Raw genomic sequence first — 131590 nt, forward strand, 5'->3', positions numbered from 1 at the left:
ACTGCCTGTTTCTGTTTGGTTCTTCCTTGCATTTGTCAGTTGACATGCCTTACAGTCCCTGACAATCTGTTTTATTTTAGCATGGTTATTTTTGATCCAAAGTCCAGTATTTCTCACCAGATCTTGCATCTTCCTTGCACTCATGTGGGTGCTTCAATGCAACTTAAGCAGTACTTTAATCCCTAACTGCTCTGGTAAGATATTGTTGCTCCTAAAATCTCTCCACCAACCATTTAGGCATTGTGCCATCGGCAGTTGATCAATCCATTTCAAGTCCTCTGTGGTGTATATTGGAGTATCCTGAAGAGTTCTTGTACCAGGGTCTGGGTTTTAATCATCATTGTAGAGTGGCTTTGTAATGGCACCTCCTGGGCTATTCTGTAGGCCAGTGTACTGCCTTTACTCACAGCATTTTTAGGTTTTTGATGTCTAGGGCAATGAACAATGGCTAACTTAGGCAGCCAAAGAGCAGTAATTAAAGCCAAGATTCCATCTTTATTTTTGATGGTTTTTCCTTCAGATGTCAGTAATCATCATTCTTTGTAAATAGCTCTGTGTACATGAGCCGTTGCAAATGCATATGGACTGTCAGTGTACACAGTTACACTTTTGTCTTTTCCCAGTGTTAGAGCTTGGGTCAGGGCTATTAACTTGGCTCTCTGGGTTGATATGGCTACTGGTAGAGGTTCAGCCCAGACCACTTCAGTTTCAGACACTACTGCCACTCCCGCATATATCTGCCCCTGATGAACAAAGTTGCTTTCATCTGTAAACCACACGAGTTCAGCGTCCAGCAATGGCTGGACCCTTAAGTCCTCTTGGATGTTATGGACTTGTGCCAGGATTTCTGAGCAGTTATGTAGTGGCATGTTTAGATCCTGATCTAGTAGGATGGAGAGCCGAGGGAGCCTGGAAATTGATTCTGAGAGGGTTGAGTAGCATTCCTTGGTAATGGGTTAGTTGGGTATTGCTGAGTCACCGATCTGTTGGTTGCTTTAACACACCCTCAATAGTGTGGAGGGTGGTCACATACAGTTCTTGTCCCATGGTTAATTTATCTGTGTATTTTACCATCAGAGCAGTAGCTGCTATCATTCTCAGACATGGTGTCCATCCTACTGTTACTGAGTCTAATTTCTTTAACAAGTAGGCTACTGGTTTTCTTCATGGGCCCAAATATTGGGTTAGGGCTCCTTTTGCTATTCCATTATGTTCATCCACATATAAGTAAAAGGGTTTACTGGCATCAGGGAGTTCCAACATTGGGGCTTATTATAAGGCAGTTTTTATCTGTTCAAAGGCTCATTCAGCTTCCTCTGTCCATTGAAATAGTTGCTTCTCCTCGTAAAGAGGTTTAGCCAGCTCTGCAAACCCTTGGATTCACAGATGGCAAAAGGTGGCAGAACCCAAAAACACCCTTACTTGGTGCTGTGACCATGGTGTTGGAATTTTGAAGGACAGTTTCTGTTCTGTCTTTGGTGAGACATCGCTGCCCCCATTTCAATAAATATCCCAGGTAAGTTATCTCTGATTTGCAGGTTTACGCTTTCTTTACCCATGCTCATTAACCAAGGTTTCCCAATATCTGGGGTAAATCTTCTTTTCCATGGATGCATTCTCTTTCAGTTGCACCAGCAGTTAATAAGTCACCCACATATTGCAACAAAGTCAGACCAGGGTGGCTTCCCCTAAACTCACCCAAGTCCTCATGCAGATATCCATCAAAGAGTGTTGGTGAGTTTTTGAATCCTTGAATGAGACTTGTCCAGATCCATTGACACCTCCTTTGACATCTGTCCACTCAAAGGCAAAGGGAACTTGATTTTTGGGCACCAAGGGTAGGCTGAAAAAGGCATCTTTTAAATCTAATACAATGTACCACTGCCTATATTGAGGCAGGGTGCTCAGGAGAGTGTAGGTGTTCGTTATGGTAGGGTGATTGTCCATTACCCTTTTATGGACTTCCCTGAAGTCCTGTACTGGCTTATATTCATTAGATATGGGCTTGCAGACTGGTAGCAGGGGAGTGTTCCACTCTGACTGTCAGGGTTGCAATACACCCAGGTCTAGCAGACGCCTAATGTGGGGTGTAATTCCCCCTGTGCCTCCATGGACATAGCGTACTGTCAAACTCTAACTGGGTCCACCCCTGATTTTACTTTGATGAAGAGAGCTGGTCTATGTTTCGCTAGTCCCACTCGCCAGTCTCTGCCCAAGCTTCTGGATACCTTTCCAGCCAATAGGTGATTTCTTGGTCAGGAGTCTAGGGTGGTTGGTGCAACCGGTCCTGATCTTCCAGGCCCTGAGTCAATACTTGTATTGGTCTGCCTTGAGCATCCTCCACCTGGGGACCTTCTGAATATAAGTGAATCTGTGCCCTGACCTTGGTTAACAAGTCTCTTCCCAATAAGGGATAAGGCCTTTCTGGAATAACGAAGAATGAGTGGGACACTCATCCCATCCCCAGGTCCACTGTTCTTTCAGTGGTCCATGAGTATTGTTTAATGCCCATTCCTTCTTGCACCCAAGAGGTGTTTTGTTGTTATTTGGGTTTTTTAACTGTAATTTTTGTCTTTTCTTTTTGGTACTGGGGATTGAACCCAGGACGTTGTACTTGCTAGGCAAGCGCTTTGCCACTGAGCTACATCCTAGCCCAACACCCAAGAGATTTTATTTGAGACTTTTCCTTGGGGCTTTATTAAAGCAGAGTACTAGATCCCGGTATCCACTAGAAATTTTACTGCAGTCCCATCCACTCTCAGTGCTACCCTGGGTTCAGGGAGGGGAATTGAACCTTGACATCTCTATTCATTATTAGCAGTACTATTAGCCATTAGTGTCGAGGTTCTATGGGGCTGCCACTGCTTTGTTCAGTTTCCCTTTCTTAGCACATTCTTTGACCTAATGCAATATTTCTTGGCAGTAAGTGCACTAAAGTCTGTGTAGACCTCGACTATTTAGGCATCATAGGGTTTCCTTCCCTGTAAGACCATGTATACTTTAGCCAAATTGGTATGTTTGCAGGCTACTTCCCTGAGATCCACCATTAGAGTCTGGAGATAGACCCTTAATCTCCCCCTACGTTCTGCCCGTGTTGTAGTCCCAACCATCATTTGGAGGCCTGGTTAATGGAAAAGATACATTGGTGAAAACAGGGTTAGCAGTAGGCTACCCGTCATCCCCCAGAACCAGTTTCCTAGCCTCAGTTTGAATCTTTTCTCTTTCTTCCGTGTGGAACAAGACCCGAAGTAACTCCTGGCAATCATCCCTGGTCAGCTGGCACATGAACAGTACACTATCTAGGAGATAAATAAAATCCTTGGGGTTATCTGAAAAATTTGCATTTTGTGTTTTCCAATTATATAAGTCACTGGTGGAAAGGGCCAACACTGAAGTCGGGGGTCTCTGGTTTTGTCCAGTGGCCCAATTTCTCTGAACAGCAGCATCATGGTGGTGTCAGGGAGTCTCAGGCTGGCAGCTCTCTGAACGCTACCAGGAGTTCTTCCTGCTGGCCCGTCCAAGTTGCTGCTGGCTTCTTGCTCCTCATCTCTTGCTGCCTCCCTTTCCTCCATGAGGAGTTGAGGATGCTGCAGTGAAGTGTATGGGAGGAGATCAGAGTCTAATGAGAGAAGATCTTCACTCCCTTCCTGTAAAATGGTATATAAGGATGCTGAGGGGGTAGTTGACACAACCTTTTCTAATGCTAAAGTCTTGTTTTTATCGACAGAAAGGGGTGGAAAGGGCAACAGACACTTTGGAGGTTCCTGCACCAAATTCTGCCATACTAAAATATAGGGAATCTGATTGGGGTGCCCTGCACTTCCTGGGAGAAAAGCACTACATTTAACCTCCCAAATGGTGTTTAGATTAAAAGTTCCTTGGGGGAGGGCATCCAACCTCAAAAGTAGGCCACTCTGACTTGCACAAAGTAAGTAATTTTCCTTTTTTAACTTCAACACCAAAATTGTTAGCTCTTTCCTTAATATCTTTAAAAGTATCTGTCAGAAAGGTAAGAGGTGTACTTTGGTTCTGACTCATTTCAGCAAATATCAATCCACACACAAGACAAGAAAAAAGGAAGAAGGCAATTACAAATATCACAAAATTAAACAACTGGTGCTTTCGGGGATTTAGGATAAAACCACAACTCAGAGTGTCCCAAGGAGAAAATTGTGGATTCGCTGGCCTGTTTAAGATCCCAAAGAGGTAGACGGAGACACTTGGTGATGTTTCAGCAGTGTCATCGGGTAAAAGACTACTCGACCCTAGCTTTGCTGCAAGTGGGCCAACTTTCTAAGCCAAATTTCACCCTTCGAGGCAGAAGACAAGAGAGTCTGAAAGAGAAAGTAATTATTGTTGGACAAGAAACTGAACAAAGAATAACTATTTTACATGGAGGCAAACAGGCTTTCCAGGCATCTGTGTCAGGATGAATATGAAAGAGGTAATGTTCCACGAAAGCCACAATACAGACAGACACACAGATTTTAAGAGAAGACACATTAACAGCATGTGGGTGATAGACTGGGTGGTAGACTGTCAGACATTCCAAATGTCCGCACTAGTGGACAGTCTACCCTGTAAACTATCAAGCAGACAGTTCAGGACTACAGATGGGCCCAAATGTCCGCACTAGTGAATAGTTTACTTTCCCCGGGCATCTGGGGGAAATCTCCCACTGGTCCCGTTGGCTGCCTTATAGCACGTCCGCAAGGTTTTCTTGCCAACTCCACGACCCAAACTGAAAACTACACAAATATCACAGTTACAAAACTTACCGGCTGTTCTTTGCTACTGCCTGATCAGGTTTCTGGGTGAGCTTATGAGGGAGGTCCCAGATGAGCCCCTATTTGTTGTACCTGGACTTGAGACCCCCTGAAGACCATCAGAGACAACGACCAATGCAAATAACAAAGGAGTCGTTTATTTGCAAGCTCGAGGTTGATCCTCCACTCACTTGGTAACGGGTGATGCTAAGAAGCCCCGATCATAGAATAAGCACAGTTTTTTTTTTTATAGTATTGAACAAACAACTTTAAGGAAGTTTTACATGAGAAATTACAAGATTGGTTAACATTTTAAGCAAACTATGCTATACATATGTGATTGGCTAATATTATTATGGATGTGATATTGATGAGAATTGTCTGGCCACTGGGTCACCATGTCCTGCATGGCCACCCAGTGATTGGTCAATACATCTGGAGAAAATTCCTGTGGCTTTCCCAAGGATCATTTATGTCTCAGTTGTCCAGGAATTGTTTTTCTTTTTGTGTCATTTCTTGGTCAAACCCATGATTATTTTAGTAATTCATACCTCACAAGATGGTTGTTAGCCTGTAATGGAGTTACTTGGGCCTTCATTGTACCTCTTTAAGCCTTAGGCTCTTCACATTTCATATTATTACTGTCTCTTCATACAAGCCTGGAATCACTATTTCAAAGTAACCCAAATATAAAAACAAAAATAATCTTGTACAACCATCACAAATCATAAATTATGTGAAAAAAATCCACAATATAAATAAATATACCTTAGAAATAGTTAAAAACAATGGCAGAATAACAACAGAAAATTACCCTAGCTCTCTCTAATGAAACAGATATTGAGAGTCCTAGAAGATACTCCAATTCTAGAGGTTCACACCAAGTGAGCTATAATTATATATAGATATAAAATTCAGAGGTAGATTTTATACTGTCTTCACAAGAAAACAGAAATCTATGAAAAGTTACCCAGCCAGGCAGGTGACTGCTGTGACTGTGTTTGCCAACATATTCAAAAGCACAACTACAGTGTGGAAACAAAGGGCCACATGGGAAATAAATCATGAACAGAGACAGTCACATCTAAACACAGACTCAATTCACCTTACCACTGGACAGTCCGAACTGTCATTGTAAACACAAGTATTAACATGACAATATCTCACCACAACTGATCTCTCCTCCTACACTTAATGGTCTAGACAAAACCCTAAATCCAGAAAAAGAAATCACAACAGAAGATCAAATCCACACCTGGCAAAAGACGGATTATTTATAAAAGATATAGAGTCAGAATAAATACAGATTTCTTAGCTGATATGGTAAAAAGGAGATCCTGGCATGATGTATGACAAACATTAAAGGCAACAACTACCAACCGTGAATACGGTCCCAAGCCAAACTATCCTTTATATTAAAAGGATATATAAAAATATTTCATGACAAAGAAAACTTGAAACAATGTATCTCCACCAAATCAGCAGGATAGAAGTTAATCAAATATATCTTACATAGAGAAGATCAAAAAGAACAGCAACTAGTCACATAGAATGCTCCCTACCAGAGAACAAGGTAAATATATTAAGAGTAGATGAGGCACAGCTCCTAACAACAGGTGCATAACACAGCAGGACTTATCAAATATTTCAAAGTCATAACTCTCAATATCATTGGACTTAAATTTCCAAACAGAAGACATAGATTAGATATTAGTATCAATAAACAAGATGCATCCCTCTAGTATCTACAAGAGACACATTTTATTGACAAAAACAAACACATACTCAAACTGAAAGGCTGGAAGGAAAAATTTCAAGCAAATGGACACCATAAACAGGCCACAGTAGAATTACTAACATAAGATAAAATAGAATTCAAATTAAAAATAAGAGGAAGTGACATTATATATTGATAAAAGCAACTCTCCATTAGGAGGATATAAAAAAGTCTAAACACCAATGCCCTGAATCCTGGAGCACCCCCACTTCATCAACCAAATACTACTTAACCTAAAAACACATCTCAACACATCATTGTTATCCTTGGATAGGTCATCCAGGAAAAACTCAACCAAGAAACTGCAGGCCTAAATAACTACATTGACAGCCTAGCCCTAACAGACATCTACAGAATATACATTCAGCATCAATAGAAACATTCTTCTCAACAGCTCTTAGAAGAGTCTTCAAAATAGAACATATCCTATGTTACATAGAAATTCTATCCAAAATGAAAGAAAAATAAATTGACTTGCCAAATCATGTCAGAGCACAACAGAATAAACTTAGAATTAAACAGCTAAAGCAAAAAAAAAAAATCTCAAACACATGAAGACTGAACAACACATTACTGAATGACCAGTGGGGCACTGAATACATTATAATGAAAATCTGAAAGTTTCTGAAATTTAACAAATTGAACACACAAAATACCAATTTCTCTGGGACACAGTAAATGCAGTACACAGAGGAAAATGTATACCTCTGAGTGCCTACATCAAGCAATTGGGGAAATCTCAAGTCTGTATTTTAATTATATACCTGAAACTTCTTGAAAAGAGGAACAATCCCAAACCCAAAGCAGTAGACAGAAACAAAAAAGAAGTAAATCAAAGACGTGCACAGGTGGTGGCTCACGCCTGTAATCCTAGCTATTCAGGAGGCTGAGATCTGAGGATAGAGGGTCAAATCTAGCCCTGGCAGGAAAGTCCATGAGACTCTTATCTCCAATAAAACAATAGAAACCTGGAAGTAGCACTGTGGCTCAAACGGTAATGCTCTCGCCTTGAGATGAAGAGCACAGGGACAGTGCCCAAGATCAGAGTTCAAGCCCTACGACCTACCAAAAAAATTAAATCAGAAATACCTAAATAAAGACAAAATAAAACATAAAAAGATCAACAAAACTGAGTTGGTTCTTTCAATAAATTAACAGAATTGACCTACCCTTACCGAATCTGACTAAGAATAGAATTTATATAGATAGAAAGATAAATAGAAAGCCCACAGATTGGGAGAAGATCGTTACTTGCTCTGCAACAGACAATGGCCTCATATCTCAAATATATTTAGAGCCCTAAAAGTTAACCCCCCAAAAAAAACAAATAATCAAAAACCAACAACCTTCTTAATAAGTGGGCTAAAGACTGAAAGAGAGACCTCTCTGAAGAAGAAATATGAATAGCCAATATACACATGAAGAAATATGCAACATTTCTGGCCATAGAAATGCAAATCAAAGCAATATTGAGATTCCACCTCACCCCAGTTAGAATGACCAATATGAAGAAAATTAATAATAACAGATGCTAGGCTGGTGGGGATATGGGCAAAAAGGAACATTACTACACTATTGGTGGAAATGTAAACTTGCACAAATATTCCATAAAGAAGTGTACAGGTTTCTAAGAAGAGCTCCCCTATGACCCAGCAATCCCACTCCTGGGCATTTACCCAAAAGACCACAAACAAAGCCACACTAATGCTACTATCAAAACTATGTCCAATGTAGCATTATTTACCATAGGTAGGATATGAAACCAAAACAGATCCCTTCAGTAGATGAATCGGTCAAAAAATGTCCTATACACTCACAACAAAATTCTATGGTTCCTTTAGAAAGAATGGCATTGCCCCATTTGTAAGGAAAAGGAAAGACTTGGAAAACGTAATAAGTCAGAAGAGCCAGACACAAAAAATCATAGGCTACATGTTTTCACTCATTTGGAAAAACTAGACTATACCTAGGATATTCTTAGAAAAGAGCACAATAGCTCAATAGCTATATGCATATCACCATAGAAAATGATGCTTATTGAAATGAGCTCCAAGAAATGGATACAAGATAATTGTATAGTGAACTGTTTTTGTTATTTCTATTTACTTTTTCCACTTTGGTTTATTCCCTGTAGTCACTGTTTTTGATTTCCATACCCTTTGTCTTATACATAAGTTAATCTGATTTGGGGAACGAAGGGAAATCACAGAAATGGTGGGAAAAAGATTAACCAAAGCCACAGTGATATACACCAGACGCTATGTTAGAAATGAACTTTATAACTTTGTGGGGATGGGATATCAAGGTTGGGGGTAATGTACTCATTACTTATTTTAATGAACCCCCCCTGTGTAACACCTTCATAATAAAAAAACCCCTGAAAATACAATAAGAGAACTCACACAAATAGAGAAATTAGAGAAAAAATTAGGTATCACAACATAAATAAGCAAAATTGAGAATGTTATAAGAAAGTACTTTGAAAACCGTATGCCAGTCACCTGTAGAATTGTAGAGAAATTTATGCTTTCCTATACTCGAACTGAATCAGGAAGTAACACATAAGAAATAATGAAAATGATATGTCAATAAACAATTTCCCATACCAGAAAAATCTAGGACTCAATGGATTTACCATGAAATTAAGGCCTGCAAAGAGCTTGGAATACTCAGATCTAACTCTTCAATGGAATAGAAAGGGAAATGAAATTATCAAACACATTCTATGAAGCTAGAATTAGACTCTTCCCCAAATCAGATAGGGACTCATCAAAGAAAGAGAACTATGAATTGAACTCTTGGTATGCATTGATACAGAACTTCTCAATAAAATTCTCACCAACCAATTTCAGCAACTAACAAAAAAATCGTATACTATAATCAAATAATATTCATTCTCGGATCCAATTGGATCCAATATACTTGTCAATAAACATTACATAAACCATCAGCAGAAGCAGGGACAAGAACCACATTATCATTTATACATAGATGTAAAAATAGCTTTTAACAAACTCCAATACCCCTTTATGATTAAAGGTCTGAGAAGCTAGGAATGCATAGAATATTCCTCAATATAATACAGAGTATGTATATGACAAAGAGATAATAAACATGTACCTAATGGTGGAAGCATGAAGACATTAAAATCAGGAATGATAAAAGGATGTCCACTTTCTCTACTAATGTTCAATATAGTAGTGGAGTTCCTAGCAAGAGCAATAGGCAAGAGAAAAACATAACGGGGATCCAAATAGGGAAGAAGGAAAAGTATCCCTTTTTACAGATGAAATGATCCTGTATTTAAAGGACCCTAGAGCTTCCTCCTTCAAGTTAGTAAAGGTGATGCTAACCTTTAGCAACGTAGCAGGGAATAAAACCCACAAGAATCAGTAGTTGTTCTGTGTTACCAACAATGGGAAGATCCAGGCTGGAATCCAAAAAACAACGTCATATATATTACCTCAAAATCAAATCAAAACTAAACAGAAGAAAACAACAACGAAACTAGGAATTAATTAATTTAACTAAAAATGTGAAGGACCTCTACTGTAAAAACGTTAAAACTCTAAAATGGGTAATTGAAGGAGATTCAAGGAAATGTAAAGTCTTTCAATGCTCCTGGTTGGAAGAATTAACATTGTGAAAACTGCAATATTACCCCCAAACAATTGACAATGCAATACCCAGCAAAATCCCAACAATATTCTTCAATGCAGTAGGGAAAGCAATCAAAATTTCATATGAAATTACAAAATTACAGATGAAACAGAAAGCTTAGAAATGAACTCATGGGCCTAGAGTCATTTTACACACACACACACAGGCACACAAAGACACACACACACACACACACACACACACACACACACACACACACACACACACACACACACACTGGAATTCTATTCACCCATCAGAAGGGATGACTTTTCACTAGTCTTAAGGAAAATGAAAGGCTTGGGGAAATTATACTAAGAGAAAGGAATGCACACTCAGAGCAATATAGGTTTCATGGATTCTTTCATTTATGGTAGCTAGAAGGTGCCTAGAAATCTACAATAACAAGACAGATTCTACCTCGTCCCAGTTAGGAGGGCCATTATCAAGAAAATTGACAATAGCAAATGCTGAGGTGAATGTAGCCAAATGGGAACTCTATTACACTGTTAGTAGGAAATTGAACTTGTTCAACCAGTCTGGAATGCAGTATGAACTTTCCTCAAAAGACTAAATATAGATCTCCCTATTACCCAGTAATTCCACTCAGGGGCAGTATTCCAAAAAATAACAAAGAAGTTCACATTAAAACTACCAGCATAACCATGTTCAAGGCCCAGACCCAGAGTTCAAGACTGGAAAAAAGTTACATTGCTGGTATTTGTTTCCCCAAATATGAATCTTTTGACATAAGATTCCAAATCATTCTATTTGTAACAGCTACGATAGGACTTAAATGTAGTTGGTGATAAAATGGCTTCTTTATTGAATGTTAGGAAAAGCTGTAAGCAGTCCAAGAAATGGGAGATTATTTTGTTGTTGTTGTTGGTTGAGGGGCTTGATGTCTGGGCTTGGGCACTGGCCCTGAGCTCTTCAGCTCAAGGTAAGGGCTTTTTATCTTGAGCCACAGGGCCTGTTCTGGTTTTCTGGTGGTTAATTGGAGATAAGAGGCTCAGGGGCTTTCCTGCCCAGGCTGGCTTTTAACGGCAGTCCTCAGATCTCAGCTTCCTGAGTAGCTAGGATTACAACTATGAGCCTCTGGTAGCAAGCTAAAAATGGGGGGTTTTTATAAAAGAAAATCCTCCTCTTCACCTGTGTCTAAATATCAGATATCACTATTAGGACATGGCACCCTCAACTCATTTCATCAGACATTTGTAAATTTTCTCTTTTCCTTCATGTGGGAACACTGCAGTCAATATCAATTCAGCTGTGGGACTGGATCAATTGTATGTTAATTGCTAAGATGTAAATCAAGAACTGTTACATTAAAACAAATAAAACCCTCATTTGGAATAATTGTTTTCTCTTTTTATTACATATCTGTGTTTGATTACTTCCTAATGTGATATTGGACCTCCTAACAGAGTGATGACATTTTCTTTCTCTTCAGCAATTGGCCTTCTCCCACATGTGGTCAAATATTTAAGAATTCAAAGATTTCCATTGATAATTCATTCAGCTGAACTCTAAGAAAATGTTTATTTCTGGAATTGGTCTTATGTCTTGTTCTTACATGCACAAGTGTTCTATGATTTATTTGTTCTACAAGGAATTCTATTATCCAATCTTTGTGTGATCAATTTTAGTCTCTCTGATCAGTCTTTCTGACCCTCTCTCGGGAATCTCATTTCAGTCTGCCTCATAACAAATATATTAATTATTAGCTAACTGACTCTCAGCTTCTCTTTTTTGCCTGACTTCATGTAGGCTGTGATAGCAGCCCTGACTGGCTGTACTTACTGGACTTTTCTGTTTGTTTGTGTGTTTTTTAGAGATCTAGGATTACTATTCAAGGTAGTAAATTCTCTGGGCCCGAGTGATCCCCTGGCCTAGAGTCAATGGCTTTTTTCCTAAAGATACAAAAACAACTGACTAAATTCCTGTTTTAATTGTCTCAAAATGAGGCAATCTGGATCTTTGCAAAGCCATCAATGAGCCTCTGTAACCACTTACAGAAATAGTCTATCAAGATGGCTTTTCAAGGTTGACTGTGAAAAATGTTCATTTCCAAGTGACCACCATAAAACAGATCACATCACTGGGAACGGACTTTTCTATGGAAGGTTGGCCTTTCTTCCTTGTTTTACGATAGATAAAAACATAATATTCTGTAGTTTGGGCCATGCTGCAGCACATTTTCCCAAGAATATTCTCTATTGTAAAAGAGGACCAATTATCAAAATAAAGGCGAAAATACTTGTCTACTACAGACTGATTTATCTGGCTTATATCTATTGTTATTTTCATTACTTCAAACACATGGATAATTTATATTGCAATTAGACAAGTGGCAAAAGATTAATGGAATAAACATTTAGTTTACTTTCATATATCCAATATAATACACTTAACCCCTTAGGTAATATTCATTCCAAGAATAGAAGCAACGTCAGGAATATAAAATGAACCTCAAGATGTGTAATCTGGCACATATACACCATCATCTACTCAGAAATTCAGTCTCTCTATAAATACGTATTTGGTACAAAATAATAAAAATTTAACTAATGAATATAACTTTTAAGAATCATCTGAAATGCTACTCATGTATCTAATTGCATTTAACTGTGTAGATGTCACCTAGAAAGGAATTTAACATGCATGAAGAAATTAAATTTCCACAATTTAAGCTAGATGAGAGGAGTCATACCCTCATGTACTGTGTGGTGTGTTACCACAGTGCTGAACTCTTCCACCTAATACCAAGAGTCATGTGCAATAATTTATTATTTGATGTCAAGATGAGTGCTAAGTGTCGAATACACTTTGAATTATTCCATTAATTCACATAAATGAAACAGTAATGATATATTATTTTTTAAATTCTAATTCTTGTCAATTTTACAATTCATGAAATGTATTATTAAAATTAGTTTCAATTTCTTCTTTTGTAAATTTTAAATGATATATTAAATTCAAATTTAATTTATATATTAAATTTAAATTATATATTAAATATTTAATATTAAGAAACCTGTTATTAAAATGATCTACTATTAAACTGTGATTTGAATTATAGTTCTAATAAATTGTGATGTAAAAAACTTTTTTTTTGGGTCCGGTTGTGGGGCCTGAACTCTGTGAATGGATGCTGTCCCTCAGCTCTTCAGTTCAAGGCTAGTGCTCTACCACTTGAGCCACAGCGCCACTTCTGGCTTTTTTCTTTCTGCTTATGTGGTGCTGAGGAATCAAACCCAGGGCCTCATGCATGCAAGGCAAGTGCTCTTTACTGAGCCACCTTCCCAGCCCTGATGTAAAAAACTTTTAATAGAACTGTAGGTAATAATTTTTAAACTTACCAGCCTGTTATTTGTTTTCTAATTGTTTCATTTCTTATTCTTGGTCCAAGTTATCTCCTCACCTTAGTTGTTTAGTTTTCTATTTTATCTCTATTCGTTTGCTGATTGTGCATTTTATTTTCCCTTTGTAGTGACTGACATGAGGCTGAAAATCTGTATGCTAGTTTATTACTTCCTATGTTAAAGTCAAACTACTGCTTCCAACAGCTGTTCTACTCTTCTTTGTATACTATTGTATTTCCCACACTTGCATCTCCTGTATTGCTGCTCTCAAGTATTTTATTTCATTTTTTATTTAAATTGTATTGTCAAGGTAATGTACAGAGGGTTTATAGTTACATAAGTAAGGTAATGAATTCATTTATTTTATAACTTTTTACCTTTCCCCCATTTTTCTCCATCGTACCTCCCAACATTCCCCCCAAGATTATTTCCAACAAATTGTCTCGTGATTTTCACTTTTGCATAGGTTCCCCCTTTGTCCTTTGTCTCACCATTTTGTTTTTTCTCTTACCCTTCCCTAGTTCCCTAGTTGTGATAACCTGGGTATCAAAATCAAATACAGTGACTAGAGGGGATAAACCATATGTGGGGAAAACACAAAAGGATGAAAAGTACATAGTACATTAAGAACAACAACAAAGAACATGTCTTGGAGTTCATTTCACTTGGAATCACCTTTTATGGTCATATGTACATAGCTATTGAGTTATTCTGCTCATCTACTAAGATTATCCTTGATGTGCACAATAATGCTCCCCTATTATTCAGTAAACCCACTTCTGGGCATTTAACCATGTGACCACAAACAAGGCCACAATGAAGCTACCAGCACAATTATGTTTTTACATTATTATTTACCATAGCTAAGGTATGGAATTAAGCCAGATGCCCCTCAGTAGATGAATAGATATAGAAAATGTCACACAGACACACAGACATACACACATACACATACATGGAATACTATGCTTCCATCAGAAACAATGATACCACCTCATCCGTAAGGAAATGAAAGGTCTTGAAAAAACATCATACTAAGTGAAGTAAGCCAGACTTAAAGGAACATAGCTCCCCAGGTTTTCCTTATTTGTAATAATTAGGTTACATCAAGGAAAATCTCATGTATTTTAATTTGAAATTTTGTTCTCTATGTTAAACATACAACATTATTACTATATTGTTTGTTATTCTTTCTTTTTTTGAGGACGGCTACTATTTATTTAACCATTAAAATGAAGTTTGTAGCCACTGTATAAGGTTTAATACAATGTATCTTCTTAATAAATTTTTATTGTGAAAATACCGTATGGAGGACTTACAATTACATGGCAAGGTAATGAGTATATTTCTTATCAAAAGTTGTTGCCTCCAACTTTGTTTCCCCTAACCATCAATTCCTATCCCTCCTGCCAACTCTTGTGCAAAGGTTGTAAAGTTCGATTTTAGACTTAAAGTCCTGTACATCTCATTGTTGCAATGAGTCCACCTATTTAAACAATTTTTTTTGCTTCACTTACACAAATTATACCTACATCAAATTCAGTGAAAGCAGGGGTTATACCATGGGGGAGGGACACACAAAGCAACAAAGAAATAACTTTTAAATATGTTAGAAACGATAGCAAGAAAGAAAAAAAAAGAGTCCTTATCTTGAGGTTCATTTCACCCAACATCAACTTATCTGACCGTTATATCTTGTCTCAGACATATACTAGTTATTGTACATAAGGGAAACCATGGGACGTATGTTTCTTTGCGCCTGGCTTACTTCACTGAATATAATTTTTTCCAAGTCTTTCCATTTCCGGACAAATGGGGCAAAAGGCAGATATACTTAAAGAATTATGTTCAGCTTATCCATTACTGAAGGAAGAACAATTAAAATAGCAATCCCCATTAGGAAGAAGAACTCCTGTTTACTTATCTTCATTCCTGTGTAAGCCAGTGTTGCCCCCTGTATCCTCATGTTGTACATTACAACTTTATACTTGATCATCAAGTATATCTACTGTCTTCTACATTGTGACCTAAATGCCCCAGGAATTCCACTTCGCTTTACTTTTTAAAAAAATTTCTCTCTATTGAAGATGTTCTCCGAATCTGAGGGTTTTCTATTGATCTTGCTAGCTATGTCCTTTGCCATACAGAAGCTCTGCAATTTCATGCAATCCCATTTGTCCAACGTTTCTTTGATTTGTTGTGTTTCTGGGTCTCTATTAAGAAAATCTGGACTATTCCAAGGAGACCCAAGGTTTTTTCTATTCCATCTTGTAATGTTTTTAGAGTGTCGGCTTTGACTCAGAGGTCTTTGAAGCATTTGGAGTTGATTCTGGTGTAGAGTGATATCTAAGGATCTAGCTTTAATTTTCTACAAGTAGTTAACCAATTTTGCCAGCACCATTTTCTGAAGAGGCTGTCTTTCTCCATTCAATGTTTTTTAGCTCCTTTATTGATGACTAGACATACAACGGAGAAGTTACTCATATCTAAAATATACCTGGAACTCAAAAAATTAAATCCATCAAAAACAAATCTTCAAAGAAACAATGCCCAATAAGTAAGTGGGCTAAAGACTTGAAGAGAAACTTCTCTGAAGAGGAAAGAAGCAGGGCCAATAGACACAGAAAGAAATGCTCAACCTCCCTAGCCATAAAAGAAATGCAAATCAAAACAACAATGACATACCACCTCATCCCAGTTAGAATGGCTATAATGAAGAACTCTAATAACAACAGATGCTGGAAGGGATGTGGACAGAAGGGAACCTTACTGCATTGGGAGTGTAAACTTGCTCAACCACTTTGGAAAGCAGTATGGAGGTTCCTCCAAAGACTCAACAAAGAGTTCCCCTATCACCCAGCAATCTGATTTTTGGGTATCTACCTAAATGATCACAAACAAGACCACACTAAAGCTACCAGCACGACTATGTTTATTGCAGCATTATGTACCATAGCTAAGATGCCCCTCAAGTGAGGAATGGATCAAGTAAATGGGGTATTTATACACAATACAATTCTATGCCTCCCTCAGAAAGAATGACATTGCCCCATTTGTTAGGAAGTGGAAAGACTTGGAAAAAATTATATTAAGTGAAGTAAGCCAGGCCCAAGGAAACATAGGTCCCATGGTTTCCTTCATTTGCAATAACTAGTATATGTCAGAGTCAACCAGAAAAGGCCAGATAAGTTGATGTTAGGGAAATGAACCCTAAGATATGTATTCAAATGTTTATTTCTTTCATGCAATTGTATCTAAAGTATTTATAAGATTTTTTTTGTTGCTTTGTATGTCCCTTCCCCATGGTATAACCCCCACTTTCATGGTATTTTATGTTGGTATAATTTGTGGATGGTAAGACAAAAAAAATCATTTAAATACGGTTACAGGTGGACCCATTGCAACAATGAGATGTAAAAGTCATTATTTTGAAAATGAACTTTACAACTTTGGGGGAGGAGGAGGATTGGGTGAGCGGGAGGATGGGAAGGAATGGGAATGGGAAACAAAGATGGAGGCTACAATGCTGGATAAGAATGAAGGGTTAAAGTAACACCATTTTTGAGGCAGTGACTATTTGTTTCTTGTTTATCTCAGCTAGCAGAGCAACACATGGTGGTATCCAAACACCTGGTTGTTTGCCTTCATAAGCCCTGCAAATCTTTAGCTCAAGGCTCTCCTCCTAGGCTCCACTGTGTGAGAGTGTAGGATGAGGCCCGAGCTGCAGCCCGTCTAAATAAAACTTTGCTTTTGCATTTCGGAACGTCTAACTCTAGTTGGTCTTCTTTGTGGGGGTCCTGCAAAATGGTCACTACATGTTAGTGAGGGCTCGTCCAGGATACCTCAAGAGACAGACCCACGAGACCTCAGACTCCGAAGGTAAAAAGTGCTGTCAAATTGTCTTGTCCTGTCGTTACTCTCTTTATGTGTTTTACTTTCATTTTTGTTTGTGAGGACGGCCACTCCAATTCGTATTGTGTAAAGGGTTGTCATAGCGGACGCACTTGCATGACAACCCTGGAGGAACTGGGAGACATTCCAGATCCTCTTGTGAGGGGGATGGTCCTTGGATCCCTGCTATGAAAATTGTGGTGCCTAGTTTGGTTTGGTGTTGGGCCAGAACTGACCAAGAGGGCCTCCTAACTGAGTCCTAACTCACTCACTGTGGGTCTGCTCCTTCTGCTTCCCTATTACAGGGGTCAGCGGACCAATTCAGGGGATCTCCACTTTGTAAACTTATTTTTTAACTGTCAGGGCTGTGTATGTTTTGTTTGTACTGTTTATTGTTTTTTGGACTGTACAACTAATGGGACGGGAAATCATGGGCAACACTCCATCTAACCCCCTAGACTTACAAAAAGAAAAAATCTAAGAAAGGGGAAAAGATATTGTACCCTTCGGTTTTTCAGGGAGATAACGTGGAAAAAAATATTTCCTACCTCATACGCAGCTTCCCAGGTTCCTTTTGCAGAGCCTGAGGATCATCAAGAGGAGGAGGTAGCTATAGAACCAGCAGCCGAACCCTTGGCACCTGCCTTTAAGGTTTCTGAGGGGCCAGTCACTAGAGGAAGCCATGGGATCAGCCCCTCTCTCCCTTCTAATGCAGCTGTTTTTTTCCTTAAGCACAGTAGGTCCTGTGGATGCAAATGGTCAACAGCAATTCTAATATTGGCCATTTTCTACCAGTGATCTATACAATTGGCACACCCAAAATGCCTCCTTTTCTGAGAAACCCCAGGATTTAATTCGTTTGCTTGAAACCATTCTCATTACTCATCACCCACTTGAGATGATTTCAGTCAGCTTTTACAGGTCCTTTTTACCATCGAAGAGAGAGACCGTATCTGAGAGGTGGCCCGGAAACAAATCCCTGGCCACACAGGAGCGCCCATCACAGATCCTGACATGATCGCTGCCTATTTTCCTGAGATCTGACCAACATGGGACTACAATATGGTTGAAGGTAGGGAGCGACTCCTCATCTATCACCAGGCTCTGTTTGTAGGTCTCAAGGTGGTGGCTCACCGACCTACTAATATGGCCAGAGTCTATGATGTTAGATAGGGAGGAAGTGAAAGTCCGGCAGGTTATCTTGAGCAGCTCATGGAAGCTTTTAGTCAATATACCCCGTATGATCTTGAGACCCAGGAGTCAGCTCAAATGATTATGTTTTCCTATATAAATCAATCTGCATCAGACATAAAGCAAATTTGCAGGCTCTAGAAAGACTTGGTGAAAAGTCTATTAGGGATCTAATAGCCGTGGTGGAAAAGGTTTACAGTAAGATAGAGACAGAGGAGCAAAGAAAGGAAAGGAAGGGCAAAGAACGTGAAATTGAGCATGAAAAGAGAGACCAGGCCAAGGAAAAGAGGCCAGACTTGTTGGACTTGTCATTCTCACACGCCGTGCATACCTGGTTCACAGATGGCAGCAGTTCCATTCGAGATGGAAAAAGGTATGTGGGCGCAGCAGTCACCATGGACACTGAGATAGTGTAGGCTGAAGCACTCCCCCAGGGAACATCTGCACAAAGAGCAGAACTAGTGGCACTAACAAAAGCCCTATGGATGGGGAAAGGGATGGGATTAAACATTTACATGGACAGTCGGTACGCTTTTGCTACCATGCATGTCCAGGGAGCCATTTACCAAGAGAGGGGGCTGCTGACAGCTGAAGGAAAGGCTATTAAAAACAAACAAGAAATTTTAAGCCTTGTCCAGGCCTTATGGGAACCAGCAAATATTGCCATTATGCACTGCCTTGGCCATCAAAAGGGAACTGATTCAACAACCAAAGGAAATAACTTGTACAATCAGGCATCTAATGAGGCGGCCCTGCATCCCAGAGGGGGAGTACTTACTCTAGTAGATGCAGGGACTTGAGCTTTGCCTCCTGAGCCTCAGTACTCCCAAGAAAACTTGGAGTGGATAAAGAAAATTCCCTATAAACCCCCTATAAACCCCCAGGCAGAGAAGAAAATAAAGACTGGTGTAGAACTGGTGAGGGGAAACTTATCTTGTCACAAAGATTGGGCAAGGGGATTCTTAAGAGAATGCATCAGGCCTCTCACATGGGAACCCAAAGAATGCAGGACTTGCTCCAACACTCAGAAGTAAAAATTAAGCAAGGAAATCAACTCAATGAGGACATTGTTAAAAATTATAAAGCCTGTCAGCTCACCAATGCCCCCAATCAACCGGTTAAAAAAGGAGCTTGCCTCCGTGGAGATAGGCCAGATGTGTATTGGGAATTAGACTTCACAGAAATTTAAAGTGGAAAAGTTGGAAATAAATATTTGCTAGTTTTTGTAGACACCTTTTCAGGATGGGTTGAAGCCTACCCAACAAAGCATGATATCGTGAACTTCGCGGCTAAGAAGATCCTGGAAGAAATCCTACCCATATATGGCTTCCCATCCACCATCAGGTCGGAAAATGGACAGGCCTTGGTCTCAAAAGTAAGTCAGGGGATAGCTGTGGCACTGGGGACAGATTGGAAATTGCACCGTGCTTATAGACTCCAGAGTTCAGGGCATGTAGAAAGAATGAAGCAGACTCTAAAAGAGACCTTAACTAAATTGGCTTTGGAGACTGGCACAGACTGGGTATCACTCCATCTTTTTGACCTGTTTAGAATAAGAAATTCACCCTATCACTTTGGGTGTACTCCTTTTGAAATAATGTATGGACATCCTCCACCTGTTATCCCTAGCCTTCAGACTGGATTGCTTGCTCATTTGAGTGACACTGAATTTCTATGTAAACTTGACTATCTATAGCTTGTCCACAAAAGTGGGTGGCCCCAGCTTAGAACATTATATGATTCTGCTTCTATTCCTACCCCCCATTTGTTTAAACCAGGGAACTGTGTGTTTGTTCGAAGGTACAACTTGAGATTTTTGGAACCACAGTAGAAGGGGCCTTACTTGGTACCTCTGGCTATACCCACTGCCCTTAAGGTAGACAGCATTGCTACTTAGATCCACTGCACCCATGAAAGACCGGCTGACCCCATTGCCATGGATGACCATGGGGAAACATGGGAAGACTCTAAGCATCCTACCCAACCACTCCATATATAACTCAAGAAAAGCAAAATGGACTGATTGTTATTGGTATTGTTTCAATTATCATTTGCAGAACTTCCGGGAGGTGCTCAGTACAACAAGGGGAACATTGTGCTGTCCTAGGAGAAGAGTGTTGTTTTCACATTGACCATTCAGGAATAGCAAAAGACAACATGGGTATGGTCATAGACGAACTAGTCAAGATCGAGAGCTGTTGGAGTGAAGTTTGGGGCCGGAGCCACAATATTGTGTCTCAGGACCATAAGTCAAGGGGGGAGGAAGGGTTAAAGTAACTCCATTTTTGAGGCAGTGAGCAGTGATCATTTGTTGCTTGTTTATCTCAGCTAGCAGAGAACTCGTGGTGGTAATCCAAACACCTGGTTGTTTGCCTTTATAAGCCCTGCAAATCTTTATTTATCTCAGGGCTCTCCACCTAGGCTCCAGTGTGTGGGAGTGTAGGACGAGGCCCAAGCTGCAGCCCTTCTAAATAAAACCTTGATTTTGCTTTTCAGAACGTCTGACTCTTGTTGGTCTTCTTGGTGGGGGTCAAGCAACGTGGGCACTACAAGAAATGTACTCATTATGTTGTCCATGTAATTGTAACCCCTCTGTATTGTATTTTCACAATAAAAAAATTCTTGGGAACAAAAAAATCATTTCTCTCTAAATCGTTGAGGTTGGTGTGTGTGTGTGTGTGTGTGTGTGTGTGTGTGTGTGTGTGTGTGTGTGTATGTGTGGTTTTACAAAGATCAGAAGACTTTTTTTTTCATTTAAAATACATCTTTCAGGTTATTGTAAATTGTGGCTACTGGGAAAAGACTCTTGCTATATTAAAGATGAAACAAAAATATATTGTGCATGCAACACAGTGCTTTATTAGTCTGTAGTTCAACCCTTAACTTCGATTTATATCTTGGCCGTTATTGTGAATAATGTCAATAGCAATGAACTATAGATATATTTATCAGTTACCGAAAGAGAAATAAACACATGATCGGTGGGTCAGATGATATTTCAACTTTACATTTCTCTAGAAAACCGCATACTACTTTCTACAACGAGAATATTAACTTGTATTTTGACTAAGAGTGTAGAAAATTTCTTCTTTTTGCTTATGTGGTGCTTAGGAATCAAACCCAGGGCCTCAGGCATGCAAGGCAAGCACTCTAACACTGAGCCACCTTTCCAGCCCTAGAAAATTTCTTTTATCCACATTCTCACCAACATTATTACCTTTTTTTTAAGGGCAGGTTTGTACTATGTGCAGTAACCCAGACTGGCCTTAGAATAAAATCCTATTATTCCAACCTGCTAAATGTTTGGAATTACAAGCCTTTACCACCACACCAGGTTCCTTTGATTTTTTGGATAAGTGTTATAATAGTTATGAAGTAGTATCATAGTAATTTTGAATTGCATTTCTCTAATGACTTCTGTTCCAAAAGCATTAAGCCAACATAGAAGTTGTGTTAAACACGACTTTGTAAACCCACTGGCTACTTTCATGGCTATTTGGAAAACAGGTCTATTCCGAACTTTTGTCCAATTTTAATCATTTCTGTTTTTTAATGTGAAAATACTGTACAGAGGGGTTACAATTACATGCGAAAGATAAGTACATTCCTTATCAAGCATTGTAGCCTCCTCTTTGTTTCCCATTCCCATCCCTTCCCATCCTCCCCGTGCCGCCCAGCCAATCTTCCTCCCCCTCTTCTCCCCTCATAAAAGTTTAAAGTTAGTTTTTAAACAGAATAACTTGTAACTCTCATTGTTTCAATGGGTCCACCTGTATTCCTATTTAAACGATTTTTTTCTTCCTTCTCCTCCACAAATTATACCAACATCAAATACAATGAAAGCAGGGGTTATACCGCAGAGGAGGGACATAGAAAGCAACAAAAAAATCTTATATATACTTTAGGAACAATTGCATGAAACAAAAAAAAAACATTTGAATACATATCTTAGGGTTCATTTCCCTAACATCACCTGATCTGACCTTTTCTGCATGACTTAGACATATACTAGTTATTGCTAATAAGGGAAACCATGGGACCTATGTTTTTTTGGGCCTGGCTTACTTCACTTAAAATAATTTTTTTCCAAGTCTTTCCAATTCCTAACAAATGGGGCAATATCCTTCTTTCTGATGGACGCATAAAATTCCATTGTGTATATATACAATATTTTCTTGATCCATTCATCAGTGGAGGGGCATCTGGTTTGGTTCCATACCTTTGCTAAGGTAAATAATTCAACAATAAACATAGTCGTGCTGGTATTCTTGTTTGGGGTCATTTGAGTAAATGCCCAAAAGTAGGAATGCTGGGTCATAGGGGAGCTCTATGTGGAGCCTTTGGAGGAATCTCTATACTGCTTTTGAAAGTGGTTGAACAAATTTACACTCCCAACAACAATGCAGTAAGCTTTCCTTCTGTCCACATCCCCTCCGGCATCTGTTGCTATTAGAGTTCTTGATTATCGCCATTCTAACTGGGATGAGGTGGTATCTCAATGTTGTTTTGATTTGCATTTCTTTTATGGCTAGGGAGGTTGAGCATTTCTTCATGTGTCTATTGGCCATGCTTCTTTCCTCTTCAGAGAAGTCTCTCCTTTTCTTTAGCCCACTTACTTATTGGGCTGTTGTTACTTTGAAGATTTGTTCTTGGGGAATTTATTTTTTTTGAGTTGCAGGTATATTTTAGATATGAGACCCTTGTCTGTTGTATGGCTAGTGAAGATCTTCTCCCAATCAGTCGGCTTTCGATTGATGTTGCTAGCTATGTCCTTTGCCATGCACAAGCCCTACAATTTCATGCAATCCCACTTATCCAACCTTTCTTGATTTGTTGTGTTTCTGGGTCTCTATTAAGAAAACTTAGGCCTCTGCCAAGGAGAGCTAAGGTTTCTCCTATTCAATTCTGTAATGTTTTCAGAATATCTGCTTTGACTCCAAGGTCTTTCATCCATTTGGAGTTGATTCTGGTGCATAGTGATATCTAACGATCTACCCTTAGTTCTCTTCAAGTAGTTAACCAATTTTGCCAGCACCATTTACAGAAAAGGCTGTCTTTCGTCCATTCTATATTTCAGCTCCCTTATTGAAAATTAGATGGCTATAGGTCTGTAGGTTCATTTCTAGGTTTTCAATTCTATTCCATTGGTCCTGAGGTCTGTTCTTGTGCCAGTTCCAAGCTGTTTTGATTATTATGCTTTGTAGTAGATTTTGAAATTTGGTATTGACATTCCTCTAGCCCTGCGCTTTCTGTTAGGGATCATTTTCACTATTTGGCATCTTTTATTGTTTCATATGACATTTTTGATTGCCGCTTCTATTTTCTTGAAGAAGGAGATTGGAATATTGATAAATATCGCATTGAATTTGTAGATAGTCTTGGGAAGTATTGCCATTTTCACGGTGTTGATCTTTCCAATGCAAGACCATGGGAGTTTTTACCACTTTCTAAGTTCTGTTTTGATTTCCTTTTTCAGGTTTTTAAATTTTTCATCATAGACGTCCTTCACTTTTTGGTTAATTTAATTCCTAGTCATTTTTTTGGAGGCCTATTATGAATGGAGTTGCTTTCCTAATTTCAGCCACACTTTCCTTATTGTTGGTAAACAGAAAAGCCATTGATTGTTGAGGGTTAATTTTATACCGTGCTACTTTGCCAAAGTTTTGTATCAACTTGAGAAATTTGGGAGTGGAGTCTGTGAGATTCTTTAAGTACAATAACATATCATTTGCAAAGAGGGAGAGTTTTACTTTTTCATTCCCTATTTGGATCCCCTTTATGTTTGTATCTTATGATTGTAGCTAGGCATTCTAATACTAGATTGAAGATAAGTGGAGATAGTGAATATCCTTGTCTCATTCTTGAGTTAAGAGGGAATGGCTTCAGTTTTTCACAATTAAGTATAATGCTCGCTGTAGGTTTGTTATATACAGCCTTTATTGTATTGAGGAATGTTCCATGGATTCCTAATTTTTTCAGAACCTTCATTATAAATGGGTTTTGGATCTTGTCAAATGCTTTTTCCGCATCTATTGAGATAACAATGCAGTTCTTATCCTTGCTTCAGTTGAGGTTATGAATTATATTAATTGATTTGTATATATTGAGCCAGCTTTGCATTCCTGAAATGAATCCTGTTTGAGCATGATGCATGATTTTTTGGATAAATTGTTGAAATCGATTGGCCAAAATTTTGTTGATATGTTTGCATCAATGTTCATCAATCAAATGGGTCTATAGTACTCTTTCTTTGATGAGTCCCTCCCTGGTTTTGGGATGAGGGTTATGATGGCTTCATAGAATGAGCTCGGTAGTGAACTTTCTCTTCAAATTTCATTGAAGAGCTAAAGGATTATTGGTGTGAGCTCTGCTTTGAAGGCCTTGTAGAATTCCACTGTAAAACCACCTGGTCTTGGACTTTTCTTAGATGGGAGGTCTCGTATTGCTCTTTCTATTTCATTGCTTGAAACGGGCCTGTTCAGATGGTTTAACTCATCTTGGTTTATTTACAACATGTCAATATTTGGCAGGAAAAGTTCTGTCTTTGCCAAGTTCTCAAACTTATTAGCATAAAATTTTGAGGATTATTCCCTTATAATGTACTGAATCTTGTTTGTTCCTGTGGTGATGTTAAAATTCTCATCTCTGAGTTTATTTGTATGTATTCTCCTCTTTTTCCTGATAAGATTTGCTAAGGGGCTATCAATTTTTTTTAATTTTTTCATATAACCCACTCTTTGTTTTGTTGATTCTTTCGATGTTTTTTTGGATTCTAATTCATTTATTTCTGACTTAATTTTTCATTTCTTTCCATCTACTGGATTGGGGTTTATCTTGCTGCTCTTTTTCAAGGAGCCTCAGATTTATCGTTAAATTGTTGGTTTCAGATCTCTTCAATTTGTTGATATAGCATCTCAGAGCTATAAACTTGCCTCTGAGTACTGCCTTTGCTGTGTCCCAGAAGACCTGGTAATATGTGTGTTCCTTTTTATTGAATAACATGAACATTTGAATTTCCTTTCTAATTTCTTCCAACTCCCACTCGTGAGTCAGCAGTGTGTTGTTCAGCCTCCATGAGTTACAGGACTTTCTTTGGTTGCTTTTGGTTTTGAGTTCTAATTTTATTCCCTTATGGTCTGAGAGAATGCAAGGTATAACTGCAATGTTTCTGAATTTGGGCAAGTTTGCTTTGTGACCTAAAAAGTGGTCTATTTTGGAAAAGGTTCCATGTGCTGATGAGAAGAACGTGTATTCTGATGCTGCTGAGTGAAATATTCGGTAGATGTCTGTGAAATCTTGTTGATCTATGCAGTTTTTTAGGTCTGTGGTTTCTCTGTTGAGTTTTTGCCGAGTTCATCTATCTAGTGGGGAGAGTGGTGTGTCAAGTTCCCAACAATCAATGCCATTGGATCTATGTGGCATATGAGGGAAAGTAGTTTTTCTTAGATAAATTTGTGTGCTCTGTTGTTTGGAAAATAGATATTTAGAATTGTAATATCCTCCTGAAGGAGGGATCACTTAATTAGTATATAGCGAGCTTCCTTATCTCTTCTCATTGATTTTAATTTGAAATCTATTTTATCTGATATGAGGCTTGCAACACCTGCCTGTTTATGGGGGCCGTTTACTTGGTAGATTTTGTTCCAGCATTTCACATTCAAAATGTGTTTGTTTTATGGGCAAGATGTGACTCCTGAAGGCAGCAGATAGAAGGATCTTGCTTTTTAATCCAATTAGGCAGTCTATGTTGCTTAATTGGAGAGTTCCTTCCGTTAGTGTGGAGAGATAGGACTGAGAGGTATTTGGGAGTTCCTGCCATTTTATCCACCTTCTTGCGAGCTGTGCCAACTGGGTTCTTCCTATGTTCTTGTATTCTCAGTTTGGGTGCAGTTTCTTGGCCGTTATTGTGGTCTTGTTGGTTTTCTATGTGTAGGATATCTTTAAGAATCTTTTGTAGGCCTGGTTTGGCAGAGATATATTGTTTCAATTTCTCTTTGCTATGGTAGGTTTATATTTGACCTTCAGTTATGGAGGAAAGTTTAGCTGTGTATAGTATTCTTGGTTTATAATTGTTTGTCTTTAGGGCATGGCACACCTTATCCCAGGCTCTTCTTGCTTTGGTTGTCTCTGCTGAGAAATCTGAGGTGACTCTAATTGGTTTCCCTTAATAGGTTATTGATCTTTTCTCCTTGAGAACTTTAAGGATCTTTTTCTTGGTCTGAATTGATCCTGTGTGGATTATTATGTGAAGGAGGGAAGTCCTGTTCTGGTCTGGTCTACTTGGAGTTCCAAAAGCTTCTTGTATCTGAATAGGCCTATCTTTTTGCATGTTTGGGAAGTTCTCTGCTAGGATCCTGTTAAACACATTTCCTAGACCATTAACTTCTCTCTCTAAGTGCTCCATTACACCCATTATCCTCAGATTAGGCCTTCTGATAGATCTGTCATATTTCTTGGATTTGTCTTGATGTTTGTACGTTCTTTCTCTATAATATCTAAGCTGTCTTCAATCCCCAAGATTCGATCTTCTGCATGGTCTAACCTGCTTCTTTATTTTGGTGTTCAGTGTTTATTCTCAAATCACTTAGTTGATTGGTTATGGTTTCCTTGGACTCCCATTCCTTCTGTTGGGTTCCATTCAGCATTCCCTTTGTGAACTTCCTGACTTCTTTCAGCTCTCTATTTATGGATTCCCTAAATGCCTCTAAAGATCTTTGTCTATCTCATCCCGCTTTCTCAATTCCTGTATTAATCTTTGTTTAGCTTCCTCACGTTTATGCAATTCCTGACTTTCTCTTTGTCTATTCTCAGCCAGCTCACGCAATTCATGTCTATCTCTTTGACTGAACTCAGCCTGCTCATGCCATCCCCGTATTTCTCTTTGAGTGTTTTCAATCTGCTCAAGCAATTCCTGTGTCAATCTTTGAGTAAGTGTCTCAAGCTCATGATAGTCCTGTATTGACCTTTGGTTTGCCTCCTCTGTCTCCCTATCATGCTTAAGCTTAGTCCTTTGCAGGTTTTCAATTTTTTCATTTACCATGTTTACCAGTAGTGTTTGTATAGCTTTTGGGGCGCTCTCCCCTGGATTTTTATTATCTGTTCTGTCCGCTGATTATCATGAGTGGGAGTTGAGATACCCGGACTTGCCATTTTTCTTGTGTTTTTCTGCTCATTCTGCCGATTTGGGATGAACGTAACACCAGTTTTGTGCTAGAACACTATCTTAAGACAAGCATCATCCAAAGTCTGTAGTTGCACAGTCAAAAGTCTGCAGATACAATCTACTTCAACAGATCATTTTATTCAATATCAAACAACTATGTACTAATGGGCTATGAACAGCAAAGAATAATTTGACATACCAGAAATTATAAGGTTTAGGGAGAGATGTGGGTAAAAAGAGATATAGAGGGATGTGGAAAGGTAAAAGGAGAGTTAAATTAACTAAGTCCTAATCTCAATAAGGGAAATAGTTTGGATAGAATGATAGAAGAGAGAGAAAAAAAGAAGAAAAAATAAGAAAAATTAAAAAAGAGACAAGAAAGAATAGAAAAACAAATATTAAAAGTTATTAATTGAAACACTTAAAATTTATGCAAATTTAACAACGTAATATTCATAGAAGAGGGATAGGATGAGAGAAGGGGAGGGATAGAAAGGAGATGCGAAAAAGTAAAAAAAATGTTGAAAATATTATACAGGTATAAAGAGGTAGTACTGCTATTAAGAAACTTAAGTCAAAGAGGATTTGAGTTGAGTAATAAATTTCTGGATTGTGTACACAACGGGGGATAAGGTCTAATAATCAACTATTCGTATATCTGTGGATGAGCAGAACTTAATTAAGTCACGCAAAAAAGAACGAAAGAAGAAAAAAGTGAAAAGAATGAGAAAGAAAAAAAGGATCAAAGGTTAAGTAGAACTAACACACACACACACACACACACACACACACACACACACGCCCGCGCACAGATATTCTCCCAAAATAAAAATTATAAGAGGAAGAAAAAAAAGGTTAACAGCAAACAATTTTTTAAAATTAAAAATGAAAACAAAAAATTTAAACAAATTTTAAAAGGTACAAAAAATGAATTCTTTGATTTTTTGGAGGGAGTGGGAAGATCCTGTATCTCCCTTGTGTCTGTAACCAGTCTCTTGTTGGAGTCTCTGGTCTGATGGTAGTGTTTGATTTTCCTGTGGCTTGATTGGTTTCTTAAGTTAGTTTGTTTGAGCAGGAAGAAAAATGTTCTGCTTTAACCAGAATTTTGTGATCCTCCTCCCAGGCAAGTTCAATGGGAGGGAGATCTGCTTTGAGTATCACAAAAGAGGGAGATGGCTTTTTCTTCTAGTTTGGAGATGCTCTGTTGAGGCTTGGTTCTGGGTAGAGTGGAGGCCTTTCAGCAAGCAGTAGAGTTTCCCTGAGGGGCTAGCTTCTGAGACATTTACAGAGCCTAGCCTGGAGACATTCTCAGGGTTTATGTTTACTGAATTTCAGTTGATTGTCAAGACTGCTGTAGGGAGGGGCAGCCTCTGGCTCTGTTTAGCCTGTGAAGAAATCAACACTGAGGAGGGCAGAGCTTTCTCTGCCTGGGCGGGATGACTTTTCCCTGGGTGGAGCTGAGCTTGGCAGGTGAGGTCAGGTTCCTGTGATCTGCTAAATGACTCTTGTTTTCTTCCAAGGCCTGAGTTGGAGCTAGCTGCTCAGCCAGGCCTTTATCAGTATAAAAGATGGAGATCTCCAGTAGTGGGGAGGGGAAGTGTTGCCTTTCCTCCTCTGCTCCCTTAGAAGGAGTGAGGATGTCAGGCTTCTACTCATGCCAGAGTCTTGGTTCCTGGGTCATCGCTGGTCTGCGATTGGAAGGATGAAGATGTCTGTTCCTTGTCAGTTCTTGCTGGTGTTGTGTAGAATCCCCTAGCCTGCTGATCTGGGGCCTTCGTCCCAGACTCTTTGTGTTTCATGTTTGATGGCTATGGCTGCCCCAGCACCCGCCACAACCGCAGCGGAGCCTGCTGGCAAGTGCACGGACCTGTCCCCTTGCCTGGATTTTCCCTCTCTGGCCAAACTCTCTGTATTGTGATGGCACCCTTGGTGTGATTCTTTTACTTAGGACTGTTCACTGGAATACTTAAACTGCTTTCTATGAGAGAGCCTGTTTAGACTCCACCTTCTCCCCTACCATCTTCCCAGAACTCTTTTGAATTTTAATCATTTCTTGTTAATCTCATCTTTAATCTCTTTATACAAAATCAATAATTAATTCAAGGGAGGAGAAAGGAAAAAATTAAGCAACTCTTTACATTTTCCAACTTTCAACATCATATTGCTTATATCATTTTCTGTTTATGCTTTAGACTATATAATTCAATTTAATTAGACCTTTCATAAAGCTATATGTATTTTATTTATTTTATGTTAATTGTTCTTTCCAAAGCCTGTGTGTCTAATTTACCTTGGTTTCTTTCAGTGTCAAGTAGTTCAGATTTCAAATTGAAGAATAAATTGAAGGAAGCAAACAAAAGATACATTTCTTCTCATTTGATAATGCCTCAACAAGAATGAAGAAAGAGTTCAGCCTGCTAAGGACCTATGATAGGATATCAAAAAGAGAATTCATTGTTCGAGGTATTCCCTATCTTTGCAATAGAACTTAAATAATATAAAACACAATATACTGCTCAGGTACTTTTATGTTTTATCAGTTTTGCACATTATCCTATGGACTTTACCTCAGTCTACAACATTCCTTCATTATTCTGTCCTTGATACTTTTACACTACCAAGACATAAGATAACCAGTTTGATTTAAAGCATGACACGTTGTACACCTGGCTTCCTTGGAAGCAGAGCATGGTCAATAGATCACATTCCTTCTGGTTGCTCACTACCTGTAATGTTTTCTGTAATATTATTGCATTCTATTTAGTATTAAAAATTTTTGGCTAAACTCAAAGCTCATTCACAGAAGTTTATGTTAAGTATTTTGCAAGTTTTATTTCTCTCAATTCTTAAGATAACATTTGCTATAATGCTAATGTTATTATCATTTTAGCGTTGGGAAAAATTGTAATTAAAGGCACGAAGTGCATGGCCCAAAGACACACACTGAGGAAGGAAATGAGTCACAGTCTCCAAAAGACTTTTAGCAATACAAAAAAAGGAGGTAAAATCTCTCCATTCTCTTACACTCTCAATTCAATATTCATATTGTCCTATAAATAATAGCATACCAAATATTGCCCATGGTGATTGTTTTCTGTTACCTTTTGTCTCCAACACAGACTGTGTTGGTGACATTGGGTTATCATGCACAGAGCTGAGCTTATAAATTGAGGTCCAAAGATAGTCAAATTTCTTTTGTCCCATCGCTCCTGTATCCTTTTTTAAAAAGTACTAAAACTTTTAAATACCAACACTTACTATCTTTTAAGAATCCGAAAACGAAGTAAGTTCACATATAATCACTCCAAAATGATTTAAAAGTAGGAGATGATAAAACAGGCCCCCATCAAGTAAACTTTCTTCTACCTTTAAAATTATTCTGAAATCCTTGTCCTGGCTGGTCACACCTTTAATCCTATCTACTCCGGATATCTACTCAGGAGCCTGAGATCTATGGATAACTGTTTGAAGCCACTCAGGGCAGAATAAATTCAAGAGATTATTTTTCAGAAATTATAATGAACTAGCAAAGAGCCAGGAATGGAGATGTAGCTCATATATTAGCTCATCAATCAAGAGAGGAAAGGCCTAGCAAGACCTTGAAGCCCTGATTTCAAACTCTGAGCATGCCAATGCACAAGCATATGCATGTGTGCATGTGTGCATGCGTGTGTGTACACACACCCCCCCCACACACATTTATTCAAAATACCTTCAAATCAGCATATCAGTGTTCTGCATTAATTTCATTGTTAAAGATATTATCGGGTAAAATAGAGGAAATAAACTTCTATATCAGAACATTTTTATACGTTTTTGTTTTTTTAATGTGAAAATACTGTACAGAGGGGTTACAATTACATGGGCAAGATGAGTACATTTCTTTTTTTTATTTAATTTTATTTTATTTGTGAACATAATGTACAGAGGAGTTACAATTACATGGGCAGGATAATGCATACATTTCTTACCAAGCATTGCAGCCTCCTCCTTTGTTTACCCTTCACATCCTGAGTACATTTCTTATCAAGCATTGTGGCATCCTCCTTTGTTTCCCCTTCCAATCCCTTCCCATCCTCCTAGCCCTCCCACCCAATCCTCCCCGCTCCCCCCACCAAAATTGTAAAGTTCGTTTTCAACATAATGACTTGTAATTCTCATTGTTGCAATGGGTCCACCTGTAAAAATAACTGTACAGAGGTGTCATATTTATATATATAATGAGTACATTTCCTAACTAGCATTGTTACCTCTTCCTTTCTTTTTCTTCCACCATCCTTTCCCTCCCACCTCCACAAATACACTCCCCTCCCCCTTCCCCTGCCTAAATTGTAAAGTTCATTTTTCAAGATAGTGTCTTGTGCATCTCAACCTGTATCCTTGTTTAAGAATTTTGTATTTCCCTTTCCCCTCCCCAAATTAGAGAAACGTATACACAGGGTGTAGGCGCACCAACTTCAAATACAGTGAAAACATGGATTAGAGCGTAGGGGAGGAACATATAAAGGAACAAAAAAAAATCACATCACACAGTATAAGTATCTTAGAAACAATAGCATGTAACAAAAAAAACCACTTGTCTGGTTCATTTCCTGTAATATTATCTTATCTGATATGCACATAGCTTCTGATCTATTCTGCTTATACAGACATATATTAGCTGTGGAAAATAAGGGAAACCATGGGACGTATGTTTCTTTGGACTTGGCTTACGTCACTGAATAAATTTTGTTTTCCAAGTCTTTCCAATTCTTAACAAATTGGGCGATGTCATTCTTTCTCATGGAGGCATAGAATTTCATTGTGTATATATACCACATTTTCATGATCCATTCATCTTCTGTGGGCCATCGGGGTGGGCTCCATATCTTAGCTATTGTAAATAATGCTGCAGTAAACATAGTTGTTCTGGTAGTTTTAGTATGGTCTTCTTTGTGATCATTTGGGTAAATCCCCAAAAGTGTGATTGCTTGGTCATAGGGGAGCTTTATATGGAGTCTTTTGATGAGCCTCCATACTTCTTTCCAAAGTGGTTGAACAAGTTAACACTCCAACCAAGAATCAAGTAAGGTTCCCTTGTGGCCACATCCTCTCCAGCATCTTTAGTTGTAAAAATATGGAATGATTCAAGAATTTGCATATCAACCTTGCGCAGGGGCCATGTTAATCTTCTCTGTACTGCTCCAATTTTAGTGTATGTGCTGCTGAATTGAGCACAGAGCATTTTTTATATATAAAGTGTAATTGATTTTCTTAAACTAGACAATTCAAAGAAAAGTAAGTTTTGAAGAATTCTCGTGAAATTTTAGAACCATGTACTTCTTACATAAGCACACATTTAAGAATAGCCAAGATTGACATATCAAAAACAAAATAATCCCAGATATTGTTGTTCAAGATATGTGTAAGATCGGGGGAAGGGGGTGGAATCAGGTGGGGGGGCGGAGGAAGGCTGGGAAGGGATGTGAAGGGTAAACAAAGGAGGAGGCTGCAAGCTTGATAAGAAATGTACTCATTATCTTGCCCATGTAAATGTAACCCCTCTGTACAGTATGTTCACAAAAAATAAAAATAAAAAAAGAGATGTGTAGGAGGACGAATTCAATTATTCTGTATAAGGCACCTGTCATAATGAACACTGCGGCAAGTGTTAAGGGTTTTTAAAAGTTTTAATGTTTTAAATATATTTAATTTTGGGAATTTGCTTATATAGGCCAAAATTAGGATTGTTTGTCAGGTCATACAACTTTTCTATAAATATTTAAGATTTATGGTAGGAGACATATGCTACTAAAAACTACATTTCAGTTTAGAGAAACATTACTAATGAGATGTTGCAAAGTCTTAGTGTAAAGAAGCAGAGTGAAGAGTTAAGACTTTGTTAACTGCATAGTTTCTCTTAAAACTTTAGGGCTTCCTTACTTTATATGTTAGTGAGGAACAAATGATGATATAAGCCATATACATATACATATACAAATGATGAGATGAGTCATAAAAAGCAATCTTAGTGGGTAACTTTAAAAACTACACATAGCCTAAAAAACTCTTGTTGAATATCATAATCTTATTCAGTGTTAAATGTACAGGAATGTGAGAATAGTAAAATCAAATATGTAAGTACACTTCAAATACTGAAAACACTGGTAATTCTTTGGTATTTTATTTTATTAATCATTAATATTTAGTTATTGTGTTGCTTTATTTGTAGTATTGTTTCCCTTGTAATATAATAAAACCTTTTGTTATCTATCATCAGGAGGTACTTTGAGAAGGTTACTGGGATGGCCAAACCATTTTTTATAGTTGCATGTGAATTTACAAAAAGCAAAATTAAGAACAAAATATTGATTAAAATTATCAAGTACAGTCAGAATAAGGAGGGATGATAAATGTCCACACTTAAAATCTTAGCCCTAGGCTGAAGCAGTGATATTACAGAGTTGAGGTCACAAAAGTGAGAGACTGTGTTTTGTTTTGTTTTTTACTTTGATTTTGTTGGCCATGGGGTTGAACTCTGGGGCCTGGTTGCTGTACCTCAGCTCAAGGCTAGTGCCACCACTTGAGCCACAGAACAACTTCCGTCCTTTTCTACTTATGTGATGCTGAGGAATCAAACCTAGGGCCTCATGCATGCAAGGCAGGCACTCTACAACAGCCACCGTCCCAGCTCCTGATAGACTGGGTTTTAAAGATTCATCTAAACAACATTTTCTTTCTGCTTTGGGTTATATAATGAAATATATGAATATCTTTTCATATTTTTGTGTCTTGTTATACTTCTAAATTTATACTAACCCCAGCCACTTTTTTCTTTTCAAAGTCATGAAATATCTCTGAGAGTTTGTTAATGTGAAAATTGTGTTAGCATTTTTAATTACTTCTGAGTCATTTTTAATTTTTATTAGAATCATTTTATATTTTGGGTTGATGGATTATCATACATCAAATACCTTCAAATGTACATGTAGAGTCTAAAGATAACAGTGTGAATATTCATGTACAGCTCTTTTTTATCTGTTATGCACTTTCAGTATCATGATATTTCTCCCTCTTTCACGCTCTCTCATTTCCTCTCTTTCTCTTTCATGCTCCATGTCTGCTACATAGAATTTCTGCTGGTCTACTATTATCCTTGAGGATCCACTCGCTTTGTGGGAACATGATGGGGACTAACATCTTCCCTTGCATTCGTTAAGAATTTTGAGTGACGTGATATTATTCTTTGACATTCTAAATGGCAAAACAACAGGTCTAGGAATTCCTTTTCACATTTACTACTATTACAAATTTCATCTCATAGGAATCATTTGGATGGATATGATATTTTAACGTGGGATAGGAAGGTGGCTCAGTGGTAGAGTGCTTGCCTTGCATGCATTAGGCCCTGGGTTCGATTCCTCAGCAGCACATAAACAAAAAGAAAAAAAGCCAGAAGTGGCACTGTGGCTCAAGTGATAGAGCGCTAGCCTAGAGCTGAAGAGCTGAGGGACAGTTCCCAGGCCCAGACTTCAGGCACCAAGACTGGACCCCCCCCCCAAAAAAAAGATATTTTAACCTGTGACCTAAAAGTTCTTTTTCTTTTACAAACAACCTTTGTCTTTGATTATCTGTTTGTAACTACATGTAATGAAAATAAAGCTCTCCTGTGGAAAATAGACCGAAGTTGTTCACAGGAATGAAAAAGAAGGTAATGGTGGAAATGAGTACAATAGAGCACAGGTCCTCAGAGCAGTTTATTATGAACACTTTGTGAGAATGACAATGTTCTGGGAACTATAGATTAAGTCACTGAACAAAGATATATATGCATATATATTTGTATATGTATATTTATTTATATATGCATATATGTGTGTATATGCCCTTATATTGTACACATATATGTTACTATACACACAAATTCACATATACATATACACATGAATACATGCACACATGGAGAAAGACACATAATTACAGCCAACGCAAGTTTCATTAGTTGCTGAAAATGCCTTAGATGGAATGCTTGGAACAAAATATGTTCAAGATGTATTTGTCTCTAAGAGTTCTTTTACCACTCCTCTTATCTCTTAAAACTGGTAGGTTTTGACAGATTGGAATTGCAAAACGCAGTATACGTGATAGCAAGTTACTCGGAAATGTCAGTATGTAAAGATCATGTGGTATCTCCCTGATGCCCACGGAATGCTTGCTCTTATACACACTCTCAACAACCAAAGTAGCAGGAGAATATCATGGTAAAGAATAAAATTATAAGCCTTTAAATGGCATCCTTCTTTGAATTATTTTCCAACAGCCAGCATCAATTCCTAAGCAGATTAGTGAGTCCGCATAAAACTGGACCTCAGGTCAACAGGTAACCAACTCATGTGAAAATTCCTATGAGAGAAATGCTGACTGAGGTCTTGCTGATTTTCTGGCTAAGAAAATAAGAAACGAAGAGTTTATTTTTAACATATTAAAGTTTGAGAATAATTTGTAACCTGTCAATAAATGTGTAGAACACAACTAAACCAACTGACAAAAAAGGTGTACATTTCATTTATATGCTCTTGGACATGGTGACTGATTTTACTTGTGTCTACACAAGTAGAATCAGCATAAATCAAGCCAGCATTTCTTCATTTAATATACAAAGATAGGATTCAGATTGACCCATTGTAATAATGAGATAATAATAATGTAATAATAAGACACTTTATCAGAGAATGGATGGAGGGATGAGTTGACGAGGTGTGAAGAGAAGGGATGGTAGGGGAAAACAAAGGATGGGGTAAAAATGCTCAATAAGAAATGGACTCATGCCAGGTGCCGGTGGCTCATGCCTGTAATCCTAACAACTCAGGAGGCTGAGGTCTGAGGATCGTGGTTCAAAGGCGGCCAGGGAAGGAAAGTCTGTAAAACTCTTATCTCCAATAAACCACCAGAGAACCAGAATTGGCACTGTAGCTCAAGTGGTAAAGCGATAGCTTTGAGCTGAAGAGTTGAGGGACAGTGCTCAGGCATAGAGTTCAAGCCCATGACCAATAGTCAAGAAAAAAATTGTACTCATTACCTTACTTATGTAACTGTAACCCCTCTGTACAGTATCTTTACAATATAAATATCTATCTATCTATCTATCTATCTATCTATCTATCTATCTATCTATCTATCTATCTATCTATCTATCTATCTATCTATCTATCTATCTATCTATTTATCTATCTATCTATCTATCTATCTATCTATCTATCTATCTATCTATCTATCTATCTATCTATCTATCTATCTATATCTGTCTCTCTCTCTCTATATATATATATATAAAAGATACAAGGAAAATTTTTGTACTAATAGGAAGTTGTATTTGTCACTCAATATCAGTAAGGTATTGGTTTGAGGACCACCGGCATATTAAAACATCGGATACTCAAATAATCTACATGAACACAGTTATTATTTACATTAGAATCTGCCCACAACCTAGTGCAGTGTAATTGCTATGAAAATTTGTACTTCATTCTATGTTTGTAATAAAAAATAAAAGTATATGCACTGTCAACAGATACAAATTTTTTCAGATAATTTTTGTCTGCATTTTGTGGATGGAATTGGAAGCACAAATTTCATCACCAAGACTGGTCTGCAAAATGTAACAAAAAGCTGACACAGCATCATTGAATAGTACTGAAGTCCAAGGAGAAGTACTTGAATTGAGACATTATCAGAAAGTGTAAACATGCAAGTACTTTTTAGAAATAGTGCTGCTAGATTTCTCATGGATAGCTTTCATAACACTTTGTGAAACACAAGCCACAACCTCACTGAAGTATAAAAGGTTTTCCCTCACCTTTCTGTCATGTCTATATACACAATGGAATTCTATGCCTCCATCAGAAAGAATGACATTTCCCCATTTGATAGGAAATGGAAAAGCTTGGAAAAAATTATATTAAGTGAAGTAAGCCAAGCCCAAATACACAAAGGTCCCATGGTTTCCCTTGTTTGCAATATCTAGTATATGTATGAGTCAAGCAGGAAAAGTCAGATAATGTGATGTTAGGAAAAAGAATACTTAGATAAGTATTTAACTGTTTTTCTTTCATTTATAAGATTATTTCTTTGTAGCTTTGTATGTCCATCCCCCACAGTATAACCCCTACTTTCACTATATTTGATGTCAGTATAATTTGTGGAGGAGATGGGGAAAATCAAGTCGTGGACAGGGATCCAGGAAGATGGCAAAGGAGAAGTGGAGGCATAACAGGGACGAAAGAACCAGACTCGGAGGGCAAGCGGATTCTACTCAACACCAGCAAGAACCAACAAGGAGCAGACATTTTCATCCTGCAGTTCGCAGACCAGAGACGACCCAGGAACCAAGACTCAGCATGAGTAGAAGCCGCACTTCCTCACTCCTTCTCAGGGAGCAGAGGAGGGAAGGCCACCCCTCCCCCCCAGTACCGGAGATCTCCATCTTGCATACCAACAAAGCTCCGCGGAGTTGCGAGCTCCAACTCAGGCCTTAGAATAAAACTACGGTCATTTAACAGGTCACAATAACTTAACAACGTCGTAACCTGCCAGACTCAGCTCTACTCAGGTAAAAGTCACCCAGTTCGGGCACCAGCCCTAGGAATGGCTTTCTTCATCGGGTAATCAGAGCCAGAGGCTGCCCCTCCCTTTAGCAGCCTGGACAATCAACTAAAATTCACTAAACAGAATCCCTGAGAGTGGCTCCAGGCTGTGCTCTGTGAGTTTCTCACAAACTATGCCCAGGGAAGACTACTGTTTGCTGAAAGGTCTCAACTCTACACAGAACATAACCTCATCACAGCATCTCCAAACTTGAGGAAAAAGCCATCTCCCTCTTTTGTGATACTCAAAGCACACCCCCCTCCCATTGAACTAACTTGTGAGGAGGATTGAAAAATCCTGGGTAAAGCAGAGCATTTTTCTGCCTGTCTAAACAAACTGACTTTAGAAACCAACCAAGCCACAGGACCACAAACAGACCAGAGACTCCAACCAGAGGCTGATTACAGGCACAAGGGAGATATAGGATTTTTCCAAACCCTCCCCCAAAAAAATCAAAGAACTTTTTTTTCCTCTTCTTTTTTTTTATATAACTTTTACAATTTTTTTTTATTTTCTAAAACTTTTTTTTAATTTTAAATTTTGACCTTTTTTGAAAAAAATTGTTTTCTAGTAACTTTTTTCCACCTTATAATCTTTATTTTAGGGATACATGTGTGTGTGCGTTTTTCTTTGTCTTTTTTTTCTTCTTTTAAAAAAATTTTTTCTTTTTTTTTTGCTTAGCTCGACTGAACTTCTGATCTTTTTTTTTCTTTCTTCCTTATCCTTCTCACCTTTTCCTCTCTTTTGTTCCTCTTTATGGGACTTAATTGTTGTTCTGCACATCCTCAGATAAACCCATATTTGACTATTAGACCCTATCCCCCATTGTGTACACACTTAATCCACAAATTTATTACTCAATTCAAAACTTCTGAGACTTAAATTCCTTAATAGCAGTAATACCTCTTTATACCTATATAATATTTTAAGTATTTTTATTTTAAATTTTTCACATCTCTTATATATCCCTCCCCTTCTCTCAACATATTCACGTTCTTTGAATAGATTGTTCTTGAATCTGCATATTATTAACTTTTATTTTTCTATTTTTTCTGGTGTCTTTTTTTTCCCTTTCCATTTCTTCTTGTTTTCTCTCTCTCTGCTTTCATCCTATCTAACCTATTTCCTGCTTTGAGACTAGGACTTAGTTAATTCTCCCTGTACCTTCCCATATCACTCTATTCCTATTTTTTACCCACATCTCCCCCTAACCTAATAATTTCTGGTTTACCAAATTATTCTTTGCGGTTCGTAGCCCATTAATATATAGTTGTTTGATGTTGAATAGAAGTATCTGTTGAACCAGATTGTATCTGCAGACTATTGATTGTGCAAATTCAGACTTTGGTTGATGCTTGCCTTAAGTTAGTGTTCTAGCACAAAACTGGTGTTACTTTCATCCCAAATGGGCAGAGTAAGCTGGAAAACCACAAGAAAAATGGTAAGTCAGCGTAACTCCACTCCCACTCATGATAATCAGGGGACAGAACAGATAATGAATAATCCAGAGGAGAGTTCCCAAATAGCTCTACAAAAACTGATGGCAAACATGATTAATGAAAAGATTGAAAATATACAATGAACTCTGTATAAGCGTGATAGGGATAGAGAAGAGACAATCCAAAGCTTTATACAGGAATATCATGATCGTGAGGAAGCTACTCAAAAACTGATACAGCATTTGTGGGTACAGCTTGAACATCCTCAAAGAGAAAGGCAGGAATGGCCTGAAGAGCATGAGAACACTCAAAGAGAACTACAAGAATAGCATGAACGGGAGGAAGCTAACCAAAGAGTAATACAAGAATTGAGAGAGCAAGATGAGAATACACAAAGATCATTAAGGGGATTCATGGAATCCATTAATAAAGAGCTGAAGGAAGTCAGGGAAACCACAAAGGGAATCCTGAATGTAAACCAACAGAAGGAATGGGAGCCCAAGAAAACCATAACCAATCAACTAAGTGATTTGAGAATAAACACTGAACACCAAATTAAGGAAGTAAAGAAGTCCATACAAGATCTAAAACAAAGCTTCAACAAAGAATTTGAAGTCATCAAAGCTGACCAATTAGAAGGAAAAGAACTAAAAAAACAAAGTAGAAAGTCTTGACAGCAGGTTAGACCATGCAGAAGATCGAATCTCGGGGATTAAAGATAGCCTAGATATTATAGAGAAAGAACATACAACCATCCAAGACAAGTCAAAGAAATATGATAGATCTATCCAACACTTGGAAGACACCATCAGAAGGCCTAATCTAAGGAAAATGGGTATAGAGGATCACCTAGAAACAGAAGTTAATGGTCTAGGAAATTTTTTTAACAGGATCCTAGCAGAGAACTTCCCAAACAAACAAAAAGATAGTCCAGTAACACATGGAGGTTGAAGAACACACTGCTGAATCACGAGTGGATCATGGAAGAGATTAGAAAGGAAATTCAAATGTTCATGCTATTCAACAAAAATGAGCACACAAATTACCAGCTCCTCTGGGACACAGCAAAGGCATTACTCAGAGGCAAGTTTATAGCTCTCAGCTCCTAAATCAACAAATTGGACAGATCTGAAACCAACAATTTAATGAGACATCTGAACCTCCTTGAAAAACAGCAGCAAGGTAAACCCCAATCCAGTAGACAGAAAGAAATAATTAAAATTAAATCAGAATTAAATGAATTAGAATCCAAAAAACTATCAAAAGAATCATCAAAACAAAGAGTTGGTTCTTAGAAAAACTTAACAAAATTGACAGCCCCTTAGCAAATCTTATCAGAAAAAGAAGAGAACACACCCAAATTAATAAAGTCAGAGATGAGAGTGGAAACAGAACCACAGAAAAAACCATGATTCAGAACATGATAAGGGAATATTTCTCAAAACTTTATGTTAATAAGTTTGAGAAATTGACAGAAATGGACCTTTTCCTAGCAAATATTGACATGTCAAAACTAAACCAAGATGAGTTAAACCAGCTTAACAGGCCCATATCAAGCATTGAAATAGAAACAGCAATAAGAGACCTCCCAGCTAAGAAAAGTCCAGGACCAGATGGTTTTACAGAATTCTACAAGTTCTTCAAAGCCGAGCCCACACCAATACTCCTCCAACTCTTCAATGAAATTGGAAGAGAAAGTTCACTACCAAACACATTCTATGAAGCCACCATAACGCTCATCCCAAAACCAGGCAGGGACTCATCAAATAAAGAGGACTATAGACCCATTTCTTTGATGAACATTGATGCAAAACTTCTCAACAAAATTTTGGCCAATCGACTTCAACAATTCATCCAAAAAATCATACACCACGGTCAAACAGGATTCATTTCAGGGATGCAAAGCTAGTTCAATATACGCCAATCATTAATATCATTCATCACATCAACCGGAGCAAGATAAGAACCACATGGTTATGTCAATAGATTCAGAAAAAGCATTCGACAAGATCCAACACCCCTTTTTGATGAAGGTTTTAGAAAAATTAGGAATCCATGGAACATTCCTCAATACAATAAAGGCTGTATATTACAAACCTACAGCCAGCATTATACATGATGGTCAAAAACTAAAGCCATTTCCTCTTAACTCAGGAACAAGAAAAGGATGTCCACTCTCTCTACTTCTCTTCAATCTAGTATTAGAATGCCTAGCTACAGCAATAAGACAAGATCAAAAACATAAAGCAGATCCAAATAGGGACAGAAGAAATATAGCTCTCCCATTTGCAGATGACATGATCTTGTATTTAAAGAATCCCATGGACTCCACTCCCAAGTTACTCAAGCTGATTCAAAATTTTGGCAAAGTAGCAGGGTATAAAATTAACCCCCCAAAATCAATGGCTTTTCTGTATGCCAACAATGTGAAAAGTGTGGCTGAAATTAAGAAAGTAACTCCATTTGTCATAGCCCTTCAAAAAATAAAATACCTATTAATTAACTTAACCAAAGAAATGAAGGACTCTCTGATGAAAACTTTAAAATCTTGAAATAGGAAATCCAAACAAAACTTAGAAAATGGCAAAACATCCCATGCTCCTGAATTCGAATGATTAACATTGTGAAAATGGCTGTAGTTCCCAAGGCTATCTGCAAACTCAATGCGATACCTATCAAAATTCCAACTTCATTCTTCAAGGGAATAGAAAAGGCAATCCAAAAATTCATATGGAACAATAGAAGACCCTGAATAGCAAAAACGCTCCTCAACGGAAAGATCACTCCTGGTGGAATATCAATGCCAAATTTCAAACTTTACTATAAAGCCATAGTAATCAAATGAGTTTGGTCCTGGCATAAGAACAGACCTCAGGACCAATGGAATAGAATTGAAAACCCAGAAATTAACCTACAGACCTATAGCTAACTAATCTTCGAAAAGGGAGCTAAAATAATAGAATGGAAGAAAGACAGCCTCTTCAGTAAATAGTGCTGGCAAAATTGGTTAACTACTTGCAGAAAACTAAAACTAGATGCTTATATATCACCCTGCACCAGAATCAACTCCAAATGGATCAAAGACATCGGAGTCAAAGCAGACACTCTGAAAACCTTACAGGATGGAATAGGAGAAACCCTAGGCCTCTTTGGCTCAGGCCGAAATTTTCTGGGTAGAGACCCGAAAACACAACAAATCATAGAAAGGTTGGACAAATGGGATTGCATGAAGTTGCAGAGCTTCTGCATGGCAAAGGACATAGCTAGCAAGATCAATAGAAAGCCCACAGATTAGGAAAATATCTTCACTAGCCATACAACGGACAAGGGTCTCATATCTAAAATATACTTAGAGCTCAAAAAATTAAATCCCCCAACAACAAATCCTCAAAGAATCAACTCCCCAATAAATAAGTCGGCTAAAGAGTTGAAGAGAAACTTCTCTGAAGAAGAAAGAATGATGGCCAACATACACATGAATAAATGCTCAACCTTCCTAGCCATAAAATAAATGCAAATCAAAACAACATTGAATTACTACCTCACCTCAGCTAGAATGTCTATAATCAAGAACTCTAACAACAACAGATGCTGGAGGAGATGTGGACAGAAGGGAACCTTACTTCATTGTTGGTGGGAGTGTAAACTTGTTCAACCAATTTGGAAAGCAGTATGGAGGTTCCTCAAAAGACTTCACATAGAGCTCCCCTATGACCCAGCAATCCCACTTTTGGGCATTTACCCAAATGATTACAAACAAGACCACACTAAATCTAGTAGCACAACTATGTTTATTCCCGCATCATTTACCATAGCTAAGATATGGAACCAACCCAGATGCCCCTCAGTAGATGAATGGATCAAGAAAATGTGATATATATACACAATGGAATTCTATGCCTCCATCAGAAAGAATGACATTGCCCCATTTGTTAGGAAATGGAAAGGCTTCGAAAAAAAAATATTAAGTGAAGTAAGCCAGGCCCAAAGAAACATAGGTCCAACGGTTTCCCTTATTTGCCATATCTAGTATATGTCTGAGTCAAGCAGAAAAGTTCAGATCAGGTGATGTTAGGGAAATGAACCCTAAAATATGTATTCAAATGTTTTTTTCATGTGACTGTTTCTAACATATATATAAGATTATTTCTTTGTTGCTTTGCATGTCCCTCCCCCACAGTACAACCCCTGCTTTCACTATATTTGATGTCTGTATAATTTGTGGAGGAGATGGGGAAAAACAAGTCGTTTAAGGATACAGGTGGACCCCATGCAACTATGAGAAGTACAAGTCGTCATGTCAAAAACTAACTTTACAACTTTGGGGGGTGTGGGTTTGGGTGGGGTGCGAGGTGAGGCTGGGAAGGGATGTGAAGGGTAAACAAAGGAGCAGGCTGCAATTCTTGATAAGAAATGTACTCATTATCTTGCCCATGTAATTGTAACCCCTCTGTACATTATGTTCACAAAAAATAAAAATTTAAATTAAAAAAAAAAAGTCGTTTAAGGATACAGGTGGACCGGATCTAACTATGAGAAGTACAAGTTGTCATGTCAAAAACGGACTTTACAACTTTGGTCCGGAAGGGGTGAGGAATTGCTGGGGTAGGGGTGGGAGGCTGGGAAGGGATGTGAAGGGTAAACAAAGGAGGAGGCTGCAATGATTGATAAGAAATATATTCTTTGTCTTGCCCATGTAATTTTAACCCCTCTGTCCAGTATGTTCACAAAAAATAAAATTAAAATTAGAAAAAGAGAAAATGTTGATGGAGTGTTTATATGCAGAAAACCTGGGAAGGCTAAATTTTTCCAATTAGCATAGTCAGTATTCTATGATCCCCCAGAGAGAAAACTGGGTAAGCATCCATTTACAACCGTCTGAATAATTCTGATTCTGCCCATATTAGTTATCTATCCATACCTGTGCCCGAGTGAGAGGATTTTAAATGACTTTAGTGCTTTAAAATTTAAATTTAAATTTGGAATGAAATTAGTTCCAGTGCATTACCGTAAGATATTTAAAAACTAAAGGTCTATAAGATTTTTTTATTTGAAGTGAAGGGATATTGGAATTTGGTTCTCTATAGTTTATGCAATTTGCAAAAAGAATTGGCAAAGTAAAATTTACATTTGCAGCAGACTTGACACTTATCAAATTTTGTATATTGAAAAGAGCATAAGCCTCAACAATACGTCAATGCTATTCTGTTATTTATCTCTAAAGGTTTATGCTTCTGGTCTCTTAATATTAAAACCAAATTTTTTTCATCTTTAGCTAGTTGTGCAAAGGGGTTTCACTCCATCATGTCAGTGTGGAATAGAGTGTATTTACATTTCATTGTACAACACATCTGGATCATTGTAAATCTTTCCACTTTTCTTCCTTCCCTTTCCCCAACCCCACCTATCCCTTCAAGTTTCCTACTTATATTCTCACATATGTACGTTGAGTGATCTGACTGTATTAGTTCTACATTTCCCCCTCCATTCTTCTGTCCTACTCCCTTTAAGCCCAGCTCCTTATTTAAGACTTATTTCAACTTCATGGTATTTTGTAAAATATCTCTTACTTTGGCATTTGGCTTTGGGCTTGCCACATCCTCACTTCCATATTTGACCTACATAAATGAGGCTATTTCTCCACATTTTCAATCTGTGAATGCCTGAGATAGGTCTCCTTTATTATTCACCTTCTGTCCTAAATTTAGAATTGGACCTTCAGGGCCATCAAATAGAGCTTTCTCACTTTCTACACACTGAATTTGGAAGGAAAATAATTTCCATGCTCTCAATATTATGCTATCCATAATGAATGTCCATCACTTATCACTTCAACAGTCTAAATTTAAAGTTATGTTTTCTGCATTATATTCACACATTTTAAGAGAATATTCAGGACAATTTACCTAGTATTGGAAGTTTAGGGATGATTTTCAATTTCTGATGATAGAAACAGGGGTCAGTTTTAATTATGCAGAATCCACTATGTAGTGAGTGCTGTAGTCTTATAAATTTTCAATAAATTTCGAGTTACTTTTTATTAATAATTGAAAAAGTTTTATTTCAATATTTGAAATGCTGTCCCAATTATTTTAAAACTTTCACAATAAGTTGGAATGAAATCCCACCCCCCCATTTCCCCTACTAGTTCAGGTTAAGTCTCCTTTTTGTTTGAGGGGATGAGGGTAAACAGATGAGGGTAAACAGAAAATGATCATTGCTCAGATATCTACTTCCTCTTCTGTTTCTGCTATTCTTTTTTTAATTTTTATTTATTTTTATTGTGAAAATACTATACAGAGGGGTTACAATTACATGGGCAAGATAATGAGTACATTTCTTATCAAGCATTGTAGCCTCCTTCTTTGTTTCCCCTTCAGATCCCTTTCCAGCCTCCCTGTTTCTGCTATCCTTGTAGAAAGGAAGACTGGAGCAGGGAACAAAAGAAATAATTGGGCAAGGGAGCATTCCTGGCATATCAATTATTGTTTCTCAGAATCACTTAAACTGCTTACTCTTTCCTTGTCTCTAACAGTAACCTAACTGTGGCTTCCTTCCTGCAGGAATAAGCACACTAACAGGTTTTACACGTAAATTTGTATTTTATATCTCAGCTTACTACTACCCAAAATAGAAAGCTTTGGTTACATAAATGCAAGGGCACTATTGTTCAACAATACCTTGGTGAGGAATAGACAATTATACTCAGCTCCCCCCTCCTCTTCCATCCTTCCTTCCCCTCCCCTCCTATCACTTACCCTCACTTCCCTTCTTCTTTCTTTATGTCTCTCTCCTCCATATTCATTTCTATCTTCTCTCTTTTTCTCTTCTAGTAGCAAGTGATTTGGTTTATCTGTCAATACATACGTAATTGAACAAATATGTTTTCTCCTCTTTTTGTGAATATTTATTAATAAGAAGTGAGTTCTAGCAGAGCACCAGTGGCTTACAGCTCCACACTAGGTGGGTTCAAGTTTGACAATTGTAATTCAAAGCTATTCCAAGTAGATAAACCTAAGAGATTCTTTTATCCACTTGTGGTAATAGGAAGAAGTGAAAGTGTGTTTCAGGAGGTATAGAGTAACATTGAGAATTGCAGCCCAGATTGTTAGGTTTTTAAAGAGTGGTCGAGTAAGAACCACACAAACACGAGGTATTCAGAAAACAGGTAAGTTTATTCATCATTCCTGCTGGCACCAGGCCATGTTGGCCCTCCATGTGTCTGGGAAAGTCCTGGGAAAGACCTGGAAAAGACCTGAGAAAGAGAGCAGCTAGGCCTTATCTAGGGTATGTGTGGAGAAAGGTGTGGCCACATCACTTTCAGATATAACCTCAGCAGATGCAGATGTGATATCTTCCAGGAGTGCCAGTTGCCTAGGTAACGCAGGTACTCGGAGGAGACTTTGCTTGGAGGAGGGTGGAATCTGCTCGCTATCCAGAAGCAGACCTTATATTCCAGCCTTTTAATAATCATGAAATAGGGTGCTGATCCTCTCTGGCTAATTCCTGCTGACAAGGTGTGTCGAAATTAGGGGTAAAAGTCTGGAATTTGGTCCTATCCCAGAGAAGGCAGTGAGCTGCAGCTGTCCCTTGGTGAGTGTGAGTCCTTTGATAAAGTCTGGCGGAGGCAAGTCTCTTGGATGAAGTCTAGAGAAAGTCTCATGAGGCATTGAGGGCCTGGAAAAAATTATTAGAGAGCAAATAAATGGCAAGTGGAAGGATTTGGGGCTGAAAAATGTTGGTAGAAATGTCCCTATCTGGTGATTAGGTAGAGGAGATTCAGGTAACAAAGACAAGAATGTGAATTCCCATCCAGTTAAAAGGTAGACAGGTATGAACATTAGATGGTAAGCTTCTTACTTATATTCCGCGTGGCTCTGGTTAATTTTGAAAGGGCAGGCACAAAATGGCTGATATGACATCATCTCTTCTTACTCCTCTCCATGGTCCCTTGTTCCCCAGACTGGCTGAGTCTAGGTGCTCGTTTCTGGGATGACTTGTCTCAGTGAGTATTCATGGAGATTTGAACTCAAGGCCTGGGCACTGTGCCTGTGCACTTCTACTCAAGGCTAGTGCTCTACCATTTTGAGTTATAGTACCACTTCCAGTGTTTGGCTGGTTAGAGTTAAGAATCTTAAGCCATACTTCCAGCCTGGCTCTTTGCAGGTTAGTTGGGAGATGGAGTCTTAGGGAATTTTTTAGCCCCTGTTGGCTTTGAATTGCAAACTTTGTCACGAAAACTCTTTATTATTTCCAATTAAATAACATGGAGATCAAATAGAATAAGTAGAGTTTACCTGGTCCTTACCAAGAATTGACCAAGTAATATCCTGAAATGAAATGACAAAACTCGTTAGATGTGAGAATCTTAGCACAGATATGCCCAATATTTTCGAATCACATAGTCAGTACTAGAATACATAACACAACACCAAAAGGCAAAACTCAAAATCTAAATTTTTTTACATTAACATTTAGACATCTTTGCTAACAAATCACATCAGATAGTTGGGCCTAAGTTACCAGGGTCTGAGAAAAGAGCAACTTGTTAGCAAGATACAATAGAATTGATGGATGGAGGAGTAGTATACTTGGTGGAAAGGTATGGGTCAGATAGGACCAAACCCTGAACCTACCATGTGGCCAAGATGGCAAACTCACGATGGTGAATTTCTGAAAGTATGCAAAGAAAGCCTGAACAAATAGATGAAGCCTAGATTGGCTAGTCTTTGATAGGGAAGCTAGAGGAGGTCCCCGGGACCCAACTCTCATTACACTCTTCAGGGCACAATCCAAAACGTTGTAGAAAAGAAAGGGAGAGATATACAAAGTTGGACATGATTAGCAGAGAGCAAAGAGATCCTGAAAATGAACAGACTTCTGACCGTTTAACATTGCAGAGGCAAAAATTGTCTAAATCTGAGAAGAGACTAAAAAATTAGGTGCTCTGGCTATGCAGGGAGTACAGGAGGCATTTCAGAGGGGTTTCAAGGCACTGGAGTTACACACAGCTCCCCATTAAGGGTGTAGGAGAGAAAAATAATCAGTGAGTGAAGGTGGGCTTATTGGATGGAAGTGGTCCCACAACTTAACACTGAGCCCTCTAGGAGGGAGTGGCCAACCAACCAGAAACAACTGCCCTCAGCTCCAGACTTGACTGGGTTTCAGTTAAAGGCCTAGCAGGTTCTTCAGCGTGGAACTACATTTGGAGAGAGACTGAGGGACAGAGAAACCTTAGAGAGTAATTCACTCACCAAAATGTACAAGCATGGGGGTAGATGCAGAGTCCAGCAAGGAATTGATTCACTTTGTCCACAGCAGACAGACCGGTTCCCAAAAGGCCTTCAGAACTGTAGTATTCCTCAGAGCAAAAAAGGGAAAAACAAACAAAAGAAAGAAAAAAAAAAAGGAGAGGAATCCCACCTCCTATCCTGACTTTAAGCCTTTCCCGGGTTCAAATGGCACCATTTATGTTAGCTTTTTAAAAAGAGGTTGCTGAGTAAGAACCACACCACACATGTGGTATTAAGGTAAGCAGTAGGTTTATTCATCAATCCGGCTGGCACCAGGCCATGTTGGTCCACCACGCGGCTGGGAAAGGCCTGGGAAAAACTTGGGAAAGACCTGGGAAAGAGAACGTCTGGGCATGGGCTAGGCCTTGTCTAGGGGATGGGTGAAGATAGGTGTGGTCACATCAAATTCAGATGTGACCTCAGCAGATGCAGATGTGACATCTTCCAGGTGTGCCAGTTGCCTAGGTAACACAGTTATTGGGCGGAGACTTTACTGCAAGGAGGATAGAGTCTGCTCTCCATCCAGGAGCAGACCTTACACAGGTAGAGCGCAAGGCCAGGAGTTCAAACCCGAGTACCAGCACAATATAAAAAAATGAGTCCTTTAATTTTGAAAAGAGATTTTTCTTCAAAAATTCATACCCAGGAAAATTTTCAAGGTCAAAGATTGTTTGAAAGGCTCTTTCACATCTTAAAATGATTTCTCTGTTTGATTCACATTATGGAAAATAGGAATCACACTTCACATTAAAAAGTGTGTACATTGTTGAACATTTTTAATGTTCAACAAAATGTAAAAATTGTTTGTATTTTTAATGTAAAGGAAGCATGGGAAAGGAATTCACCTCATTGGGTGAATTAGGTTTGACTCACTGACAGACTTTTGCAAGTAAATGAGGGTCTGTTTACATGTAAAGAAGTCTACACAGATGGATTTCTAGGAGGGAGAACAAGCTAGCTGCTGTCCAGGTTTGAATCAAAGTAATGTTATTCCTATGAAATGACAAAGAGTAGCTCATCTCATAGAATTCTATGCGAGCAGCAATTTCAAAAGGTTTAAAAGACTCATGTCTATGTTGTGAACAACCAAGTTTTCACAAACAAAAGTGTTTCCTGAGCCAAAAAAATATGTTAGAGCAAAAGAAACTATGTTAAATATTGTTAATGGCTGAGGGATATTTGTAAAAGAGTTCTGTAATAACAAATAAACTATAAATTTTTCATCAAGTCCCTAACAAGAATCTCCAAGATAGGCCTTGCTAAATCTGTCATAGAGGACTGGGTTTATGCAATTGTCAGTTTTGTTTAGGGTCCAACATCTACAGTGGTGTGAGCAAATCGCTCACACCACATGCAGTGTCTGGAAAAACGTGCTGTCTTGCTAGGCACCTAAGGGATTTTTGTGCCACTGTGAATATTTATCGTTTTACTTCTTGTAATTATACCTGTCAATGTGAAGTCCTTTCGTGGTAAGAATAATAGCTTCTGGAAGTGGTACTGTGGCTCAAGTGGTAGAGCACTAGCCTTGAGCTGTGGAGCTGAGGTACAGCGCCCAGGCCCAGAGTTCAAGCCCCATGACCCCCCCACACACACATACACACACACACACACACACACACACACACACACACACACACACACACACACACACAAACACACACACACACACACACACACATACATATTTACCACTTTGACTCATGTTAGGTTCCTGACATTGGATATCGCACAATGATCTAATAATCAAACTTTCCTCCCCAGACATAAAATACATTCATACTTCCACACAAACAAAAACACCAGATCATTCAAAATAAAGACAATAATGAGCCATCTACTCCGTGATTTCATTCATTCATGACGATGCATTTTTCATATCATTATTAAAAATCTTTTTGAGTCTCTCTGATTAGTAGACAAAAGTATGTTATCATATAATAGAAACTGTAGGTAAAATTACTTTTCCCAAGTTAATCTTTAATATATCATATTAAAGACTTCTCTTTCTTTCTTGCAGAGTCTGTTTCTGGCATTTTGCCCTAATGTCTAATATTAAATTACAAAGGATACGCCATATTCCTTAATTCATTTTTCCTAAAGGTTATGCTATAGAGTTGAATCTGATTTGTTTACTAATTCTAAATTAACTTTTCTCAGCAACTTGTATTATTGTTTATATTGTTCCTAAACCATTTGAAATGTCAAAAAGAACTGGATATTCACCTTAACAATGATTGTGAATGGCAGCAATGTTTGTGGGGAGATGAAGGACTTGAATTATCTGGAGTGCCTAAAAGATGGCAATGCTATTTAAAGGGCTGATCGTTTAGTTATCTTTTAAAGTGTGGTCTTCTTATTTCATCTAAGAAGATAAAAGTATGCTTTTCATCACATTCTGGCCTGTAAAACAGTGGAATCATTTCCTTCGTAAATCATATGCCCTGCTACTACTGTAGTGAAACCCACAAACAACTGCTCAGCTTTGTTAGCTGCTCTAGATTTTGAAATTTTCTTCCAGTAGCCCTCCCTAGTGATTCAAGCCCAGACTCATGAGATAGTCACATAATCCACAATTACAAAGCACCACAATATAAAAGACCACGTGCAAAATGAGGTTCATTTTTTTCTTTGTTGTTTCCTTTTTTTTTATTTACTGTCTTTTAAGGAGAGTAGGGCTGTTTATTTCTCATTATTGTTGGTATGACTTAAATAAATTTACCAGATATTTGAAATAAAATACATATAAAAAGGCATATTTAGTCACAAAATAAAAGTAAACATTTGAGTGATTCTTTTCATTCTACTCCTGTTCACAGTTATTTTAAAATAACTTTGAGATGAGACAAGCATATATGTAAATTGCCACGCATCAAGCATACAGGACTCTGTAATCTTTGGGTTTTGATTTCTATATCAACTTCACCTAGAAAAGAAAATTATCACTTGCTTCATGTCTTAAATAATCTATTTAAAACAAGTTTTATTAATTTTATCAATACATCTCATAATCTATGGAATTGATGCATTGCATAAGTATTTGATTTCTTATTTCCACTACATTAATATTACACTTATTGTAGTTTTTTGCAAAGAAATAATGACATTCTTGAGGATAAAACATTCCTGTTTTTCATTTTGGTTGCCGAAATGCAAGTATTAGAATTTTTGAGAATATAACTTTAAATCAAAACCTTCAAATTTCATAGGACTTCAATTGTGTTACTTACATCTTTAATGTTAGAATAAAAAGGATTATTAAATAGAAAGCAAAATTATGTTATCACTCCTCAATCTCTGAATTAATTTTATGATAAAAATAATTATATTTATATAATATATATACTGAAACAAAGTATGTGATATGGAAACAAAAAACTCCTTTTTTGTTTTGTGTTCATTGTTGTTGTTTATAGTTTGTGATGATTCTATAGTCTTTACCTCATGCCTGGTATATTCATTGTATGTCTTCAGGAAAGTATGGGTGGGCACAGAGCTTTAGTGAAAAATTGCAGCAGTGGAGTTCATTGAACATTGATAAAAGTGAACTATTTAACAAACGGGTAGGGACAGGAGGGTAGGACTGGGAACTAGTGAGGGAACTGAAGACATTTTATGAAAGGAAATGTACTCATTACCTGACTCATGTAATTGTAATCCCTCTATAAATCACCTTAATAATAACAGACTAAATTTATTTAAAGGCAAACAAAATATTGTTTCTTAGAATCCTAATAGTTTGCTTTGTTCAGTGGTTTGGGCTGGTTGAGTCTATCTCTGAAAATAGATACATTGACATTCATTGGGAGAAGTTGTGAGCTCATTGGGAGAAGTTGTCAGCTACTAGAAGATAAGTCAATTATGATTGTCTGTATGGTTTTTGAGACTCTGATTCATTTATTTCTTTATTCTAATTTGTGTTATTTCTGTCTACTGGTTTTTGGTTTGGCTTGTTCCTGTTTTTCAAGTACCTAATGCTGATTCAAGATTGTTCTAATTTGTTGATATACACACTCAAAGATATAAATTTTCCTTGAGTATTGCCTGTGCTGTTGTATCCCAGAGGAGGTAGCATTTTGTCTGTTTCACTTCCACTGAATTCTATAAACGTTGGAACTTCCCTCCATATCTCATCAGTAACTCACTGATGATTTAGCAATGTGTTATTCAGTCTCTGTGTTTCAGAATTTTCTGTGATGCCTTTTGATGTCGAGATCTCATTTGGTCCCATCATGGGCTGACAGATTACAAGGAGTAATTTCATTTTTTTTGAATTTTCACAGATTTTCCTTGTGATCTGAGATATGATCTTTTTTGGAGAACGTTCTGTGGGCTGCTGAGAGGAATATATATTGTGACACTGCTAGATGAAATATTCTGTAGATATCTGTTAGGTATGGTTTGTCAATACAGTTATTTAGCACTGAAGTTATTTTGCTAAGTTTTTACCTGGCTGGCCTGTCCAGAGGTAAGAATGATGTGTTCAAGCAACCAACAATGTGTTTGGATGTATACATGTTTTTAGGGTAAGTAGTATTTGTCTGATAAATTTGGGAGCTCTAGGATTCAGGGCACTGATAGTTAGAATTGTTATATCCTCCTAATGGATAGTTTTCTTTACCAATATGTAATGTCTTTCTTTGTCTCGTTTTACCTTCATACCACTTTTAATTTAAAGCCTATTTTATACCTTCATACCACTTTTAATTTAAAGCCTATTTTATCTAATATTAGTATAGCTACTCTGGCCTGTTTATGAGGTCTATTTTTAATTTTTAAAGAAGATGTACCGAAGGGTTACAATTACATACGTCAGATAATGAGCACATTTCTTTTTGAAGTGTCATCTCTTCCTTAATGTTCTCCCAGTTTTTCCCTTCCAACCTCCTTCCCCTATAAGTTGTATAGTTCATTTTTAATGTAGTGTCTATTGAGTAGCACTGCTGCATTTGTTCACCCTTTGTCCCACCATTTCTGCTCCCCCTTGCCCTTTGAAAACTTACATATAAGACTAAAGTTGCAGAAAAAAAACCCAGCATCAGAAGAAAGAAGGAAAAAGCAAACCAATAAAAAAATCTTTCATTATCATTTATTGGAGATCATTTTAATGAACATTATTTTATATGATAATATTCATATAACTATTGAGCTTTTGTGATCCTCTCCAAAGGGCATCCTGCTTTGATCTCAGTGTATACATGTTTAAAATCCCATATAATTTATCATGTCCAAGTGTAATGTTTTCTCTTTTACCATCCAAGTGTGTTTACTTGTAGAATTAGGGGCACATTCTAATAAAACAAATGAGGGAAATCAGGCAACCTATATTTCTTTGAGTGTGTCTTTCTTCACTTAATATGTTTGTTCTAAGTCTTTCCATTTCCTTATTAATGGTGTAATAGTATTCTATCTGGATCAATAGAATTGCATCCAACTGAAGTGTTTCTTCATATCAAAGGAAAAGTTAGCAGGATATATAGAAAGAGAACAGAATGGAAGAAGAATTTTACTAGCTAATCATCAGACAAGGATTTTCATAACTAACCCATATTTAGAAATGAAAAAGTTAAACCCAACAACAATGAACCCTCAAATAAAGAAGAACGCAATTAATATATGGTTAAATACTTAAAGATAACTTCTAAGAAGAAGTAAGAATAACAAATAGACACATCTCTCTCCATAAAAGAAATGCAAATCCAAATAACACTGAGACTAATCTCAACCGTGTTACAATTTCATTATGAAAAAATGAACCATCACAGATACTGATATGGCGGTAGCCCAAAGGAAACTCTATTTTTCATTGTTGGTGAGACTGTAATCTTGTTCAATCACTTTGGAAAAAACTATGGAAGTTGCTTACAAAACTGAATAGAGAGCTACCTATTATCCAGCAATCCCACTTACGGGATGCAAGGAGGTACAAATGAATTATCTGAAATGTCATAGTCCATGGAGAGTGAAAATACTATAATTCTCTTAAAAGACTGTCAAAGCCCAGCAAAATAAATAGGAGTAAATGCGTACTGCAAGAGACGACAGTGGGGGGCAATGTGAGAGGGGTAGGAAATTGAAGGGGAAAAGGATAGAATACAGACAACAATCCATTGTATAATTCCTAGAATTGAAATATACAAAAGAAGGGGTAGTGTGAAATGGGAGTGGAGATGTTGATGTGGTAACACAATTACAGGTGCATTGTACATATAAACTGCTTTGTTAAATGGCAAGTAATTCCATAACAAAATATTTAGATACGTAAGGATTGGGCTTGATTGGGAGGGGTGGATGAGAATGTTGAAAGGGGTGATATTGATCAAGATGCACTGTATCCCATATACTGTTTTAGTGAATGGCAACTCCTTTGTACAACTACTTAAAGATAAAAACTTTTTGAAATTAATTATGATAGTTGAATATAGTTGAATCTCAATTCAATTCCAGTTTAAAAATATTTCTAACCTGGAGACTTGGAGAATAAAATTCAAATAATAAAATAGTATAAATATTTTTATCAAAATTTGTGATATTTAACTCCAAACTACTTTGCTTTTTGTTAGCCATTGGGCTTTTATGAGAGAACACTTCAAAGTAAGTGGCATAAAATCAAAAGCAGTATATTACCCATACTCTAGAAGCTTGAACATTGATTATAAAAATGGTTGTTCCAAGCAATTCTTTTTCTCATGGGTGTCCACTTTCTGGTTCATTATAATTATTTGCTGGACATTCATAAGGCAGAGTAATCATATTGGGCTTCCTTAATCAGGATCATTATTGCAGGGTCATCTCTAAATGGTTGATTCTAATGTCACCCGACAGGGGAATCAAATTTCAACATGTGTATCTGAAAGGAGTTACATCGTCCAATACACTTTGCAACATTTGCTTTAACTTAGGGTAGTATATCATTTGGATATTATTTCATGGAAGATAATAACTTAAGGACAAGCTTATATCATTTTATTTATGTGGATGATTCTTCTTAAAATGGGAATAATTATAGTGATGGCAAAGTGAAGTATGATAGTTTAATGACTTTTGAATCACATCATAGGTAACCATGTAAAAATTGTACAGCCTTTCTAAGGCCCTTCTGATGTATTTGAAGAATCTCTGATGAGTTAATTGCTTTCAGAAATATTCGTTTGAGCCAACAAATACAAATATGGTTTCATTTTAATTACTTTCTGCTATTAGGACTTTCACAGACACCAAAATCAGAGGATATTAATTTCTCTGATAAAATACATAATACTTTTTTGTAATTAATATAACATGAAGACTGTAACGTTAATAACACTAAAATACTAATATGCACATTATATAATACATTGACATTCATTGGTTACATCATTTTTAGATTATTTATAATTTTTAGAATATTTATAAGTGTAAATTGTTTGCAATGTATAGACAATGAGAGAAAGATTTGCATGCATATTACTATAGATGCAAACAGATTCACCTGATTATTCATGATCCTCAATTCGTTAGTTTCATTCATGCATGGAGAACATGCAAAGAAGTGAAAATTGCAAACTTGAATTTACTAAAGGGTTAATTACATCGAGTTTCTGTTGGACTAATAGCTTTTAGAAATTAGTTTTGTCTCTTCCTTTCACCCTCCTTTCCTTCCTTTGTTCATTCATTTCTTCCTTCCTTCCTTTTTTCATCCTTCCTTCTTTATTTCTTTCCTTTCTACCTCCTTCCTTCCATCCCTACTCTCTCTTTTTCTTTCTTTCCTTCCTTCTTTTCTTTCTTTCTTTCTTTCTTTCTTTCTTTCTTTCTTTCTTTCTTTCTTTCTTTCTTTCTTTCTTTCTTTCTTTCTTTCTTCTTTTCTTTCTTCTTTTCTTTCTTTCTTTCTTTCTTTCTTTCTTTCTTTCTTTCTTTCTTTCTTTCTTTCTTTCCTTCTTTCTTTCTATCTTCCTTTCTTTCTTTTACTGAGAATATTTCTTATGGCTATAGAAAATATACCAACTGTTGTACTCCAAGGTATTATGAGTAATTATAAATATAACTAGATTAATATTAATTTAAATATCCTGTTATATTTTGACAAATTATACTAAAAACAATTTCACAACCGTTGCAAGATATGTAACAAATATTACTTTTCATGATATTGTTTATTTCTTCAAACTAAAATAAGAATTTAGACATAATATTGTGTATGTGTATGTTGTTCTTGTGATTTTAACTCAAGACCTAAAACTTAGTTTCATTTTTCCCTCAAAGATATTTCTCTATCATTTTAGCCAGAATTCCGTTTCTGGCTTTGTGTGTGTGTGTGTGTGTGTGTGTGTGTGTGTGTGTGTGTGTGTGTGTGTGTGTGTGTGTGTGTGTGTGTATGTGTGTTTTATGATTTGTGTGTGATATGTGTGTGGGTTGTGATGTGTTTGGGCTTTGAACCGCAGCTTCCTGAGTAGCGAGGATTACAAGCTTGAGACATCTACGCTTAGCACAGATTTAATATGTGTAAGAATAAATTAAATTTCATATTATTTGAATTTTAGAGGCTCCATTTAACAAATTAACGTTTAGATTATTATTATTTATTAAACTTGAACTTGCAGTGTGAAAACTAGTTTTCATTTTTATGAAAAAATATACACTCAAAGGTTTAGATGACAGAATTTTTGGACAAATTGAAATATTCTATTATTCAAAAGAGAAAAAGAATCATTAATCAAATTTCTCATGTAAACTAAAAGCATCAGGCTCTGTCAGGCTGAATGAAGCAATTTTACATTACATTAAATATTATATACTTTCAACACTTAATTTTCTCTTCCTTTAAACATAAGCTATATTTGACAGAAAAAAGTAGATTCATAAATTTTGGGGTATATAAAAATCTCAGTTATTTGTCATGTATTTCTAAGGTTTGAATACAAGTCATTTCAGAGAAATACTGAATTTCATGTATTATATGTCAATAGTGATTTTAGAAATGAATCAATCTCAATATGAGATAACTAAAGCACGATATTCCATCAGTTATCCAATTATTCCAACAGACTTTAATAGAACTTATTTTTGAATAGCTACTCTCTATAGAATAACTAAAAAATAAATGATCATGATAGTATTTATTGTTCCTTCAACTAGAAAGAAAGAACCTCACTATAGATGACACATACCTGAATGGAAATGCCATAAAATTATGAAAAATTCAAGTCATTATGAGTTAGATGAAATAGTCATTTTTGAAAGTCAAAAATGAAATCTCTTGAAGCTTCCTTATCTGTCAAATAAAAAGTATTTGTACTTCTAAATATTTCATTCATTTCTCCAGCAATGGTATAACCAAACCACCTTTATGCCAAATAGCTTCTCTGATTAAGTCATGTAAATATTTAGGAACAGAAGTTATCACAATTGTATAGATGTATCTATCCACCACGCAATAAATTAAATCTGAAATCAAAAAGGATTGGGATTAATAATTAGCTTTCACTATGTTGCAATAAAGAGATGAACCCTTTCAAGTGGGCATAGTCATAAAGATTTGGTCACTGAGAACTTGTGATCAAAGAGGATGTTAAGATCAAAGTCCTTTCTTCCTCTTCCTTCTTTTAATTCTCTTTCTCCTTCTCCTTTTCCTTCTCCCTCTCCCTCTTCCCCTGCTCCTCTTTCTCCCTTCCCCCACTCCTATTCCACCTCTTCTTTACTTCCTTGCTTCCATGAATACAAATAATCCATCACATGTTCCTGACATGGGATACTGTGCCACCAGCAAATCAAAGCAATGAGGATAAGAAACATAAAATGAAATGTATACAATCAGAAGTCAAGATTTATCTTTCCTCCTTTTAAGTTAATTTTATAATGCATTTTGTTATATTAATAGGATACTGAAACACATGTTCTCATTTATGGTAAGCGATAAGATTTACTGGAGAAAAATCAGACCAACATCGCCATAATGAAATGATTGATTAAATTAATATTATATTAGGACAAATCTACTTTAAAATATTAGATATAATTGAATAAGAGGCAAAACATCACCTCTATGATTTCTCATGAAAAGACAGCAAAATACGATCTGTTAACAAAAATGGGTCCCATGGAACAATGGGAAACAAAATCTACACCTACAGATTGTGATATAGCTAGAAATTAGTTTTCACTATCCTAAGTCTTTGACATTTTAGGTTTGTTTACACAGCTACTGTCATCTCTTAGGAAATGACTTTATTAATACTCAAATGTTCGCAGCTTATAACCCAGCAACAAATAATTCTTCTAAATGTAAAAAGGCAGGGGGGTCTAGTTCAAAGCCTTGGCTTGGTGCCAGCTTAGTAAGGTATAGCTGCACCAGGGAAGATGGGTAAATCAGGGGTGGTTATAAAAAAAAAAAGCACTGGTCTGAAGCCTCAAAATAAGGACCCCATTCTGTGTGGGCCAAACAGTCTCTAACATGAGGTTCTTTTTAAATTAACAAGCACGATTTTAGATTTTTGCAGAGTGAGATGATGCATAATTACAGACGAAGTCTGATATGTCAGGTAATGCAGTCTGCTCTTTCACATGTTACCCAATAGCCATGTTTCAACACATATGACTACAATGAGATTGTCCAAATTATACTGTGACTTTTACCTCTCATGAATCAAAATTCTAATAATTTCTGTCTTCCAGATGTTTTCACAACATTGCTCATGATCTTTTCTACTATGTTGTCTTCATTATTGATGCTCATACTACTTTTTTGTTGTTGTCTTTTGTGTATATGCCATTTTTAGTTCTTGAACACAATGTTTAATGGTCTCCCTTGTATTTTTTGCTCATGGCTGATGACACGCTATTCCTTGAGCCACATCTTCACCTTCTGCCTCCTGCTGGATAATTGGAGAAAACTTTTCACATTTTTGTCTGTTTGGACTGATATTGAGCTAAAATATTCAGGTGTTAGCTTCCTGAGTTTCTATGATTCTACACAAGAACAACTAACACCAAGCTTTGCTATACTATTATTTTAATTATGTCTTAGAAGAAAGTGAAGTCTATTTGTATTAAGTGTGCAATTTTCAAATACAAGTTTGAATCTACTTGATATAATGTAACTGCTATCAATTTTAACAGTTAAATCAATGAATGCTACATATTCCCAAAGAAATATAATTGAAAAAATGCATAATTATTTTCTTTAAACAAGTAAAGGAACTATGAATTTCTTTCACTTTACAATTCATGTTTTATATAACTTTAATTAGCAAACTTCCATGACTAAAAGTAAATATATCAATTTTATACTACAAGAAGCAAAGTGATTATACTTAAGAATAGATATTTCATCACAGTCAGAAGATAAGTTTTTGAGCATTCTCCCCATAAAGAAAAGTTACATGCAGAAATTAATGGATATGATGTGGCTTGATTATTAAACAACATATAAATGAATGGGAATATCACTCCATATTTCATAAATGTGTAAAAAATAATTCTGTTGCTAGGCTCCAATGGCTCATCCTTGTAACGCTATTTACTAAGGAGGCTGAGAGGTGAGAATCATGGTTCAAAGTTAGCCTAGGCAGGAAAGACCATAAGACTCTTATCTCCAATGACCCACCAGAAAACTGGCTATGGCTCAAGTGGTAGATCACTAGCTGAAGACCTTACCGACATCGTCCAGGTCAGGATTTCAAGCTCCATGACTGACAAAAATTAAAAATAAAGTTACAAATAAAATAATATTTTGGTATAAATGTTAAAATATGTATTATAAAAAATCTTTAAATTCTCACTAGATATACTAGTTTATATAAACGTAGAGAAGTGAACTCTGGTTTTAAATGTCATTGAATCAATTGTGTAAATCACACATTTCTCACTCAATTCATATTTGTATGTTTATATACTTATATGCCATAAGTATATTTAACTGATATGTGATAGGCAGTGTTGTTTTAAGAATCTCCCTTGGCTTTCTAACATTAAACCTTCTACCGTAAAATAAATAGTCTCTCCAACCTTGTAAGAGGTTTCATCTCAATGAAGCAGAAAAATATAAACCATAATCATTTTTTGGAAGACCTGTAACATTTTACATGCATTTCACTTAGTTTAAGAACCAAAACATTCAAGTCATCTTAACTGTACAAGTAATAACACAATGTCTTCTGAGCTTTTCAGTCTCTTAAGAGATGAAAACCTTTAATTATATATCTATTTTTTTCTGCCTAACATCCTATTCCTTAGGAAGATCTTTTGTGTAACCTTGTGTTCCTGATTAGAAGACAGGAACAAAGGCAATAATGAAAATAGCCAAGGAAAATATTTGAAACAATTATAAAACAATCGCCTACACTCCTGTATTCACTGGTTTCAATGAGAATATACGTTAAAGTATCACGTTTTTGTTATCATTTAAAGAGGAATAAATGAACTTCAATTAACAGTGAAGAAGGAAAAAGAAAACTGAAGACAGCTAGACTTTGAACAATCCAACATAAGTAAAATGGATTTATCTTTTTTTTCTATGTAGTTGCCAAAATAATAGAGAGCAACACCCAAAGGCAAGAAAACAACTAAGCCAAAGCAGTAAACGTTTGTCTATAAAATATGGTGAGGGTCTGACTCTTTCAAAGTCAGGCTTGCAAAGAGGAAAAGTGTATTTGCTTTAATGTGAACGATAAAAAATATAAAAATCCTTTATTGCAAATTTACATATCTGGACTAGGACTTCTTGTGTTGGAGAAGAGGAAAGATATGAAAAAGTTCAAGATTGTTTGACTATTCCCCAAGATCATTCTACTTTATCAGCTATAGCAATGCAAGTAGCCTTGGTTACTCTTAGTATCATGCTTGTTTACATTTAGAAGCATTATTTGTTGCTGGGTTATAAGCTGCAAACCCTTGAGTATTAATGTAGTCATTTCCTAAGAGATGAAAGTAGATAAAATGTCAAAGATTTAGTATAGGGCAAACTATTTTCTAGCTATATCACAATCTGTAGGTGTAGGTTTTTTTTTTTTTTTACCATTGTTCCATGGGACCCATTTTTGTTAACTTCTTTTTCAACATCTGGTGATCCTATAACATCCTATACCAACCTGGGATTGCTTATCTTTACTGGATTCTCTAATTTCTGTTGGAAAGTTAGGAAGGAGAAAAGATTGAGTTACTGTTTCGGTTTTACCTTATTTTTTTATTAGCTTAGAAACTGTAAATCAAAATAACATAAATTATCTTTATAATAACAGGAGACAGATTTCATTTCTATATTCTTAACCTAGCCTTCTACATAACTTTGGTACTTAGTGATCCCCAAATATGAAAATGAAGATAGGGAGCTTCTTGTTTAAATATTATTTAGGAATTCAAGACTTCATTAATTCCAAGCCCTTAGTAGTATGTACATCATACATGTGTAAAAAGCTGGTGGCAACTTTTTCTTATTCTCAGAAACTAGGATTCGTGGTATCCTTGTAGTTGCATCAAGAAAAGTCTTGGTTGATTTAGCTTACTACACCAAATCTGCTGTAAAATATTTTTACAAGATAAATGTATTGAATAATCCGTATTTACCGTTTACATTTCTAAAGGACAGAAATCTAAAATAAGTCTCACTAGATTAAAATAGAGCCTCCTACAGAGCTAAAATATTTTTCAGGTGAATCTAGTGGAAAAGGCATTTACTTCCTGTTCTGATTTCCAGAAACTTCAGTATGTTTTTTCTTGTCTTTTCCTTAATCTTCTAATGTAGCATCTTTACATCTTTCTGATGATTCTTACCTAATGATGTCCCTTTCGAACTACAGCTGGGACTTCTGAGTATTTTTGCCCATCTGATAATTATTCAAATTTGTGTTCCTTGGGTAATGAAAGGTGATTATTTTACAAACATATATAAAATATAAATCTACATTTGATTGATTAGATATTTCGGGACTATAGGTATTTTGGGAAGGTATTTTACTGCCTACCACAATGAGTGTGTAAGCATTCTTTCTACCTGTTACCCTTTCATTAATTTTGAACAACATATTTCTTCAATAAAATATAACTAGAAAAATTTTGGTTCCTGAAAGCATTTAATCCTGATTAAAAATTGTCATTTACTAGAAATCTTAAATATCAGACAGCAGCTGCTGAAGCAGTTCTGGCACTTTCACTTTTTGTATATTCTGCTTACAATCTTCTCTTTTCAAGAGCATTTGATTATTATTTTGGAATTATGGTTAATAGTTATTTGACTGCTATTTTTAAAGAATGCACCACCAATATTAGTTCTCATCTTTTAACTTGTTTATGTGTAATATATTTCTGAAAGAAACACAGCTATTTGAATTACATGAACTGCTTATTGAAGTGTGGAGAGGAAAAGAAGAAAAAAGACGTCCCTGTGTTTCATGTTGAAAATTTACCTAAAAGCTATTTTCTTAACATCATATATTTTTCATTTTGTTTGGATTCTGATAAAATTTAGCCTCTCAACTCACACAATGTTAATGCAGTCTTATTTCATGCCTACTAAAAGCAAACATCAAATTACTACATATTTTAAATTTTTTAATTGTCAAAATTATTATTTATTAAAAAACAATATTTTTTAAAAATTAGCCAAGGAAAATTGTTTATTAGATGTTTAGAGTAGTGTTCAGTCTCTATTGTTGAAGCCAGAAAGGGAAAAACCATGCTTTTCTTCTTCCTTGAGCCACTCTTATTTATTTCATCTATTTCTGAAAGAATAAAATTCTGGCTTTGAAGCCTTTTGCTTGATATCCACAATGTGTTATTCTTTCTTTATTAATAGGAGAATTTGGAGAAAGGCTGAGAATTCTCACTAGGAAAAGGAGAAGAGGAAAAGAGAAGCGAGAAATCTAGGTATTTCTTTCTCATCTCAATCAGAAGTTCTTGATAATGATTGTGGATGTTAGATACAGTACTCTAGAGTGATTAAACACATTTATAGAAAGAGTTAACCCCACGTGATCACATAGAGAATGCTTATTTATTTAAAAAATGTAATAGCATCAAACAGGAAGTGTTATCTATTTGTTTCGTACTTGTTTAGTATTTGTTAAATTCTGATGTGCTGTAGTCATACAAGAATGGTAAGAAACTAACATATTAATATCACATACTAATATTCGCTTAATTCTTGCTGTGTTTGAGTTTTGCTTCAATTTTACATGCTATATTCTTCCAGTATATAAGTTGAAAAAAGTTTCCCTCTAGAAATATGCTATTTTTATCGGTAAGGGTAAAGAAGTTAGCTCTTAGACACAGACAATGGGATAGAAATCTTCCTCTAGAAATAGCCTTTGACCACTTCTGGTTCATATTTGTAAGCCGAAGTAAGTCACATGACCCATCTTGACATTGCATAGTAGAGGTAAATCTCACCTACAGTAAGCTGATACAGGACAGACTAATATGCCAAGATATGCAATACTTGAGATAAAGAGGAAAAAGAAGAGAACTATAATACAATCAGTCATACTTGCCATCACATGTCTCTGCAGGAAGGAAACTATTATGTACTTTTGTTTCTAAAACTACTGAGATCTTCAAATCATGTCTTTTATGCTTCCATGTTACTGGAATTAGAGAACATCTTAATACTGTGAGAGCATAAAATCTCAAAGAAAGCTGGACTAATTATTTCAATGATACATTTTGTTCTGCTAGGACATGAAACGATTTTATAGACAATACTTTATACTGGTAACTTCTTTTTCCAGAACTGTATTTTGTTAATATATGTGACTATCCACCAGAATAAATGTCTTCATTTTCTGCATTTTGTGCAGACAGTATATTAAAGTAGATGTGGAGTTCGTCAGTAGCACTTTTTAAAAGTGCAAAAAATGTGGACTAAGAGCCAATATACATATTTTTTCCAACTTCACCTTCTACATTCTCCTTCTTCCTTCCTAGGAAATACACCCAATCAATAAAAAGGTTTAGATTTTTGGCTCTTGAACTTAAAAGTGTAAGTATAATGTTGTGTATGTCAGGGATGAATTTTTGTTTTTTTATATAATAATGTAACATGCAACATCCCTATGAGTCCTGCAGGTCTTAACACTGTACTTCTTTAGGGTGATAGGAATGTTAGCCTTACTGGACTTAGTATTGTTTTCCACTTCCTTTTCTACCACCTAGCCTAAATTATAATACATAGTAATGGAATGAAAAAGTAATGCCATATTAAGAAAGTCATTTAGGGCTCTGGGAATGTGGCTTCATGGTACAGTGATTGCTTAGAATGCAAGAAATCCTGGGTTCAATTCCTCAGTACCACATAAACAGAAAAGGAAGTGGTGCTGTGCCTCAAGTGGTAGAGTGCAAGCCTTAAGCAAAAAAGAAAAGAAAAGAAAAGAAACATCTCAGGAAGTGTTCCCTGGACCTGAGTTCAAGCACCAGGACTGGCAAAAATTCTTTAGCTAGTAAATGCCAGATAAAGAACCTATATTTGAATATATAATTGCTCCTTCCAATAATGACTTAACCATAGTTCTTAATTCATGTACTTTACCTATATTAGAAGGCTGTGTTGAGAAAAAAAAAAAACATTTTGTTAGTAAGTCACGGCAATTAATGTCCGGAATGGGCTTAGATATCAAGTGAAGATTAATCCTGGAAATTCAAAGATTCCAAGATTTTGAGTGGTCACTGCTAATCACAATGAGAAGGGTCGTCTAAGTGAGAATTGGAAATCTTTTTGGTCAGCATGGCACCAAAAAGGCACCAGTTAATTAATAGTTGTGATAGAAGTGAAGGAATAAATCCAGATGGATGAAATAAATGGGAATTGTTAGTTTTTTTTTAAAAAAAGAGATAGCCGAGCAAGAACAGCACCATGCACGTGGTATTCAGACAAGTAGTAGGTGTATTCTTCGTTCCAGCTGGCACCAGGCCATCTTGGTCCTCCACGTGGTGGGGAAAGGCCTGGGAAAGATTGCTGGGAGATCTGGGAAAAAGAAACAGCTGGGAAAGAGAGAGCTGGGAAAGAGAAAAGAGCTAGAAAAGAGAGAAAAGAGCTAGAAAAGAGAGTATCTGGGAAAGAGGTGGGAAAGGGAGAGCTAGGAAAGAGAAGAGAGCTGGGAAAGAGAAGAGAAGGAAAGAGCTGAGAAAGATCTAGAAAAGAGCAGAGAGAGGGCATCTGGGCCTGGGGTAGGCCTTATATAGGGTATGGTTGCAGAAAGGTGTGGCCACATCAAATTCAGATTGACCTCAGCGGATGCAGATGTGACCTCTTCCAGGTGTCCTAGATGCCTAGTTAACACAGGTACTGGGAGGAGACTTTGCTGAGAGGAGGGTAGAGTCTGCTAGCCATCCAGGAGCAGACCTCACAATAATAATAACTAAATTATACCAGAAATTCTTCTAGGGAACCATATTTGATTATTGAAGAACTAGCTATGAACCAAGCTTACTCCTCATTACCTTTAGCATTCTATATCACTTAGGCTAGTTCTTAATCTCTGTGTGATAAATTGAATGCCATTCTTTGTTATTCTTTCCTATCTGATTTCCATTGCTTTCTAAAAATCTCAGTCTTTCTATATTTCTCTACTAACAATTATTTATACTAAGTCCACCGCCTCAGACATCAGAAGATGCTAAAGTAAGAGTCCAATAGCTCATGAGTCTTTAATGTAACAACATGGAAAAGGAGGACATATTTATTGCTACCTCAAATTTTCTGAAAAGCTGAAATGTCATCATTTGATTCAAATTTCCATTATTTGTCTACAGTGTCATTAAGTGCACATAAATACAAATATGAGCCGGGTGCTGGTGGCTCACAGCTGTCATCCTAGCTACTCAAGAGGTTGAGACCAGAGGATTGTGGTTCAAAGCTAGCATGGTCAGGAAGGTACATGGGACGCTTATCTTCAATTAGCCATCAGAAATCAGGAAGGGGTGCTGTATCTAAACTGGTAGAACACTCAATTTGAGCTCAAGAGCTGAGGAACAATGCCCAGGATCAGAGTTCAAGCCCCACAACCAACAAAATAGTCAAATATACTTTAAGCTTTCCCAAAAGGGACTATGACGTGAATAGTAATCTTCCCAAGCAGAAAATTTTTTCCAATATGATTCAGTACACCTACTTTTGCTGAATTATTTAAGTTATGGCTTCTTTGCTGGATGTATTCTCTTCTTTTAAAAATGGTCAAATATTACCTTTATAATAATCTTAATCTAATAATTCTTGGTTCCAAAGAGAAGTCCATACAGTTGATGTCACTTAGCTTTCTTACTATCTCAGTTCAAAGCCAACCCAGGCAGGAGAATCTGTCAAATTCTTATCTCTAATTAAACACCAAAAATTCCGGAAGTGGACTTTTGGCTCAAGCAGTAGTGTACTAGCTTTGGGGGCAGGTGGGCAGGAAAGACAATTGTTCAGGGACAGGGTCCAGGCTCTGAGTTCAAGCCCCAGAAGCAGCACAAAGTAAAGAAACAAAAAAAGCAAACAAAGAACCCCACATATTTCTTTGGAACCATCCTTAAAGCACTGGTTTGAAAAGATGCTCCTTTTGCTGATCATACTCACTGTATCCTGCTTTATGGAATCCTTATGGATATGGCGAACTCAGGACCAGAAGAAAGGAATGATATCTGACTTTTACAACAAGAGAATCATCTCATGACTTAAACATCCATGCATAAGACATTTTAAAACCTCCGTGTCTTTGTTTCTTGGCAGTAGAACATTGTACAGCAATGTTATTTCCATTTTTTCTATGCTGGCCTTCAAATGGCATATTGTTTCCTTTTGTAATACTCTGAACTAGAAGTCTACAGAAAGTTTTATGAATAAAGAGCAAACTCAAAAAGTCAGGGACAGAGTTTCCTTCAAGCCTTGGATTATTTTCTTGTACAGTAAAAGGACAACACAAATTAACTTGAAATTTGTCATTTCTCTATGTTCAATTTCTCTCCTGGATTCAGTTTCTTCTTCCTGTAAAAGTTCCTTCCAATTACTTCAGTAACAATCTACGGTGCTTCTCCAGGCAAAATGAATGTTTTCTGGCTTCATTGAAATAGCACAAAGACATCTTTGGGCATGAGGTAACACGTGTTTCAGAGACAACTTAGTAACAAGAAAATATGGAATTTACATGGCTTATAAAACATTATCCATGTACATATGGCCATGTAATAATATGTTAAGTGAAATGAGCCCCAAAATAGAGACACAACTTGTTTTTTTTTCTTTTTTACTATTGTTTTTAATGTATCTAACATATATTATGTGGCTTTTTTTGTTTCTCTTCTATTTTCTTCATCCATGGTATAACCCATTTCCACTGTTTGATGTTGGTGACCTTGCACATACGTTTTTCTAATGTAAGGAGGGGAAGGGAAATAAAATGGTGAAACAAGGATACAGTATGACCTGTTGTAACAATGAGACAAACAAAACACTACGTTGAAAACGAACTTTACAACTTGGGGATAGGAGGGGAAAGTTGGGGTGGTGGGGAGAAAAAGCATGGCAGAGGGCTGGGAAGGTGGCCCAGTGGTAGAGTGCTTGCCTTGCATGCATGAGGCCCTGGGTTCGATTCCTCAGCACCACATAAGCAAAAAGCCAGAAGTGGCACTGTGGCTCAAGTGGTAGAGCGCTAGCCTTGACCTTAAGAACTGAGGGACAGCGCCCAGGCCCAGAGTTCAGGCCCCACAACCGGACCCCCCCCCCAAAAAAAAAGAAAAAAAAAGAAAAGGCATGGCAGGGGAAAGACAAATGCGGAGGTAACAATGCTCGTTAGATAATGTAGTCATTAACTTACTTATGTAACTCTAACCCTTCTGTCCACCATTTTCACAATAAAAAGCATGAAAATGTAAAACATTATCCTGGAGTACATTAAGTTCAAATTTCCTAAGTGCTCTGTAAATTAAGACCTATTTTAAGTGGGAAGAAGATTCTCAGAAACATTTTTTGTCAGTGTGTTGTGCATTATTATCCAAGTGTACATAAGTTAACAGAAGGAGAAAAAATAGGAATAGGAGAAAGAGAAGTTCTGTATTTAAGTATAATGGTTCAATACTCTATAGAAGACTCTGCAAATAAGACAACTTTCAAATAATAAAGCCAACGCCAGTATGTAGATCTATGGGAGTGACATAGACAAAGCATTACTACTAAGTGGAACACGAAGGATGAAACCAGTCTCCTTCTTCTACTAGCTCTAAATCATGATAGTTAATCATTCAAATTTGTGAAAAATAGAATGAAAGAATAATTTTGGTTCTAAGCAATTCAGATATAAGACCATGGACTTAAATGGAAAAAAGGCCATGTCAAGAGCAGGAATTATACTAGCAATGAACTAGTGGCTAAAATTACATTTCTTTTTCTTTTTCTTTTCTTTCTTTCTTTCTTGTTTTTTGATGGTAGTGGGGCCTGAATTCCGGGCCTGGGCACTGTCCCTCTATTCTTCAGCTCAAAACTTTTTCTCTACCTTTGAACCCCACACCACTTCCAGTTTTCTGGTGGTTAATTAGAGATAAATGCCTCAGAAACTTTCCTACTCATGCTGGATTTGAACTGCAATCATCAGATCTCAGCCTCCTAATTAGCTAGGATTACAGTTATGAACCACTTGAACCCTGCTTAGGATCACATTTCTATCAGTGTATACTCAGCATATGTAATGTGTAGGTTCATCTATCTTTATATGAACTCGATTTAAAAATATGGGAAACAGCTTAGATTTTACACTCACAAAAATGGTTGCAGTTCAAAAGTTGATACCCCTGGAGAAATAAAACTTAAGAATGTAAAGGAGTCTGGGAAGTTCAGTTTGCAACAAGCTTGGGCAAAACACTATAATTAACCAGCCAAAAGATGCATTAGAATAATGTCTCAAGTGATGGAATGCTAGTTATGAGCAAGATTGCTGAAGAAGAGCTTGAGGTTTTTTTTTTTTTGGGGGGGGGGTCCGGTAGTGGGTCCTGAACTCTGGGCCTGGGCGCTGTCCCTCAGCTCTTCAGCTCAAGGCTAGCGCTCTACCACTTGAGCCACAGCGCCACTTCCAGCTTTTTTTTTTGCTTATGTGGTGCTGAGGAATTGAACCCAGGGCCTCATGCATGCAAGGCAAGCACTCTATCACTGAGCCACCTTCCCAGCCAGAGCTTGAGGTTTTTGCATACATATATACATACAAATACGCACATACACACAGATGCACTTATATGTTCAAACACACATATGGAACAACTCTCAGATTCTGTAGAAAAGTTAGAAAATATGTCCTGAGTAAAAAGAAAATCAAGTGATAATTTTTAATATTTGAAAGACCTCAAGTGAAATTTCTCCAAAAAGCTTGAGAATATTACATAGGTGGGAACGGAGATAGTAAGAAAGTTAAGTCATCATTAATAAAGGGATTGGATCCAGAGTGGAATGAATCAGAGACCCCTTCAGTGCACATGAAAATATTCATATCCTGTGCCAAATGTTAGAACATCTTTGAAAATAGTACATAAACAGCCTGAGCCATCATTCTAGTGGAAAATATTATTGGAGAAGTTCAGAATTGCTAGTCTGTATCTAGATTAAATAAATAAAAAACTATGGTAGGACAATGTGATATAAGCCAGGAATTGTAGCACTCAGACTAAGACAGGTGATTAGAGAGTGGAATGACATAGTGATACTTTCAGTGGAATAGGTAGTATAATTTTGTCTCAATAAAACAAACCAAGAAAGGAATAAAAAATAAGCCAGAAAGGAATAGACAGTTGGAAGTATGGGCTAATTTTGTCAATATGTTTTGAGAAGTCAAGTTTCCTATTGAAATGCAACTCATATATAATCCTCAGTTGTGTTTAAATGTCGTCTTCATTACAGAACATTACTAGATGCAAAAGACCTCATGATTCCCAACCAAGAATTTGAAAAAGCAACCATCATTCTGTTAGATTCCAAAGAAATGATGAAGGATTTCAAAAGCTTAAGTCTAGAGAAATAGGAAAGTTCATTTAAAGTAGGACATTGTAGACCTGGCTAAATAATAATTTAGATTTAAAATAAATATTTTTGTTTGTAATTTAATATTCTATAGGTTACTATAAAATTGTTTTTAAGTAGAAGATTTAATTTACAAATTCACAAATGATTCTGGCATTCTATTTGCCTAAAATATTCTTTCATGTAAGCTATAATTAGAACTTAGTTAACAGTTAATTTCAACAGTTCATAAGTAACATGATAATGTGAATAATCTAGATAAAGTTGACAACAAATTGATGCTATTAATTTATAAATTTACCAAAAGAGCAACTTTTTGAGACTTTGGTGTAACATGGTATGAAGAGAGTAATTGTGTGACATCTTAACTTCTAGGCCTGGGCACTGTCCCTGAGCCTGTTTTTGCTCAAGGTTACTGCTCTACCACTTGAACCTCAGTGCCACTTGTGTCAGGCTTTTCGTGAGCAGTTTATTGGAGGTAAGAATCTAAGGAACCGTCCTCCCAGAGTCTTCAGATCTTAATATTCAGACATTCAGATCTCCTGAATATCTATGATAGATAAAATATATAACTGTAAATAATATTTGCAAGTGTTCTGATCTCAAGGATAACACTGAGTGGAAAATGATGCAGCAAGTTTAGTGTAGTGTTCTTTCAAGAATACGAAGGGCATCACATTAGCAGAAATGTAGTATTTTTTTACAATAGTTATATGCTTGTCATGTTGTGAATTTAAGGAATTTTAAGGTGCACATTACAAGTTGGAAATTTTGGGGCTAGGATGACTTTATGGCATAAAAACTTGGGATTGATGGTTATAGAAATGATGGCTTACTTTGATGGACAAATTTTTACTCTTGAGGAATTAATATAGATACTTCATAGTTTTACCTTCTACCAGACTGTGGCTATTTTTTCTGTTGAATTTAAATATGTAACGCCCCATTGAAAACTGCACTTATTGCAGAATTAAATAAAATGCAAACAGGTACTGTTTTGAATGTCTCTAGTGTGGCATGTTCAGAATTTGAAAATGAGTAGTTAGTAGTCATAGGAATGTTGAAAAACATATATACTCTGTCCTCTTAACAATTATTCCGTTTTAAAAGTTAGGAGTTTCAACAGAATTGAACTTTTTTTGTTTTAGAATGAGACAATACTAAAACAATCTTTTTTTCAAAATAATGACAATTATATTCTGAAAATATTGTATAGTTTGATAATATTCAAGTTGATGACCCTCTGATAAAGGGGTAATTAATTCAAATTAGCAGCCAAAAATGTTCATTTCTTTAAAAGGTAATACACATAGAATAATATTTACTATACCAATAGAGTAATATTATATTTTATACAGCTAATTTTTAATTTAATTATATCGTCAAGGTGATATATAGAAGGGGTTGCAGTAATTATAAGGTAGTGAATACATAACATGTGTAACTTTTTACCCCCTCCCTCAATTTTCTCACAGTTTTCCTTCAGCCCAATACCCCTCATAAGTTGTAATGTAAATTTCCAACATGTTGTTTTGTGAGTATTGCTATTGCATTGGTTTGCCCTTTGTTCTTAGTCTTGCCATTTCGTTGTTCCTCTTCCCTTGCCAAATTAAGATAAATGTATATACAATACACAGGATATTGAAATCAAATATAACAGGGATAAACCAAAGGAAAAACACAAAAGAAAAAAGAAATCACATAGTACATTAAAAACAACCACAAACAGAAAATTTTGTTCCCATATCCAGGATTCCATTTTTCTCATCATCATCTTATATGGTCATACATATATAGTTATTGAGCAATTCTGCTCAACTGCTATTACTATCCTAGACATTTCCTACTTATTAAAAATGAGCAAACCACGGAATCTGTTTCTTTGTGTCTTGGTTATTTTACTTCGTGGGATTTTTCCAAGACTTTCCAGCTCCGTATGAATTTGAAGTATGAATTCCACCGTGCATACATAAATCCATTTTGTAAATTCGTTCATCTACTGAGTGGCATATTGGTTCAAAACATGACTGCATGTAAGTATCACTTAGGGTCATTCAAAAATGAGAGATGCCACTTCCCCAGACATTCTAAAAGCATGATTTCTAAGTATCATAGGATTTTATGGTGGTACGATTTTTGAGAAATCTGGATGAGTCTTATGTATATCTTGCACTGAATTAGGCAGGAAGCTATCCAATATCATAGAGGATAAAAATGGTAGTGTCAAAAATATTTCCCTTGAGAAAGATATAGGAGGCTGCCAGAAGTATAAAGTAGTTCAGATAATTTTGAAGAATTTAGAAATGCAAGCTTAAGTATGTCTCTTTAAATAATAATTATGTAAGTAGAAGGACAAAAGAAGGGGACAGGAAGAAAATAACTGACAGCAGATCATTGTCCCAAGATAGAGTAAAAAAGACATAGTCTATAACTATCAAGTTAAAGAGAGACCAGTAGAATACATGCCATTTAATTTAGGTACATGCAAAATAATTACTTGGCTTTTTCCTACTTTAATGATCCAAAACAATTGAAAACTTATAAGAAAAGTTATGTGATTGCCATTGCTTCAACCTGAATACTAACTGTGATGAGCCCTTTTTTTTCTCACTTTGCAGTTGGAAAATATCCCTAGTTGATGATGATGTGGCTGAGTAGAGTCAGAGTTATGGGCTTGTTCTTGTACATTTATCCCAGAAGAGGTTAAAGCAGTTGCCCCCCCCCAAGATATCCTAGTACATTGTCTGAATCTGTACTTTGAACACACCCTCACACCTGAGCACATTATTTGAAAATATACTTCAGCATGTGGCACATTCTACCTTGTGCCCTTGTCTTCTTTGCACATTCCTTTTGAGTTCATCGTTGTTCTATTTCCATTTCATCTGTAAAAACTGCTAAGAAAATTGTTCAACTACCACTTCTTCTTTGACATGCCCAGTCTATGTATGAAGGTATATTGTCCATATTAAGCAGTAGGGTAGTGCTCACTCTCTGAAGAGAAAAGTTCCATAATATGACCCTGTGTCCACATTAGAGTGTGTAGAATTTAAAGCATTTTAAGACAAACTGTGATATTAGAATTGAAAGGCTCCTTATGGACATTATCTGGGAGCTCATTAGTTTTCCCAAGAGAAACATAAATATCCGAAAATCTGGATTAATATTTTTAATGTTACCACTGTGCATGCATCCATATTAAAGATTTGCACAAATAAATAAACAAAAAAAACTAAACCATAACAGGTAGATTGACTATGTGCTTATAACAAATTATGGAATAGATTTTGGATGTATTGCAAATTCCTAACCAGTATGAATTAACTTCCTCTCTCCCCACCACTACACACAAATATTTAAGACTGTGAACAGAATTATTTCAAGTAACATACTGTAAATATTACTGCAATATCATGTGTATATCTAAAATTCCCTTGAAAGTAATAGATTCTACATTCTATTGAAATATTAGTTATTTTATTCTACGAAACATTTGGAACAATAGACTGTATATCTTTGAAATGAAAAAGGTCAAAAAATAGTAGCATAAAAGTTTTAGAGGAAGTCTGTCTTCAGCAATGTATATATATATATATATATATATATATATATATATATATATATATATATATATATATTATATGAAGAAAGACATACAGTTTAGAGATTATTTGTCATCAGAAATATATACATATATATGAATTTATGTGTAGAACGATGTACATTATAGTGAAACAAAAATCTTAAAACATAATTAAAATTAAAAAAATACATCAACCAAGTGCCAGTGACTCACGACTGTAATTTGAGCTATTCTGCTTAATGAGATCTTAGAATTGTGTTCGAAACTAGCCCAGACAGGAAAATACTTTTTAGGGGGCTGGGAAGGTGACTTAGTGGTAGAGCGCTTGCCTTGCATGCATGAGGCCCTGGGTTCGATTCCTCAGCACCACATAAGCAAACAGAAAAAAGCTGGAAGTGGCACTGTGTCTCAAGTGGTCGAGCTCTAGCCTTGAGCTGAAGAGCTGAGGGACAGTGCCCAGGCCAGAGTTCAGGCCCCATGACTGGACCCTCCCCCCCCTGCAAAAAAGTATTTGTTAGATTCTTATCTCCATTTAACCACTAAAAACAGGAGTTACCTCTGTGCCTCAAGTTGTAAAATGCTGGCTTTGAGCATAAAAAGTCTTAGGGATAATGCCCAGGCCTTGCTAACAACAACAATATATATCACATTAATTTCAAAAAAGCACCTTTTAACTGCTGTGAACATTTCTTAGAAACAAGAATACAAGCCCCTGGAAAATGTTAAGTAAAAACTATAGAATATTAAGTTTATGTTAAAGACATGACTATTTAATTTAAGATATTTAGGTAATGATTAGGAATTAAGAATAATGATAATATATTGGGACTGGTCTTTTATTTTATTTTACTATAGTAATAAAATGATATTTGTAATGATTGTATAAAAATAATCTTGTTTGGTATTTGAGCTATAATAAATAATAAACATTTTTAATTGATTTCCATAGGAAAAAATCATTTTCTTAATGGTATCAATTCTTTTGATTATTTTTCTTTTTTTCTTTTCTTTTTTTCCTTTTTTTTCCTTTGACTCGCTTTTTTTTAAATTTTATTTTTTATTGAGAACATACTGTACAGAGGAGTTACAATTACATGGGCAAGATAATGAGTACATTTCTTATCAAGCATTGTAGCTTCCTCCTTTTTTTACCCCTCACATCCCTTCCCAGGGGATCAATTCTTTTGTAATGTCAAAACAATTAAAAAAATTAGTCCAAGGCTGGTTTGCTCTAAGACTATATTTGTTTTCTTGTTCTAGTTTTTATATGTTGGTAGAAATTAACATTCCAAAAATTCAGTGGATATTGATATTCAGGAACATCTTCATAGGTACTAATATTGGAGTCGCTTAAGTGGAATTGTTTATTTAATTTGTTATTTTCACAAATAAATTAAAATGATTATGTATTTTGTTTCTTTTCACTGCTATTGGCTCTTACATTAAGAATAGTTTTTTTTTTTCCTAACAAAGTAGAGAATACAATTGGATTGAGGAAGTAACATATGACTTTCATAGAATGCAGATGCATAGATTTGGGTCATCTGTCATTTGCTAAAAGTTTCTTCCAGAAAAGGTTATCAATTACTTATAAGTGATGCATTATTCCTAGATATTACAGTTATCGCATACACTTTTTGATTGAGTTATCTCTGTATAAACTCAAAAAAAACACCGGACCAAAAAAACTCAAAGTACACAGAAATCACATCTTTGTTTTAAACGCTGTAGTTTACAAGGAATTTTTAGCCAACACTGAAAACATCTTTTTAGGTATTCTGCAATTTGTGTGAAGTGTTTTTAACATTAGTTTTCTTTTTTTGCTGACATGAAATTCACATCAATAAATAATCTCCTTTTATTGTATACATTTTAGTGCTTTGGAAGTAAATTGTACAATAATAGGTTTTCCAAGCCTAATTTTCACAAACTTGCATTTCTTCAAATAGAAATGCTGTAAATTTTAGAACCGACAGGAATTTGTCCAGCATACATCCTCTATAGTGTGTCTTTTCGCATTTGTTTTTGGGGATTATTTCCAGGGTCTCACACATATTATTCAAGTGCACTGTCAATGAACTACATTCCCTGTCCAAACAAGTTTTTTACTTCTCTTTAATACATACATAGAAGTGTAATGGCTGGATAATATACAATTCTCTTTGACCTTTTGAAGACTTGCAATTTGCTTGCTAAAATGATCACAGTATTATACAAATCATTCTCCTATGTAGAGTTTATCATTTTCTCCACAAATGCATTACTATATTTTGTGTCATCTTTTTATATTAGGGTCATACTAGTGAGTTTTCTTTGTCTTTTTTCTTAGAAACTAAAGAAGAACTTATTTCATATGATCCTCCTATTGACTATTAATTTATATATGTTCTTCAAAGAAATATCCTATTCAGGTAAAATTTATATAGAATTAGAAGATATAAAAATACTTAAGATTCAGAAATATTGTAGCATTAACAAATATGTTCCCTGTATCTGTTGGATATGTTTTCACTTCGGTTATAGTATCCTTTGGATTATGAAAAGCTATCACTTGATATTATCCAGTTTATTCTTGTTTTTCTTTAGCCACTAATGATTTCCATGTCAAATTTTTAGAAATCCTTAGTGATGCAATGTCATGAAATTGTACATTTATGTTTTATAGGTTTTCACATCTCACATTTAGTTTGATAATCATTTTTATTTTAATTTTTTGTATAAGGATGGAGGTAGGACGGGTGCCTGAGGCTCATATCTGTAACCCTAGTTACTGAGGAGTCTGAGATCTGAGGATCACAGTTTAAAGCCATCCTGGGCAGAAACGTCCATGAGAATCTTATATCCAATAAACTTGTAGAAAACCAGATCTGGTTCTGTGACTCAAGCGGTAGGGCACTCACATTGAGCGGAAGAGCACACAGACAGCGCCTAAGCCCAGAGTTCAAGCCCCATGAATGACAAAAATACAAAACAAAACAAAAAAGGTTTGAGGTAGTAGTCTAAGATCATTCTTTAAATCTCGAGAGAAAATAGTGTCAATACACCCATTTAAGATTTTATTTTTATTTCATAAAGTCATAGGATAGTTTTCAACATCTATTGATCATAAAACTAAGAATTTATTTTTGATAAATCTGTTACATTCTTCTATGTATCTGCTCTTATAGTAGAACTATTTTATCTTTACTACTAAACGTGGTAATAAGATTCAAAACTAGTTTGAAGGCTGAAGCTACACCCATTTTACAAGAATGTTCTGACTGACCTGTATTCCTTGAATTTACATACAAGTTTGTTGAGCAGGTGGACCAATATTCTACAGAGATATCTAGATGTTTGTTAGTCACTCATATTTTGTACCTTGGAAAAACACAAGACCCCAGATATTATACATAGAGAAATGTCTTTAGAGAATACTGGAAACAACTAAAATTAATTTAGGAATGAGTTAAGATTTAGATAATGCTGTAGCATAATAAATCTGAATGATAACAACTTGAGCTTTACAACAGAGGAGAGTGAGAGGGGAAAGAATGATGGACCACATAGGAGCTATATGTCATTGCTATTGTGTTTCAAAAAACAGAAAGACTTCAGAGAAGAGAAGGAGAAAAGTAAAATGTCCTGAGTCAAGTTTCTTTTTAATCCATCTAATAGTTTGGACCAAAAGTCAGTGAAAAATGGGAAAAAATAGAAAATAAAGCATTGTATAAACCTATTACAATGTAAGGAAATTTAGTAGGAATATGATAATTAATTCCCAAAGAAATAAAAGAAAGAATAGCTAAACTATAAAGGGAGAAAGAATGAAGAGAGAAAAGAAGCAAAGTAAAACCTTTATCAATAACAAACACAAGAGTTTGGAAGTGGAAAGGCAGTGGGAATATTCTAAATAACAATAAAAATTGCTAGCGTGGATAGAATATGGATCACATTTTATCATATATAATTTTGAAAAAACATACTAGGAATGAAAGTTTCAAAGTCATGATTTAAAACAATATTTGGACTATAGGCAGTATAGCCCAGTGGTAAAACATTGGCCTAGCATGTGTGAAGCAATGGTGTGATCTCTCAAACATTACAAAGTACACACAAAGCACACACACACAAAAACCACATAAACACACACATACACACCACATACACACATTTGGAATATTGATATTATCATATTAAATGGAGGAAATTATCACAAATAGTAAAAGTATGTTATATATGAAATCTTAATATTGCTCGTACAATTTAAAAGTTTAGTAGAAATAAAATAATCACAATATACTTGGATTTTATAGATTAAGTAAATTGAAAATTATTAGAAGACATGAGAATCTTTGCAAATAAGTTTCAATAATAAACATTTTTAAATATGTGTCCTTTTATTTTGACAAAAGATTGATGTTACTGGTGTTTTAACTCAAGATTTAGTATATGATAGCGAGGTGCCCTATATAACACTAGCGATGGCTGTATCTCTAATCATTTCATTCTGAATAGTTTTATAATAAGGTCACAGAGTTTCTCAGTATCTCTCGAATTACAAACCCTATTTACACTTCCCACCATAGCGAGGAAATGGATGCCACAAATCACAATGCGGAGATCAAACTTTTTATTAATTCAAGTAAAAATATTTCCAAAGAGTGACCAAGTAATGAAGCCTTTCTTAATAAAGTATGTGCTTCTTGAAAATACAGTAAGTATTTGTTACCTGGACAAATATGTTTATAACTATAAGAAAATAAATTTATTTAAAATCAATAGCCATATAAAAATTAAGAAAATAATTTAAAATAGTCACATGTTAAATATTATAAAAGCAAAATACATGTGTCTGAATAGTTTACATGTGTAAAAACATTGCAAAAATAAATTAACTAATCGTACAACTCTGAAAAAATGAATTAACCTAAAGAAACAAATCATTTAAGCCCAAAATTTGAAATTTAGAAAATAAAATGAAGTGTACTCTTTAGTTTACTTAAGTGTAAACCCTCTGTATATCGATTTTATAATAAAAGTGCATTAACAAAGAAAGCAAAAGTACCCATGGAACAATAGCAACTGCAAAAGCATCAGTAGTTCTTCTTTTGAGTGTACAAAAAATTGATGGAAGAGATAACAATGTTCCCTCCCTATGAAATGTACTCATTACTTTATTTATGTAACTGTAACCTCTGTGTACACTACCATTGAAATAAAATTAAATTGAAATTAAAAATAAACCAAATGATATACCAATTAAGAATTCTTAGAATCCATTGGTTAAAAACTTTGTAAAAAACTGCCATAAATACCCAAGGAATATACTTTGATGATACTATTTAAATACTTCATCTTCAGCAGAAAAGCAAAAAGTTTAAAAACAGTTACAAAGTAAAGTAACAAATCAGAATATATTACTATTAATGATAATCATAAGATGAATTTATAGTGGTAGTCAAATATGTAAGAAATGATGCAATTTGCCAATAATTTGCACTTAATAAGTGAGAAAGAATTTTTAAATTATCATAAGATTAATGAAGAAACTGTTCTGTCACATCATATGATAATCAGATGAAGCTGATATTAGAGCAAAGAAGAGATTTTACTAAGTTTTTGAATGTTCATGTATATACTTATTTTGGCTGTGGGAAATTGTGGATATTTCAACTTGGGGGTATATTTTTCTTGCTAGGCCGGCGTCATATCAGTGGTTAATTTTAGGATAGGGGATTCCTTTCCACAAGAACATGCACCTGATCTGTCCTTTTAGCTTTCTCATCATCAGTGGCATCTGAGATAAACACCAACTTTTCCAACCTGCTACCTTGACTGGCCTGGATCCACAGGCCTTCCAATCGTAGTAACTAGGTAGTGAAGGATAGTGGAAATGATCCAATGCAGGCAGCTTTAGATTGAGAAGTAATTCCACCAAACTTTTGGCCTGGGTTCTGTTCTCAAGCCTCCTAAGTAGTTAAGAGTACAGATAGGAGCGCCTGGTGCCAAGCAGTAACAGTACTTTTAAAGCAATTAGGCATATATATGACTTAGGCTTGTGATTACCTCAGGAAATGAATAAAAGAGCAGTGAAGCATAGAGGACAGGCAGAATTTTAACTAGGGACTCAGAGGCTGAATAAGCTTAACTAGCTACTCAGGAGTCTGAAATCTCATGACCACTTCAAAGCCAGTCCAATCATGAAAATACAAGTGATTATCTAAAAAACAAAAAACAAAAAAACACAGAAGTGGCTGAAGTGGTAGACCACTATCCTTGGGCACAGAAGCTGAGGAATAGTTCTCAGGCACTATCAAGCCTCAAGAATGATGAATGCATGCATGAGAACATGCACATGTGTGTTTCCATACTCGTATGCGCATAAACACACACACACACACACAAATGAGTATTTTATTGTGAAGTTCTTTATTTTTTTACCTTGCTGTACTTTATTTCCCTGTATTAGGTCACAAATTAACAAAATCAGCTAAGGACCTATTTACATAAAATTCATCATGTTTCTCTAAAATCTACACTCTTTTTGGATGCCTGCTTTTATTTGACCCAAAAGTAAATTATTCAGGAAGTCAATTCATCACTTTCAAGTCTGTAGTATTAGATGATAGCTTAGGTTCTTCCTAGCAATATGATTTTGTGAAATCCTGCATCAAGCAATATATTTCTTTCACTAGAAGGGAAGCTTCTGTCACACAATTAATAGTAGGTTTTTATACTCCTGGCATGCATCTGTAGTTATATTATCTTCATATATTTCATGATCTGTGTATGACAAAGACTACCGTGAAAGTAAAAACACCCTTCTCAGCGCTTAACATTTGTATACCATTCATAGATATGAAGGTGTTTAAATGTTACTGAAATTGCTTTGGAATGAATAATGTTCACCCTGACTATCTTGAGAAAGAAGAATTAGTTTCTCAGCACTTTAGGTAAGAATATCAGGGAAAGAAACAAATGGAAAAGTGAGGAACAACTCAACACATTCATTCAAATGAAACAAAACAAGACAAGAAAACACAAATTAATTCAGTACTCAAGAACCTGCAGGAAATGCAAAGTTTTTTTTAAAAATCAGCTATGACAAGCTTATGAAAATCCTGACTACATGGGAGTGCACTGATTTGAGAACAGTGGCTAACGCCGAGACTACACAGAAAAAAATTATAAATAATACCATGCACTTGTTATTCTAAATTCCAGGAAGAATAACATAAAGTGGACTGAGGCCAAGATCTTACACATGTAGGAAGCCAGTTTCTATCTGAAAAATTGTCAGGATAATTTCGGGCTGGGCACATGACAAAATGGAAAGAACACCCATTTAGGGGACACAAGACACTGAATTCAAACTGTAATATTAGGGGTATTAAAGAAAAAAGGTATGATTTTAAATAATTGGAATAATTGTAACACTTGAGTATTTTAGTGGAGAAAAATCCATTAGAGAGATAGAATGAACCCACGTTCCGATGCTACTTTAGTGATAGTGCTTAGTGGTACTTCAGACAAAACAGATTTACCTTGCAAATGAGCATGGATGTGCATTTGGGTGATGGAAATACTCTACTTACACAGGTGTAAATTAAATAGATTTTTTTGGGTAGATTGTAGTTATTGAACTAAGAACCTGGGTGATGTCCCTGAGCTTTTTCTCTCAAGGCTACCACTCTATTACTTTGAGCCACAGTTCCAATTCTTATTTTCTGTTGTTTGTTTGGAGATAAGAGGCTTATGGACTTTCTTGCCCAGGATGGCTTTAAACCATGTTCATCAGATCTCAGGCTCCCGAGTAACCAGGATTCCAGGCATGAACCATCGATGTTTTTAATAATTTAGTAAATTGTATAGTTACAGAAGTTATAAATTATCATTGTAACCTGTGTAATATATGTATGTATATATATATATCAATACATATGGATAGAAATAGTTTAACATATTTTTGTATCTACAGTACATATATGAAATCATCCTTCATTATAAAATAAAATGGAAACAAAAGTTAGTAAGTAGCAAAACAAAGGGAATTGTTACAAGTTTCTTTTTGTTGAAGGAAATATGTATCAGTTTTGAAAAAAACCATCTCTATTTTAACAAAATGGATAATTGCTATTAATTCCAATCCATCTATTTGCCCATATTGTGCATCCTCACACATGAGTGTCAAAATCAAACCAAAATTTTTATCTGTATTTAACTCACCTGTTATAATTTAGGGGATAGATGAAGTAATCAAATAAAGATTAAAATAATAGTAAGTGAGGCTATGAGTTAGAGCTGAAAAAGATTTTAAATATGATAATAGCTAATTAAAATATATTTTTCTTACTTTTACTCTGTTGTTATATCTCTTATTCCCACATTAGGAAAGTACATAGAAAGTTCTCACTAAATTTATGTAAGTATTAAAAATTTATTGAAAGAATATGGGCATAGTGTGGTTTTAGCTTATTGAGACATGTATGGTAGAGTGTATTTTTGAGGACTTGCAATATCTTGTGATAGAGATGAAAGGAAGGATGTGCTTATTCTAGAAAACTGGCTAGAGGATTGCTCCCAGAAAGATAGTGATGATTTCTTCCAAAAGGTTACAGTAAAATCACTTTCACAACCTTGTTCATTACTGCACTATTCACCACAGCCAAGTTATGGAAACAGCCAAGATGCCTTTTGGCAGAGGATGGTTGGAGAAATTGTGTCATATATACACAATTGGAATGTACCTATCCATTATGAGCACTGTTACATTATTTGCAAAGAAAGGGATAGATCTAAAAATATGTTAAGTAAATGAAGTCAGAGCCAGACACACAAAGGACCCATGTTCTGTCGCATATTTAGAAGCCAGAATTTTATGCAAGTTAAACAAGAGTATTAACCAAAGTTTTCATTTTTCAGAGCAGTATTTAAAAGGTGTAATTTCTTATAAAATTGAACTTTTAATCCAACAAAATGAATACCAGGAAACTATCACTTGGAAGATGTGAGGGGAAGTCAAAGGGAAGAAATAAAGAGAGTTATGGAGTAAGAGTGAAGACATTATATTCAATGCAAATAATATGAAACTAGAAAAAATTAAAGGGGTGAGGTTTGGAAGGGTAGGGAAAAGTTATATAAAGATCCATTATACTTAAAAACTCATTTATAGAATGGAAATTCCCGTGTACACCTAGTTAAGATAATAAAAATATGATTAAAAACAATGGAGACATTTGATCTTCAACTGTGTTCTCTTAAACCATGAGTCAATAAAATAGTTTCCTCCTCAGAAATTTCCTTTGCTGGTATTTTCCTCAGAGTGACAGAAAACTGATCAATGCAATGAATATCAATACATCACATTGCACATATAAAATCACGGTAAAAATATTAGAATTCATCACATGATAAAATAACAGGTAGAATGTGCCAAATGCTAATTGATTGTTTTTCCAAGTACTTTACCTATGGTATATAATTTAATCCTCACAATAATTGCATAAAGTGGAACTCCTTACATTTTTAATTCTCAGATGATGATATTGAAGTCTTCAGAGTTGAAATTACTAGTACAACATTGCACACATGGTAAGTGTGAGCCTGAGGATCGTCTCCCACTGTATCAATTAACCTCATTCTATTTTATGACTAAAATACCAGCACTTAGTCTACAAATTCTAGGAAAATTTCCCAGAATTATTGTTTTCACTTTCACAATATTTCACTTTATCTTTGTTAGAAAACAGGGAACTATAATATGAAAACTCAAAGTTCAGAATCAATGCATACCTCCCTGGTGAAAGGAGCTGTTAAAGAATAATATTCTTGATTTCTAGCTCAAAATAGTAGAAATCATATTTTATGCCTTCACTCAACACTGCACTGCCTGGGGACCCTATCTCTGTTTAACACTGCCTTATTGAAATAATGACCTCCCAATTCCTGATGGAAACAGACTGCAGGTCTTATGGACCAATCATTTCCATATTGTAGCTCAACGAAGTTGTTTACCATTCGAAGTATTTTGATTACTTTTTATACCCAACATTTTGAGAGAAAGGAACTACTTTAAAATGCTATTAAAGCAAGACTGCTATAAAAAATCACCTTTGACCCCCCAGATAAATATTTTACCTTTCCTATACTCAAAAATGCACTCTGACCTATCATTAATGTTAGGAATGAGAGGATAAAAAATCATAGACACCAAGATCTAAGTATGAATTAAAAACTCTCCAACTTGTGAATACTATTGGTTTAAAAAGACATGAAGGGCTGGGAAGTTGGCTTAGTGGTAGAGTGTTTGCCTTGCATGCATGAAGCCCTGGGTTCGATTCCTTAGCACCAAACAAGCATAAAGAAAAAAGCTGGAAGTGACGCTGTGGCTCAAGTGGTAGAGTGCTAGACTTGAGCTGAAATGCTGAGGGACAGCGCCCAGAGTTCAAGCTCCACCACTGAACCCCTACCCCCAAAAATAAAGACATCAATACTACCATTTTTTTTCAAAATTTCTTATGATACTGAAGATTCAATTATAAACTATTAACACTTGAAAATAACTCATTTTCATGGGAGTAGAACACAAAACACAAGATTAATCCTAATCATATTAAAAGACATTTATTTTTACTACAAATTCACTCTTATAACTACAAAAATTCTAAAAATAACTGAAGCACAGTGACACAAAAATAATTTAACTGCATCATCTACATTCAAAGGACTGTGCTAATAGAAAACAAAATTATACTAATAATTTAGTTACCCAATTCACTTACATTCTTTTATTCTATTTCTTTTAGTTTCAAAAAAACTGGCTTTTCATAAAATGATCCATAAAAAATCCTATATACCCACCCACATTTTCAGATCTTCACAATATTTATTTCAGAAATGTCTTTAGCTGTATAATCAATGAACTAAAATATTACTAAAATATTTAAATGGTTTTCTGAAATTGCAAGACACGGTCTGGAATGTTATTTATATTGCAAAAGATATTCGAAAAGTCTTATTTGTTAAAGTTGTGATAGTTACTCCCACAAAAGAACTATTAATGAAGAAACCTTTGTATGTACAAAACAACTTCAAATGCATCCACAATCTAGAGATGACACATGTTTTTGTTTTTTTAAATATATATCTAACAAGCATAGCAACAATACTGATTTTCAGTCAATATGATGCGATATTCAAACCTTAAAAATATGGGGTTTATTATCTTACTGTGAATAGATACGTTCTTACAAAGAATGTTATTTTCAACAGAAATCCGGAAAGAGTTTATCCACCTTGTGTTTCACAGAAATAACCAGAGAGTAATACCTATTTGGTCAAGTTGGTCAAAATCACTCCATGAATATTTCTTAAAAATATAACCAATTTAAGAAGTCAAGTACATATTTTGTACTGACAGTCTTCTTACAGCAATAACTTACTACCTAATTATATGTGTATCTTTTTACCTAACATATATTAAGAACTGAAAATGATCTCTTTTATCTAACTTATGTTGTAAATGCTTTGATTATGATGATGTTATTAACAAATAAAATGTACAGAAGGGTGGTTCCACTGAAATGACAGGACAGAACACTGATAAATAAAAAGAAACTTTGCAATACAGTTCTTTTTAGCCTCACCCTGTTCATGTTGGCAAGCAACATTGCAACAGCACACACACACACACACACACACACACACACACACACACATAAACACATATGTGTGCACACGTATACACACAAATATTAGTGATTATGACAAATGATAATTTGCCTTATTACAAAATAATACATAATTCAGTCATCATTGTAGTTACATTTTTTCTGCCCCTCCACATGTGACCACTTCATTTATTTTAGGCAATTCTTTAACTAATTCATTCCTTCATTAGTTAAATACTAATACTAGAGCTTGAACTCAGGGCCTAGCTCTGTCCCAAAATTTATTATTTTTTTGTTTTAGTTTTCTCAAGGCTAGCATTTTATTGCTTGTACCACAGCTCCATTTCTAGCTTTTGCTGGTTACTTTCAAACCAGAATCTAATAGATTTTTTTCTTCATCTGGTTTCAAACCACAATCATCAGATTTTATCTTTCTGCTTATCTAGGAATAAAGACATGAGCCACCAGTGTGGCTCCTACTTTTTCCTATACTTATCTATTGCACATACTTAGATAGCAATTTAATATTGACAGTATAGAAGCAAGATGTATAGTGATTACATTGTTCTGTCAGAAATTCAAGTTAGTAATGTAAATTTCTTCTTAAGACCATACACAAAAAATACTTAAGAAGAAATCTTATGATGATGATGATGATGATGATGATGATGATGATGATGTGTGTGTGTGTGTGTGTGTGTGTGTGTGTGTGTGTGATGTGTGTGTACTGTTGCAATATGTTTCACATATAAGCACTGTGCAGGGGTGTCCAGACATTCACAGTAATTGCGTGAATATCTGCCTTGAGCTACCAACTCGTGGACATTGTCTAAGTGTCCACTAGGCTTCCCGATGAAGAGGGGTATACTCATCCTCATCCCTAGTATTCATAGGAGTGGCCTTTTTGGAAAGTAGTCTCCGCACTGTAATAAGTGGCAAGAAAAGCACTCTACCACTAGCCACTTTCCTAGCCCAAGGATTAAGATTCTTGTTTGTAATTTGTTCAAAGCTATGTCTCTTTATGTAGGCTACTAAAAATGTATTTACTAATTTCAAGTAAATATATAAATTCTATTTCCATCTCTTTTAACAAATGAAAAATAAAATTGTTAGCTTTGTAAATGGATCAGAAGCATGGATTTTTTGGCTAGCTAGGTCATTGCACATCTGTATCTCTCTTCCTCTCTCTCTTTCATGAGTCTCATAGACAATATGGTTGCTCCATAATTATCCTAGTTTATTTTGCTTTTATATTTTTGGTTGCATCATTTCACTTTCTGCTCTGCATTTCCCAAATCAGCACCACATAAACAGAACCACAGAAGTGGTTCTGTGGCTCAAGTGGTAGAGCGCTTGCCTTGATTTGAAGAGCTCAAGGACGGTGCAAAAGCCCAGAGTTCAGGCCCCACAACTAATTTTTTTTAATTGTATTTTATTTTATTTGAGAACATACTGCACAGAGGGGCTACAATTACATGGGCAGGATAATGCATACATTTCTTACCAAGCATTGCAGCCTCCTCCTTTGTTTACCCTTCACTTCCCTTCCCCGCCTCCCCCCTCCCCCCACCCAATTTTACCCCCCTCCTCCCACCCAATTATACCCCCCTCCCCCCCCCACACCGACATTGTAAAGCTGGTTTTGACATGACATTTTGTACTTCTCATTGTTGCAACAGGTCCACCTGAATCCTTAAACGACTTGTTTGTCCCCATCTCCTCCACATGTTATACTGACATCAAATATAGTTCACCTCACTCCAGTTAGAACAGCAAAAATCAAGAACTCTAACAACAACAGATGCTGGAGGGGATGTGGACAGAAAGGAACCTTACTTCATTGTTGGTGGGAATGTAAACTTGTTCAACCACTTTGGAAAGCAGTATGGAGGTTCCTCAAAAGACTTCACATACATCTCCCCTATGATCCAGCAATCCCACTTTTGGGCATTTACCCAAATGTTTACAAACAAGACCACACTAAAGCTACCAGCACAACTATGTTTATTGCAGCATTATTTACCACAACTAATTTTTTTTAAACGAATCTAAATCCTTGATAATTCTAGGAACCGATCTGACTGAAATCAGTTGACTCACACTTTTCCTGCACAATGAAAGAAAAGGTCCAGGCTAGGAAAGCAGCTAGAGAAGGCAGGCAGATTGTATCTGTGACAAAACTTTGTGGAAAATGGTATAGAGGATTACTTACTGGAGATCCATTTGCACTGGAAGCATGATGCTGAACTATTGCTTGCTGATTCTGAACTATTGCTTTGATCATTATATTCTCCAAGAAGGAAAAATGAAATTTAATTGATATCAAAGGACGACTAATACATTTTGACTTCTCATTAAGCATCTTCAATCATCAAAATCACCTGAAGACAATAGATAGGCCTACTTTTTTTTTTTGGTCCTTTCCTGGGGCCTGAACTCTGGCCTGGGCGCTGTCCCTCAGCTCTTCAGCTCAAGGCTAGTGCTCTAGCACTTGAGCCACAGCGCCACTTCCGGCTTTTTTCTTTTTGCTTATGTGGTGCTGAGGAATTGAACCCAGGGCCTCTGGCATGCAAGGCAAGCGCTCTACCACTGAGCCACCTTCCCAGCCCAGGCCTACTTTTTAAGATGAAAACAAGTGTTTTTTTTTAAAAAACAAGAATTTAGGTAGTCATATAAAGGAATTCTATTTTACTACTGCATTATACATTTTTTTCAAATGTTGGTTACCAATAAATAATGGATCTATTAGCAAGCTCTTAAAGCTCATATATTGAATAGTAAGTTCTCTTACACTATATCTTGGTATTTCCCAAATTATTTACATAGAAGGCATTTTTTCCTATTTTCTCCTTCTTAGAATAAGCTGCACATGAATCATGAATACACCACTGGTCTTCATTTTCAGTCTGTGCATTTGAATACGGAGGAAAATATTTCCTCTGCTCTCTATCAATTCACTACTCTCCAGTTTGAATAATTTAAAATAGTAAAAATGGAAAAAGAGAAAATAAATTCTGGTGAAAAAACATCTGCAGAAATTTCACCGGATTTTTCTGACCATTTCAACCAATGTGAACTATTGGGGAAATACATGGACACCTCATTCGAACTGGTACTCAAAGTCTCTGGTTAAGCAATTCTGATGAAGACACGGAACAAGATGAAAATGTGAGGAGGGTATCAATTGCAAGAAAATAATGGAGAAGAATACCATGCAAATTTCTCCTTTGGGATGCGGAAATTAATCGGCTTACTACAGTGCCGAGACTACTTTCCAAAAAGGCCACTCATGTATACTAGAAATGAGGTAAGTATACCCTTCTTCATCGAGAAGCCTAGAGTGGACATTTAGACATTGGACATGAGGTGGTAGCTCAAGGGAAAAATGTCTTCCTGACCCTTTACCCTTCTTCCATGTAGGAACAGACCAACCAGAATATCTTACCCTGACAGCATAGATTGTCTTACTGGAACAAAACTAATCTTAGTTACAAGGGTTCATAGAGAGATGAACACCTCAGACCGAATTTTTCAGAATAGAAGGTATTTTATCACAATATAATTATTTATTATACCTATCATTTCAAAAGTAGCTAAAGCCAAATAGGTGAAAAAATTGTTCATATTCATGTTTACCTAATATCCTGGCCTGTCTACCATCCAACCAGGCAGGAACTTACACTACTGACTTTCTACCACCAAATATTTCCATAGTTCCTTGAGAAGTCCATATGTTTCTCCTCGATATTAGGCCTTAAATTGGTAATGTTTTAATCAAAGTGTTTCCTCTTGCCTCCAGGTTGTAAATTTACAAATGGTAAAGTATTAGGTCTAACTCTACCAAAAACTGAGGTAGAGATAATGGAATAATACTTTAAAACAGAGTTGCCTTTGATACCCTAAACACAACAGAATAATGCATAACAATTTCTTATATTATATATACTTATATATTTTATATGTGCTTATCTTAAATCTCACACAGTGAATCTTACTAGAATTAATTGATAATTTGACAAATAAATTGAAAATTATTCCCATAAATAGATTGGAACGTAAATAATTAGGTTTAGAATATATATTAGACTATAAAATGTATCAATGCAATGTCTTCGGTATAAACTTGTGACACCTTCTAAGTTTTCTTGTTCTTCTGAATTCACATTGTAAAAAAAAAAAAACAGTATTGTTTTTCTCTAATCTAGAAGAGATTTTACACTGCTGATGTGATGTGTTTATTGTGTTAACTCGCTAGTCCCAGTGTTTTTTTCCATATTTCTGAAGCATTCTTAATGATTATACCCAAATTTTACTGATATGATGCCTAAAAGCTATTATTCTTCTGCAGTACCCATGGGTCCGACGATATCAGGTCCCAGTTACCTGCATCATCAGATAACATGGGCAAGACTTCTCACCTTGGTCCATGCAACATGCTAAGAGAAAGTAATTGAAGACCCATCTCAATTCATTGCAGGAATTAGCCGTAAGCAATTGTGAAATGTAAGGCAAATTAAAATGAAAGATGAGATCACAAAATATGAGAGAAATTACTGTAGTCCAAACTTTCAATTTACAGATGACCAGCCCATATGAGTGCCACGCCTACTCCAGTGGAGTCTGCTTAGCAGACTCCAGTGGAGTCTCCTTTCAGACCTGAGAATGGGGCTCCACAGAGACCTATCTCTGAACAATGGGACTTCACTGAAGTCTACCTCAGAGAATGGGGCTTCTAAGAGGCCTACTCCTGGAAAGGCTGGCAAACCCCTGGGAAAGATGTGTTTCTGCTTTTCTTTTCTTCACTGTATAGGAGTGCCTATTAATCTTTTACTTTTTCTACTGCTCTTTGTACTTACTCATTGTCAACGTTCCCGTATTCAAAGCTCTTTCTTAAGAGTGTTGATGACTCCAATATCTGATGAGTGTCTTAAAAATATGACTAACTCACCAGAGTTAAATTCTACCCTGAAACCCCTCTTATGGAGGCCAGTAGACAAGTCATAAGTAAATATAAAAGTATTGGGGGTTTCACGAAGTCACTTCAGCAGAAGGAATTGTTTGTAAGAGATTTGCAAGAAGCTGTAGGCTCGGCTAGAACAGAAAGAATGTATGGCAATTGCTGAGATAACTACTTAGGAGAAAGAATTTCCTGCTACTCTCTTTTATTTATTAAGAGACTTGCTAGATCTAGGTCTCCTTGAAGTTTACTATTAAAAAAGGAACAGGAAAGATCTTATGGGACAGTTAAGGCCTCTATAAAAAAAGGTAATGGTTAATTGGTGACAAACATTGAAACCCATTTTATTTCTTAGAGATAAGCCGGAAACAAATGCCTATCAGGCGACCAGCTGGTGACACCCAAGAATGAAGTCCTGCAGCAAGATTGTGTAACCTTTTGACAGTTCTCATGAAGACTTTTGCTATAAAAGTTTGTTATCCTCTGCATAAAATCGTAATCAGCATCCACTCTTAATGTGTGTGAGTTGTCTGTTTGCCATCTCCCCCCCTATTCCAGGTTCCTCCCCTAGGTGTCCTCTGTCGTCCAGACAGAGCCGGTCCTCGGCATATGAGTAAACAAAATCACAAATGTCACAAGATTATTTTTAATACCCCTCTCCTAATGATGAATGGAAGATTTCAGTCCAGCATAAGTAGGCCAAAAAATAATTCCTGGAATGTTAGATCCATAATTGTTCTACCAAGGCTAGGAAAACTTGACTTAGAGTTCAAATATAACAAAAACACACAAAAATCACAAACAAACAGCAATCTCTAGAGAGTATGTATATGACCTCACACAATTTTAAGCAGTTAATGAAGGGAAGTCATGAGAAAAGCAAACAAATTGTTCAAAGTGGGCAGTTTGGGGTAGGGGAGAATTTTGAATAGATTAAAATAGATTGTCAAAGGTTATACATTACCTACATCTACTGCAAATATTTTCTTCTCTGAGTATTTTTTTTTGGGGGGTGGGGTCCAGTCGTGGGGCCTGAACTCTGGGCCTGGGTGCTGTCCCTCAGCTCTTCAGCTCAAGGCTAGTGCTCTACCACTTGAGCCACAGCTCCACTTCCGGCTTTTTTCTTTTTGCTTATCTGGTCCTGAGGAATCGAACCCAGGGCCTCAGGCATTCAAGGCAAGCGCTCTACCACGGAGCCACTTTCCCAGCCCCCATTCTTTGAGTATTCTTTGTCTGAACTGGTTACTCCAGTCTTGAGCTACACTTTATAGCTTGTGAAGATAGAATGGAAGAAACAAGGTCAAGAACCCATTACACCACTAGAGAGAAAACAGTCCTCTATGGTTTCTCTCATCTTTCTTCACTACTTTTTTCTCATACTTTTAATAAAATCAAGTGATTTTGAGTTACATCTTTCCGTCTTTTTGAGAGAATTACTGTTTGGTAATTAAATGTCAATTCACAAATTTTGATGTCTTTTTTTAAAGATCTTTGAATATTAATTCCACTGCAACATTGTTTCACACAGTGAGAGCATATTTCCTGGGTAAGGACAATTCTCAAGGGAACCTACAGGATTTACAGCAAGGTTTGTGAGGCTTGTTTGTTTACTGTGAAAATGAGCATATTCACCCACATTGCTCCCTCTCAGCTAAATCTCCACGGATTTCTTTGCATGAAAGCCTATTTTCCCAGACAATTTTAAATTTTCTTAATAGGCTAAGTTGTTAAAAAGTTTGAACAATTAAAATTTACCTGTCATAAATTTTAATGCTCTTTTGAAATTCCTTCATCAGAATCGTGAAATCACCAATCATAATCCCGCCTTTACCATCAAAAGCAGTTAACATGTTGTTTTCATGATATAGTATCCATGAAAAACTATTTTCCAGTACCTTTGTTATGCGTATATATGACCATATAAACTGATGCTGAGCAAAATGAACTCCAAGATATGGAAAGAGAAATATTTATTTGCGGTTGTTGTTTTTGATGTACTATGTGATTTCTATTTTCTTTGAGATTTTCCCGTGTGGTTAATCCCCTGCTGTGTTTGATTTTGGTATCCTGTGTATTGTGTATACATTTACCTTAATTAGGGAAAGGAACATGAACAAAAATAATGGTGAGGCAAAGGACAAAGAGCAAACCAATGCAATAGCAATTCTCACAAGACAATATGTTGTAAATGTACATTACAACTTTTGAGGCGTATTGGGGTGAAGGAAAAACTGTGAGAAAAATGAGAGAGGGAATAACAAGTTTGAAAAGTTATGTGTTCAGTACCTTACAATGGCTGTAACCCCAGTGCACATCACTTTCTCATTAAAATTAAATTTAAAAAATAAGCTGATGAAATAAAATTTCACTGTTTTGGTATAGTCAATATTATTCTTTATGTAGTAACTTTTTAAAAATCAGTATTATTTGGCATCTAATTTGAATTAATTACCTCTTCTTTATCAGAGGGTCATCAACTTGACATATCCAACTAGACAATTTTTTCAAAATATACTTGCCAATATTTTGAAAATAGAATAAATCTAGTACTTTCTTATACTAAAACAGAAAACAGTTTAATTCTATGGAAACCCATAACTTTTAAAAGTAAATAAGTTGTTAAGAGGACAGAATGTACGTGTTCTTCAAAATTCCTATGTCTAATAACTACTCATTTTCAAATTCTGAACATTCCATACCTGACAGATTCAAAATATGCCTGTTTGTATGTTATGTAATTCTGCAATAGATCCATTTTCCAATGGGGTGTTACAGACTGAGAGCTGAACAGAAAAAAGCTACATTCTGATATAGGATAAAACTATGAAGCATGTTATAATTAATTCTTCAGGAGTAAGCAGTTGTTTGTCAGATTAAGCTATTATTTAATGACCATCAATCACAAGATTTATGCCATAAAGTCATCCTAGCCCACCAGTTTCCAACTTGTAGGGTGCATCTCAAAATTCCCTTAATTCACATCAAGCATAGCTTATCTCCATTGTGAAAATACACTGCACCTCTGCTAATGTATTGGCCTCCGTGTTCTGGAAAGAACACCACTATAAACTGGGTTGCATCATTTTTCCCCCACTGGTATTCTTGGAAATATTATTTATATTTATACTTTTTTAACTATCATAGATAATCAGATTTTAAGATTACAGTTCAAAGCCTGTGAAGACTCAGGGTCTATGTTGAAGGGGCAGAATGATGTAGGCCCTGGCCTCAGGATTGTCTGAGGACTGTCTTTGAGTATTAGGAAAGCTCTTGGTATGTCGGGCTAGAGAGGGAAAATGTTCTCTCCCCCTATCTCAAAACAAATGTCACAGACTCCTGGGAGCTGAGGAAGTAGCTCTTCTGCTTGCTTAAGCATAGTTGAACAGCTGGTCAAGCATTTTCCTGAGATTGGAGAAGTGGTTTAAGCTTGCTCTAAAATAGTTTAGATAATAATATACCAAGACAGGGCTGGGAAGGTGGCTCAGTGGTAGAGCGCTTGCCTTGCATGCATGAGGCCCTGAGTTAGATTCCTCAGCACCACTTAAGCAAAAAGAAAAAAGGCGGAAATGGTGATGTTGCTCAAGTGGTAGAGCTCTAGCCTTGTGCTGAAGAGCTGAGGGACAGCACCCAGGCCCAGAGTTCAGGCCCGACGAACGGACCCCCCCAAAAATAATAATATACCAATGCATTGTCTCATAGGTCAAGTAAAAATGTATCTGTTGAAATTTTTGTGTCAATGTCTTCTGACCAAATCTTGGCAAAGATCATGCTTGCTTGTCTTCAAATACCCACTAACAATAAAGCATAGCATGCAGTGGCAATTGCTGTTTGCACTCTGCATCCCCAGTGTCCTGGTGATTTCGTTACCCTTACCCAGGGACCCCAAGGCACTAGACGATACAATTGGCACCCAAACAGGGACCCTTCATTGTTGAATTCAGGAAAGGATATTCAGGTAAGTACTTTTAATTACAGGGTGATGGGACAAGTTAAATCTACTCCGTACTTACATATGTTTAAACATTTACTTGCTGCTTATGGTCTAAATATTTCTTCTTCTGACATAGAACTGTGTATTAATGTAGTTATGGAATGGAATCCTTGGTTCCCCGATGAAGGAACATTAGATGTTGATAATTAGAAACGAGTAAAGAATAACATAGAAAGAGCTGTTCAAGAAGGGGAAAAGATTCCTATTAGATTTGATCCATTTGGGCTATTTTACATACCCTTCTTAAAGCTTTGAATGAGGAAAGATTAATAGCAGACTTAAAGAAAGAGGCCACCCCTTCTATTGTAGATTTACAATTGGACTCTGAGGTTAACGACACAATAGATAAGGATGCATTGCAAATAACAGAGAAAAAAAAGAGGTAAAAAAGGCTAAAAAGGAACAAACTGAAAGTGTAAATAAAATGTCTGAGCAAATGAAATTGTTTTTATCAAAATTACAACATGTGGAGTTGGAAATTAGCAGAGTGAAAAGAGAACCTGAGAAAGTGAAAGTAAAGCAGCCTTCGGCTCCTTCATTGGCCGATGCAATTTTTATAGCATCACTCCCTCACAAAACAGAGGGCTCAGAGAGAGAGTTTGATGATGAAATGCCTATTTTTTTCTTATCCTGTAATTCGACCACCCCCTATGAATGATATATCTCAACCAGCCAGATATGAAGGTGCTGCTGTTGATGATATTGGTAAACTTAAGAAGGCAGTGATGGTGTATCGTCCTTGCAAGGTACGCTCCAGGATGGTGAGCAGACTCCACCCTCCTTGCAGCAAAGTCTCCACCCAGTACCTGCATTACCTAGGCAACTGGTACACCTGGAAGAGGTCACATCTGCATCCACTGAGGTCACATCTGAATTTGATGTGGCCACACCTTTCTCTGCCCATACCCTAGATAAGGCCTAGCCCAGGCCCAGAGGCGCTCTCTCGCTGCTCTTTTCTAGCTCTCTCTGCTCTCTGCTCTTTTCTAGCTCTCTCACTGTTCTTTTATAGCTCTCTGCTCTCTCTCTCTCTGCTCTCAGTGTAGTATTCTAGCTCTCTGTTCTCTCTCTCTGCTCTTTCACTGTTCTTTTCTAGCTAGCTCTGCTCTCTCAGTCTGCTTTCTCGCTGCTCTTTTCTAGCTCTCTCTTCTCTCTCTTTCCTGTCTTTCTTTCCTCTCTCTTTCCCAGATCTCTCTTTACTAGGCTTTTCCCAGCCACGTGGAGTGCCAACCTTGCCTGGTCCCAGCAGGTCTATTGAATAAATCTACCCCTTACCTGAATACCACATGCCTGGTGCTGTTCTTACTCGGCTACCGCTTTTTAAAAACCTAACATGAATGGTGGCATGACTCGGATAAAGGGCTTAAAGTCAGGATAGCTAGGACTTCTCTCTGGTATTTTTTCCTCTTTTTTCTTTTTCTGTTTGTTTTCCCTTTTTTGCTCTGAGGAATACCCACAGTTCTAATGGCCTTTTGCGAACCCATCTGTCTGCTGTAGAAACAGCGCATCGATACCATTGCTGGCTTTCACATCCACGTCCACACCACTTCTCTACTCTGGTGAGTGAAGCTACACACCACTTCTCTACTCTGGTGAGTGAAGCTACTCTAACGTTCTCTGTTGCTCTCTCTAGAGGGCTCTGGGGGAAGTCGGGATGCCCCTTCTACCTGGTCAGCTCTCCTTCACTGACCAGACTGACTTTCCTACTCATTTAATGGGGTGCTGCGAATCATGCCTGAACCGTGAAACCCCTTTGAAATGTCTCCTGTGGTCCCTGGAAAGCCAGAGCGCCTCATTTTTATGCCATTCTCAGATGTAGACAATTTTTGCTACTACAATGGTAAATGGTCAGAATTCTCTTTATTTCCAGGCTCTCTTTGCTCTCTCTCTGCCATTCATGTCCAACTTTCCCTATCTCTCCCTTTCTTTTTTCTACATTTTAGCTTGTGCCCTGAAGAGTGCGATGCAGGCTGGATCCCAAGGACCCCCTCTAGGTTCTCTCTCAAAGGCTAGCCAACTGTAGTCTTGGTCTATTTGTTCAGGGTGTCTTTGCATTTTATTTTCAGAAATTCGCCATCTTGAGTTTGCCATCTTGGCCACATGCTGGCTTAAGGGTTTGGCCCCATCTAGCCCTTAACCTTCCACCAAACTTACTACTCCATCCGGCTATTCTAAGGTGCCTTACTAACAATTTGCTTTTTTCACAGGCCCTGGTAACTGAGGCCCAACCATGTGATGTGCTTTGTTAGCAAAGATGTCTAAACATTGTTGTCAAAATTTTCGGTTTTGAGTTTTGCCTTTTTTGTTTTGTGTTGTGTATTCTACTGACTACATGGTTTTAAAATACTGGGCATATCTGTACTGAAATTCTCATCACATCTAATGAGTTTTGTCATTTCAGAATATTTGTCATTCAATTCTTGATAAGAACCAGGTAAGCTCTACTTATTCTACTTCATCTCCCTATTGCTTTAATTCAAAACAATAAAGGGCTTTTGTAGCAAAGATTGCAGTTCAAAGCCAGCCCGGGCTGAAAAATCCCTAAGACTCCATCTCCCAACTAACCTACAAAGAGCCCAGCTGGAAGCATGGCTCAAGACTCTTATCTGTAAGCAGCCAAACACTGGAAGTGCTATTGTAACTCAAAGTGGTAGAGCACTAGCCTTGAGCAGAAGTGCTCAGGGACCGTGCCCAGGCCTTGAGTTCAAGCCTCCTTGAATACCAACTGGGACAAGCCATCCCAGCAATGAGCACTTAGACACAGCCAGTCTGGGGAACTAGGGAACATGGAGAGGAGTAAGAGGAGAGGACACATCAGCTATTTTGTGCCCTTTCAAAATTAACCAGAGTCTGGAGGTCAGGGGAAGTAAGAAGCCTGCCCATCCAATGTCTATACCTATCTACCTATTAACTGAACAGGAATTTATAATTCTTGCCTTTGTCACCTGACTTCTCTACCTAGTCGCCAGATGTCAGAAGTAGCTAAGGATATTTCTACAACATTTTAAGCCCCAAGTCCTTACTCTTGTCATTTATTTGCTCACTAGTATTTTTTTCCATCCCCTCAATGCTCATGAGACTTCTCCAGACTTCATCTAAGGACTCACGCCACCAAGAGACCACTGCTGCTCACTTCCTTCTCTGGGAGGGGACCAAATTCCAGCCTTTTACCCATATTGTCGAAGCCCCCTTGTCAGCAGGAAGTAGCCAGAGAGAATCCACACCCTATTTTATGATTATTAAAAGGATGGAATGTAAGGTCCGCTCCAGGATGGCGAGCAGACTCCACCCTTCTCGCAGCAAAGTCTCCACCCAGTACCTGCATTACCTAGGCAACTGGGACACCTGGAAGAGGTCACATCTGCATCCGCTGAGGTCACATCTGAATTTGATGTGGCCACAGCTTTCTCTGCCCATACCCTAGATAAGGCCTAGCCCAGGCCCAGAGGCTCTCTCTCGCTGCTCTTTTCTAACTCTCAGTGTCGTATGTTACTATAACATCAGAAGATGGACAAACAGCTGTCCTTAAACCTTATATTATGGAAGTTCCAGTTAACATAATTGGTAGAGATGTACTGGAAAAATGGGGAGCTTATATTCAATTTTAACATTTTTAGTTGGAGCCCATAAAGATATTATGGAAATCTGAGGAACTTCTTTGTATTCAACGATGTCCTTTTCTAAAGAAAAATTAGAAGCAGCTCATCAATTAGTTGAAAAACAGTTAACCAAAGGACATATCTAGCCATCTATGTCACCAGGGAATTCTACAATATTTGTTATTAAAAAGAAGTCAGGGAAATGAAGATTGCGGACTGATTTACAAGGAGGTAAGGCATCCACGTACCCTATGGGGCTTTACAACCTGGTATACTGTCACCTGCCATGCTTCCTAAAAATTGGCCAATAATAGTAATAGATTTACAGGACTGCTAGACTGCTTTTTTACCATTCCTGTACATGTAAAAGATTATAAAGGATTTGCCTTTTCTTTACCACAAATAAATCCTCAAACCCCTCATCAGCATTTCCAATGGTAGGTGTTGCCCCAAGGAATGATGAATTCTCCAACTATGTGACAGATATATGTTGATAAGGCCTTAAAACCTGTTAGACAAAAATGGCCTCACATTTATATTTTTCATTATATGGATGATATTTTATTTGGAGTACCAAATATGACAGAATCAGAAATGGTGTTACAGTGTTTACCCTCTATATTTAAAGATTTTTGGATTAATAATAGCACCTGGAAAAATACAAAAAGATACGGTGGTAAAATGTTTAGGATATGTTGTTTTTTGTTTTATTGTGAAAGTACGGTACAGAGGTGTTACAATTACATGGGCAAGATAGTGAGTACATTTCTTATCAAGCATTGTAGCCTCCTCCTTTATTTACCCTTCTCATTCTTTCCCATCTGCCCTCTCGCAAACCCAATCCCCCCCCCCAAGTTGTAAAGTTCGTTTCGACATGACAACTTGTAATTCTCATTGTTGCAACAGGTCCACCTGTATCCTTATTTAAATGACATGTTTTTCCCCTTCACCTCCAAAAATTATACCGACATCAAATACAGTGAAAGCAGGGGTTATGCTGTGGGGGAGGGACATACAAAGCAGCAAAGAAATAATCTTATAATTGTGTTAGAAACAAATGCATTAAGGAAAAAAAAAGCATTTAAATACATATCTTAGGGTTCATTTTCCTAACATCACCTTATCTAAACTTTTCTCCTTGACTCATACACATACTAGATATTGCAAATAAGGGAAATCATGGGACCTTTCTTTGGACTTGGCTTACTTCATATAATATAAATTTTTCCACTTATTTCCATTTCTGAACAAATGGGGCAATGTCATCCTCCATGCTCCAGGATTGGAAAGTTTAACATCATGAAAATGGCAATACTTCTCAAGGCTATCTACAAATTCAGTGTGATACCTATCAAAATTCCAACCTCATTCTTCAAGGAAATAGAACAGGCAATCCAAAAATTCATATGGAACAATAAAAGACCCCGAATAGCAAAAACCCTCCTCAATGGAAAGAACACTGATAGAGGAATATCAATACCAAATTTCAAACTCTACTATAAAGCCATACTAATCAAAACAGCTTGGTACTGGCACATGAACAGAACTCAGGACCAATGAAATAGAATTGAAAACCCAGAAATGAACCTGCAGACTTATAGCCATATAAACTTTGATAAGGGAGCTAAAATAATAGAATGGAAGAAAGAAAGCCTCTTCAGTAAACGATGCTGGCAAAACTGGTTAACTACTTGTAGAAAACTAAAGCTAGATCCTTATATACCGCCCTGAACCAGAATCAACTCCAAATGGATCAAAGACCACGGAGTCAAAGGAGACACTCTGAAAACATTACAGGTTGGAATAAGAGAAACCCTAGGTCTCCTTGGCGCAGGCCGAAATTTTCTTAATAGAGACCCGGAAACACAACAAATCAAAGAAAGGTTGGATAAATGGGATTGCATGAAGTTGCAGCGCTTCTGCATGGCAAAGGACCTAGCTAGCAAAATCAATAGAAGGCCCACGGATTGGCAGAAGATCTTCACTAGCCATACAACGGATAAGTGTCTCATATCTCAAATATACTTGGAACTCAATAAATTAAATCCTCCAACAACAAATCCTCAAAGAAATAACTGCCGAATAAATAAGTGGGCTAATTACTTAAAGAGAAATTTCTCTGAAGAAGAAAGAAGGATGGCCAATAGACACATGAGGAAATGCTCAACATCCCTAGCCATAAAAGAAATGCAAATCCATACAACATTGAGCTACCACCTCACCCCAGTTAGAATGGCTAAAATCAAGAACTCTAACAACAACAGATGCTGGAGGGGATGTCGACAGAAGGGAACCTTATTTCATTGTTGGTGGGAGTGTAAACTTGTTCAACCATTTTGGAAAGCAGTATGGAGGTTCCTCAAAAGACTTTACATAGAGCTCCCCTATGACCCAGCACTCCCACTTTTGGGCATTTACCCAAATGTTTACAAACAAGACCACACTAAAGCTACCAGCACAACTGTTTATTGCAGCATTATTTACCATAGCTAAGATCTGGAACCAGATGCCCCTCAGTAGATGAATGGATCAAGAAAATGTGGTATATATACACAATGGAATTCTATGCCTCCATCAGAATATATTGTTTGTAGACAAACAGTGACACCTCAAAAATATCTTTACGACATGATCAATTACATAAGTTAAATGATTTTCAAAAGTTACTAGGAGATATTATTTGCATGCGACCGGCCTTAGGAATTCCTACTTATCAATTATATAATTTTTTTCATTATTACAAGGGGAGCCTGATTTACATAGCAAAAGAACTTCAACTAAGGAAAGCTGAAAGAGAAGTACAAATTGTAGAACCGAGAATAAAAAATGTTTTTATATCGAGTAATGCTAAATCAACTCATAAATTTATATATTTTAGATACATGGAACTACCCAACAGGAATTATACGACAAAATGAGCTACAATTAGAATGGATTTATACACGGCATAGATTTACAAAAAATACTATGCCTTATGAACCACATTTGGCAATTATTATTCAACAGGCCAGGCAACGGGTATTTACCCTATCGGTGTATGATTTATATGAAATTATCTTTCCTTTGCCAAATGTCCAAGTAAAATATTTTTTAAACCTGTCTCAAACGCTACAAATAGCATTAGTAAATTTTACTGGCAATTTTCCTATCATTTTCCCAAAGGTAGATTGTGGGATTGCTTGCATAAACAACAACTTGTCATTAATTATATAATTACCAAGGCCCCTATTTCCACTGCTCTTAACGTTTTTACAGATGGCTCCAAAACAAAAAGTGCTATTGGACAACAAATAAATACTGGGTACAAACAGCTACTTAAGCATCAGTTCAACAAAATGAACTTTGTGCTATTAATAAGATGTTACAAGATTTTGTGAGAGATGTTAATATTGTTACTGATTCTGCCTATGCTGTAAGAGTTGTGACTAATATAGTCACTGCAGTTACACATTCATCTAAACCCCAGCTAAACCAACTATTTAAACTATTACAAGCATTACTGCAACAACGTAATGTCAAACTGTTTGTAACTCACATTAGAGCTCACTCTTCATTACCTGGGTACCTTGTATATGGTAATAATCAGGTTGATAAATTATTTAGTTTTGCTTCTGCTAAACAGGATCGTGCTCATTTACATACAAATGCTAGCCATTTACATATGCATTATAAAATACCTTATTCTCAATATAAACAAATTATAAAAAGGTGTCCTATATGCAGACCAATGCATTTGAGAGTTGTACCTGCTAGAGAAAATCCTCGTGGATTACAACCTAAGGAGCTCTTGCAAATGCATATAATCCATGTATAAGCCTTTGGCCGATTTTCCTTTCTACATGTTACACTAGATACTTATTCCAAATTTGTTTGGGCTTCTGCCTTATGGGAGAAACTGTTAACCATGTAATTGAACACTTATTGGAAGCTTTTGCCATTATGGGAGTGCCTGCTAAAATAAAGACTGATAATGGACAAGCCTATAAAAGAATCAGATTTAAAATATTTTGTAAACTTTATGATGTGGTACATATTACAGGAATAGAATATAACCCCCAAGGACAAGCCATTATTGAACGAGTTCATGGCACACTAAAACAACAAATTAAAAAATTAAAAAGGAGGAAAAGGTTGGATGAGCGTATGGATATTTTGTGGTTTTCCATGCAAAATCTTAAAATAATTTTACATCAAGCTCTTTATGTTCTTAATTTTTTAAACTTACCTCAAGGATATATTTTAACTAGAGCTGAGCACCTTTTTGAACAAATATCAGAAAAACCTTATTTAAATTTTTCCGTATGGATTAAGATTGCATTGGATGCAGAATGGCAACTAGGAACATTATTAAATAAGGGGCGAGGATAGGATTTTGTGTCTACACAGGATGGCAAACAATCCTAGCTTCCTGCCTGATGGATACAGATGCGGCCCAGTGAGGACAGCCCTGTATCCTTCAAGGAATCGGCCACCAGTTAAGGAAAAAGAAATCCCCACTGCCCACTTAGGGGCAGGTTAAAAAGTTGACTGGAGAAGGACAAAAGGTGTTACAATGCAATGGTAAACCTGTCACAGCTGAGAACTTGTTCCTGGCCATGTGTGCCCTGCTTACTATAAACACTGTCCATGCTAATGCTAATTTAAGTTATTAGGCCTTTATTCCTAATCCTCGTTATTGGAACCTGTTATTTGGGGAGACATGGATATAACCGTCTATACTGTTCCTGCTGTTTTATCTCCTCCTTGGAATAATTTCACATTTTGCAATAAGGATGATGGTAGCTTTTTGAATTTTAATTACTATACTCATTCCTTGCCTGTTTGACTGGGGCCTCCTCCATGTTTAGTAATGAATTGGCAACATTGGGTTTTACCTGGGAAACGCACTTCCAATTCTAAAACACTGCTGCAGCGAATAACTACTTGGCCATTAATAGTAGCTGGGAAAGTGTCTCTTATGGCACGTTATCCTTACCTATGTGCCCTGATTTACTTATATCGATTTAAAATATCAGCCTTTTGTGTGGCAAGAGTGTAGAGGAATATTTGGAAAAATGTTCAATAATTTTATTAATTGAGGACCTTTTGGGCAGTTTATTAACACATGTTCAGAATGGAATATTACCAATTGTGATTTATCAAATGTTACTAGGATGCCGGAAGCCATTAATGGATCGCATACTGGAGCTCGATTGATGGCCTGGAGAGTTGGAGGCATTGCTGATGCTCTATGGGTTTTCATGGCTGCACCCACTGCTGTTCAGACTCATCTTTGGAAGGTCGCAGCGGGGCTGAATCCCGTGATGCTATCAAATGGATCGTTTTCAAGGACAGTGAACTCTGCATCGACTTATAATTTTACTTTGTACAAATCTTATGATGCAACTGCTTGTGTACCTCTGCCTTATGCATTTTTAGTGGGAAATTTTACATTTTATCCTACTATTTCTTGTTTTAATTGTCACCTGTGTTCTTGCATAATTCCTCTCTTAATTTTAATGATAGTGATAGTATTATGATATTACCAGAAAGAACTCATATTTGGCTACCTGCTAAATTAGGAAGAGAGTGGTCCCAAAATCCTTTGGAGAGTGTTGTTATTGAATTTTTTACCAAACTACTAAAACGTACAAAGCGTATGATTGGAGCCATTGGAGCTTAATTGCTTAATTGCTTAATCTTAAGCTTAATTGCTATTACCACTGTTGCTGCGGTGTCTGGAATGGCCCTACACACTTCCTTACAAATTAGCACTTTGTGGAAGAATGGCACCGGGATTCACATGAATTGTGGGTCTCACAGGTAGAAATTGATGCTCTATTACAAACACATTAATATTCTTAAACAGACAGTGGAATGGTTAGGAAACAAGTTATTGGTTGTGGAAAAACAGTTATTGTTAAAATGTAATTGGAATTTTACTACCTTTTGCATTACTAATATAAAATATAATAAATCCATACATGATTAGAATGTAATACAGCAGTATTTATCTGTAATTTCTACTGCTGCTCAATTGATTGCTCAGTTACAATTTAATGTACATGAGATTTTTGGTAAACAATTTACAAATGATGATGCTTCTAATATTGCTAATGCATTCATTAAACAATTGGAAGGGTTAGATCCGAAAGAAATACTACAAAGCATTTCACATACTGCTAGTGGTATGGAAATTATGATTGTTATTATTTTGTCTGCACTTGTACTGTTATATTTGATTTTTATGAAACCAATGCAAGCATCTATGATAACTCTGTGGAAAGCTTTACTTTTAAAACAAAAGAAAAAAGAAGGAAATTGTGAAGACTCAGGGTCTATGTTGAGGGGGCCGAATGATGCAGGCTTCGCCTCAGGATTATATGAAGACTGTATTTGAGTATTAGCAAAGCTCTTGGCATGCCGGGCTAGAGAGGGAAAATGTTCTCTCTCCCTATCTAAAAACACATGTCACAGACTCCTGAGAGCTGAGGAAGTAGCTCTTCTTCTTGCTTAAGCATAGATGAACAGCTGGTCAAGCATTTTCCTGATTGGTTTGAGCTTGTTCTAAAATAGTTTATATAATTATATACTAAGACATTGTCTCATAGGTCAAGTAAAAATGTATCTGTTGAAATTTTTGTGTCAATGTCTTCTGACCAAATCTTGGCAAGATCATGCTTGCTTGTCATTAAATACCACTAACAATAAAGCACAGCATGCAGTGACAATTGCTGTTTGCACTCTGCATACCCGTTGTACTGGTGATTTCATTACCCTTACCCAGGGACCCCAATGCACTAGAGGTTGACAAAAGCCCACCCAGGCAGGAAGGTTCTCTAGATTCTTATCTCCAATAAACTTCTTAACAAAAGCCAGCCACAAGTGAGCTGAAGTTGAAGTGGTAGGGCACGGGCCTTGAGCATAAACAGGCTCAGAGACAGTGTCCAGTCCCCGAGTTCAAGCCCTAGGACAAACAAATAAAACAAAAACGAAAATAAAAGAAATCCCAAATTTAGCATTTTTCTCACTGTATACAGATGCACGTAATTAAGGAAATTGCTTCCTGTTTTACATACAGGTAGAAGAAAGAAGATGTCACACAATTAGTCTCTTCATACCATTTTATACCAAAGCCTCAGAAAATCGCCCTTTTTCTAAATTTATAAATTAATATCATCCATTTGTTGCCAACTCTGTCAACATTATTCACATTATCATTTTATACATGAAGTGTTGGTATATCTATTAACAGTTCTAATTATAACTCTCATGAAAGAAAATTCTAGGCAAATAGAATTCCAGAAACATTTGTAAATTTGTCAATTAAACCCTCTATTTAAAAAGAATTTTGTAGTGGGCTGGGAAGGTGGCTCAGTGGTAGAGCACATGCCTTGCATGCCAGAGGCCCTGGGTTCGATTCCCCAGCACCACATAAGCAAAAAGAAAAAGCTGGAAGTGGCGCTGTGGCTCAAGTGGTAGAGCGCTAGCCTTGAGCTGAAGAGCTGAGGGACAGCGCCCAGGCCCAGAGTTCAGGCCCCATGACCGGACCCAAAAAAAAAAAAAAAGAATTTTGTAGTATCCTATAGAATATGAAATTACAAACAAAACCAAAACATTTATTTTAAATCTAAACTCTAATTTAGCAAGATCTACATAGTGCTACATTAGATTAACTTTGCTATTTTTTCAGCCTTAAGCTTTTGAAATCCTTCATCCTATCCTTGGAATATATCAGAATGATGATTACTTACTTTTTCAAATTTTGGATGGGAATCATGAGCCATTTTGCATCTAAGAATGTTCTGTAATGAAGAGAACATTTAAAACACAACTGAGGATTACATATGAGTTGCATTTCAATAGGAAACTTGACTTCTGAAAACATAATGACAAAATTAGCCCAAACTTCCAACTTTGTATTCCTTTCCTGTTTGGTTTGTTTTATTAAGACAAAATTATAGTACCTGGTCCAGGGAAGGTATCACTGTGTAATTCCACTATCTAATCTCCTTTCTTAGTCTGAGTGCTAGAATTCTAGCCTTGTATCACATTGCCCCTCCATAGTTTCTTGGTTTATTTAATCTAGATACAGACTAGCAATTCTGAATTTCTCCAGTAATATTATCCACTATACTGCTCAGAGTGTTCATGTACTCTTTTCAAAGATGTTCTAACATTTGACACAGGATATGAACATTTTCAGATGCACCTGCAAGAGTCTCTGATTCATTCCTCCATGGACCGGTTCCCATTAGTAATCATTACTTGACTCTCTTACTATCTCTGGTCCTTATCTATGTATGTAATATTCTTAAACTTTTTTGAAGAAGGTTCTCTTGAGGACTTTCTAACATTAAAAATTATCACTTGGTTCTAGTCTTACTCAGGACATATTTTCTATTGTTTTCCAACTTTTCCACATATTCTGAGAGTTGCTTCATATGTGTATTTGTGTGTGCATATAAGTGTCTCTGTATATATGTGTATGATTGTATGTATGTATGCAAAAGCGTCAAGATCTTATTCAGCAATCTTGCTCATGACTGGTATTCCAATACTTGAGCCATGTTTCCAATCCAGCTTTTGGTTGGTTAATTATAGCTTCTCAAAGACTGTTCTGCCCAGGCTGGATGCAAACTGAACTTCCCAAACACTTTTATATTCTTAGGTTTTATTCCTCCAGTAGTATCAACTTTTAAATTACAAACATTTTTGTGAGTGAAAAAGCTAAGTTGTAGCCTATATTTTTAACTTACGAATTTATATAAAGATAGATGAACATGCACATTATATATGCTGTGTGTTCACTGTTAGAAGTGTGATCCTAAGCTGGGTGGTGATGAGATCTTCAGATAGGGTTCAAAGCCAGGCCGGGCAGGAAAGTCCCGGAGACTCTTTTTCCAATTAACTACAAGAAAACTGAAAGTGGCACTGTGACTCAAGTATAGAGCATTAGCCTTGAGCTGAATAGCCGAGGGACAGCTCCCAGGCCCAGTGTTCAAGTGCCAAGACCACCACCAACAAAAAATACATAAGTAAAAGAAAGAAAATAAATGTGATCTTCTCCACCAGTTAATGGCTAGTATAATCCCTGATCTCTCAGGATGGACTTTTTTTTCCAATTAAGTCCATGCTCTTATATCTGAGTTGCATTGGAAAGAGAATTATGCTTCCATTCTACTGTCTACAAAGTTGCGTGATTAGCAAGCGTGATTAAGAAAGGGAGTGGCCTCATACTTCCTGTTCCACGTGGGAGTAATGCTTTCTCTATATCACTCTCAAATCTACATACTGAACATAGCTTTATTGTTTCAACGTCGCCTTATTTGTAGAATCTTATATAGTGTATTGAACCCTTATACTTAAACACAAAACTTCTCTTTCTCCTATTATTGCTATTGTTTCCTTACTGTTAACTCATGAACAGTTGGGAAATAATGTGCAGCACATACACTCACAAAAAAATGATCTGAGAACCTTCTTCCCATTTAAAATTCACCTTACTTTATAGAGAACTTACAAAGTTTGAACTCAATATTCTCATGGAAAATGTATTTAAGAGCAATATAAATTTCATATTTTCTCTTTACTAAGTTGTCTCTGAAACACGTGTAACCTCAGATCAGGGGGTCTTTGTGTTATTTCCATGAAGCAAGAAAGCATTCATTATATCTCAGGCAGCACCGTAGATTGTTCCTGGAAGTAACTGCTACTGGATGTGGAAACTGATCCCAGGAGAGGAATGGAACATAGAGGATTGACAAAGTTCAAGTTAACTTGTGCTTTCATTTTTACTGTACAAGAAAATCAGAAGGCTTGAAAGAAACTCTGTCCCCGACTTTTTCGTGTGTGTTTTTACTCATATATAGCTTTTCTGTAAACTTCTAATTGAGGGTATTACAAAAAGAAATAATGTGCCATTTGACGGCCAGCATAGAACAAAAAGAAATAACATTGTTTTAAACATGTTCTACTGCAGAGACTGGGAAATTGCCTCAGTGGTAGAGCGCTTGCCTTTCATGCATGAGGCCAAGGTTCGGTTCGTCAGCACTATATAAGCAAAAATTAAGCCAGAAGTGGTGCTGTGGCTCAAGTTGTAGAGCACTAGCCTTGAGTTGAAGAGCTGAGGGACAGCGCTCAGGCCCAGAGTTCAGGCCCACGACTGGACCCCCCAAAACAGTTCTACTGCCAAGAAACAATGACACGGAGGTTTTAAAGTGTCTTACCGCTGGTATTTCCTCCCCTGAGATGATTCTCTTGTTTCAGGAGTCAGTTATCAATTCCTTTAGTTTGGTCCTGAATTCTCGAGAGCAATAAGGATTCCAAAAAAGCATCCAGTGAGTATGATCAGCAAAAAGGCACCTTTTCTCAGACCAGTACTCCTTTAAGCAGGGTCCCAGTGAAATATCTGGGGTTTTTTTGTTTGCTTTTTTTTTTTTTTTTAGTTTGTGTTGGTTATGGGGCTTGAACTCATAGGCTGGATCCTGTCCCTGAACAGTTTTATTTCCTGATAATCTGCCCCCAAAGCTAGTACTATACTGCTTGAACCAAAAGTCCACTTGTGGCTTTTCTGCTGTGTAATTACCGATAAGAGTTTGACAGACTCTCCTGCCAGGGTTGGATTCGAACTAAGATAGTAAGAAAGCCAAGTGACATCAACTGTATAGACGTCACTCTTCAAAGAAGAAATATTAGATATTTATTGTGAAGCTAATATTTTACATTTTTTCTTTTTTTATTGTAGGAATACCTTACAGAGGAGTTACAATTACACGGGCAAGATAACGTGTACATTTCTTATCAAACATTGTTGCTTCTTCGTTGTTTCTGCTTCCCATTCCTTCCCATACTCCCCCTCTCCAAAGTTGTAAAGTTCGTTTTTTGACATAACGACATGGACATCTCATTGTTGCAATGGGTCCACCTGTATCCCTAAACAAATTGTTTTTAGAGAATATGTCCAGCACAGATTCCATAACATAACTTACCAAAAGTAGGTGCACTGAATAATTTTTTTGGAATTAATTTTTTTGCTTGGGAAGATTATTGATCTTGTCATTCCTTCTGGGGAAACTTAAAGTCATATTTCACCTTTTTTGTTGGTTGTGGGGTTTGAATTCTGATCCTGGGCACTGTCCCTCCACGTTTCAGTTCAAGTTGTGCACACTACCACTTTAGCTACAGCACCACTTCCGGGTTTCTGGTGGTTAATTGAAGATTAGTGTCTCATGGACTTTCCTGACAAGGCTAGCTTTGAACCACAATGCCCTGGTCTCAACCTCCTGAGTAGCTAGGATTACAGTTGTAAACCACCAGCACCAATTTCATATTTGCATTTAGGTGGACTGAATGACACTGTGTAAACAAAGAATGGAATTTTAACCAAATGATGACATTGCAGCATTTCAGAAAAATTGAGGTAGCAGTAAATATGTCTCCTTTTCCATTTTGTTACATTAATGACTCATGAGCTATGGGACCCTTATATTAGCATCCTGTGACATCTTTATAGGTATATTTACTATCAGGAAATGTTCATAGGGAAATATAGAAAGACTGAGATTTTTAGAAAACAAAGGAGATAAGGTATGAAACAACAGCATAGAAGGAGGTACATTTTGGGAGTTCCGGGAAGATGGCAGAGGAGAAGCTGGAGGCAAAACAAGCTCTCCCATAGAAAGCAGTTTTAGAGCTCCAGTGAAGAGTCCTAAGCCAGAGAATAACACCAAGTGTGCCATCACAGGACAGAGAGTTAGGCCAGAGAGGGAAAATCCAGGCAAGGAGACAGATCTGAGCTCTTGCCAGAAACTGCTGCTGCTGCTGTGGTGGCAGTGGTGGCGGCAGGGGCAGTACCACCATACCTGAAACAGAGAGAGTCTGGGGACTAAAAGAGCCAGATGCGGCAAGCAAGCAGAAACTACTCAACACCAGGAAGAACCAACAAGGAGCAGACATATTCATCCTGCATTTCGCAGACTAGAGACGACCCAGGAACCAAGACTCAGCGTGAGTAGAAGCCTGACTTCCTCACTCCTTCTCAGGTAGCAGAGGAGGGAAGGCCACCCCTTCCCCCCCCCCCAGTACCAGAGATCTCCATATTGGATACTGACAAAGCTCCGCAGAGCTGCTAGCTCCAACTCAGGCCTTGGAATAAAAATAGGGTCATTTAGCAGGTCACAAGAACTTAACGGCATGACCTGCCAGACTCAGCTCCACCCAGGGAAAAGTCACCCAGTTCGGGCACCAGCCCTGGGAGTGGCTTTCTTCATTGGGTAATCAGAGCCACAGACTGCCCCTCCCTTTAGTAGCCTCGACATCAGTAAACAGAAACCCTGCGAGTGGCTCCAGGCTGGCCTCTGTGAGTTTCTCACAAACTAGCCCCAGGGAAAAGCTACTGTTTGCTGAAAGGCCTCAACTCTACCCAGAACATAGCCTCATCACAGCATTTCCAAACTTGAGGAAAAAGCCATCTCCCTCTTTTGTGATACTCAAAGCACACCCCCATCTCATTGAACTAACTCGGGAGGAGGATCGAAAAATCCTGGGTAAAGCAGAAAATTTTTCTGCCTGTCCAAACAAACTGACTTAAGAAACCAACCAAGCCACAGGACCACAAGCAGACCAGAGACTACAACCAGAGGCTGATTACAGACACAAGGGAGGTACAGGATTTTTCCCAACCCTCCCCAAAAAATCAAAGAACTATTTTTGTCCCTCTTCTTATTTTTTATTACAACTTTAAATTTTTATTTATTTTCTAAAACTTTTTTAAATCAATTTTTACCTTTTTTGAAAAAAAAATGTTTTCTAGTAACTTTTTTTCCCCCTATAATCTTTATTTTAGGGATACATGCATGTGTGCATTTTTCTTTCTTTTTTTTTCTTCTTTTAAAATTTTTTTTCTTTTTGTGTTTTGCTTAGCTCGACTGAACTTCTGATCTTTTTTTTCCTTTCTTTCTTATGCTTCTCACCTTTTCCTCTCTTTTGTTCCTCTTTATGGGACTTAATTGTTGTTCTGCACATCCTCAGATAAACCCGTAGGTGACTATTAGCCTCTATCCCCCATTGTGTACACACTTAATCCACAAATTTATTACTCAATTCAAAACTTCTGAGAATTAAATTCCTTAATAGCAGTATTACCTCTTTATACCTATATAACACTTTAAGTATTTTTATTTTTAAATTTTTCACATCTCCTTTATATCCCTCCCCTTCTCTCAATATATTCCCGTTCTTTGAATAGTTTGTTCTCAAATCTGCATATTACTAATTTTTAATTTTCTACTTTTTCTGGTCTCTTTTTTTCCCTTTCTCTTTCTTCTTGTTTTCCCTCTACTTCCATCCTATCTAACCTATTTCCTGCTTTGAGACTAGGACTTAGTTAACTCTCCCTGTACCTTCCCACATCACTCCATTCCTAACACTAATAATTTCCCTAACACTAATAATTTCTGGTTTACCAAATTCTTCTTAGCGGTTCATAGCCCATTAATATATAGTTGTTTGATGTTGAATAGAGATATCTGTTGAACTAGATTGTATCTGCAGACTATTGACTATGCAAATTCAGACTTTGGTTGATGCTTGCCTAAAGTTAGTGTTCTTGCACAAAACTGCTGTTACTTTCATCCCAAATGGGCAGAGTAAGCCGGAAAACCACAAGAAAAATGGCAGGTCCGGGTATCTCCACTCCCACTCATGATAATCACAGGACAGAACAGATAATGTATAATTCAGAGGAGAGTTCCCAAATAGCTCTACAAACACTGCTGGCAAACATGATAAATGAAAAGATTGAAAACATACAAAGAACTCTGTATGAGCGTGATAGGGAGAGAGAGGAGGCAAACAATAGGTCAATGCAGGAAAAGATTGAAAACCTACAAAGGACTCTGTATGAGTGAGAGAGGGAGAGAGAGGAGGCAATCCAAATGTCTATACAGGAATATCATGAGTGTGAGGAAGCTACTCAAAAACTGATACAGGATTTGCGTGAGCAGTTTCTTGAGAATAATCAAAGAGAAAGGTAGGAATGGCGTGAACAGGAGGAAGATAAGCAAGGAGTAATACAGGAATTGAGAAAGCAGGAAGAGAATACAGAAAGATCACTAAAGGCATTCATGGGATCCATTAACAAAGAGCTGAAGGAAGTCAGGGAGACCACAAAGGAAATGCTGAATGGAACTCCACAGAAGGAATGGGAATCCAAGAAAACCATAACCAATTAACTAAGTGATTTGACAATAAACACTGAACACCAAATTAAGGAAGTAAAGAAGTCCTTACAAGATCTAAAAGAAAGCTTCAATAAAGAAATTGAAGCCATCAAAGCTAAATAATTAGAAGCAAAAGAAATAAAAAACAAAGTAGAAAGTCTTGACAGCAGTTTAGACCATGCAGAAGATCAAATCTCGGGGATTGAAGATAGCCTAGATATTATAGAGAAAGAACATACAACCTGCAAGACAAATCCAAGAAATATGATAGATCTATCCAATACTTAGAAGACACCATCAGAAGGGCTAATCTAAGGATAATGGGTATAGAGGAGCACCTAGAAACAGAAGTAAATGGTCTAGGAAATTTGTTTAACAGGATCATAGCAGAGAACTTCCCAAACATGCAAAAAGATAGGCCTATTTAGATACAAGAAGCTTTTAGAACTCCTAATAGACCAGATCAGAATAGGACATCCCAGTGTCACATTATTATACACACAGGATCAACTCAGACCAAGGAAAAGATCTTTAAAGCTGTCAAGGCGAAAAGATGAATCACCTATAAAGGGAAACCAATTAGAATCACCTCAGATTTCTCAGCATAGACAATCAAAGCAAGAAGAGCCTGGAATGATGTATGACAAGCCCTGAAAACAAACATCTATCAACCAAGAATACTGTACCCAGCTAAACTCTCCTTCATAACTGAAGACCAAATAAAAACCTTCCATAGCAAAGAAAAATTGAAACAATACATCTCCAACAAACCAGGCCTACAAAAGATTCTTCAAGATATCCTACACATAGAAAACCAACAAGACCACAATAAAGGCCAAGAAACTGCACCCAAACTGAGAATCCAAGAACCATAGGAAGAACACAGTTTTCGCAACCCCCAAGAAGGTAGATAACATGGCAGCAACTCCCAAAGACCTCTTAGTCCTATCTCTTAACATTAACGGATTTAACTTTACAATTAAGCGACATAGACTGTCTAGTTGGATTAAAAAACAAGATCCTTCTAACTGCTGCCTTCAGGAGTCACACCTTGCCCATAAAAACAAACACATTTTCAAAGTTAAAGGCTGAAGCAAAATCTACCAAGCAAATGGCCCCCATAAACAGGCGGGTGTTGCAATCCTAATATCAGATAAAATAGATTTCAAATTAAAATTAGGGAGAAGCGTTAAAGAAGGTCGATACATAGTAATTAAGTGATTTCTCTTTCAGGAGGTTATTGCAATCCTTAATATCTATTCGCCAAAAAATGTAGCACTCAAATTTATACAAGCAACAGTACTTTCCCTCATATCCCACATAGATCCAAAGACATTAATTGTTGGGGATTTTAGCAAACCACTCTCCCCGCTAGATAGATCAACTCGGCAAAAATTCAGAGAAACCGCAGATCTAAACAGCTGCATAGGTCAACTAGATTTAAAAGACATCTACCTAATATTTCACCCAGCAGATTCAGAATACACGTTTTTCTCAGCAGCACATGGAACATTTTCTAAAATAGACTACATTTTTGGCCACCAAGCAAACTTGTCCAAATTCAGAAACATTGAAGTTATACATTGCATTCGCTCACACCACAAGGGAATACAATTAGAACTCAACACTAAAAGCCACCAAAGAAATTCCGGTAACATATGGAGGCTGAACAACACTGTTGGACCCCCAGTGGGTCATAGAAGTGATGAGACTTGAAGTTCAAGTATTCATGATATTCAACAAAAATGTACACACAAATTACCAGCTCCTCTGCGACATAGCAAAGGCAGTACTCAGAGCAAGGTATAGGTCTGAGTTCCCAAGTCAACGAATTGGAGAGATCTGAAACCAACACTTTAATGAGACATCTGAACCTCCCTGAAAAAGAGCAGCAAGATAAACCCCAATCCAGTAGATGGAAAGAAATAATTAAAATTAAATTAGAATTAAATGAATTAGAATCCAAAAAAACTATAGAAAGTATCAACAAAAAAAGAGTAGGTTCTTCGAAAAAATCAACAATGTTGACAGACTCTTAGCAAATCTTATCAGAAAAAGAAGAGAACACACCCAAATAAATAAACTCAGAGATGAGAATGGAAACATCACCATGGAAAAAACCAGATTCAGAACGTTTATAATGGAATATTTGACAAAACTTTATGCTAATAAGTTTGAGAACTTGACAGAAATGGACCGTTTCGTAGCAAATATTGACATGCCAAAACTAAACCAAGATGAGTTAAATCAGCTTAACAGGCCCATATGAGGCATTGAAATAGAAACAATAAGAGACCTCCCAGCTAAGAAAATTCCAGGAACAGATGGATTTACAGCAGAATTCTACAAGGCCTGCAAAGCAGAGCTCACACCAATACTCCTCCAACTCTAAAATGAAATTGAAAGAGAAAGTTTACTACCGAACACATTCTATGAAGCCATCATATCCCTCAGACCAAAACCAGGCAGGGACTCATCAAAGAAAGAGAACTATAGACCCATTTCTTTGATGAACATTGATGCAAAACTTCTCAACAAAATGTTGGCCAATAGACTTCAACAATTCATCCAAAAAATCATACACCACGATCAAACAGGATTCATTTCAGGGATGCAAGCTGTTTCAACAGACGCAAATCAATTAATATTATTCATTACATCAACAGGAGCAAGGATAAGAACTACATGGTTTTCTCAATAGATGCAGAAAAAGCATTCGACAAGATCCAACACCCCATTATCATGAAGGTTTTGGAAAAATTAGGAATCCGTGGAACATTCCTCAATACAATATTGGCTGTATATGACAAACCTACAGCCAGCATTATACTTAATGGTCAAAAACTAAAGCTATTTCCTCTTAACTCAGGAACAAGTCAAGGATGTCCACTCTCTCCACTTCTCTTCAATCTAGTATTAGGATGCCTAGCTACAGCAATCAGACAAGATCAAAAACATAAAGGGGATCCAAATAGGGAAAGAAGAAATAAAACTCTCCCTCTTTGTAGATGACATGATCTTGTATTTAAAGAATCCCACAGACTCCACTCCCAAATTACTCAAGCTGAATCAAAACTTTGGCAAAGTAGTAGGGTATAAAATTAACCCCAAAAAATCAATGGCTTTTCTGTATGCCAACAATGAGAAAAGTGTGGATAAAATTAGGAAAGTAACTCCATTTGTAATAGCACCTCTAAAAATAAAATACCTAGGAATTAACTTCACCAAAGAAGGGAAGGACCGGTATGATAAAAACTTTAAAATCTTGAAAAAGGAAATCAAAACAGACCTTAGAAAATGGCAAAATCTCCCATGCTCCTGGATTGGACAGACTAATATTGTGAAAATGGCAATACTTCCCAAGGCTATGTACAAATTCAATGTGATACCTATCAAAATTCCAACCTCATTCTTAGAGAAATTCATATGGAACAATAAAATCCCCAAATAGCAAAAACGCTCCTCAATGGAAAGAACACTTCTGGTGGAATATCAATACCAAATTTCAAACTCTACTATAAAGCCATAGTAATCAAAACAGCTTGGTACTGGCAAAAGAACGGACTTCAGACCAATGGAATAGAATTGAAAATCCAGAAATGAACCTATAGACCTATACCCAATTAATCCTTGATAAGGGAGCTAAAATAATAGAATGGAAGAAAGACAGCCTCTTTAGTAAATGGTGCTGGCAAAATTGGTTAAAAACTTGTAGAAAACTAAAATTAGGTCCTTATATAACACCCTACACAAGAATAAGCTCCAAATGGATCAAACACCTCGGAGTCAAAGCAGACACTCTGAAAACATTACAGGATGGAATAGGAGAACCCTAGGTCTCCTGGCACAGGCCAAAATTTTCTTAGTAGAGACCCGGAAATACAACAAATCAAAGAAAGGTTGGACAAATGGGATTGCATGAAGTTGCAGAGCTTCTGCATTGCAAAGGACCTAGCTAGCAAGATCAATAGAAAGCCCACGGATTGGGAGATCTTCACTAGCCATACAACGGATAAGGGTCTCATATCTCAAATACACTTGGAACTAAAAAAAAATATATCCCCCAACAACATGTCCTCAAAGAAAGAGCTGCCCAATAAATAAATGGCCTAAAGACTTAAAGAGAAACTTCTCTGAAGAATAAAGAAGGATGGCCAATACACACATGAGGAAATGCTCAAACTCCCTAGCCATAAAAGAAATGCAAATCAAAACAATATTGAGATACTACCTCACACCATTTAGAATGGCTATAATCAAGAACTCTAACAACAAGAGATGTTGGAGGGAATGTCGACAGAAGGGAACCTTACTCCATTGTTGGTGGGAGTGTAAACTTGTTCAACCACTTTGGAAAGCAGTATGGAGATTCCTGAAGACTTCACATAAAGCTCCCCTATGACCCAGCAATCCCACTTTTGGGCATTTACCCAAATGTTCACAAACAAGACCACACTAAAGCTAGCAGTACAACTTTGTCTATTGCAGCATTAGTTACCATAGCTAAGATATGGAACCACCCCAGATGCCCCTCAGTAGATGAATGGATCAAGAAAATGTGGTATATATACACAATGGAATTCTATTCCTCCATCAGAAAGAACGACATTTCCCCATTTGTTAGGTAATGGAAAGGCTTGGAAAAAATTATATTAAGTGAAGTAAGCCAAGCCAAAGGAAACAAAGGTCCCATTGTTTCCCTTATTTGCAATATTTAGTATATGTATGAGTAAAGCAGTAAAGGTCAGATAATGTGATCTTAGGAAAATGAACCCTTGATATGTATTTAAATGTTTTTTTCTTTCATGCCTTTGTTTCTAACTCATTTATGAGATTATATTTTTGTTGCTTTGTATGACCCTCCCCCACATTACAACCCCTGCTTTGACTATATTTGATGTCGGTATAATTTGTGGAGGAGATGTGGAAAAACAAGTCGTTTAAGGGTACAGGTGGACCTGATGCAACTATGAGAAGTACAAGTTGTCATGTCAAAAACGAATTTTACAACTTTGGTGCGGGGTGGGGGTGTTGGTGTTGGGGGATGGGGAGAGGCTGGGAAGGGATGTGAAGGGTAAACAAAGGAGGAGGCTGCAATGATTGATAAATGTACTCATTACCTGGTCCATGTAATTGTAACCCCTCTGTACAGTATGTTCACAAAAAATTAAAATTAAAATTAAAAGAATAAAAAATTTAAAAAAGAAAAAAGAGGAAAAAATGCACACAAGTAAAAAAAAAAAGAGAGAAACATTTATCACGCAGAGATTAAGAACTAGCCTAAGAGATTTAGAATGATGAAGGCAATGAGCAAAAGCCTAGTTGACAACGAGTTCTTCAATAACTAAAAATGGTTCTCTAGACCAGTATCTGGTATACATTATTTACTATCATTTTTTCCTTCCATCTGGAGTTATTCCTTATTTTCTGTCACAACTAGTAATTAGCCTCTGCTTTTTTGATGCCAAAACTGATCCAAAAGATTTCAAAATCACACTTAGACTACTTTTCACTTTGTGATTAGCAGTGATTACACAAAATCTTTGAATCCTTGAATTTCCAGAATTAATCTTCAGCTGACATCTAAGCACATTCCTAGCATTAATTGCTGTGACTTAAAGAACAAAACTTTTTTCAACACAGTATCCTAACATAAGTAAAATACATGAATTAGGGGCTATTATCAGGTATCAGTATGGAAATAGCAATAATGTATTTCAAGTATGGGTCCTTTATTTTCCATTTACTAATTTTTTTGCCAGTCCTGGGGCTTAAACTCAGGGGTAGGGAATTATTCCTGAGCTTTTTTTCTCAAGGCTAGCACTCTACCACTTGAGGCACAGCATTCCCTCTAGTCTTTTTCTTTTTTTCTGTGTTACTGAGGAATTGAACCCAGGTTTTCATGCATGCTAGACAATCACCATACCATGAAGGCACATTCCCAGAGCCCTCAATGACTTTCTTAAGAAGGCATTATATTTTCACTCCATAACTATGTATCATAAGTTTGGCCAGGTGCTAGAAAATGATGTAGAAAGCAATACAATTCAATAAGTCCAGTAAGGCTGGATGGACAATGAATTTCATGGTCTAGCCAGGGAACAGTGGGGCTTACCTCAGGGAGCTGTTTCAACAGGCTGAGCGAGACAGCCCCTGACCCACAGCCCACCTCCAGAATGAGAAGGTCACCTTGGATTCCAGCCACATGGGGATGCTGGACCCCCTTCTCCAGCACCAATTCAACCAGTTTTTGTAAAAGAGAGAGAGAGAAGTCAGAATTAAAATGAAGTTGAGTGCCAGTGGCTCAGAACTCTAATCCTATCTACACTGGAGGCTGAAATATGAGGATCATGGTTCATAGCCAGCCCCCGCATTAACGTCTTTGAGCCTTTTATTTCCAAAGAACCATCAGAAAACCAGAGGTGGTGCTGTGGGCTCAAGTGGTAGAGCACTAGCATTTTGCTGAGGAGCTCAGGAACAGTGCCCATGCCTAGGGTTCAAACCCCACAACTGACAAGAAGTGTACTTCCTACCACAAGAAGTGAATTGAATAGCACCCATTGTCCTAGGGAGCATGGTAGTGAAGTCAGGCTGAGCTTCCTGTGAAGTTGAAGTCATAAGGAGGTCACCTGACTTCTCTGTGCCTCGGTTTCCCCAGATGCAAAATTCAACACAGTGAAGGATCCCCTTCCTCATGGGGATAGGGTAATGATGAAAGAGAGCCATGGTTTGTTTCAAAATCCCCAGCTGTTGCATGATTAATAACTGGCCCAACCTGAGCCCTTTGTGGGTATCTTCCTGTCATTTGCTCACAGAATTGCAGAGAACCTTCTCTGAATGCCACTCCCTCCATGCCAAGTCATGCTCCAGAGATTCCCTCTCTATAAATCCCTTGTTTCCTCAAAACTGTCCTGTGAGGAGAATGAGGTCTGATGGTTGTGGCCCTACCCAGAGCTTCACTTGTGGTCAAGAATCGGCTGCTGTGGACTAAAAGTTTGGGATAATCCATCTAAATCGATGACTGAGCATGACGCTACGTGTTTACCATCCCAACTACAGAGGACCAATCCTGGTGGAGCATACCTGTCCCAGATAGGAGGACCTCGATCCAGTCCAACTAGAGCATATAATGAGTTTCTGTTTCAGAAATGCCCAAGACAGAAAGGTTGCTCCTCAGATCCAAGAAAGTGGTCATGGTGCCCCCAGAGGGGTGTCTGATCCCAGGTAGTGGTGATTTGGGGGCAGCCACTCACCTGTGCTGCTGGGAAAAGCTGCTGGAGGTTGCTCCAGGTGGGGCAAGCAGCAATGGCAGCGGCATTGCAAACACATGGGCCAAGAGCAGAGAACCAGGGCCAGGGACCAGGTCATGGCTTTATGCGGGCTGGCAGTGCACCATTGCCTGAGGTTTGAAATCCTGCAACTTGGAAAGGTGAGGAGGGAGCAAGGGTGCGGGCAGGCTTCTCAATTTCCTACTATACTCCAAAGTTGCTTGAGTCTCTTCCTCACCACTCAGCCACCTCTACCTTCCTCAACTGCTGGTAGTGTTGTAAACTAACAGAGGGAATCCGGGGTGCTACTAGGCAGCATGGAATGTGGGCGTGGTCACCGTTCTTGTATCCCATTGGTCAGAAATAACCATGAAAGAATGGGGGTGTGGCCAGAATTCTGTGATGCAAGCAGCATGGGCGGAGTCAAGAAGATAGGAGCTCCCCCAGCCCTTTTCCCAGGGAACAATGTCCAATTCATTTGGAGATGAGATGGTGACCTGCTTTAGCTGGATGGCTGCACAGATTGTTCTGTATGTCTGTTTGTTGCCAGACCCAGACCGTGAACTCAGGATCTGGGCACAGTCTGTGCACTGCTTTTGCTCAAGGCTCGCCCTCCACACTGGAGCCCTGGGCTTCTGGCTTTGTTGGCACTGAAGTTGGACAGAGGTCTCAAGGACTTTCCTGACTAGGATGACTTTGACCATGATCCTCCCATCACAGCCTTGTAAGTATCAAGGTGGACTGCTGAGAGCCACTGGTGCCTGTCTAATCATTGGTCTTGCTGATATTCTTGGACAGCCCGGTGAGTAGCCTATCCCCAGGTTGAAGTGGTGGGAGCTGGAGCTCACATTTGGAATCCTGTTCCTGCCACCTCCAAATGGCTGGAGATCCTAAGGAACTCATTCCTATCCATATGAATACCAATGGAATGTGATGTATGTCATGGTTGGGAAGTACTTGAATGATTCTAGGATAAAATTATACACAATTATATTATAGGACACTGATCGATTTTAGTTAATTCTTTATTAAGCAGTTAAACAATCACATTCATAAAATGGAGGCATAATGAAAGGCTTAAGAATTGGGCCTCCCATACTGCAAAGGTACCATTTTTCTGCCAGGACTGGGATTGAAACTCAATGTCTTGGTAACTCTGTTGCACTGTGTGGGAATGGGAAGCTGGCCTACTTAAAGTCAAGAAATTCAGGTCTGTTCCTTATGCCTAAAATAGATCTCCAACACTAGAAAACATCCTATTCATGTACAATTTACATATATGATTTATATTTATATACCTATGTTGACTCCATATTGCATTCAGTGTAGTTATTTTATTTTGTTGTTTTATTCATGTATTGACAATTTATTTTATTGACTATTATGGAACATAAAACATTGATTACATTGATTACACAAGATATAGGTCTACATATGTATTCCACTTCATACCTGACACCCAGGACTTTCATAGAAAAGGAAAACATGTGTCATCATCATCTTCTTACTCCACGATTCATTTTTGGGAGTGCTGGCATCTGAACTCAAGACCTACAAGCCTATAAGGCCCAATTCATGAATGGGTGAGTGTTAGCATGCCATCCTGGGGCAAATTGAGCTGACAGGCTGTTCCCAGGACCTCAGATCAAGCCCCAGGGGCTTGACATGCAGATGGCACTACGCTAATAAATATATATCTTTATAGAGTGTCAGATATGACTATACATTATTCAGTTATATAGACTACATTCCTTCCAATTCCTGGGTATTAATTATGCCTCCATGTAATTAATGTAATTAATGTAATGTAATTAATTGTTTTCATCCTTAAACTATTAATGAAATCAGTGTCCTGAAATTATTGCATTCTTTTAATTAATAATATTCCTTCAATGCTTCATAAATATTAAATAAAATACATCAACCTCCTAAAATGATGCTGTTTAATTTTATAGGAGCATCATTCATGATCAATTCATTCAACCATGACATTGACAACATTCCATTGTTAAACCTATGGATGGGAACCATTTCCTTAATAGCTCCTGCCATTGGTTGGTGTCAGGACAGGGATTCGAAATCAGAGCCTATGTTGCCACGTGGGCCTATGGCATCCCTGATAGTCTGGCAGCCTTCAGCAATGCAAGATGAAGTACCCTTTGCAACAGTGTAATTCAGACCCATGAGGGTCACCATGCAATGAAGAAAACATAAAATGTCCATATTTTTTCTGTGCATTGCTTTCCTTGCAATGCCTGAGGGTCTAGGATTCTAGGAGGAGCTGTAGATCTAGTGGCTGCAACCCAGCCTAGGGTGATCAAAGCTGAGGCAGAGTTGCCATGACCTGACTTCAAGCGCCGTATTGAGAAAAGTAAAATAAAAAAAATTAGCTCCCTGGCTTGCAATTCACACTGTTTATTCTTCCAGGCTTTGGATTTGAACTCAGGATCTGAGTAAATCTGCAGCAATGTGGATGAAGGAGAAGATCACCGTATTTGAAGATAGGAAAGTTAGGCCTGTTCACTAGTCCTGTATTCAAGCCCTAGCCCTGGAAACATATTATTTATATACATTGTAAAGATAGGAGTTATACTTACTTATAGATGTTCAGTCCATACATGTTTGGTGTGGTTGTTCTTGTATTTTTTGTTTTATTCATTTATTTACCATTGATTGTACTAGGATGAAACACCTTAAATTTATTACATTGATGACATCCTATCACAGAGCATCTAGATTTATAGAAATGTTCACCATCATGCCAGGATTCTCAGGATTACCCAGGATATTCAGAGAAAAGGAAAATAAGTTTCATACTTGGCTTCTTACTCCACGATACACTTGTTGGTAGTGCTGGGATCTTAACTCAGGTCCTAGTAGGACCAATTGGCCAATAAGTCAAGGTGAACACACTAACCTGTGAGCAACTAATGAGCTAGGCCATTCCCAGGATCTGATATTGATTGCCAGGGTGGTCCACTATAGTCATGAATTCATAATTTAAACATACGATCTATATTGACATACATGTTTGTACAGCATCTTGTGTTCGGTGAACTTCTTATTTTGTCTCTATTTCATGGAGCTATTCTGTATTTTACTAAATATGGTGACAGGTATAACTTTGCTGACATGGATGACAACCTGTTCCTATGGTTATGGGGTTGCTTATGAATTCCTATTCTTGGATGAGACTCAGGACTTTCACAGGAGAGGAAAACATGTGCAACAACTGGCTTCTGACATCAGGATGAATCTTTTGTGAGCACTGGGATTTGAATTCAGGTTTGGATAGCTCTGTTGCACTGAGGGGGAAGGGCAAGCTCACCATCTTTGAAGACTAGAATGTCAGGCCTGGTTTAGGGCCTGATTTGAAGCCCCAGCACAGGACAAAATAGCAAGCCCACCTTTTTTAAACATAGGATCTCTCTTAACCTACAGGTGTGGTATGCATCTTGCATTCAGTGTAGTTACACTTTTTATTCATTTTTTATTTATCTTATTCATGGATGTATTGTGCATTTTATTGAATATGGTGACAGATATAACTGTGCTTACATGGATGACAACCTATTCCCATGGCTATTGACTTGCTTATATAGCATTTTCCATCCTCAATGAGACTCAGGACATTCACAGAACAGGAAAACATGAGCAACCCTAGGCTTTTCACATTAGAATGAATCTTTTGGCAGTGCTGGAATTTGAACTCAAGGCCTAGCAGGCCCAACTGGTGAATGGGTCATGGTGAGCACACCAGCTTGTGAACCACTAAGGAGGTAGGCCATTCCTGGGAACTGTGATGGAGTCCTGGTGGGGGCTAATATAGTCATAAATTCATAATTAAACAAAGGATCTATATTTCCAAACATGAGTGGGCGACATCTTGCGTTTAGTGTAGTCATTCTCTTTATTTTGTGTCTCAGTCATTGATGTATTGTGTATTTTCTTAAGTATAGGTTGACAGATATAACTGTGGTGAACTGGATGACAACCTATTCCCATGAATATAGAGTTGCCTATACCTTCTCTATCCTAGCTGAGATCAAGAATTTGCAGAGCACATGAAAACAGGTGCAATGAATGGCTTCTCACATCAGGGAGAATTTTGGGTAGTGCTGGGATTCGAACTCGAGGCCTAGGAAGCCCAACTGCCCATTGGGTCCAAGTGATCACAGCAGACTGTGAGCCAGTAAGGAGCTGGACTGTTCCCAGGAACTGATATTGAGCCCCAGGGAGGCCAAAATAGTCCTCAATGCATCATTGAAACATGGGATGTATATTCACATCCGTGTGTGGACTGCATCATATATTAAGTGTAGTTATTGTCTTTATTTTGTATGCTATTCATGGATGTATTGTGTATTTTCTTGAGTATATGATGACAGGTATAACTCGGCTGATATGTATAACAACTTATTCCCATGACCACAGGGTTGCCCATGCATTCTCCATCCTAGCTGAAACCCAGGAGTTGCACAGGAAAGGAAAACAGGGCAACGATTTGCTTCTGACATCAAGATGAATCATTTGGCAGGGCTGGGATCTGAACTCGGGGCATAGCAGGCATCACTGGTGAATGGGTCCACATGAGCACACCAGCCTTTGAGCCATGAAGAAGCTAGGCATTCCCAGTACAAAGAAATAATCTTTTTTTTTTTTTTTTTTTTTTTTTTTTGTCGGTCATGGGGCTTGAACTCTGGGCTTGGGCGCTGTCCCTCAGCTCTTCAGCTCAAGGCGAGTGCTCTACCACTTGAGCTACAGCGCCACTTCCGGTTTTCTAGTGGTTTATTGGAGATAGGAATCTCATGGTCTTTCCTGCCCGGGCTGGCTTTGAACCGCGATTCTCAGATCTCAGCCTCCTGAGTAGCTAGGATTACAGGCGTGAGCCACCGGCGCCCGGCCCAAAGAAATAATCTTATAAATATGTTAGAAACAATTGCAAGCAAGAAAAAAAAAACATTTCAATACTTATTTTTGGGTTCATTTCACCTATCATATTGATCAGGTTTAATCAATTCTCTGCCTTGACTACAAGATTATCTGAAGAATACATAAGATAATTGCACTGAGAAGTGATTTAGAGAATTAATTCATATTGTTTATTTTTAAATTTTTGAGGTAAGTACTTGGATTCAAATTCAGAGGCTTGCATTTGCCAGGCAGGCATCTGACCACTTGAACCATGCTACATCCAGCAATTTTTGCTTTGTTAGTGTTTTAGATAGAATCTTGTATTTGTTTATTCCTAGGCTACCTGGAAAGTGAACTTCCTAGTTTTATATCCAACATAGGTAGGATGACAGCCACACATTGGCACACCCAGCTTTTATTGATTGAGCTGGAGGTCTCTTGTAGCTTGACCTTGAACTGTAACTATCGACATTTCCATTTTCAGAGTAGCTTGGATTATAGGTATAAAACACCTCATTTGCCTTATTATGTATATTTACGAAATTCTGAAAGTATGAGAAAATCCTCTAGAGTTACTAACCATATCCAGATTCTAGATGATACAGTAATGATTATTCTGTCAAAAACTTTTTGACATTATTCTGCCAATCGTTTTTTAGATATTTTTTTTCGCAAAATCTCGTACAGAGGGGTTACAATTACATGGGTAAGGTAATGAGTACATTTCTTATCAAGCATTGTTGCCTCTTCCTGTTTCCACTTCTCATCCTTTCCGATCTCCCCTCTCCAACCCCCCAACACCCCGCCCCTGGCAAAAGTTGTAAAGTTCATTATTGGACATAATGACTTGTATAGCGCATTGTTGCAATGGGTCCAACGTATCCCTATTTAAAGGTTGGTTTTGCCCATTCCCTCCACAAATTATACCAATATCAAATAAAATGGCAGCAGGGGTTATACCATGGGGGAGGGACATACAAAGCAACCAAGAAATAATCTTATAAATATGTTAGAAACAATTGCAAGAAAGAAAAAAAAAACATTTCAATACTTATCTTGGGGTTCATTTCACCTAACATGAAGTTATCTTACCTTTTCTGCATGTCTCAAAAATATACTAGTTATTGCAAATAAGGGAAACCATGGGACCTATATTTTTGAGCCTGGCTTAATACACTTAATTTTTTCCAAGTCTTTCCATTTCCTAACAAATGGGGCAATTACATTCTTTCTGATAGAGGCATAGAATTGCATTTTGTGTATATATACCACATTTTCTAGATCCATTCATCTAATGAGGGGCATTTGAATTGGTTCCATAACTTATCTATGGTAAATAATGTTGCAAGAAAAATAGTTGTGCTGGTAGCTTTAGTATGATCTTGTTTGTGATCATTTGGGTAAATGCCCAAAAGTTTGATTGCTGGGAAATAGGGAAGCTCTATCTGGAGTCTTTTTGAGGAACCTCCCACCAACTATGCAGTAAGATTCCCTTCTGTCCCCATCTCCTCCAGTATCTGTTGTTATTAGATTTCTTGATTATAGCTATTCTAACAGGGCTGATTTGGTATCTCAATGTTGGGTTGACTTGCATTTTTTTTGTAGCTAGAGAGGTTGAGCATTTCTTCATATGTCTACTGGCCAGCCTTCGTTCCTCTTCAGAGAAGTTTCCCTTTAAGACTTTAGCCCACTTATTTATTGGGCAGTTGTTTCTCTGAGGATTTGTTTTTGGGGGATTTAATTTTTTGAGTTCCAGGTATATTTTAGATATGAGACACTTGTCCATTGTATGGCTACTGAAGATCATCTCCCAATCCGTGGGCTTTCTATCGATCTTGCTAGCTATGTTCTTTGCCTTGCAGAAGTTCTGCAATTTCATGCAATCCCATTTGTCCAAATTTTCTTTGATTTGTTGTGTTTCTGGGTCTCTATTAAGAAAATTATGGCCTGTGCCAAGGACACCTGTAATATTTTCAGAGTGTCTGCTTTGACTCCGGGGTCTTTCATCCACTTGGAGTTGATTCTTGTGCAGGGTGATTTATAAGAATCTAGCTTTCGTTTTCTACAAGTGATAAACCAATTTTGCCATCACCATGTACTGAAGAGGCTGTCTTTCTTCCATTCTAATTATTTACCTTCCTTATCGAAGATAAGATGGCTATATATCTGTAGGTTCAATTTTATTCCATTGGTCCTGAGGTCTGTTCTTGTGCCATTACCAAGTTGTTTTGATTACTATGGTGTTGTAGTAGAGTTTGAAATTTGGTATTGATATTCCTCCAGCCCTTTTCTTTCTGTTAATGATCTTTTATTCTATCCTGGGTCTTTTATTGTTCCATATGAATTTTTGGATTGTTTCTTCTATTCCTTGAAGAATGAATTTGGGATATTGATAGGTATTGCATTGAATTTGTAGATAGCCTTGGGAAGTATTGCCATTTTCATGATGTTGATCTTTCCAATGCAGGAGCATGGGTTTTTTTTTTGCCACTTTGTGTGTTCTGTTTTGATTTCCTTTTTCAGGTTTTTAAAGTTTTCATCATAGAGGTCCTTCACTTCTTTAGTTAAGTTAATTCCTAGGTATTTTATTTTTTGTGCAGCTATTATGAATGGAGTTGCTTTCCTGATTTCAGCCACACTTTTCTCATTGTTGGCATACTGAAAAGCCATTGATTTTTGAGGGTTAACTTTATACCCCGTTACTTTGCCCAAGTTTGAATAAGCTTGAATAATTTGGAAGTGGAGTCAGTGGGATTCTTGAAATACAAGATCATTCCATCTGCAAAGAGGGAGAGTTTTACATCATCTTTCCCTATTTGGATCAATTTTATGTTTGCATCTTGTCTTATTGCTGTAGATAGGCATTCTAATACTAGATTGAAGAGGAGTGGCGAGAATGGACATCCTTGTCTTGTTCCTGATTAAAGAGGAAATGGCTTTAGTTTTTCACCATTAAGTATAATGCTGGCTGTAGGTTTGTCATATACAGCCTTTATTGTATTGATGAATGTTCCCTGGATTCCTAATTTTTCCAGAGTTTTCATTATCAGTGGGTGTTGAATCTTGCCAAATGCCTTTTCTGAATCTATTGAGATAACCATGTGGTTGTTATCCTTGGTCTTGTTGATGTGATGAATTTTATTAATTGATTTGCATATATTGACCCAGCTTTGCATCCCTGAAATGAATCCTGTTTGATCGTGGTGTTTGATTATTTTTGCATGAATTGTTGAAGTTGATTGGTCAAAATTTAGTAACGATGTTCATCAAAGAAAAGGGTCTATAGTTCTCTTTTTTGATGAGTCCCTGACTGGTTTTGGGATAAGGGTTATGATGTCTTCATAGAATAAGTTCAGTAGTGAACTTTCTCTTTCAATTTCATTGAAGAGCTACAGGTGTGAGCTCTGCTTTAAAGGCCTTGTAGAATTCTGCTGCAAATCTTTCTGGTCCTGGGCTTTTCTTAGATGGGACTTCTCTTATTGCTGTTTCTATCTCAATGTTTGATATGGTCCTCTTAAAATGTTTTAACTCATCTTTGTTTAGTTTTGGCATGTCAATATTTGCTATAAAAAGGTCCATTTCTGCCAAGCTCTCAATCTTATTAGCATAGTTTTGATAAGTATTCCCTTATAAAGTTCTGAATCTTGGTTGTTTCTCTGGTGATGTTTCCATTCTCATCTCTGAGTTTATTTATTTGGGTGAGTTTTCTTCTTTTCCTGATAATATTTGCTAAGGGTCTGTCAATTTTGTTAATTTTGTTGAAGAACAAACTCTTTTGTTGGTTCTTTCTATGGTTTTCTTCGATCCTAATTTGTTTAATTCTGATTTAATTTTAATTATTTATTTCCATCTCCTGGATTAGGGTTTATTTTGCTGCTCTTTTTCAAGGAGGTTTAGATGTCTCATTAAATTGTTCGTTTTAGATCTCTCCAATTAGGAACTCAAAGCTATAAACTCGCCTCTAAGTACTGCCTTTGCTCTGTCCAAGAAGAGCTGGTAATTTGTGTGCTCATTATTGTTGAATATCATGAACATTTGAATTTCCTTTCTAATCTCTTCCCTGACCCACTGGTGATTCAACAGTATGTTGTTCAGCCTCCATGTGTTACCGGACTTTCTTTGGTGGTTTTTGGTGTTGAGTTCTAATTTTATTCCCTTGTGGTGTGAGCGAATTCAAGGTATAACTTCAATGTTTCTGAATTTGCACAAGATTGCTTTGTGACATAAATGTGGTCTATTTTGGAAAATGTTCTATGTGCTGCAGAGAAAAACGTGTGTTCTGATGCTGCTGGGTGAAATATTCAATAGATGTCTGTTAAATCTAGTTGATATATGCAGCTGTTTAAATCAGCGGTTTTAGACTTGAGCTGAAGAGCTGAGGGAAAATGCCCAGTCCCAGAGTTCAGGCCCCACAACTGACGAAAAAAATGCCTCTGCCACATCTGCCTTGACTCCCTGCATGTTGGCATACTAGGAGGCCAGCGTAAGATGAAGCTCCAGAAACCTTTTTGGATAGCAAAAGAAACCACTGCTTGGGAAGTGAGGGGTGTTGTAGAAGAGATGTGGAGCTGAACGCAGGCAGGAGGCTTCATGGCTTCAGACTCAGCTGTCTTTTGAATCATTGCCCAGTTACCAGCTATAAGGTTTTGCTCCAAAATCAATGTGGCACAGTCTGCAATTCTTATTGACTCATCCACATACACAGACCTAGTTAGGCATCCAGAATGACTTAAAATGTAGATTTCCTAAATCAGAGAAATCTGTACCAGAGTAAATGGGCAGAAAGAACTTCATTTAATCAGGTTCAATTGATTTTTACTTGCTTATAATTTAAATGAGAGAACAATATCAAACTAACCAAGATTTCACAAAATCAAAATATGCAAGCAAATACATTTTGCAGGAAATAAATATTCACAGCACAAATCAGAATTTCTGAATAGGTGGTGCTTTCAGAAAATAAAGAATTAGGGTTCCGGACACATGTCAGATACATTTCACAACAGCATCAAAATGAAATTCATTACCACAGGTGGTAAAATTTGCTTACTCTCAGCAAGTAAGCACATTATCATTGTTTTCTGGTCCTTAGTAAAAAAGATAGAAGAGTTTGATTTCCCTTCTCAATTTCAATCTTCAAATTCACATTTTCTTCTAAGGAAGTCATTTATCTCACACACCTGACAATACAGAATATGTCTTCAAACCAAGGTCTTCTGGGCATCTGGGAGCAAAATAGGAAGAGTGAAACAGTCTACAGGAAGCTTGATTGTTCAGAAATAAATCATGTTTGTACTTCTGCTTTTTTTAATTGTGAAAATACCATACAGAGAGGTTACAATTACCTGAGAAAGGTAATGAATACATTTCTTATCAAACATTGTTGCCATGGAAAGACTTGATGGCACAGCTAAGCTAGTTTGGGAGTGTTGTCCTTTCCAGCATCCAGGTGGGAAGATTGTTAGTTGGGAGGGGAGAAATGTCTTAGAGTTTCAGAAAAAGGCAAAAGAACTGTGCATGGTTTTTCTTCTCAGAAAATAACATTTTAATAATATACATTTTCCTCTTCACAAAACAATTATACAGTAGTCCCGTTCACTGTAATTTCCCCTTCTGTAGTTAGTTACTGCAGAGCACATGGGCAGCAAAGATGGTGCAGAGAGGGATTTGAGTCAGCAGAGCCCAATTTACCTTATGTTCAGTGCTTAACCAGCCCATGAAAGCTTAGGTGCATGATAGGATGTGACCTTGACAGTGATTGGTTCCTCTTCCTCCCCTGCCATGCCACCCGCTTTTTTTGGCTTTAAAAAGGGCTGCTCTCTTTTAATAAATGAGTTTTCTTCCTACTTGACTTGGCTCCTCGCTGTGTCTGATTGTCTCCCGGGCAGAGGGAGAATGGAAAATGGGCAATCACCGCACTTACCTTTCCTCATACCCCTCTGTCTTTCTTGTTTCCTGGGATGGACAAAGACCCAAAAAGTTACCTGTGCTCAACTGTGCTCTGAAAAGATTAATGGAAAAACATCTCATAATTTGAAAGAGACCACATTCACATAATACCTTTATTTTGTTTTTTTTTTGGGGTTCTTTTGGAGCTAAAGTTTCACTGTATATATCTTTGATTATTTTGCTGCCTCGGCATCTGTTTTTTGGAATTACAGGTATGCACTTCCACATCCATTTCACATTACATTTTTTTACAGTATATTGTTACAATTTTTCTATTTTTATTATTTACTGTTATAATTGTCTTACTGTACCTAAGTTATACCTGAAGCTTTATTGAAATTATATTTGTTTGGGTAAAAGCATAAAATGGTC

The 131590-nt window shown here is 36.9% G+C and overlaps 1 long non-coding RNA gene and 1 other non-coding gene across 2 annotated transcripts; both read right to left on the bottom strand.

The window, feature by feature from the left end:
• Positions 1-32923: 32923 nt before the first annotated feature.
• LOC138810721 (U6 spliceosomal RNA) lies at positions 32924-33030 on the bottom strand. Its single transcript, XR_011367232.1, has one exon. It is a non-coding gene; the product is annotated as a U6 spliceosomal RNA (small nuclear RNA).
• A 26761-nt stretch (positions 33031-59791) lies between these two features.
• On the bottom strand, positions 59792-120609 carry LOC138810718 (uncharacterized). Its single transcript, XR_011367230.1, has 3 exons — positions 120341-120609; positions 106620-106670; positions 59792-60015 (listed from the first exon to the last, which is right to left on the bottom strand). It is a non-coding gene; the product is annotated as an uncharacterized lncRNA (long non-coding RNA).
• Positions 120610-131590: the final 10981 nt, after the last annotated feature.

This window comes from Dipodomys merriami, unplaced genomic scaffold, assembly GCF_024711535.1.
Source record: "Dipodomys merriami isolate MVZ:Mamm:240054 unplaced genomic scaffold, mDipMer1.0.p SCAF_507, whole genome shotgun sequence".
Taxonomy (NCBI): Eukaryota; Metazoa; Chordata; class Mammalia; order Rodentia; family Heteromyidae; genus Dipodomys; species Dipodomys merriami.